This window comes from Pituophis catenifer, unplaced genomic scaffold (assembly GCF_029215685.1).
Source record: "Pituophis catenifer annectens isolate HBS135680 unplaced genomic scaffold, rPitCat1.0.hap2 SCAF_13, whole genome shotgun sequence".
NCBI classification, from domain to species: domain Eukaryota; kingdom Metazoa; phylum Chordata; class Lepidosauria; order Squamata; family Colubridae; genus Pituophis; species Pituophis catenifer.
This window is the reverse complement of record NW_027256893.1, coordinates 16,296,879-16,441,057: the sequence shown is the minus strand read 5'-3', so window position 1 is coordinate 16,441,057 and position 144,179 is coordinate 16,296,879. Positions and strand designations below refer to the sequence as shown.

Below are 144,179 nucleotides of genomic sequence, written 5' to 3'. Positions count from 1 at the left end.
AAAAGGAGAGCAATTACAGGAACACCCAGCCTTGTCATTCATTTCCTGCTTCTCTCATTTGGAGATTTAAGGAAATATTTATCGAACTACTTTCTCCAATCACAATGAAATAATGCCCACTGCTGAGTTTCCTCCAAGAAATGTTGATGCAGCTGAAAACACTGCATCAAGTGTCATCCTTAAGGACCGCGCTAGTCAAGAAAATAAAATAAATCTGAGCCATTTGCTTATGTCCCTTAGTGACATCCTCTGATTGAAACATCCTTCCCAATGCAGCTATGCTGTGAAGTGCGTACAATTGATCATCAAGATAGCAGTGACAAAAGTAGAGACCAGTCAAGCTTTCTTAGCTCAACATCTCTTCGTTTCCAAGTCACATCAGATGCAGCTTTCTCCTGTGAGAAAGTAAATGCATTGACAGCAAACAAACAAAATCCTAAAGTTATTATCAATTGTATATAAATTGAATAAATAATAATAATAATTGTATCTCCTGGTTTCTAGCCTCTGCCTTAACCTCTAGATCAAACTGGCTCTGATGGACATGCAAAGCAATCCCTAAATACCCTTCATCTGGATGCAGGGTTAGTGTCTATTTCCCATCTAGTACATATTTCCAATTCGAACTGTTCCTCATCCCACCCACAAACCAATATTACAGCTCCCTGGCAGCAGATTTCCTTTCGCCCAAGATCCCAAGTATCTATAGTAGGACGGTATAGCATATAGCCATGGTGGCGAATCTATGGCATGCATGCCACAGGTGGCACGTGGAGCCATATCTGTGGGCACGCGAGCGTTGCCTTAGCTCAGCTCCAGTACGTATGCGAGCACTGGCCAGCTGATTTTTGGGCCTTCCGGTCCCACCGGAAGTCAGGAAACAGGCTTTTTCTGGCCTCCGGGAAGGGGGGGGTAGGGAAGGCCATTTTCGCCCTTCCCAGGCTCCAAGAAAGCCTCTGGAGCCTGGGGAGGGTGAAAAACGGGCCTACCTGGCCCACCATGCCATCGTGTGCCAAAAGCGGGGGGAGCGGGGGGCATCGTGCATGCATGCATGTGGGGGCGGGCACATTGAATTATGGGTGTGGGCATGCACATGCTTGACACCCTGCTCTTCCCCCACTTTTGGCACGGGACGGCAAAATGGTTAGCCATCACTGGTATATAGTATAATAGGACTATAGTAGATTCTGAAACAGCTTTGTTCCTTATGCACAGGATTCTTTTTTTTCACCGTGTATATGTATACATATGAACAAGACTGTGATGTTTCTCTGTGTCATATATATGTCTGTGTATGTGGGTATATGCATAATGGTTATCTTTTGAGAGCTGAATGCAATGAAATTTCATTTTAATGTATGCTGATTAATGTACATTTGAAGTGACAATAGTTTCTATTCTATTCTATTCTATTCTATTCTATTCTATTCTATTCTATTCCATTCCATTCCATTCCATTCCATTCCATTCCAACCCATTCCTTTCCATGAGCCACGATGGCGCAGTGGTTAGAGTGCAGTACTGCAGGCTACTTCTGCTGACTGCCAGCTGCCTGCAATTTGGCAGTTTCACCAGGCTCAAGGTTGACTCAGCCTTCCATCCTTCCAAGGCGGGTAAAATGAGGACCCAAATGATTGGGGGCAATATGCTGACTCTGTAAACCACTTAGAGAGGGCTATAAAGCACTGTAAAGTGGTACATAAGTCTAAGTGTTATCGCTATTCCATTCCATTCAGATTGTATTCAGGGAGTTAAAAGAAAAGTCAAGATAATGGCCACAGCCATGATCTTGAAACTATCCCTTTGTTGATGCAATCAACTTTTTTTTCTCCGCATACTTGAGTGGCAGTCCACTAGGATACCTAGATCTCTCTCCGTTAGTATTGTTGAGCAAGGTACCACTACTCTGTGATATTCCATACATACCATGAGAGAAGATCAAAGTTCAATACCTAGATGTTAGAACTGACGATGTTCTAGAAACGAACACTAGAAAAAGCGAAATTAATCTAAATCCTGGTAAGTTAACAATAGGCAGGATGATTTCCCAGTGGCCAGAAACCAAAAACTCCCTTGGGTTATTCCGTTGACACAATTACTGATTTGTGCCTTAGCACTAATGTAGATACATGTCCACGAATCTCTCTTGCATTTGTAAAATCAGTGAGCTCTCCCTACTGGAGAGGCTATTCAATAATAATTACAGCTGCAGAAGCTGAAGAAGTTGATAGTCAATGCTATTTAGATAACTGCTCGGTGCATAAATTTGGAGTGAGAGGGAAAAAAAATGAGCACTTGGAGACTGGAGACCCAAATATTAGCTCGAGAAAAAGCTACATATTTACCTTCTGAATAATTAACTTAGCATTGAAAGGGAAATGACACATCTGATACTATTCCACCTCCGTTACACATTGTTCTGTTCAAGCAAAAACACAATGGCAACATCTAGTTCAACATTTATCACATCATTACTTTCCGAGTTTAAGTAAGATGGGCTAACATCTTCCCTGGGAGATGACAAGTTGCATTAATTGTTTCTAATAATAATAATTAACATTTCAGGCAACATGCTAGAAGAACTCTGCTGCTTCTGCCATCTCGTTATACGTGGAACTTGAAGGATTTCACTTCCAGTACATCTGAAGGATGCAGGGATGGGAAATTGACCTTAACGTTACGGAATCAGTCTGTTTGCAATAGGCAGCCCGGCGATAAAATGGTGCTTGTAAATAGCATAGGACAGTGAGGGCGAACCTTTTTGCCGTCATGTGCCAGGAGCGGGGGGAGAGGTCGCGTATGCGTCCTACCCCCATGCATGCGCACAAGACACACACACCCGGGTCCTGGCACACAATGGCCCGTTTTTCTCTCTCCCCAAGCTCCAGAGCCTTTCTAGGAGCTTGGGGAGGGCAAAAACGGCCTTCCCCACCAACCCACCCACCCCTGGAGGCCCTCTGGAGGCAGGAAATGGTCCATTTGCCAACTTCCGGTAGGACCGGAAGGTCCATTTTTTTTGCTCTTCCACAGCCTCCAGAGCCTTTCTAGGAGCCTGGGGAGGGCGAAAACAGCCTTCCCCACCCACCCACCCAGAGGCCCTCTGGAGGCAGGAAATGGTCCATTTGCCACCTTCTGGTGGGACTGTTTTCACCCTCCCCAAGCTCCTAGAAAGGCTCTGGAGGCTGCGGAGAGAGAAAAATGGACCTTCCCCACCACCCCCCAGGCCTTCCAGAGGCAGGAAACAGCATGTTTCCCTACTTCCAGTGGGCCTAGAAGGCCCGAAAATCGAGCTGAGCTCGCATGCCCTCCGATGTGGCTATGCGTGCCACCTGTGGTACGCATGCCATAGGTTCGCCATCACGGGCATAGAAATAGCATTTAGATTTACATACCATGCCATAGCATTTTACAGCACTCTTTGGGTGGGTTTACAATGTAGAAATATTATTTGCATATTGCCCCCAACAATCTGGGTCCTCATTTTACCAACTTCGGAAGGATGGAAGGCTGAGTCAATCCTGAGCCCTGTCAGGGGCTCCAGGCTGTGGGCAGAGTTTGCCTGCAATATTGCACTTTTAACCACCGCGCCAACAGAGTTAATATACTTTCCAAACATAGCTTTGGAAACCTTAACCTTTATGTAAAATAGGCCAATATTATTCTAATATATGAGCAGTGGGGAAGTTCTGATCCACAAGACCGTTATGGACAACCAGGTTGATCCACAAATTCCACTCTCTTCATTTTCTACTCTTTTTTTCATGGAGAAAAGATACGTCTCCCTCTGTGTGAAGGAAGGGCTGCCAGAAACCAGCTTGAGATGGGGTTCTTCTCCTGAGTCCTGACACCAAGCCATGTCCCTTCTTGTAATTCATCTTGACCAATGTGAGTAGGCAACCTGGCTTTTGGAGTGAATTGTTATCCTGTACAAACAGCGAACTCATTCTCCTCTAACTATCCTTACATGGTTAAATGGCACCATTCAACAGGGGAGAAATATCCCTAGACATAGAGGGCAAAGACCAAGGGCAGGTGTCTGCAACCTGTGGCTCCGGAGCCGCATGTGGCTCTTTCATCCCCCTGCTGTGGCTCCCTGTCCGCTGAATCCACCACTGGCTGGCCCCGTCCCTCGCCCTCCCCTCCCAGTCAGTCCTCGCCTGGCCTAAGAAGGTAAGGGCGATTGCCTAAGGTAATACCAGGAGGCACAAAACCTGGGTAAGCATGGCTGGGGGGGTGTCATGTGACTGGGTGGGAGTGAGTGATGTCGAGTTGGCCACGCCCACCCAGGTTTTGTGGCTCCCGGTGATTTCTTTTCTGTGGGAAACAGGTCCAAATGGCTCTTAGAGTGTTTAAGGTTGCAGACCCCTGACCTAGGGCATAACAATATTTACAATATTTACAAATAAATGTAGAACTTAAAGTGTTGTGTATTGGGATGAATACACTGAGGCCGGCATCAGTTAACACTGTTTAATAACATAACACTAGGAACTCGAACTTAGAACATACAACAATATCAGCTCAGAGAACGAACCAACTCTCATCTGACAAGGCGCTTATATAGCTAGCTGTCACTTCGTGCAACCAATCCGGGAGCCAGCAATTCCCGCTACTTTTGTTGCTAGCGGTTGAACCAATCATCGCTCGTAGTGCCAGTCAGCCCAAGGACTCAACATAAAGGATGTGATTAAACTCTTCAGCATCTTTCCAAAGCAAAAGCCAAATTGACTTCCAAAAGCATAAAGAGAGTGTTCCACCAAATAATCCTCTGACTTTTAATCCAACAAAGTTTCAAATCTTTATAATACTGTATAGAATGAGATCTTAAAATTCATCATGTAGAACTAACCTCCACTAAAATTAAAGAATTATTTAGAATTGCCTGCTGACCTTTTTTTCACTTTGGTGGGGGAAGTGTTTTTGCATTTCTATTAAAATTTCTTCTGAATAATAAACTGACACAGAATTATTCAATTAAAGTTGGAAGTTTAATTTTTAAGTTCATATACATTACCCTCGAGTAAACCTGCCTAAATTCGGTGAGATTTCTAAGAAGGTACACATAGCCTTAAACTCACTGTGAAATAGTCAGAACTTTTATTTAAATTCCTTTTACCCGACACATATAATTCCATATTAATCAGGGATAAACAGATCAATCCTTGAATTCTTGACTACGATAAGAGCGTGAACCTTTTTTTTTTAAGAAAAAAAAATAAATAACCACTATCGCTTCTTTTAATAGTCACCAAAGTTGCCCCAAAGAGATTGAGAACTGCAGGATGCATCTGTAACAATAACATATAAGGCGCATTGAAGCAATATTTCCATTATGGCTGGATTGGCGGTGTGGGGAAGGGGGGAAGAGAATATGATTGTCACATAAAGGATTCATGTGAGTGATGCAAACGGAATTATACTGAGAAGGATAACACCCCTTTCAGCAGAGGGAGTAAGAAGACTGAGTAAATTTTAAAAGCAGAGCTTCAGCCCAGCATGTCACAGAAATTAAATTGTCTTTGTTTATTGTGAGATAATGAATTTGAGAGGACAAGAAAGGATGGGGTTGGGTTTTATTTAATGCACACGTTAAGATGGATACATGTAGAGCTGGCGGATATAACATTGAATTATGTCCTGTCAAGTGCACATGATTCATTCAGTACTACAAATATTGATCTGACAGGTCACCTTCCCTGCACATACCTACACATACTTCTCTGAATATGATGAACTCCATAATATTCCTTTGTTTAAGCCTTCCAACTTGAAAGACCAAGTTACCCCTGGTTGTCACACAGTTGTAATTAGCGCACGGTGATTCGGAATTTCAATTTCAAGGCCACATTATATTTCTAAATTTCTTCCGCCTCCTCTTGCACCAATTAGTGTCAATCGGGCACACTAAAACACACCATCCTGACAGGCAAACTTTGACATAACGCTTGCCTGCCTCTTCCAGACCAAGATATAATGTCCCACTATTTGTTTTTTGATAAATGGCTGCATTTAATAATGTTTGTTTGCATATTTGTTCATCATGCTAATGAGCATAATTACTTTTATTCACGTGGCAGCGCTACTATTACAGCTGATCTATGAGCACGTTGCTTAAATATGTATCATTAGTATTTTCCATGCACTGGTCAAGTGGAAGTGGGAAGCATTAGTAGATCAGCAGTTAAGCTTCCCACTTCCGCTTAATCACACTTGTTTCCTTTGGATAAAAGAATGGATTTCCAGTAGCGATACACAAGATCCCTTTAGCCTACTCTGGTGGTTCTTTTTATTGAACAATCCAAGCTAATTCTGAAATTTAACCAGTTCCAGCCCATTTTACCTTTCTTTCTACTCCTCCTGCCAACTTCCCTACCCATTTTTCCCACACCCAAATGGACCATGTCCATCTCTCCCAGGTAATGCGTATCGCCTCTGGCACATTGCATCCCACTCCTGTGCACTGGTTGCCAGTACTTAGCAATATCATACCGCCCCATGCAGTGGTGGAAGTCTGCCAGTTTAAGAAGCAGTTCGGTGAGTGTGTGCTTCGCTTGCGTGCATTGCTGAAAATAGAGCATTTAAAAGCTTAGCTGCTTACCTTCCAAGTCAGCAATGGTAAGTAGAACAGCGAGGGGGGAGGAATCAGCTGGGCCACGTGATTGAGATGAGCTACAAAGCAGGAAATAAAGGACAGGTTAGAGCGGGGATGGGTGGGCGGAGCCAACTGATCATCAGCGCTACCGGTTCGCTTGAACCAACTGAATACCACCTCTGGCCCCATGTTACAAGACAACAAACTTTCATTTAGCTAGGGTCAAGAATACTGAACAACAAGGCCCTCCCTATTCACCAGGACAATGCGCAGTCCATTACGAGATTAAAATCCCATGGGCCAGCATGGAAAACAGCTATTCTCTTAACATTTATCCAGTTTAGCTGTGAGAATGACCGGAGAGAGGAATGGTCCAAAGCACCTTCTTGTGACCTGACCATTAGTGATCCTTCTACCAAACCTCATGGTTTTGATCTGCATCACTCTGCCTTGTTGAAATTGAATGGAATTAGGTGTGATACTGAAAGAGGTCCCTCTGCCCTTTATCAACGGGGATGGAAGGATTCCCCTTTTTGCAATTGTGATGCTGATGTGCAAACTATTAAACATATTGTGCAAGATGGCCCACACCGTGCGTTCCCTGGTTCTGCTTGAAGCAAAGCCAGGGGCAATTGCCTGGATAGCTGAATTGGACATCCAGATATGAGGCCACTGCCACACCCCCATAGAAGTTATCACTTATAATTACATGGAATATATGTTTACTTCCCTTCTGTCGTGTTCTCATCATATGCTAAATATCAATACTCTTTTCCTGCCAACCCATCCCCTGGCATGTTGTTACACAGTCTACAAAAAGCCAACTAGCTCTAGGAAATGCTCCACCTTGAATTTTAAAATATTCTAATTTTAAAAATGTTGTAACACTGGACTCCGGCAACTTTATTTATAAGAATGCCTCATGGACTGTAGAAAATAAAGACTACTTTGACAGAGATAAGTCAGATCCACTACCAAAATGACAAAGAGAAAAACATAGCTTAAGTCCAAAACAAGCAGAAAGTATGCATAAATGGCTGAGATAGACACCTCTCCAATTCACATGGGTATAAGGAGAGGAGAAGGCATAGCACAATCAGATTTAGCAAGATTCTGTTGTTTTGCCTATAAAGGCAGTCTTAGCCTTCCTGTGGAGGTGAGTCTACCTGGTAGAGCTAACATAGACCTTCTTAGAAGGCAGACATTGTAGATAGTCGCAGTAGACTGACCAGTTCAGAAATGGTAAGCTAGAATTGTAGAAACTATCATGATGGACAAAGCTGAGTTATGGAAAAGAAGGTCATAATTTATCTCCTAAACATTGTGTCAGTTGCAAAACCTAGATTTCTGGTTGTTGATCATGAATCCCCTTTGAATCAAGCAGGGCAAACAACACACCTCTTTCTGGAAATATTGTTAGTTACAATAGCTCTCTGTGTATTCTTCATTGGTTGCCTATTCATGCATACTTTTTTCCATAAGTTCTTGCAGTGAGGCTCTTCCCCAACAATCCAACATAAAGGACTTTAGATATTATTAATTTATACAGCACTTTAAGTCATTTATAAAGATAGCACAGAATTACAGAAATAGCAACCATTAAAATAATGATAAAAGAAACACTAAGAATCAACAACGGTCAACAGATTTGAAAGCCTGAATGAAGAGGTGCTCCAATGACAAAACTGAGCTGCTACACTTTTATTTATTTTATTTTTATTTATTTTATTTCATCAACCATGCATTTTATGACAGATACAGGTGTAAACATAATTATAAATACATGAGATGTATACAAATAAAAGAAAACATTAGGACAGGAACGGTAGGCACGCTGGTGCGCTTATGCACACCCCTTACAGACGTCTTAAGAATGGGGTGAGGTCAACAGTAGACAGTCTAAGGTTAAAGCTTTGGGGATTTGGGGAAGAAACTACAGAGCCGGGTAGTGCATTCCAGGTGTTGACAACTCTGTTACTGAAGTCGTATTTTCTGCAGTCTAGTTTGGATCAGTTTTTGATGAGTTTGTATCTATTGTGTGCTCTTGTATTGCTTTGGTTGAAGCTGAAGTATTCATTGGCTGGTAGGACATTGTAGCAGATGATTTTATGTACTATGCTTAGGTCAGACTGAAGACGGCAAAGTTCTAAATTGTCTAAGCCCAAAATTTTGAGTCTGGTGGCATAAAGTATTTTGTTGCAAGCAGAGGAATGGAGGACTCTTCTTGTGAAATATAACCATAAAAGGATCTTGTTCACAATCAATCAATTTTCCAAAACTTGGTGAGCTAGGACTACAAAACCTAGAATTCCCAGGCAACATCAGCATTCAGGAGAGCGTCAAATGTTGCATAGCCTATCAGTTATCATATATGCCATACGCTAGTACAGTGTTTTCCCGTATCCCTCCCAGCCTCAAACAATGTTGATATAGATTTACGGTGGGGAGAAAATACGAAATTTTTAAATAATCTTTATATCTCAAAATTATTATTTCAAACTCCACTTCAGAAAGATAGAATTAAAGTGATGGAGAAGCAGCCACAGACACAGCAGAATCCAGAGCTGTGCAAAGACAGTTCACTCTCTTATTAAAATGGTGATGGTTCTCATAGAGACTCAACCAGGTCACATATTAATAATTATCAGTGACAATCTTGAACATCAGATGAGGCCCACTAGTGAAACAATATTACATCTCTCTCTCTCATTTATCTTTACTGCTTATGGCCCCTCTGTGGTCAACATACTGTGAGCACCATGGACATTTAATTATGAACACATCATAAATGTGGCTGACAAGGCAGAAGCTGGGGCCAGATGCTTGAGGGAAGAAGCGCTGATGAAACCTCTTCTACCTGCAGTACTCTTGCTCTCTCTCACAAGCCATGTTTCCCAGCACCATTCCACAAGATTCCGGGTACCAAATTCTTTTCCTCTTCTTGCTTCAAGTTGTTTTCTTTTAATGCCTCCTTCAGAAATAAAAATGGGCTGCTGCCCACGATGTCCTTTTTTGGAATGATGTATTTGACGGATGATCTATTTGGCTTTACATGAAAGTTTCTGAGGTCTTGATTTGGGAGTTTCAATTTTTCCTCTGATCAGATTTGGGGAAGGTGAGCTTGGTGAATAGTTATGGGGTAGTTAAGGGCCCTCTAGTTTGCTCAGAAACCTAGCTCATGGGGTACAAAAGGAAAACAGCAATGTTTCATGATGCCTTGGTTTTATTACTGCAAACCCAATCAACTATGGAAGAGGAGGAGGAGGAGGAGGAGGAAGAAGAAGAGGAAGAGGAGGAAGAGGAGGAGGGGGAGGAGAAGGATTATTTTGCCCCCTATGTCCTAACAGCCATCACATTGTTCTTCTGCAATGCCATGAGTATTATATCACCACAAAACAACCTTTTATCTAACTCAGCTAAATTCTATCTACAACTCCTTTTCCTCCAGAATGACATAAACAGGAAAAATAAAATAGCAGAAACCATTCTTAAAATCACTCATTACAACTAGAGAAAGGAAAGATGCACTCTACCCCAAGTGACAAAATGATTAAAAAAAAAATGAGGTCATACCAATGAACTAATTTGTTATTTCCAAACATTTCATAGCAAACATTAGTTGAACTTTGTGATCTCTAATCAGTTTTTTTATTTATTTATTATTATGAAACAACTTGCACATCTTGTTCCTTCTGATAGCAGAAAGATTTATTAACATTTTCTCCAAAGCCAGAACTGTACCTAACAGTGATAAGACTATATAGTAATTTCTGGATTGTAAAAATCCAGATAACCACTAGAGAGCAGCTAAGAAACAAAAAACACGATTATCACTTGTTGGTCAACAGGAGTTTTGCAGCCCAGATATAGTATGCCTACCAAGAACTTCTGCCATCAGAAGAAACGATTCCATCTTGTTCCCTTCAAAGCAGCCATCCTTAAAATGACTTCTAAATGTTTTTTCCTTACATGGGCAACTCTCAACTATAAAATCCCAGAATTCCTAGGCATCATAGAAGTTATCAACCTATTGCAATGGCACCAATTCAAGAATCTGAGAGAAAACAAGGGTCAGCCACATTTAGGAGTAACGGACATCTTGTATTTTTGAAATGAAATTATGGAAGGAAATGTCTCCTTTAGAAAAAGGCTCTTTAAAGGGTTTCAATTTGAAAAAAGTAAAGAGAGGAGTGGAAAAAGAAAAATTGGTTAAGATTAGAGATTAGGGGGAATGGTAATATTGTTTATATATTAGAAGAAATAGAAGGAAAATAAATCCTTGGTAGTACAGGGGTTTAAGGCACCCTGTTATTAAGCTGGTTATTAAGACCAGCTGCCTGCAATTACTGCAGGGTTCGAATCTCACCAGGCTCAAGGTTGACTCAGCCTTCCATCCTTTCTAAGGTAGGTGAAATGAGGACCCAGTTTGTGGGGGCAATAAGCTGACTTTGTATAAATATACAAAAAGGATGAAGGCTATTGCTGAGCACATTGTAAGCCACCCTGAGTCTTCGGAGAAGGGCGGCATATAAATCAAATTAAAAAAAAAATCAAAAAATTAGAGAAAGAATTTTATGGCGAAAAGTGAAATATATAAAATGGTATTCGAGAAAATTAAAAGCGGTACAAATTTTGACTCGGCCAATACTCTGTTCAGAAAAAATGCATTGTTTGTTTGTTTGTGTGTTTGAAAAAAATAAAAAACTTTTATTTAAAAAAAAAAGAAGAAAAAGGCTCCCAAAGCATTTTAAAAATTAAAACAAAGAAATCTGGAGATTACCTGTAGTTGCTTTTCTTTTTTTTTATCCATTTTTCTGTCCTCACACCTTAGGCCTAAGTTAAACAACCTCTTGCAACCAAGACCTTCAGGCTACATACAGCCTGCCCTAAAGCCATATTTGGTCTTGCTCAATTTTGAATAACCTTTTGCCACAGCTGTGCCATTCTGTTACCCAAGATTATAAATTCACATATTATCTAAACACAGGAAGAGAAACATGACCAAAAGCATCAAGGACAAGGAGCAAGATAGTCCACAGGCTTCAGAAAGCAACAGTCCTCTTTCCTCAGAGCCAGACAACCTTAACCCTGATTCATCTGAAGCCTTTTCATACCATACTCCAGAACAGGAGAAAATGAATGTGGTACCTGAGTGGAATCAATAAGCAGTGTCTTCAATGAAGCCACAGTTGAAAAGGAACCAGCAATACCAAGAAGAGTCAGTAACAGTAACAGAGTTGGAAGGGACCTTGGAGGTCATCTAGTCCAACCCCCTCCTCATGCAGGAGACCTGTACTAGGGATTTGAACCGCCGAACTGCTGACCTTTCTGATCGACAAGCTCAGTGTCTTAGCCACTGAGCCACCCAGTCAGGAAAACCTCATCAACAAGGAGCTCCACCAAACACACAAAATGGTGCCTCAAGTGCCACCATTTTGTTTTCAAGAAGCAGCATTCTGCCAGCCAGCCTCAGCTGCGGGTATTTGTGGCCTGAATTCTTAAGACTGTTGCCCCATTAGCCAGCTGTGGTTAATCAAAGCAGCTCTCTGTGGTTAGAATGTAGTATTGCAGGCTAATTCTGCTGACTGCCAGCAGTTCGATCCTGACCGGCTTAAGGTGGACTTACCCTTCCATCCTTCTGAGGTCAGATTGTAAAATGAAGACCCAAATTGTTGGGGGCAATATGCTGACATTTGTAAAAACGCTCAGAGAGGGCAGTAAAGCCCTGTGAAGCAGTATAAAATAATTCTAAATGCTATTGCTCTTTTGAGCTCTAGTCACAAGGAAACACATTTATGTCCCCCAATAGAAGAAGGAGCCCAGGAGTGCCTTTTTCAGATCAACACATTTTATAAAAAGGGGTAGGCTATAATTCACTTCATCAAAGGCACCTATGGCGTGTTTTGAGTGAACATATCCGGTTGGCTATATGGATTAAGACTCAGCACAGAATAGAAGTACTTCTGTTGCTACATGGAGATTGCTTGAGGTGGGGGGAAAACAAAACTTTGATTTTGGGTTTTACTGATTCAATTGATTTTGTTGTTATATTATTATGGAAAAGTTAAAAAGTTGAGGTTTGATGTTAATGCTTTATTCTACTGCAACAAAGGGAGTCAGAAATCAACACTTTTTTTTGTCTTTTCTCCCTCCATCCCCTCACTTTTCTTTATCCTTCTCCTCCCCACTGTGTCCTCCTATTTGCTTTTGTATTTTTGTATTTTATTCTATAATCTAATAAAATGTTTAAAGGCTGGGGTGTGGGGGGGAGATTCGGCATAGATTCTTCCTTTCTCATACATGCTTCTTTTGTTCTCTCCCACTTATCTTTCACATGGAAGCTAAGATTCTTTCTCAAGATGGAGTTTCCCAAACTCGGCAATGTTAACACGTGTGAACACCACTTACCCAGAATCCCCTAACAAGCATCCTTGGCAATTTTAAGACACATGGAATTCTGGGAGTTGAATTCCACATGTCTTAAAGTTGCCAAAGTTTGGAAACCCTGCCCTAAGATGTAGAGAGGTGGTTTTTCAAGTTAAAATGTGTGGACTTCAACTCCCACAATTCCCCAGCCAGTCATGCTTTCCTAGGGAATTCTGGGAGTTGAAGTTGACGCAACTTAAAATTGCCAAGTGCGAGAAACACTGGTATATAGAAGCTTTTTATCTACCACCAAATAAATTCACAATGCAGTACCACGTTTTGATCTGTAAAAATTTCATAGATTCAAACCTATTCAAAACCCACCTCATTTTACTGCCTCTTTTGTCTCAGACTGTCTATTTTGTTTGGACAAACCAGTTAAGGCTATAAATCCCCCTCACATCTCAACCAAAGGCACACACACACACATACAAGATTGATGGGACCATCACGCACACCCATGCATGGAATTCACAAATATTCACATGGTGCAAAACTAATTAATATATTTATAACGGCAACTAAACTGCATTCATGCCTGTCCATTACAAACCCCCCCCTCTAAAAAAAACACCCCATAAGTGTACAGAGGCTGGGTGGATGCCATGTTTCATGCTCTTCTCCTCCCTGCTGCTGAGATACGTATTTCTCTTCTCTGTAGCTCTCCAACAGAGGAGCAGGAGGAGAGAAAGAGAGAGAATAAAGCATATAATAAAGGCCAGCACAATAAAAGAACTCTGGAGAAAGACCTGAAAAGTAGCTATCATGTTGGCAGATAAATTCTAACACACAATTATTCATTCCTAGCCTCTTGACATGTAGATTAATGAGTTTGATAACCCAGGATTTCTAAGAAGTAGATTCAACACTGTTTCAACAGCTTCCTTTCTCCTCTCTCTCTCTCTCTCTCTCTTCTCTGCCTCGTAACTACACACAAACGCTTCAGTCTATTGGAGGTGGGTGGGGGAGACACAGGGGAAAAAGAAAATCAATACATTTGTGCAAGTCATGAACATTTCTGTCATCCAAAATACAATCTCAAATATGTGTCAAGGCAAGGACCCTTAGCAGGGTCCAGTATGAATCTATTGGGACCAAGTGATCACTGGAGGGAGAGAGGCTCGGGGTTGCCAAATCTATTTCAAAGCAGAAAAGAAATTCATTGCACATTCCCACTTGTTATAAGGCCTTGCCGTGGGTTATATATCTGTGAAATTTTCCATTTCTGCCCTGAAGGCAAGTGATTTGTTTTCTTCTCATCCCTCTGGTTAATCCTCCGTGATCAAAGGATGTTTTGAAAGGTACATGTTCCCGTCAGATGCCAGCAAGGACAATTTGGAAGAATTCAGGATGGTCTCCATCCAACGATTGTCACTTAAGTTGATAAACAGATTGTTCTAAACTGAGCATTGCAAAATTGGTTGGGTAGGGGAGGAGGTGTATGTCTCCCTTTTCTTTCTCTTATAATCAGCATAGGGCTCATTCCAAAAAAATGTGTCTTTTCAAAGCTCCAAAAATCAGTTAGGTGAAAACTATTTTTAGACAAGCTGAGGAATTCTGGGAGCTGAAGTCTTAAAGTCACCAAAGTTGACACAGCCTTGATTTAGACATGTATGTTGTTCCCCTCATAATGTAAAAAATTCAACTCAAAGTTCCGTTTGATTATATGATTTAAAAAAAACACAGTCGTTTGATTATTTTCTAATATGGATCCCTCCATCACAACTCATTTTGTTGCAATTTAAGAGACTTTTATGATATCGCTTGTCCAGGTGAGTCCATCAATATCACAAGTGATTTACGTGCAAAAGAAGAAAACAAGGCAATTTTGGAAATCTAGATGATCTCAGGAAATCTAGGTGCATTTAGGATTAATGAAATGGCACATAAAATGCTGAGGAGAGAACCAAGATTAGAGTCCGCTTCACTCAGGAAAACTGGTGTGTATTCAACAGTATTTTTCAGGGATTTAGTGAAAATGGTGAGTCAACATAGCATCATGCTCTGGGCATCCCTCTCTCTCTCTTTCTCTCTCTCTCTCTCTCTCTCTCTCTCTCTCTCTTTTTTTTTTAACGTAATAACAAGTGACATGACTGGCTAAGGGACTAAGATAAGTTCCTTGCATAGAGGGAATTTATAACAACTCAGAGAAATGTGCTATTTTTATCATCATCAACATCATTATCCTCTTAATAGAGTTGTTGATTTCTTCTAATCATCAGAATTTTGGCTATAGAACTTGGATTTCTGGGAATTGAAGGCACAAGATTGAGAAAGACAGAATAATAATCCCTGTTTGATTACCCCTTATTTTTCTATTATTTCTCATACAATAACATCATCCATGGCATGTTATAGGACAACAAGATTTCCACCTGGCCAAAAGTGTACAGAAGAACAAGTGGGCCTCCTTCTTTCCTCTCAGCTTTTGAGATCCAAACTCCCCTATCCCTTGCATCTTCTGAGGCACTGATTTGAAGGTAGATACTCCAACAGTGCCTCTATAGCAATTTCCTCCTACAATGTCTTCTTAAGATGGACGTTTCCCCCAAAATATTCCTGGAAAGGAAGCTGGTCTGTCCGTCACACAGGTTGCTGTTGCCTCAGACATAACGGAGTTGTTGCCTCGAGAAATTAGTTAAGAGCCTTGGATCCAATTGCATAAAAATGCAAATGGAAGGCAAGCAATTAAAAATAGGTAGAAATGACTAGACTTGGTTTCCCTTCCGGTGCTAAACCTTCTTCAGCCCCAGCCTGCCTCTCTCTCTCTCTCTCTCTCTGCCATTAATCTGGCTTCTGCCAGCGATAATCAAGCTAGATTTTGATAAAGAACTGCAAATCTGTCTTCCCGCAATGTTTTTGACTTGCTGCAAATTTCATTCAAGCTGAAGCATCTGTACAATCCCTTGAATGATTTGGAGTTAATCATTTGTATTTCGCAGCCTCTGTTAGGCTTTAGACACCGGGGGTGGGAACAGGTTTGGCTTTTTAATCGCCTTGTATATTGTGCTGCTGAGAGATAAATGACACCCACTGTCTCAAATCTACATTCTTGCTTCTGATGCAAAACTGTAATTAATTTTGTGCAGTGTTTCAGAATTGATTGTGGTCACTTGAATTCCTAATTTTTCATCCACTTCAAAGATCTTTCTTGCTCTCACCCCCTTCGTTAAAGGATGGGCTTTCAAGTAGACAAATACTTAGCTATGCACATATTGTAAATGAGTCTTGGGCGCCTTCTTTTTCGATAAGGTGAAACAGAGGTCAAGACATAAGTTTATTGTCTTGGTCTATTTGGGGACAATCTCTCCTTCCTCAGGAGGAAATACCACCTAAACTTATCACATTAATGTTTGAAGATTCAGCTTCTTAAACCTTCCCTTCCAAGTCTCGCACAAACTGAGAAGATTTCATTCATGGCGTTTCTATTCAGCATAAAACAATTAGGCACAATCTAGACAATAATTACCCTAATTAACTACACTCTAATGTTTGTATTCAAGATTATAGAAACATTGTGTAAGTTTCCTATTTAAACAAGGTCCCCCTTGTTTCTATTCCTTGATAGTTGTGGCATGTGGTTCTTTTTGGCTGGTTGTATTTCACTGCTTTTTTTAAAAAAAAAATTGTCAGTGAAAGATTTAACATTATGAATGAATTTGATTACGCCATTGTCAAAAAAAGCCCCATGTATCACAATTTCTTGTTTTTAATCACTACTGTAAACCTCGCAGCCTGGGGGCATAGTTTTAATTTGGGTGCCTTACTAATGAAAAGAAAAAAAAAATAATTGTTTTGCCAGGATTTAATAATAAGCAATAAAATCAGCCAACCAGATTTTACCTCTGCATTCAATCTCTTTTTTATTATAAAACATTTTTGTCCTCTTTTTTTTTTTTTTCCTTAGATTACTGGCGTAGATACTGAACATTTTACTAATAAATATTTCAGTTTGCTTATGAAGGCTAATGCTGTCATCTGAATATGGAATTATATTTCTTTCATGCTTCATTATCATTTCATGGCAGTAATGACAGTGAGGCGATGGAATATTTACCGGCTTTTCAGAAGACATTTATCCAATACATTTCCCTGAAGGGCACCTAGGCTTAAAGATACATTATCTTTTTATAAAACACTGCCCAGAATCCCAATTTGGACATCAACCAATCAGTACTTTTTGGAGAATCAGCTACTGATACTTTCCCCCTCTATCTATCTATCTCTCAAACACCATCAAAGTACTATAATATCAATTCTGCGATACTATGGTCTGGCCAAGCATCATTCGTTGTTTCCAACGGATCGACAGCGGTGCTTTTATTAACAGTGCAAATATGAATTGCAAGCCAATTTTGTGAGATCCCTTGGATGCAGAGAACATGGCAAGGAACCAGTGTTCCTAGTCTGTAACCAACAAGCAGGAGACATGTATGGGACTTGCATGCATGTTCTTATCCCTGCAGGGTAGTATCCAGCCGAGGTGGGTTTCAGCAATTTCTGACCAGTTCTGGAGAACCGGTAGCAGAAATTTTGAGTAGTTTGGAGAACCGGTAGTAAAAATTCTGACTGGCCCCGCCCCCATCTATTCTCTGCCTCCCAAGTCCCAGCTGATCGGGAGGAAGTGGGGATTTTGCAGTATCCTTCCCCTGGATTGGGAAGGGAATAGAGATTTTGCAGTATCCTTCCCCTGGATTGGGAAGGGAATGGAGATTTTACAGTATCCTTCCCCTGGTTTGGGGAGGGAATGGAGATTTTACAGTATCCTTCTCCTGGATTGGGAAGGGAATGGAGATTTTACAGTATCCTTCCCCTGGAGTGGGGTGGGAATGGAGATTTTGCAGTATCCTTCCCCTGCCATGCCCACCAAGTCACGCCACGCCCACCAAGCCACGGCCACAGAACTGGTAGTAAAAAAATTTGGATTTCACCACTGGTAGTATCTGATTGGTTGATTGATTGATTATGTGCAGGCTAACTCTGCTCACTGCCAGCAGTTCGATCCTGACCGGCTTAAGGTTGACTCAGCCTTCCATTCCATTTTTCCAAGGTCGGTAAAATGAGGACCTAGATTGTTGTGAACAATATGCTGACTAAACCACTTAGAGAAGGCTGTTAAGCACTATGAAGCTGCGTATAAGTCTAAGTACCATTGCTATTATCATGGTCAACTTTGAGCAACCACATAGATGGGTTTTCTTCATGATGATCTGATCCTAACTTGAGTTCTTTCAGGTCTTCCTTCCATTCTTGCCACTGTAACTGAGTCCACCCACCTTGCTACTGGTCATCCTCTCCTTCTCTTTCCTTCTACCATTCTGAGCAACCGATCCTTCTCCAAAGAAGTAGAGGGAAAATAAATTCATTTCCAGAAGTTGAAAAACAGAGCATCCTTTTTGGATCTTTGCATCACACCAAACCCTGGACCCCAGACCCCCCCCAAAAAATCATGAAAGATTTGTGGCCTGCAAAGTCATTCAAGGATACATGTGAAGGCAACTCATCTCAACCTAAACCTCCTCTTGACATGACGGGACCACAGTTCCCAGAATTTGTAGCAATTCAGAATTGGGGGAAGTTGTGCTCTCAAAATATCTGGATGGGGGTCAAGTTGAAGTGGAAGGTGATTGGGGGCAAAACCTTCTGGAGAAGAATTTGGAACCCAATTGTTTTATTTATATACAATGAGATAATGCAGTGATGGTGAACCTTTTTGGCACCAAGTGCCCAAACCAGAACATGCATGCATGTGTATGCATGTGCACGCGCCGGAGCACCAGAAACCCGAAGATCAGCGGGCCAGTGCACATGCACGCCAGCCAGCTGGTCTTCGTGGAAACCTGAAGAACAGCTGGCTGGCGCACGCATGTCTGTTTTTTGGCTGCTTTTTGGCCATTTCAGGCTGTTTTTTGGACAGTTTTTTTGAGCAGTTTTCAGGCCGTTTTTCGGCGCTCCAGCGCCCGCGAAGACCAGCTGGCAACGGCGCTCGTGCCATAGGTTCTCCATCATAGGTTCCCCATCATCGTCGGGATCAGCCACGATCCCCACAGGCCGCTGGCGGGCCACAACCCTGGAGGGTTTTTAAGAAAAGACTGAACAGTCACCTGTCTGAAATGCTATAGGGCAGTGATGGCTAACCTTTCTAGACTGAGTGCCCAAAGTGCCCAAACCCCCAAAATGCAATGTAAGGGCATCCCCCGTGTATGCGCCCTTTCCCCCCTGCATATGCCCCCAACCCCCACACACACGTGTGTGTGTGCCCCCCTGCACGTGCCCCACGCACCCAACCGTGCACCCGATGACCAGCTGGTTAGTGGGAGTCACGCACACATGTGTGTGGCAGAGCTGAACTGGGGCGACGGCTCATCTGCCCACAGAGAGGGCACTGCATGCCACCTGTGGCACACCTGCCATAGGTTCACTATCACAGCTATAGCCTCACCTGCTACAGCAGGAGGTTGAAATAGAAGATTTCCAAGTTCTTTTCCTGCTCTATTCTGATTGATTGATTGATTGATTGATTGTCCAGGGAATTGGACTAATTCACTAATCACACAACAGCCATTCCCAGGTCAAGATTTCACATTGCTAACTGGGTGTAATTATCCAGATTTAAGAACTGTAATAAGGGAAAAACATTGAGATTTTGAGTGGCATCTGATGCAGCCCAGCCAGGGGGAAATCGTAGCCTCTGTGTAGAAATATTTCGGATATACACACAGAATCTTTTGCTGGCAATCTTTGCCATAGGGATTCACCTCCCAAAATAGCAGAGAAAATATAAGAAGTGCCAAAAAAAAAAAAAATCTTCCGTTCACTATTAAGCAGTCAAAAAGCAGCCGTTTCCCATGGATGCTTTGCACCTGTGACTGTTCCACCTGTTAAAAATAATAACATTAAGACAATAAAATGATTTTTGCAAAGCACTGAAAGGTTTCAAATAGAAATGCAGACCTGGAAAAAGAAAGTGCATTTAAAAACTGCCTTACAGTAAAAGGCAGGAATTAACACTTCAGCAGACTTTTCTCCTGAAGCCAGCTTTTTTTTTACGTTTTATTTATAAATACAAATTTAATGTCAAGATTTCCAAGTGTATCTATTGCGTTTTTTAGTCCTGTTTCCAAAGTCAAGTTGATTTGACATCTGAAACTCAGATGTCAACAAATATGCAAGCACTCTGAAAAGAAATTTCTTGATCAGAGCCATTTCTTTCCAGTTTTTCAGAACTGCAGCTCTCAGACAAAATGACACAAAATACTAAAACATTTGAAACATTAGAGGAGATTTTCAAAAGAACGGAGCCAGAAATGAGATGTCACAATATTAAGAACAATGTCTGCTTCTATGGATAGACTATGTTTGAAGCAGGGATCCCCAACCCCTGGTCCACGGACTGGTACCGATCCCTGGCTTGTTGGGAACCAGTTCACAGAAGTGTCAGGCAAGCACACAAAACTTCATTTGCTGCTGCCACTCACCACTGCCACTGCCGGTTCATGGAGCCAAAAAGGTTGGCAGCCATTGGTCTAAAGCAGGGGTGTCAAAAGCACAGCCCGCCGGCCAGATGCGTCACATGCTGGCCACGCCCCCACTCGGTTTAGCGAAGGGGGACAGTCCCAATACATCATGTGACACTGCTGTGACGATGAGAGTTTGACATCCCTGGTCTAAAGGATGCTAATGAAGGAATAACAGATCTGAAACAAATGTTTTTTAAGTTTATTAAATATTTATTAAAAGTAAGTTTCTTTCTAATACAATGAACGGTTGCAGGAACTGGGCATGGCTAGTCTAGTAAAGAGAAGGACCAGGGGAGTCACGATAGCAGTCTTTCAATATTGGAGGGGCTGCCACAGAAAGGAGGGGGGTCAAGCTATTTTCCAAACCACCTGAAGGCCAGACAAGGAATAATGGATGGAAACTGAACAAGGAGAGATTCAACCTGGAAATAAGGAGAATTTTTCTGACAGTGATAACAATCAACCCATGGAACAGAAGTTGCCTTCATAAGTTGTGGGAGTTTCATCACTGGAAGCTTTCAAGAAGAGATTGGACTGCCATCTCTCAGAAATGGTGTAGGGTCTCCTGCTTGGACAAGGGGTTAGACTAGATGACCTCCAAGGTCCCTTCCAACTCTGTTAATCTGTTGAATATTTCTTACCTATGAATTGCAAGCCCTCCCCAATCAGATATTCAGAAACTCTCTTATTACTCCATTTGACTCCTCTTGCAATCTCAATGAAGAGCCGGTTGTACCTAACGATATTTCAGGTAACGGTGAAATGAATTAAATAAAAATATTTAGGACAGGTCCCAAATGCTTGGCTGTTTGGGGCAAGCCACCCTAAATGAATACCCCGTTTTCCCTTCTATATCCCAGAATACTCCACATCAAGAAGGAAAGAGAAGCTGAATGATTACCCCAAAGTGTGCTAGATGAACTGGAAAAAGTCTATTCAAACAAAGCTCATTAGTTTTGATACCTCCAGGGCTATGACAAATTAAGCGGTGGGTGAATATGCTTGCAGACAAAAGGAAGATGCAAAAGGAAAAAGAAAAAAGAAAAAGAAGGAAAGAAGAAAAACCTAGCTCCCTTGCTCAGCATTGTGTAAGTAAATTTACTGGGGAAACAAAGGTTAAAAAAATACCCTGGGAGCTGAAACGACATCTGTTTAAAAAGCAGATCTACAATAGATTGTTTGTTTTATTTTGATGCCTGTGTGAGGTTGCATGAAAGGATGGTTAGATACCTGTATACAGGGGTGGGCTGCTGGGGGTTTGCAGGGGTTCGGGAGAACCTCTAGCTAAGATTCTGTGCAGTTCGGAGAACCCCCAAATCCCACTCCTGGCTGGCCCCGCTCTGGGGCCAGCCAGTTCTCCGAACTACTCAAAATTTGCACTACCGGTTCTCCGAACTACTCAAAATTTGTGCTACCAGTTCTCCAGAACCTGTCAGAACCTGCTGTATTTCACCCCCGGAGCACTGTTACCTTCCCACCAAAGTGGTACCTATTTATCTACTCGCATTTGGATGATTTTGAACTGCTAGGTTGGCAGGAGCTGGGGCAAGTAACAGGAGCTCACCCTTTGCAGTGCATGGATCTCGAATCTGGGCTGTCAAGGTCAGCAGCTTTAACCACTGAGCCATCACGCCCCCTCAAACTATTATAACTACTCAGAATTCAGTACTAAATTTGCCTGGCTATAACTAGATCTTTGAGGGCCAAATCCCTGTGACTACTTACTATGTTGTCACATTAAGGTTAAAAAGCTCAGAACAGCTTTCTTTCCAATCATTGCCATGGGGCTGGCTTTGTCCACCTGGATCTAAACTTCGTGTATCCCAAGAATGAAATGCCTTTCATAAAAATGGTAACATGGGAAGACCCGAAAATGGAGGTACAGATAGTCCTTGACTTAGGACAGGGGTCTGCAACCTTAAACACTCAAAGAGCCATTTGGACCCGTTTCCCACAGAAAAGAAAACACCGGGAGCCACAAAAACCCTTCCAGTGCCTGACTATTTCTTGAGCAGCCACAAAACTAGCCTATGTAGTTGAATTAAACGTTCTATTTTCTTCTGAAACTTTTCTTTTCTTGGATTTATCCATGATTGGCCTACCGGGGATTGAAAAGCTCAATAAATTGCGTGCTGGCGGGTGTCGCACATTGGCAGTTGTGACGCATATTTTGAGCGACAGGGAGCTGCAGCAGAGGGGTGAAAGAGCCACATGCGGTTCCAGAGCCACAGGTTACTGACCCCCTGACTTAGGATCACAATTGACCCCCAAATTTATGTTGCTAAGTGAGAAAGTTGTGAAGTGAGTTTTGCCCCTTTTTACGACTTTTCCTGCCACATTTGTTAAGCGAGATACCACAGTTGTCAAAGCAGGCACAAAGTCAGTCTAGCTTTCCCATTAACTTTGCTTGTTAGAAAGTTCACGAATGGGAATCACTGCAACCGTCATAAATATGAAGCATCAAGCATCTGAATGTAAATCACATGACCAAGGGGATGCTGCAATGGTCATAAGTGCGAAAAATGGTCATGCCGTTGTAAATTCAACCAGTCACTAAGTGAACTGTTTTAAGTTGAGGACTCCCTGTACAGTCTTCTAAATTGAGATACCTTTCCCCGAAAAGATATTTGCATACATACTTAGTCTGTGTAGCATTTTGCAGCTGGGTGGTCAGTTGGTCACCTCAATGGGACATTGTCTTCTAGTGACTCGAGACATAAAAAGTGTCAGATAAATTAGCAGAACCTAAGCGTGGCTTTTAATCTCCTTCCACCATCTGTACACGGTGCTGCCCTACCTTATATTGCAGGTGTGCATAACAACAAATTTTGAGCGTGTCACTCTCACTACTGCAGAAGCCCTTGGAATAATAAAATCTGTGTGAATTTTCCCCCAAATCCTCACAAACTGATAAACCAATGCTGGGGAGCGGGGGGAATAAAAAGCAGAAATTTATATTCCTGTTGATTATTATTCCTCTTTGCAAACAGTTCAAGACAAGGGATGAATAGACTAAAAAAAGAAATGGGCAGGATGTCTCTGTTTTAGATTATAAAACCCACCTATTTTGAAGTTGGATTTTACAAGCTTTTTAAATGACATTCCAAGGCTGACTTGGGGGATTTTTTCCCACATTTACATTTTAAAACTAATGTATTTATTGTTTCATACTTTTTCTCTAAATTAAGAGTTCGCCTCTACATAAATAAAAGTATAGTCTTTAAGGAACCACAAGCTCTTTCTTAAAGAACCTTTTAGTCAAATTGTGGAAAGGAAATTGGGTACACGTTTATGTCTAATGTAAATAAAACAATTAGAATAATATAATATGTTATAGTGGTGTATATATATATATGATATATTAGAAATACATGTATAAAAGATACAGTAGGATAAGAGAGAGAAAATGTATGAGTATGGATTACCGATGTAAAACTGTTGAAAAGAAGAAAGTGTTAATATTTCTTTTTTAAAAAAAAACTGTTTAATAAAAATATTTTTTTAAAAAAAGAAAGAAACAACTTTATTTAAAATCAGGATGGTGTCAGAAAGCAGATAGAACTGGCTCAATTGGCAGTTAGTAATTCTCAAGACTGTGGACTGGTGCAATTTCTTCATAAATGTGATTTCTTTTTCAAATCTTCTTATCTACATATCGCTGTGGGGGGAAAAATGGGACGCAATTCTTCTACCTAAATAAATAAAGTGGAAGCACTGTATGAGCAGAGTTCCTTCTTGGCAACCATATCGAAATCATAACCTATTTCTCTTGGTAGCTAAGCTGTTATTATTAGCCTCTGTGGGTTGGACAGAAAGCGATGATCTACAAATATAGAAAAACAAATTGTGTGGCCTCTTGGTTTCCTAAAAAAGTCTTCAAAAGCAGAGGGAAAGAAATGATGTAGAGAAAGAAGATTAAATAGAAATTGGAATTGTAGTACAATTGTAGAATTCAAGTACAATTTCAATTGTCGTACTGGAAAGAATAACATGTTAATTGTTAATCATTATACTATACAGTTCCACAGGTTACTGATCTGCTTCCAGGTCCAGTTCAAGGTATTGGTTATGATATTTAAAGCCCTTTAGGGCATGAGTCTACTCCAATGGATTTGGCCCACCTCACTCGTGCTGGCAGAAGGGGCATGCTATGGACCCCATCAGTCAAAGGATTTTGGCTGGCAAGGTTCAGGAAAAGGGCTTTTTCTGCTGGGGCTCCTACCCTCTGGGATATCATAACCGATGAGGTGAGATCTGCCGCCATCTTATTGGCCTTCTGTAGGAGCCTCAAAATCTGGCTTTCCCAACTGCCTTGGGGTTCCGTTTAATATTGGGAGCGGTTAATGGACTAGGAAGAAGAGACTACATTCATCCAGTAGTATTTTGGTTTTTCACTTATTTAATGTCTATTCATTTAATATTTAGTGTTTTGATGTTTATCCCACCATTCCGGAGTCTCTTGACAGTGAGATGTCATATAAATGTATATAAATGTAATACATAAATGAATTTATAAACATAATAAAAATTTTAAAATAAAATAAAATAATAAATAAAATAAAATATAAAATAATAATAAAATAATAAAATAAAATAATAAAATAATAAAATAATAAAATAAAATAAAATAAAATAATAAAATAAAATAAAATAAAATAATAAATAAAATAAAATATAAAATAATAATAAAATAATAAAATAAAATAATAAAATAATAAAATAATAAAATAATAAAATAAAATAAAATAAAATAATAAAATAAAATAAAATAAAATAATAAATAAAATAAAATATAAAATAATAATAAAATAATAAAATAAAATAATAAAATAATAAAATAAAATAATAAAATAAAATAAAATAAAATAAAATAAAATAAATAAAATAATAAAATAAAATTAAAATAAAATAAAATAAAATAAAATAAAATAAAATAAAATAATAAAATAAAATAAAATAAAATAAAATAAAATAAAATAAAATAAAATAAAATAAAATAAAATCACTGTTACACACTAGTCCAACAGCAGGCACATCTGCATTAAGGCTCACAGCCATTGCAAGGGTGTCAAAAATAACTATTTAGTACCATGGACAGTTCCATCAAGTGCATGGGAGCAACTGACTATCTGCTTTGATTTCTAACCCTTTTCTATAGCAGTGTGACTTTTTACAAGATAAAATATCCTTGGTGAATGGGCAGTCAGCCTTACAGCATTTTAACAATTGTTCAAAATATAAACAGCTTCCAAAATCAAGCAAGAATAGAAATACGAAGAGAATATGGAACAGCTGTGTGACTTGTCTATTTATGCCAACTCCTCTAGTGAACTCACTAGACCTTGGAAAAGTGTTGCTTGTCCTAAACTGATCTAAACTGGCTTAACCAAGATAAGATGGTGTAAAGATAGCTAGACAAATGTAACTAAAGCTCACCTTCAAAAAGATACAACATTTCTCTCCCTCCTTTTCATCTTTCTTAAGCACGGAAAGATAATGCCATTACTTCTGATACTGCCAAACCAGCAAATGTTGGGGAAATCACAAAGGACAGATCTGCCAGATGGAAACTGGGTTTTTATATATGACGTCCTGGAAAAAAAAATCTTAATTTGAATAAAGTTTGCCAAGAAAATTTAACTTGCTAAAAAAAAGAGAGAGAAGGAATTACTTTATAAAATTGCTGCTTCAGAAAAAGTACAATGGCATACTTAAGCATAAAGGGCAACATCTTAGGGCTATGGATTTAATTGTACTTCACAATGCACTAACTTAATCTTAAAAAAAGTTGCATGAATCCAGCTGTTCAATCATGTTATCCAGTTGCATAAACTAATAATCCCAGGTGTTTGGAAGCATTTCTGCTTGTAGATTCCTCAAGTACATTGCTGTTGGAAGAGACCATGATCCAATCACAGTGAATATTCTTCACATGCAAACATTCAACCCTGGATCTCCAGTTAAAGGTAAAGGTAAAGGTTCCCCTCGCACATATGTGCTAGTCGTTCCCCACACTAGGGGGTGTTGCTCATCTCCGTTTCAAAGCCGAACAGCCAGCACTGTCTGAAGACATCTCCATGGTCATGTGGCCGGCATGACTAAATGCCAAAGGTGCATGGAACGCTGTTACCTTCCCACCAAAGATGGTCCCTATTTTTCTACTTGCATTTTTTACACGCTTTTGAACTGCTAGGTTGGCAGAAACTTGGAGAATTAACGGGAGCTCACTGCATTACGCGGCACTAGGGATTCGAACCGCTGAACTGCCGACCTTTCTGATCGACAAGCTCAGCGTCTTAGCCGCTGAGCCACTGCGTCAGTTGGATCTCCAGTTAGGACTAAAAAAAATGTGCTATCAGAAAACTCCAGAAATCTGATACCAGTTATAATTGACTAGATAGGGAGGACTTGTGGACCTTCAGATATGAGGAGGACACACGTCACCAAGGATATGGTTGCCACTTCAACTTAAGTTAACAAAGGGTCTCTAGGACACTATCATTTTATCCCTTGGTGCAAAATTGTCCTTCAGGACTTCCTAAACTATGAGCAGATTGAAATTCTGCTTTCAGCATCTGTTTGCCTCCAGAAAGCCTCTTCATTTTATCTGACTCAGGTTTATGTTTTTCAGACATTATGTAGTGAATAACCATATTCAGGTCCTGGTTTATAAGAACCATGGAAGGAAAGAACAAATAATTATATGTTGATATATCCTATTTAGGGACGTGGTGACTCAGTGGCTAAGACACTGAGTTTGTCAATCGAAAGGTCGGCAGTTCAGCGGTTCGAATCCCTAGTGCCACGTAATGGGGTGAGCTCCCGTTACTTGTCCCAGCTTCTGCCAATCTAGCAGTTCAAAAGCACGTACAAAATGCAAGTAGAAAATAGGGGCCACCTTTGGTGGGAAGGTAACAGCGTTCCGTGCACCTTTGGCGTTTAGTCATGCTGGCCACATGACCACGGAGACGTCTTCGGACAATGCTGCCTCTTCGGCTTTGAAACGGAGATGAGCACCGCCCCCTAGAGTTGGGAACGACTAGCACATATGTGCGAGGGGAACCTTTACCTTTACCTTTTATATCCTATTTCTCCAGATGATTTTTCCCAGTGGTTCCCATTTGGATATTAAATAGTTTGATGGCCAAGGAGGCAAAATCTTCAACATCCCCATACAAAATAGATTATTAATGAAGGACAAGGAGCATCATAAAATGGTACTTCCCAGGTCCATTGAGGGCACTGTTACCAGAAGGTTGATATTAATATAGCTGATTTCTGGATTCATTCCAACAGGTCTGTTGTTCCAGCTATTTTTTTTACCTTTTTTAATTTCTTTTGATTGTTATCACTGCCTAGAGTCCCTGGAAGTCAGGGGTCATGCAAGTTTAAACATACACACAGAGACACATAAACACACAAACACAAAGTTGTATCTGTCCAGTTTGAAATCAAACTGAAATCAAACCTGGAGTATTTTTCTCCCATAAAACCAAATCAAGGATTTAAAAAAAAAAAAAATTAAGTATTTATTTTTCTTTTTCCTATGAGCACACAGCTGGAAAAGAACCTGGTTTATCTCATCTCATTAATGTGTATTAAACCTGAAGTCATTTTGTGTGCAAATATTGTAGAAACTGGAATTTTTTGGTTCACTGGCTTTGACATTTGAGTCTATTGGTTAAACACTCACATTTAAAATTATATATGTCCTTTCTTCATTGTTTTTCCTGTGCACAATGTTTAAAAACCCAAAAGAAATTTTGCTTTTAAAACTCTGCGCTCTGTATAAGTTACCCAAAGTGCTTAAGTTTGTCATATATATTTTTTTAAAAAAAAATAAGGTTACAAGGAGAGGAAAAATGTAAGAAATACAGTCAGCCAAAGATACATGCCTTTCAGTTCAGTGAGGTCGCTGAACTTCTGCAGCTCTGCCATCACACCAAGAGATGTAGGCAAAGGTTGGGACTACAATTCATGCAATGAGCAAGATGTCTCCAAAACACTTACAGGAATGGCAGAGAAAATGAAAATACCATCTAGAATGGGTGGTCAGGTATATAGAATAGCTTCAAAGAACCATCGCAATAATGTTCAGCCTCATCCAATACAGGTAGTCCTCAACCTATAACTATAACCATTCATTTAGTGACTGTTCAAAGTTAGAGCAGCACTGAAAAAAACATAACCTATGGCCATCTTTCACACTTTGGGCCACTGCAAATTTCACATGGTCACGTGATTAAAAAATTCTGTATTTATGGCAGCCATAGCGTCCCGGGGTCACATGATCCCTTTTTGCAACCTTCTGACAAGCAAAGTCAACGGGGAAGCCAGATTCACTGAACAGCCGTGTTACTAACTCAACGACTGCAACGATTCGTTTAAGAACTGTGGCAGGGAAAGGTCATAAAATGGGGCAAAATTCACTTAACAACTGTCTTCCTTAGCAATGGAAATGTTGGGCTCCATTGCAGTTGTAAGTCGAGGACTATTACCTGCACAATGTTTGCAACAGGACAAGCATATCTGATATGTTGTGGCCTGCTGGCGACCAGCAGAGCTGGCAGCACAATCGGACAGTGAAAAGGTTGGGGAGGAATATGGGCCAGTTCCCCAAGCAGTTCCCCAAGCTGGGGAAAGCTTGGACAAGGGCTCTGCATCAGAGGCAGAGAGGGAGATAGATAGCAGTGAGGCAGAGGAACAGCTGGAGCCTGTTCCCAGTGTGTGCATGCACAGAGCTGCCAGAAGACAAGAACAACTCAGAAAGCAGGGTCGACTCGGGAGTAAAGGCACACCTTGGAGGTGATTGGCCCCTCCCATAGGAAACAAAGAGGAATGAATGGGGAGTAGGCATTTTCAGGAAACAATTTGTTCGTTCCATGACTCTGAGAGACTCTGTGCCAAGTTTTGCCTTGTACTGCAGTTGGAAATTAGTTACCCGACAGCCTTCCAAATGAGATAAGGTGTGTTTATAAATATTCCTTTAAAAAAAAACCATTTGGACAAGCCTTGCTGACTGTGAATGAACGTAATTCACAGTTGTGTAAATAAAAGAGGTTTTGCTGGGACCAAGACTCTGCTTCTTGTTTTTTAAGGGAGCCTAGGTCAGAACATGATATACATGAAATTGGTTTATATCAAGTTGGCTTATCTAGCTCAGTTTTGAGTTAGCTAACATGGTGCTGGCCTACATTAGAGGCCACTACATTGGGCAAAGCCAAAGAAGAATGTGGTTTGCCTACATCTTGGTCTAAATTTTTTATGGCCCTTCTGTTTTATCACTGAGGGATGATTTAGTAAACAAACTGAAGTAGCAACTACACCCACATAATAATAATAATATTTTTAAAAAGACTCAGTTTAGAATTCTTTCTGTAGCTAGAAAGAAAAAGATTGCAGCTGGAGAAAGACACCTCCAGAATCCAAATAATCGGCCATTTTGAATTCAGGATGCGTGAATAGATAAAACAGCCCTGAAATCAGCTTTCTGGAGCCTTTTCACATTATTGAGGATAGAATTTCCCAGCTAGCATGGCTAGATCTGCAGAAGGAAGGCACCAGGTTGAAAGAAACTAAATCTAGGTTTTTATAAGATTTATCTGGAAGTTGTGTCATGGCAACTGGAATTCTTTTCTTTTTCTGGTCTGAAACCAGGGGTGGGATTCAGATGGTTCAGACGAGTTTAGGCGAACCGGATTCTAATTTTACATCTGGTTCACCGAACCGGTAGTTGCAAGGACTGCCTGGCTCCGCCCACCCTACCCTGTCCTTCCCACCCTGCCCCTCCCCTCCCAGGAATCTCCATGCGGCCCATTTTGGATGCCAGGTAAGTGCAGCGCCCATGTGGAGGCTCTGGGAGGGCAAAAAATGGGCCTCCTGGAAGTTCCGGAAGTCTGAAAATGGGCCTCCAGAGCCTGAGAGAGGCTTTTTTCACCCTCCTGGAGGCTCGAGAAAGGCCTCCAGAGCTTGAGGAGGGCGAAAACACCCCCCACCCCCGTGGTGCAGGAGGCCAAGTAGGCCATGCCTACCATGACCACGCCCACCCAGCAACCAGGCAGAGAACCGGTTGCTAATTTTTTTTAATCCCACCCCTGTCTGAAACATTTTGCTGCTTATCCAAGTAGCTTCTTCAGTCAGAGGTAAGTTCTTTAGTTCCCAGATTGCTGAAGATTCAAAGAGACCATTCATCCCTGCATAAACCACCAGCTGCAAAATTCTCCATTATCCATGAAGGGGTTCACCTCTTCAGCAGTTTGTTGAAAAGCTATTAGAAAGAGATTCAGAATGCATCTACTCTAATGTACATGGAAATGTGTTTGTTCTACATGGAAAATGGTTCAGGTTGCCGGAATTCTAATAATTCCATCCCATTCATTTCGATAAATATTGAAAACCGTGATCAGAAAAGAATCCCTATTGGTTTAGGCAACTGCCACAAAGCTTAACTTTTATTCATTTATCTCCTTTTTCTCTTTCTTTCTTTCTTTCTTTCTTTCTTTCTTTCTTTCTTTCTTTCTTTCTTTCTTCCTTCCTTCCTTCCTTCCTTCCTTCCTTCCTTCCTTTCTTTCTTTCTTTCTTTTTCTTTCTTTCTTTCTTCTTTCTTTTCCTTTTCTTTCTTCCTTTCTCCTTAGAATCATCAACTCATCATTGTCCAGTATTTTTGCCTTACAATGAATGAAATCCTTAAAAGGCTGACTTCATAAAAATCCTACTTTTTAGACCTTTGATGTAAAGATTAAAAGCTTTCCCCTCTTTGTTCAATGATTGAACATTTGTGACTTGGAAAGCCAAGATCTTTATTTAAGGTCTGATTCCATTAAAATCAGCAGTAGAAATGCCTAAATTAATTTAATCTCCCACAGAAAACTGGGAGATTAAACAATGGGGCCAATTCCCCATTTCTAAAATTGATTTCTTCAACTCAGGCTCTTGCAAAAAGCTCAGCCTGCAGGCTCATGCCAACCCATAATATCCTTTGTGTAGACCTCAGAGACTATCCCTGAAAACAGGAGCCTTAAAATATAGGTCTTTTCTTAAGCATGTTTGGAGGCTCAAGGGATGTTAAGAGAGAAAATGGATGCCTTAAGCTATCAGTTGCTTAAATAACCCATTTTGCCCCCTTTAAATTCCTGGCCTTACGTGCCATTGATTTCATTGACTAAGTGGAGGCAAGTCATATTTTTTTCCAGGATCCAGAGAGTTGATAAGACCCAGTGAGTTAGTGCATGAAAACCAGACTCTTATTTAAAATATCAACAGCCGTTTAGCTGTAACCCTCAGTTTACAAAAAGTATATGCAATTAAATCCAAGCAACAAACTGAAGCTGCAGAAATCAACATTCTGCTTGGGCTGAAGATAAAATAATAAAAAGGAAGCCAGGCAAAAAAAAAAATGGGGGAAAGAAAATTTTGGTCCGTTTTTAGTTTCGCCCCTCAAAGGATGTAACACAAAACATAATCAAGGACAGATTCATACACAGAGGTGTAACTCTGATTATACTGTACATTTGAGTGATGGATTCCTCCACCTCAAATCACAGCAACTGACTTTCAAAATGCTCCTCTGTTTGAAAAGTGGTTTTCCTACAACTCTAGAAACAAAACTGTTTTAGTTTTATCCGCTCCACCTTGATGTGCAGAGGAATTAACACTAACAATTCTACCGCTGCTGGTTGTTAAATTTTAGGGGGGAAAGCCCCCTATCCATTTGAATGCCAGCAGACAAAACTGAAGGACTAAAACAATTTTTCCCTTAGTATCCATTTTTTTAATAAACAGGGGTCATATAATTAGAGGAATTTTGTGGCTGGCTTCCAGCATGCTTTTTTATGAAATGGCGCCCGTTATAATTAGTTGTGCGACACTGATTTTGCATATTGAAAAATGCTAGAAAATAGAAATGTGAAATGTCTTGCAGAGGGAGAAAACATCTTCGCCCGTTAGAAGGGCGAGGTACAAGGATTGTACACTTGTAAGAATTAGCCGCTCATAATTCCGTTTTGTTTCTGTATTGGTCATTTGCTTGCCAAACATCTTCTCATCCTGCCATGAAAAGGAATTGTCTAACTGTCCGTTGCGTGCCGTTTAGTTACCTTGAAAAACAAGATAGCAAAGAAAGCTTTAATGAAGGAAAAGGGACAATTAAAATCATTATACATTACAATAGATTGTGAAATAAAAGGGACACCGTTTTAAGATCTTGCAATTCCGAAGAGGGTCACTTTAAACCAGATTTACTGCAGAAAACAGTGAGATCGTTGGATTTCAGTTATAATTTTCCATTTTATAATTTTATACTACTTTAGTTTATATTTGCACATTAAAATATAGCACCTAAAAGTCTATCATTAAATACTTTTAATAAGTGCCATAAATAAGTTTTACAGTGCACATAAATCTAAGGCAAAATGCAGCACAAATTGTTAATCTTACACTTTTTCTCATTAATTGCAATACATAAACATATGTTTTGTACAAAGATATTTATGGCAAAATAAGTATAATAAATACAGCTTACTGCCTGTATTAATCTTAATAGTTACAAGCTGTTAATCTTATATATTAGGTAATAATTTCCAATAAATAATTGTTTATTATCTTGATATTTGCTTGTCTTGAGTTTTAGCAATATGCAATAAAGAAATGCAATTTTGAATAATTTGATTGTGAGACTGCTGGGAAAATACTGTACGTTATAATTAGCCGAGGGAAGGTTTTGCTCGGTACATGAACTATAGAGAGACAATTCAATAACAAAAACATGCATTATTGCGACCATAAATTATTTAAAAAGTTAACTTTTGATTTCAGGCAAAAAAAAAAGGAGCATTCGAATTTTAAATGCAAAATTAGCAAAATATTTCCTATTCTTCTGGGTCTCTTTATTACTATAGAGTTCCTGTATATCCAAAACAAAAATGTTTCATTCAGATTTGTTTGCATAAGAATAGAGAGAGAGAGAAAGAGTGCAAATTTTATTTGCAGCTTTTACCGTCAGATAGAGGAAAGAAAGAAAGAAAGAAAGAAAGAAAGAAAGAAAGAAAGAAAGGAAGGAAGGAAGGAAGGAAGGAAGGAAGGAAGGAAGGAAGGAAGGAAGGAAGGAAGGAAGGAAGGAAGGAAGGAAGGAAAGATAGAATGAATGAATGAATCTTATTACATCTGCTAACTTATTAATTTGATGCTTTTCTTTAGCATGAATTTTTAAAAAAATCAAAGTTACAATATTCTACCTTAGAGGGAACTTCATCCTCTCTAACTGAGAATTTAGGATGATGCTTCATAATCCTGAGCAAGATTTAAAGAGACTTGGAATATAGGTGTGACTCGAAAATAACTGACTAGGTGATTCAAGTGCTTAAGCATCTAATAAACTATTAATGTATCTATAGCTAGAATATTTTTCAAGAGTTGACGCTATTACAGGTTTTTTCATTAACCCGCCAGGAATGAGTTCACTGCTAACCTCAGTCAAGGGAAAAATAAGTTAGTCATAATCATCTCTAAACGGAATTTCCATAGGTACTGTAATCTCTTCTTTCGCTGCCCCCCCCCCCTTTACTGTTAACTGCTGACACAATTATACGGATATACATTTTTTTTCCCTGATGCTTCATTTGATAATATTCCACCCACCCTCCCATCTATTGCAAGGAATTGCAAATAATGCAAAGGTTTAATGGATGAGCTTGTATCCAAAAACTGATAATATGCTGTATGAAAACTCTGAAGAATTATCCATGAGCCGAGGGGACATTTACATTAGGGATTCGATTCAAAGGCAAAATGTTGGTGTTTTGCTTTCTGTGTACAAATATAGGCAGGTGTGCTGCAAATCTAGGTCTCCCATGTGTAGACGGGAGCTAGGGAAAAGAAAATATGTCAGTTTTAATGTCTCTCGCCAAGGACTGAAGCATGCTGACACGGATTCCTATTTAGACTCGTTCTTTTTTTCACGGTGGAACATGTTTTGGCCATCCTAGACTAACCCAGATCTCTTCTTACAACGCCTCCTTTCTACCGAGCGTGACTGTCGGGCTTGCAAACTAAGTTTTGAAACAACCACGATCACGCGAGCTTTTTTTTCCGGCCATCGTCTCAAAGGTTGACGAATAAATAGAGAAAAGAGCTAAATGAAGTTTTCCTCCATAATCAGCAAAAACAGGGGGGAGGCAGTGGATGGGGAGGGAACAAATTGTGGTTTTTGTAGTCTTCCAATTCTACAACTGTAAAGGACAAGCATGCATTGTGATCCATTGTGTGCCAGGAGTAGGAACACAGGAACTGTCTGAACACAGTTTTGTGCAGATTTCACTATCGATTAGGCAGACGTGCCATTTTCAAAAAGAGATGAGAATTACTTAATAACCTTCCCTATTTTGAACAGATTTGTATTGTTGTTCACATATAAACTACCTTGTTCTTCCTTTGAAATATTCCTTTTTTGGGGGGAGAATGGACATTTTATAATAATTTTAAACTCTCAAAAGTAAGTGTTCTCTATATTCTTGGAAGAAGAAGTCCAAAGTCATTCTTTAGATATATTTGTGTTTTTCTTTCCTTTTCTTTATACTTTTCCACACTTCTAGCCCTATTCTCTTGTCACTCTCTATCGTTTCTTTTGATTGTTGGTTTATGGGTTTTTGTTTTTGTTTTACATGCATGCTTTGTAAAATGTATAATTAAATATTATTTGAAATGGAATGGAATGATGCTTTTTTTCCCCCCTCTTAAAAAAAGTGGGGGGAGGAGAAACTGCCTTCAAAATTTCTCCAAACAGGAAAGCTAAATTAGGTTGAGATTATCTTCAGAATTTAATGAACAGTTAGATAGCGGATTTCTACCTCTTTATCCAGAGGTGATACTTGCGATGCCATTGATTTAATGTGCTCTCTCTTATTCTGCTGTCAAGTTTGAGAGAGAATTCATACAAAAGCACATTTTTCAGAGCCCTACAGTTGTTAACAAAAACATTAATTGTTGGCTATGTGCATTCTTGGCATGCATGCTTTTATCTTTAAATTGCACTTGTGTTGTTGATAATGCTTCCACTCTGAACATATCCTCACGTCTTTCCAAATGTAACCTATACAAATGTTTCTCACCCCCCCCAGCCAACCCCCCCACCCCCCCCCACCCCCCCAAAAAAATCACATTCAAGTTCCAATGTTTGTTTCTTCGTGGCATTTGCTCAGATGCTGTCATGGAGAAGACGCTGTTTGTGCAAACGTTGATTGCTAATAACAAGAGAAGTTAATTTTTTTTTCGATTTTTCTTTCTTTCTTCTTCTTTTTTTCTCGTTCTTTTTTTTTTCCCCACTCTGAGTTCTAACGTTTGCATTCTGAGGTACCCTAGCAACAAATGAGCATTCCTTTTGCTTTTGAGTATGATATATTGGATGGATGGATAGACGGATGGATAGATAGATCTATACGCAATGTTTCCACATCATGGTTGAATGGAACGATTTTTTTACCTGGAAGAATACATTTGGGTTTTAAGTTTGAAAAAGTAAAGCCAGGAGTAAGGAAAATTGTCTTGCAACTTGAAAGAGTTACCTAGTTAATGGGTGGGAAACGAACATTGTCAAATTGTATTAATCAGTATTTATCTAGGGAGGATACCACATGTATTATGTGTTAGTCTTTCTTTTCCTAAGACACTTTTGCTTTTTAATGTTTTGTTTGTTGTGTTTTTTTCTTCTTTTGTTTTTTTTTTTAATATTTTGGTGTTTTGTATTTTAACTTTTTTTTTTGAATAAATATTATACGTGAAAGAGTTACCTGTTATGAGCTATATATCCTGCTAAAACGCTAAAACATCTAGCGCCAATTAATACTTTCTCGCTGCTCTCTGAAAATGATGAAAACTCTTTCACGAGCTTTTCTGCTGACCCAGGAAATCTGGAGGAATTAATACATATTGTGACGGGCAGCAAGGAGCAGGGAAGGATACGTTTTCTAAGGATGCCACAACAGTCATAATCTGGCACCCAAAACTTATCCTCTCTAACCATCCAGATCAAGAATATTATGCAAAAACACAGCAAACTTCCCCAAGTCTGAACACAACCATGCCTGCGGCACAAAGCAGTCCAAAACCACAGCTGGAGAATGTTATTTGCTCTTTTCTCAGCCGATGGGAAAAAACACAACTTCCACACCATTATTTTTTTTAAAAAAAAAAAAAGGTAAAATGCAACACCTGCCTAAGACCCACAGAAAGGTGGTGGAACTCGTGTAGCCAGATAAAGCCCAGAAGTTTCCCCTATGAACAATTGTTTTCATTTTCCTCCCATGCCACTGGATATTATAAGTGGAAAGTAAAACACGAGTAAATATGTTCATTCCACTCTTGCGATCAGTGATAAATGAAAGGTTATGTTATGGCAAAGGTCACACTCGGGCCCCCTGTATGTTGGGAGGACAATTCGGCTCCATGAGGCTCTACTCCCACCAACAGGCCAATATTAGTATTGCACCCAGCGGATTTTTTCCTTCTCCTATCTTTTTATTCTGAACTAATAATATATGTGATGAGAAGCATGCAAATGCCTTTTAAGCTATGGCTATGTGTTTAGCAGGAGGTTGCTGCCGCCTAAATTCAGCAGGTCCAAAAAGCGATTTTCTTTTCTTTTTCTTTCTTTTTTTTTTTTCTTTCCAAGCCACAGACCTAACTGTACATCTTGGGAAATTTGACTCTGTTACAGTCTTAAAATACTCCCAAAAGGCATCTTGCCAGATCATACAATTGCCGAACCAGAAGGCTAAAGGGGAACCCTGCTAGATTCTTGCATTTAAAATAGGATTTTCCTCACTCAGTCAAATTAGGGCAACCATCTGGCAGTCACTAGCCAACCTTGGTGGCCTCAAAAGCCAGCTAAATACAAACAATTCTAATTCTAATTGGAGTTTGGAGAGCAGATTTCCAAATTTAGACTAGGATTTTTTTTAAAAAAAAAAAGAGTTATTTATTTATTATTATTATTATTTATTAATTCAATTTGTATGCCGCCCTCTCCGAAGACTCAGGGCGGCTCACAATGCATTTAAAATCATTATAAAAAACATTTAAAAATTAAAAACATTAAAACTCATTCACACCATTCATGGCCGGATCTCGCCGGATCGCAAGAGTAAGATCAACGGCCCCAGGCCTGCCGGAAAAGCCAGGTCTTCACCGCTTTTCGGAAGACCAATAGGGTGGGGATGGTCTGGACCTCAGGAGGTAACTGGTTCCAGAGAGCTGGGGCAGCCACAGAGAAGGCCCTCCCCCGCGGCCCACCAGCCCGCATTGTTTAGCTGACAGGACCCAGAGGAGACCAACTCTGTGGGATTTTACCGGTCGTTGGGATTTTTGTGGTAGAAGGCGGTCTCAAAGATACCCTGGCCCTGAGCCATGTAAGGTTTTAAAGGTAATAACCAACACCTTGAATTGTGACTGGACACCAATAGGGAGCCAGTGCAGCTCGCGGAGAATTGGTGTAATGTGGGTGTACCTAGGTGCACCCACGACAGCTCGCGCGGCTGCGTTCTTCTAGATTATTGCAAAAACAAAACAAAACCCTATATCTGTGATGGCGAACCTATGGCACACGTGCCAGAGGTGGCACACAGCGCCCTCTCTGTGGGTACTCTATGGGCCATCACCCCAGTTCAGCTCCGCATGCACCTCCGCCTCCCGCCAGCCAGCTGGTCTTCGGGTCTCTTCCCCGCATACGCGGGTGGCAGGGTCCGTGCGAGGGGCCCGTGCGTACATGGGCAGGGGGGGGATGGATGCCTTGCCAGAACTGAAGTTTGTTTATTTGAACTGACTTAATTTGCAGCCTTTCGTCTGGGAGCTCACGACCTTGCAATTATCATAACAAGCTGATAAGGCCTATTGCTTCAGTTAACTCCTTGCAGGATTCTTGCCTGCACTTTGTGGGTGAATGCAGTCAAGTCACAAAATCTAAATAAAGAGGGGGTTGTCTTTGCAAGGAGTCTGTTTCTTGCTTCTGCGAAGGCTGGGGTCAGAACACAAAAAGCAGCTTTCTATCTTTCCCTAAGAGTTCATAGGAAACAGCCAATGCTGGAACTAGTCAGGCGCAAAGCATGGATTCAAAACACAAATCGATCCCAGCATTTATTGAACATGGTAAATTCTAATATTTCAAAGGGCACGGGGAACCCCTAAAACACTATCTGAAATCCAAGGAGAAAACCCTGCCATTGCACTGAGGTCAGAAAGGAAAGGTAAAGGATGCGGTGGCTCAGTGGCTAAGAACTGAGCTTGTTGATCGAAAGGTCGGCAGTTCAGCAGTTTGAATCCCTAGTGCCACGTAACGGGGTGAGCTCCCGTGACTTGTCCCAGCTTCTGTCAATCTAGCAGTTCGAAAGCATGTAAAAAAACGCAAGTAGAAAAATAGGGACCGCCTTTGGTGGGAAGGTAACAGCATTCCAAGTGCCTTTGGCATTTAATCATGCCAGCCACATGACCACGGAGATGTCTTCGGACAGCGCTGGCTCTTCGGCTTTGAAACGGAGATGAGCACCGATCCCTAGAGTCGGGAACGACTAGCACATATGTGCAAGGGGAACCTTTACCTTTACAGAAAAGAAGCTCCCTCAAACCACAGCCAATAAGATAAAACCACTTGCAAAAAGCTTAATCGGCCATACAGCTTATAGTCCCCTTTCTTCTCTGCATCATTCCTCCTTTTGGTCTCGCAATAATACACATGTGTGTACCTGCAGTGCTAAAATAATACGAGGCCTTCCAGACACGGAAATCGTTTCTGGCTTTGACCACCTGCTAAGCTCCAAAGTTTGTAGCCGAACGCTACTCAGCTGCAAATAGCCATGTACAGTAAGAATCAATGTGCAATCACTGAAAAAAAGCAATAAAGTCGTGAAATAGCTTCACATCATTCTTAGACTGTCCCCTGGTATAAATAGGAAAAAGAACTGGGGATGGGAAGAGGACCAAGTCAGGAGCTGGTCAGTTATTTATGTCATTAAGGAAGCTTTTCTGCCCTGCTATTTGTTCTGTAATCATTCTTATTCATGAAAAATAGCATCAACGGAGAGGTTGCTTTTTATGCATTCTCACCCACTTAAAGGCAGATGGAAGGCAGATGAGAATGAGTTCACTAGAAGGCAATGCAAATGGGATGTACGCTGTTTTTTATTTTGAAACACTTGTTTCCTTCTACAGCTTGGGGGGAGGAAAAAAACAAGGATGTAATCTTGTAAAACTGGACCCCTCCCGTTTCCAAATAGCAGGTCCCAAATTTGAATGTGAAACAAGAACCTTCAAAAATGTGTGTTTTTGAAAGAAGTGCATGCAGAGAGAAAGAGAGAGGGAGGGAGGGAGAGAGAGAGAATGAGAGAGAGAGCTATAGATATAGAGACAGAGACAGAGAGAGAGAGAGATGATAGATAGATAGATAGATAGATAGATAGATAGATAGATAGATAGATAGATAGATGATAGATAGATAGATAAAAGGATGGAAGATAGATAGATAGATAGATAGATAGATAGATAGATAGATAGATAGATAGATAGATAGATAGAAGATGGATGGATGGATGGATGGAATAGATAGATAGATAGATAGATAGATGATAGATAGATAGATAGATAGATAGATAGATAGATGATAGATAGATAGATAGATAGATAGATAGATAGATGATAGATAGATAGATAGATAGATAGATAGATAGATAGATAGAAGGATGGAAGATAGATAGATAGATAGATAGATAGATAGATAGATAGATAGATAGATAGATAGAAGATGGATGGATGAATGGATGGATGGATGGATGGATGGATGGGATAGATAGATAGATAGATAGATAGATAGATAGATAGATAGATAGATAGATAGATAGATAGATGATAGATGGATGATAGATAAATAGATAGATGATAGATGGATAGATAGAAGATAGATAGATAGAGGCAGGCAGATGATAGAAGATGGTAGACAGACAGACAGACGGTAGAGCTTATAAATTCTCCATCTCTGAGAAAATCTATCACTTTTTCACAATGGCATCTTGAAGACGTTTCAAGGATCCATAAGCCCTGAAGAGCCTTCTTAACACCCTAAAGGAAGCATCATCACCCTTTCAACACAACGCATGGTAGCTTGAGTGCCTCTATCTTCTCTTTTGGGGTGATGATGTGTGTTGCCACAAAGAGATGATGCCCAGCAAAGGAGAGGCACGTTTGCACTAAATATCCCCATGCTGATTTATCGGCACAGCTGAAAACTTTAGGAATGATTGCTGTAATTCAAAGAGAAAGCTCATACATCTCATCGCAGAGGGGAAAAAAGACATTCCTTGCCTGACTGGCAGCCTGCTGTTTAATTTGCTCTCCTGGTGCTGTTCGTTGTTGACAGGCAAGTTCAAGATTTTTACTCGCTCTTTTTCTGCCTGGGCTGGACAGTTCAATAAAGGAAGGACTATAAGGCAATATAGAAAAGGCTGCAGAGAAATCTCAGTTGAATACACCAGTCTGTTAGTTCCAAACTATGTAGACATTGGAACGCAAATTATCCACACTGACACAAATGACATCAATGCATTTCAGGCACCAGACTAGAAACCAGGAGACGGTGAGTTCTAGTCCCACCTTAGGCATGAAAGCTGCTGAGTGACTTTGGGCCAATCACCAGGAGATAGTGAGTTCTAGTCCCACCTTAGGCATGAAAGCTGCTGAGTGACTTTGGGCCAATCACCAGGAGACGGTGAGTTCTAGTCCCACTTTAGGCATGAAAGGTGCTGAATGACTTTGAGCCAATCACCAGGAGACAGTGAGTTCTAATCCCACTTTAGGCATGAAAGCTGCTGAATGACTTTGGGCCAATCACCAGGAGACGGTGAGTTCTAGTCCCACTTTAGGCATGAAAGCTGCTGAGTGACTTTGGGCCAATCACCAGGAGACGGTGAGTTCTAGTCCTACTTTAGGCATGAAAGCTGCTGAGTGACTTTGGGCCAATCACCAGGAGACGGTGAGTTCTAGTCCCACTTTAGGCATGAAAGCTGCTGAATGACTTTGAGCCAATCACCAGGAGACGGTGAGTTCTAGTCCCACTTTAGGCATGAAAGCTGCTGAATGACTTTGAGCCAATCACCAGGAGACGTCGTGAGTTCTAATCCCACTTTAGGCTTGAAAAGCCAGACACGTAACTTTGGGCCAGTCCCTTTCTCTTAGTCCAACTCACTTCACAGGGTTGTTGTGGGAAAAATAGGAAGAAAATAGGAGTATTAGATATGTTTGTCACCTTGATTTATTTATAAAGCTACTAAAAGTGTGATATAACTAAATAAATGCCAATGATATCACAGGCTCACTCTCTTTATTAACGAATATCAGTAGTTCCTTTTAACAAAACACAGACAGTCCTCAACTTACAACAGTTCATTTAGTGACCGTTCGAAGTTACAACGGAACCGAAAAAAGGGACATGACCATTCTTCACCCTTACCTTGCAGCATCCCCATGGTCACGTGATCAAATTCAGATGCTTGGCAACCCGACTCATATCTATGACGGTTGCAGTGTCCCAGAGTTATGTGATCCCCTGTAACGACTTTCTGACGAGCAAACTCAATAGGGAAGCCAGATTCACTTAACAAGTGTGTTACTATCTTAATTGCAGTGATTCACTTAACAACTATGGCAGGAAAGGTCGTAAAATGGGGCAAAACTCACTTAATAAAAGGCCTGCTTAGCAACCAAAATCTGAGGCTCAATTGTGGTCGTAAGTCGAGGACTACCTGTACAGTAGCTAAATCAGACAGCCAACTATGTTCCAAGATAGTATTTTTGCTGCTTTTCCTCCTCTCTGTGCATTACTATGATTTCGTTCTTCCCTCCCTGCCTGTCATTTTTCTCACGCTCTTTTGTCAAGAAAGAAATACTAAACAGAGCGCAAATATAATATAACAGAAAAATTGCTAAACAATAAGACGGATCCCTGAGAAAATTTGATATAGATTTCCTGTAGTTTTCCAGCATTCTTTTTTCCACCTTTCTCACATGGGATGCTGCAAAAATGGCAATGAAAAGTGAATTTCCTGCTGTTACAACTACTTCGGATGCTTGTGCTTCTGCTCCTGTGGAGGCAGTTTGGATCAATTTCAAGAAAATAGCCTTTATCTACACTACTGCATGGAGGGGGGGGGGGAGAGAGAACCATATTTCTACCTAGAGATACTCTATCCCAGCCTCTATGGCATACAGTTTGACTGGCCAGTATAGAGAGTGGGATATATAACGCTCAGGGTCTATTGCATTGCAAAGATGCAAATGTTTTTTCATGCTTTTTCGTCCGTTTGATGATTTGTGTGAATCATCCCTTGGACAATGATCCGGTTCTAATTCCACTTTCCATAAGTTAGTCTGATTGGAAGGATTATCCTGCTTGAATATCTCAGCTACGGTCTCTTTTCTGGAAAACCTTTCGCAGCTTCTCCCTTTTTTATTGCACTGATGTGTGTGTGTGTGTGTTTTAATAGTTTGCTATTTCACTACAAGGTACGAGATCACTGAACTCTTATGAGTTAACAAGACCTCAGGAGGTTTCCAGCATTCTTGTATGAGATCTCAGTGGGACATTTTGGCGATCTCAGAAGACATGCTCCGGCACTGCGGAACTCATTTACGAACTTAAATGTTTATGTTCCAAAAACCTTCCCATATTGCTGATTTCAACCATCCCAGGGTACGTTTCGAATCACAGAATAATAGAGGTGAAACCAACCTCTGCTCGGTGCAATAATCGAATTTAAAATAACCAGACTCTGCTTCTGCTTGAACATATCCAGCAAGATGGAGACCACCAGCTCTTTGAGTAATTTGTACCGCCGTAATAATTTTTCTTATAATTCAGCTGAAATTTGTCTATCGGAAACTTAAATGTACTAACTATGGCACGTCCTGTGCTGTGGAAAAACTTCCATATTCTGTTTGTTACTTAACAATGTCCAAAGTGTTGTGACCTAGGCTTCCTGATATAGTAAAAAGCACACAATTAGTCCCAAAACTCCTTTTTTTAATTATTTTAACAGCTGTGAATTCCTTTCATTCGAAGCACGTGCTGAATCATCAAGAGTTTATAAATAGTCCAACAGAGGTCTGCCACAGTCCTTCGGATAAGGTTGGTAAACACCCACCTTTATCTTCTTTGACACGCTGCCAATGACCTAATTGACAATTATCTTGACAAGGCCATACAGAAACACAGAGTCAAAAACGGAGCTTCAAAGTACAAACTGACACCATCCACAACGTTGCTTCCTGCAAAGGCCCATGTGCCTTTGCTCTTCCTTTATGTCTTATGGGTGAGGCCAATCATCTCCAAGCCTTACTCCCAAGTCGTCCCTTTTGTTTTAACTGTTCTTGCCTTCTGGCAACTCTGCGCATGCGCGCACTAGGAACAGGCTCCCCCTGTTCCTCTGCCTCTCTGATGTCCGACTCTGGAGGCTCCGAAGTCCACACATAACTCCCAGATGGCCCTGGCCCTATCTCTGCCTCTGACCAGAGTCCTCGTCCGAGCCTTCCCCAGACTCCAGGACTGGCCCATGTTCCTCCCCAGCCTCCTCACTGTCCGACTCTGCTGCCAGCTCCACAGGCTACTGGCAGACCACAACACTAAGATTATTTTCCCAGATACTGTACCCAAACTATAGTACACTTATTTATTTGATCTCTTGTTTTTTAACTAAGGCACTTACCCCTAGTTATTAAATTTCATCCTGCTTCTTTCAATCTAACTATTTAGACTTCCGTTTCTGTCTGCTAGAACATTAGCTATCTCATCAAACTTTGTGTTTTCTGCAGATTTGATCTTTGTTCCTCGCTCTTCACCTGGGTTATTATAATAATATTAAAGAATAGTGGGTTCAGGACTGAATCTTGTAGTCCCCCCCGCACAAACCCTTCTCTCCAGTCTGAATATGGTTTTCAAACCAAATATGTATAAATTTTTCTTTTCATGCCATCCAGTCTGTCCTCAGTTTGCAAATCAGAATGCCATGAAGCAATTTTTTAAATGCTTTGCTATAAAGACATATTATATTTACCGCATTCCTGCAATCTATTAAAGAGGCTATCCAATTAAAAATGAAATAAGGTTAGCTTAGCGAGATTTGTTTCTGACAAATTTGTGTTACAATACTGCTTTATTTCCAAGGTGCTTTCAGACAAGTTCTGTTTCAGACCTTTTCCAGGTGTGGACGTCAAACTAAGTGATCTATGGATCCCTGGATCCTCCTATTTCCCTTTTTGAAAGCCAGGGAGAACGTTTTACCTCCTTCAGTTAGTTAGTATTACAATCTGGCAGATTTCTCAAAGATAATATACAGTATGAAGGTTCAGCCAAACATCATTAAGTCTTTTTCAGTATCTTAGCATACAGTGCATTTGGTATTACATGTTTAAACTCATTTAGAATAGACCATGTTTCTATCAATCAAAACATCGAAAAATCGATTGGCTTTTCTTTGTAACCTGTTAGCATTGGTTCTCTCTTTGCTAAGTACTTGGCACACTATTTTTTCCCTCTTCCTTTTTACTACAAACCCCAGCTGCAAACTTAGCTATGTATGCAATGACATCCCGTAGTTCATTCAATTTGATTCATCCTAAATCCAGAAGCCCAGGGGGAAAAAATGGCCGAAACAAAGATCATGTCCCTCAAAGTCAAGTTGTTTTCCTTGAACAGGTTTGGATCAGGGGTGCTATTCAGCAGGTTCTGACAGGTTCTGGAAAACCAGTAGCGGAAATTTTGAGTGGTTCGGAGAACCGGCAAATACCACCTCTGGCTGGCCCCCGAGTGGGGTGGGAATGCAGATTTTGCAATATCCTTCCCCCAGGAGTGGGGAGGGAATGGAGATTTTGTAATATCTTTCCCCCAGGAGTGGGGAGGGACTGGGGATTTTGTAGTATCCTTCCCCTGGAGTGGGGCAGGAATGGAGATTTTGCAGTATCCTTCCCCTGCCACGCCCACCAAGCCACACCCACAGAACCGATAGTAAAAAAATTTGAATTCCACCACTGATTGAGATCCATTTGTTACTTCCTACTAATAGCAAACTTCACAATGCATGGATTCCTTGTGCACCTATCTCCATAAATCTCTTTTCCCCACAGCATTTTCCAGAAAGCTCCAAATCCGTCCAAATAGCATGATAAACACCAGAAAATTCGGCTTGACCTTTCATTAACATTTTTTTTCCCCCTCCCTCAGCCAATATGGTTTTTCTTTCGCTACCGGCACCCTGAGGAATTATGAAAAATACTTTTTTTTCCTGTAGTTTAGCCCATGTGCACTTAATAGTTTCACAAATATAAAACCATTCTAAAAAAAAAGAAAAACTGCCAACGCGGCTAAAACAAATTGTCATAACACTAAATTATTATATAAATATAAAAGGAATATGTCTGTAAAATATTCACTCAGCGGGGATCCCAAGGTGATGCTTTGGCTATGTTGCGCTTATTCCTGAGAGATCCATAATAACACATTTGGATATGTCATATGTCACCACATGAATCAGAAAGTTAATGCATGTGCGTTTCCAAAGCAGAGATATCTCCTTTTACTGAATGTCTTTATACATATATGTGTGTGTGTATGTATATACATATATAATATATATAATATAATATATATTACAGAAAAAGCTGCTAAGGGAGGAGAACTTGTGGCTCAGAGGTTAATACAACTGCCTAATATGCAGGCAGCCCAAGTTCGAATCCGAGTAAGGGTATGGCTAGCTGATGAGAGCTAAATAGCTTGAAATAGATCTATACTAGTCTCCCTTTATTTCTTTATCAGCAAATATAAATTTGGTATAAAATGGTTTGTCGTGAATGCGACTGCTTGAGGGCTCCTGGATTGGAGCTGAAAGGCAAAAAGGAAGCACTATGCTCCCTCCCATATTGGGGTAGACCAGGTGCTTTGACAGAAAAACACTATATGTACATGTATATGTACATGTATATGTATATAAATGTATGTATGTATGTATGATTCTCTGGCTTTGCCTGATCAGTGTAATTTAATGTCTCGCTCATAATACTGCATCTTAAGGAAAAATATGCACTGTCTTACGTAGTTATTTATTGTGGAATGCTAAGTCTATGCAAATCTATTTCCTCGAGCTTAGTGGCATGTAACAAAGGTCAACAATGCTTGAAATGTTTGGAAATATATTCCCCGCACACCTTGTCTATAGTACTAACGTCCAATATGCACATAGATCTTAACAGAGTTAATATATTTCCAGTGTAGGATTTCGCCCCTATTGTTTTACAGTAGCTTTTCATGGATTGTTGATTCAGGAGCAGCTGGGGCCCCCATAAAACTTGCCCATCAACACCAGGCTAAATGATGTCGCTTGAAAGGAAGGGTGTGATCTGGCAAGCTTCGGTATTTTTCATGGGAGAAAATAGTGCCCTCCCAATCATGTCTCCGGAGACAAAACTCCGACGATTCCTTCCTTCGATGGTGTGTGTATGGGTCAGTATCTTCTCTATCAACGTTTCTCAACCTTTGCCACTTTATGAGGTATGGACTTCAACTCCCAGAATTCCCCTAGCCAGACTGCAAAGGGAATTCTGGGAGTTGAAGTCCACGCCTCATCAAGTGGGCAAGATTGAGAAACACTATTCTACATAATTTCACAACCACAGCTTAGCTTTGGAGGTGAAGGGGAGATGGTAGCCCTGAGGAGAGATACTGTAAATTTTAACATCTGTTCAACCTGGGGTAGCTCATTCCCATGTGCAAGACATCTGATAGTGTAGAAATCCAGCATATGCGTGGTTTACCCTAAAAAGGGATAAATATGGTTTATTTTGTTTTATTTTTTGATTTGTAAGGCCACTCATCTTAAACAACTCTGGGTAGCTCATGACACATCCCTAAAGAGAAGGATGGGCTCTAGTGTGCCTATTCAAGGTCTTTTTAAAAAAACATTTCTTTAAGCTTCAGCCTGATAATGAAATTAGTGGAAGACAAAAGATCTAAAACTGAACTGACTGAAGAGGATTTACTTTGATTAAAGGTTCCTTTCTTTTAAGAAAATAACCTGCTCCCTTCCTCATGTCCTTTTGTGAACTGTCTAGGCTCCCAATTATACAATTAACAGCAGAAATATTTTGACAGGATTGTGGCAACCAAGTTCACATGGAAAAAAAAAAACCCTAACCTTTTCTGTATTTTTTTTCCTACTTTTACAACGAGAACACGGTGTTCAAATATTGTTTAATTAACAAAGTGTCATTAGAGCCAGCGCACTCCCATGCTCCCGTTGTAATGGTTAAACATAACAAAGACTGTACAATTCAGCAGTTATTGCATTCTCCCCAAAAGTGCTTAAATAATAGCCTAAAATCTGAAGAATTACTTTAATACTTCAATAAAAATAACCCAATTCAAAACATTTTCGTGGAAACACAGCTCCTTGCTCTAGGCTACCGAATAATGGCTGAAAGGAAGTATATAGCTTGTCACTTCTGATTAGAGAACTGTGCCTCTGTGCTTTGAATGAGAGGCACGGTTGGTAATAGGAAGTGCAGATATTAAAGTTAATAAAATAATGTGGAATACGATATATATGAAACTTGACCAAGTATAGCCCAGAACAGAACATACATTACGCTGCTCAGTCAGCTCCTGTGTTCGGGCATCTAATGACCGACTTAATTTCTATTTTCTAAGGAGAGCATTACAAAAATAAAAAGAAAAATCATAAAAAGAAAACCCCTCACTCTTTGGAGATTACCCAAATATTTTATTGTGCTATATTGCAGATGCCAACCAAAACGGCCTGAAATAATGACACAAGCACCCAGCAACGGGGCCAGAATTTTAAATTGCGTAGAGATATAGCCTTGTGGTTATTAGAAATAATTAGCCACAAAGCTGCTAATGCCAAACTATCGCATTGTCCTATTATCTGCAGCATCTTCTCTTCTGGGTTGCCAACACTTTATATAGTTTTTGTCAAGCAGTTAAATGGACTTATAGACAGAGTATCCAATCACTGATTACTGATTAATCTAATATTCTAAACAAATCATCGTTGTTGGTTTTTTTCTCAATACCCAACTTAGTGTTTCCTTATTTAAGGGCAGGCTATGTTAGCGCCAGATCTTTTCATATACACCTACCCTCAAAACCAATAATGAAACTATCCCCGCATTGTGACACTCTTAAGGGATTTTTTTAAAAAAAAAAATAACAACAATAATAATAATCATTCCATGAGCTAATCCTAGTAAACCCAGAATTAAAGTTTATGTTTCCATATTTCACTCTCAAAAATATTTAGAACTTTGACACATATGACATTATGTTTTCATTAAAACAGCTGATTTCAAAATGCTGCACTGTGCAAAAACACTATAAACAGTTTATGATGAACTGCCAGGCTCTTAATTAAAACAATAAATCCAGACTGCAATATTTGTGCAGGCTCCGGTTTGACCTTTGCCTCCTGCTATCCACTACCAAAGCCACTGCCTTGCTCCGTGTGCCAGTGGTAGATGGTTTTAAAACATGATCTGAAAGGCACTAAAAGATAAAATAAGGGAAAATGCGCCATTACTCTTTTGCGGTAATGATTAATTCAGTTCATATTTTACAATCTGGTTATGAAGTTAAAGCCCGCAGACTTTACATCAAGGCTCTCCCCATCTGCGCACCTCCTAGAGGGGGTACAAAGTGGCCAGCAGTTTACAAGATGGGCACAAAGGTGTAATTCACAACCAGCGTACATGGAAAGGAAAAGGGGGGGTGGAAGAGGCATTGTAGAAATAATGAGTAAAAGATGATGAACTTCTCACTGCATTGGATTAGATTTGTTCCTTAGCAGAGCCGATTCAAGAGTTAAGTATGACTCGATACTTAGTGCGACTCTATTGTTAGTGGCTCTGTTGACAGATTCTATAACCGTGATGGTGAACCTATGGCACGCATGCCGGAAGTGGCACGCGGAGCCATCTCTCCGGACACACGAGCCGTTGCCCGTTACTCTTCCGGGTTCTGGCCAACAGCAAGCTGGTCTTCATGTGCATGGGAGGACCGGAAACTGGAGGAGTAGCCACCCAGTGCGCGTGCTCATGCCAGGCAACTGTTTTTCCGGTTGGCCATCTAGTCTTCCGGTTTCTGGGGCGCATGCGTGTGTGAAGACCAGCTGACCAGTGTGTGCCAGAAACCGGAAGATTATCTTCCTGGCGTGCGCATGCTTATCGGGTGGCTGCTCTTCCATTTCCAGCAGGTGCACATGCGTGCGCCAGTTCCCATTTCGGCACTCGGTGCCGAAAAAGTTCGCCAACACTGTTCTATAAGTGAACAGATTATGGGGGCCACCGGAAAGAATTTTGTAGGTCTGCCACCTTGCTTAGGAAAAACAGAAAGGAGGAGTTACATTATCATTGTCTTCTTATCCAGAGAAATTAATTTTACTTGTCTTGACAGATAGAACTTACAACGGTTCATTTAGTGACCATTCAAAGTTACAATCTTACTAAAATTGGCAGAAAGCCCAGAAGTAATTTGCAGAGAATCCAGACGCGAAAGAGAATGAACTAAAGTTGTTCCCTACAAAATTGCTTCAGTCGGCGTTCCTCCTTAAATAGGCTAAGGGAGTGGCCAATTAGCTCCAAGCCTTACTCTCGAGGAGACCTCCTCCTGAGGAGCCACTCCTGCCTTTTGGCAGCTCTGTGCGCTCGTGCATCGAGAAGAGGCTCCTCCTCTTCTTCCTCTTCACTTATGGGAACTTCTGGAGGTTCTGAAGGCCCTGGCTGAATCGCCGCCTCTGGCACCACATCTTCTCCAGCCTCCTCATTGTCTGACTCGGGTGCCAGCTGCACAGGCTGCTGTCGCAACACCACACCAGCCTCCTCACACAGGCCTCTGATGGGCCACAACACAACTGTTGCAGCATCCCCAATGTCACGTGATCAAAATTCAGATGCTTGGCAACTGGTTCATATTTATGACGGTTGCAAATATGGGAACAGCTTTTGCGACCTTCTGACAAGCCAAGTCAATGGGGAAGCCAGATTCACTGAACAACCCGGTCACTGCACTGAACAGCTGCAATGGTTTGCTGTGGCAAGAAAGGTCGTAAAATGGGGCAAAACTCATTTAACAAATGTTTCACTTAGCCCAATTCACTGGGCTCAGTTGTGGTCGTAAGTCGAGGATTTCCTGTATAACATGGAATATCAACCAAGTCATTTCCTTTGCTCTGCTTCAATTTTAGTTCCTGGACTTTTCTGCTCTGCCAATGCTCAAATAAACACATTACAGATTAGCCCCATCTATAAAATGAAACAAGAGATCTGGTGGTTTGGTCCGAATTAATAGATGTGCTGGATCCTAGATTTCTGCTTTTAAGGTCCACCGACAATCTCAATAGCAATATGCACACACGGGCATGTATGCACGCATGCACGCACGCACACACGCACACACGTGCTTTTTCAATACATGGCACTGTGGGTTTCCTTGCTTCTGTGCCCAGACAGGTTGCTTAACAACTTCCGAGAAAACCAACTTTGCTTCATGTCTTCCCATCACTGATTCACACCATCAAGGGGATAAAGTGCAAAAACACTACAAAAAATAAATTGATGAAGGCGCTGACATTTCCAAATGTCTACATTCCTAGAATTAAAGTCATGCAAACCAGAAGACCATGGAAACAGAACCAGCTGCTGCTGCATTTTCCTCTGTACAAAAGAGACCAAAGTCTGTGCTCTTTTTTTTGTGTGTCCTTAAGAAACTCCCTCTCTCTCTCTCTCTCTCTCTCTCTCTCTCTCTCTCTCTCCCTTTCCCTCTCTCTCTCTCTCTCTCTCTTTCTCTCTCTCTCCCCTCTCCCTCTCTCTCCCTCTTTCTCTCTTTCTCTCTCTCTTTCTTTCTCTCTTTCTCTCTCTTTCCCTCTCCCTCTTTCTCTTTCTCTCCCTCTTTCTCTTTCTCCCCTCTCTCCCTCTCTCTCCCTCTTTCTCCCTCTCTCTCCCTCTTTCTCCCTCTCTCTCCCTCTTTCTCCCTCTCTCCTCTCTTTCTCTCTCTCTCCTCTCTCCCTCTCTCTCCCTTTCTCTTTCTTTCTCTTTTTCTCTCTCTTTCTTTCTCTTTCTCTCCCTCTCTCCCCTCTCTTTTTCTCTCTCTTTCTCTCTCTCCCCTCTCCCTTTCTCCCTCTCTTTCTCTCTCTCTTTCTCTCTCTCTTTCTCTCTCTTTCTCTCTCTTTCTTTCTCTCTCTCTCTTTCTCTCTCCCTCTCTCCCTCTCTCTCTTTCCCTCCCTCTCTCTTTCTTTCTCTCTCTTTCTCTCTCTCTCTTTGTGCGTGTGTCTGTGTGAAGACTGAACTTCCAAACATCTGAACAAACATCCACAGTCAGCATAAAAGTGTCTTGAAGATCCAATACGCAGCTGACAGACCATCTGTCTCTCCATTCTTGCTCTGTATCTACCGATTAAAAAATGAAGCTAAGCAAAAGGAAAAGGTTTTGTTCAGATTATACACCAGACTCCAATCAAAATGCATACTGCTAACTTGATTTTGCCCAAGGTGTCCATTTAGCATTACTATTACATTTTTACGACTTTGCGCAAAAGTTATTAACTTCTGTTCTCAGGTTTGGATAGCCATAAATAACTCAGTTTAATGTTGCCAAATGCACCAAATCATGCCTTCCCACTGGTCATGCTGGGTGGGAATTATGGGACACCAAGTCCACCACCTCTGAAGGGTACCATGTTGGGGAAGAACTGTATCAAATATTCTTCCCTACTACCACCCAACTCCAACTTTGTGGAGTGCTCATGACTCCTTTTGCCCTGAAAACTCTACCCTGTGGCCACCTCACACAAGAGGGAACACAATTATTTTCCAAACTAACCACAAATTATTTTGCTGTCTTAAGCTGAGCAGCAAGGAGCCTTCTCCATCTAAATCAGAGGTATCCAACAGTGACAACTTTAAGACTTATGGACTTCAGCTCCCAGAATTCCCAAACAAGCATGGGTGGCTGGGGAATCTTGGGAGTTGAAGTCCACAAGTCTTAAAGTCGCCAAGGTTGGCCACCCCTGATCAAATTTAAGGTGCACGGTTGTTGTTTCAGAACATGAGGCAGAAAAATTGGTGGATCAGCTAGGTCAATGAAGTCCATTTTGGAGCATGCATGATCTGCTTGTGTCCGCTGACCCAGTTTATTGTGGTACACATTTCTAGGATCATTGAAGATTGTGGCTCATAAGATCACAAAGTACACTCCCCGATCAAGATGTGCTGTGGTCTGCCAGAAGCCTGCGGAGCTGGCAGTGGAGTCAGACAGTGAGGAGGCTGGGAAGGAACATGTGCCAGTCCTGGAGTCAGGAGAAGGCCCGGACGAGGGCTCTGCATCGAAGGCAGAGATGGGGCCAGGACCATCTGGGAGTTATGCACAGACTCCAGAGCCTCCAGAGTCGGATATCAGAGAGGCAGAGGAACAGGAGGAGCCTGTTCCTAGTGCGCGCATGCACAGAGCTGCCAGAAGGCAAGAACAGTTAAAACAAAAGGGACGACTCAGAAGTAAGGCCTGGAGACAATTGGCCCCTCCCATAAGGCTTAAAAGAGGAGCAAAGGCGCGTGGGCCCCTTTGCAGGAAAGCAACGTTGTTAATTCTGTTCGGCATCTCTGTTTGATTCTGGACTCCGTGTGGCTTTGCCAAGTAGGTCTTTGGCAGCGTGTCAAGGGAGATAAAGGTTGGTGATTATCCCGAAGGACTTCTCTCAAAGGACTTTTTGCAACTAATTGGGAATGTACATGAATTACGTTCATTCACAGCTGTTGCAATAAAAGAGGTTTTTGGGACTACTCGTGTGTTTTAATGACTCAGGAAGCCTAGGTCAGAACAAGATGTCACTCCTCAGATGCTCCCCTTCACCCCAAAGGCTGGCAACTTACAGTAAAGGGTAGGTAGAGGACCCCTAGGCAAAGTGTACAATCGGTTGTGCTCCGATAATTTCTCTTTGCAGTATCTTGGCTACTCTCCATGGTGCTGAAACATTTATATAGGTCTGTAGTATCTATCTAAATCCTGAACCAGTCTGGTTTCCATCAACTGACTCCTGTTGGCTCTTCTGGTTTGAACTACTATAGATTTAGATGATGGAAGTCATAATGGAGAAGAAGGCTGTATTGTAACCCTTTCAGCCCTTTACCGGCCTCTTTCTCCTGCTGTGGATTTAGTAACGGTGGCCTCAAGTTCATGGTGAGTGACAAAACACTCAAGTAGCTCTTTTATCCCAGGTTGAACGTGCATATTTTATTCTGATAATTCGACATCTAGAAACTGGCTGTTTGGTCTAAAATCTTATGCACAGCCCTTGAGTAAAGCAGACCGAAGCTAATGGGACACCTTTTTGAATAAATGCACATAGGACTGTGCTCCAGAAATCTGATGGTCTTCTGAATTTGATCATTCTGAATTTGATCCAGTCTGATATTTGATGCCCTGGATCGACGCTAATTCAGTTGAAGACTTAATGAGGCCTTGGAAAGCCAGGTCTTTCTAGCCATTTGGTCTCTATGGCCATGCTGGTGCTCAAACATCCCATGATGCTCTGGAGAAAGAAAAAAAGATCTGAAATAAATAAAGGGCAGATAGCATGTCAATTCCATTTGCATCACTGCAGATTTATTTTTGCTTCTTTTTTTGTTATATTTTTTTACCTCTGAAAGGGAGAAATATTTCAGAGGCAGGAACCTGTAATGGAAGCAAAATTCTTCCATCCTCTCTTTGTGGTGAGTAGAAAAGCTAAAAACATGGCACTTAGCCCACCCAACCAGTTATCCTATATTATGCACTGCTGGCATTCAAAATGAAATGACTTGCCCTAAAAAGATAATCAGATCTTAAGCACACAGGGCCAGAACAGGTCTTCAAGGAGAGTAAGACCTCCCAAAATGGTTTCTGGGAAGTTATTATTTATTCCGACCCATATTTCAAAATAAATTTAGGCTGCAGAAAGAACAGGCGATGAATCTTGTCATTTACAATCTCATACCCTTATTAAGGATCTCTCATGGACTATGAATGTTAACATGCTTGTGAAGAAGGCACAGAAGAGGCTATACTTCCTGAGAATGCTCAGGAAGATAAATCTATCTCAGCATCTACTTCTGTTCTACTATCACAGCACCATTGAGAGTGTTCTGACATACAATGCATTCTTGCATGGTATGGGAGCAGCTCTGGAACGGACAAAAAAGCTCTACAGAGAATCATTAAAACTGCCCAGAATATCATCAGGCTCCAGCTACCAGCCCTGGATGACATCTTCGAATCTCGCTGTCTGAGGAAGTTGCATAACATTCTCAGAGACTCTTCCCATCCTGCTTACAATCTTTTTGGACTGTTGCCTTCTGGCAGAAGATACAGAACAATTAAAACTCGGATTGCACATTTTCTGAATAGTTTTTATCCCAGAGCTATAATTGCACTCAACAATGAACTAAAGGGTCACCATCAGTGAGCTGTTGGACAGCATTACTTGGTCTGTTGTGTGAATGTTTGGGTGGTTTAGGGGTGGGGAATTTGTGGTGGGTGGGGGGGGTGTTTGGGGATTGTTATGTGTGTTGGACCTGGTCTTTGGGTGTTAAGTGAATTTTGTTGCATGGGTATACTGTGTATACACATACAATGACAATAAAGTTATTATTATTATTAGCAGGACCAGTGCCAAGGATCAGAGGACTTACATATACTTCAAAATATCTGAATCAAGCTTTAAGGTTGATTTAAGGTAATTGCTTTGATCAAGTTAATATGAGTTAGTTTTCTATAAGATGGTGATAGTTGAGATATGTGATAAGTGTTATGGCAAAAATGGAATATGTTAAATTCTGATAAAGATGAACAAAAAGTTGTATACATTTAAGACCGGATCAATGCTCTGTTCCGATAAGATGTATTGTATGTTTATTTGTGTGTTTTAAAAAAAATTGCAAAAAAAAAAATATCTGGAGACCATCGTGTTGCCTACGCTCGGTCAAAGAGATGAGACCTCAACTGTATCACAGGTAAGATTGTGCTGCTCCAGCACCAACGTGATCCATGTCTGGTCAGAAAGATCTCCTGCCGATTTTAATGAGACTCATTTTAGCATTATCTGTACAGCGGGGGTAGCCCTCCAGCACATTAATGAACTACAACTCCCATCGTCTCTGGTGCTGACTAGGCTATCCAATCCTTCCGGGAGCTGTATTTCAGCACCGTTCATGAGCCACAATTCCTCTAAAGGATGGGAGCCTGAGATTCCTATTTCTCCTTCCCCCTAGGGGAGGGGGGGAAGCCATGGGACTAAAATGCTTAGGTAGATAGATGTCTGGGTGAGCCACTTTGGTGGGAGTGGGGAGAGGAGAGGTGGTGGGGTTGAAGTGGGAACATGTAGGTTGATCACAGTCTTCTCAAGGACTGCTCTGAATTCCCTGATCTTGTTATAGTTTTCTCTCTCTCTCTCTCACTCCCTCCCTCCCACCCTTCCCTCCCTGCAAAACGCCCTGAGTGCCTGGCTTACAAAATGCATGAAAAGTAACTTAATTAAGTATCTATTCTGAGCTGAAAATGACCATTTTGTTCGAACCAGTCGAGCACTAGTTTAACCGGGGTGTTCACAACTCCCAAGCAAATCAGCACATTATAAAGGCAGCTCTTCAACTTAAGAACAATTACTGTCATTTATCAGCCTGAATAGCAATAATGCCTGCATCGACAGCATTCGAGAGGTAAAAAGAGCAAGGTAGGTGTAATGATATGCAAAGCCACCACTTTCCTGCATTTTGAACTGTCTCTTTCCCATCAATACATCTCCGGATCCCTACAATTTATCAATACAAATGGGGGGGACCCGTTGAAGGCGGGCGGGGGGGGGAAGGGAGAGAGCGAGGAGATAAATATGAACGGGGCGTCGTAATAAAAAAAAAAGTTCAAGAGTGTTTTGAGTTTCAAAATGATGAAAGGCGCCTGACATCTTCGCGGCGTTTCCCATACGGTGACCTGATCACATCAAGTTTTATTTAGCACAAAAGAAAAAAAGAAGAAGAAGAAGAAGCCAGCATAAAAGCTCATCATTCTTCCAGATGGCTGTAGCAGCTACTTCTTTCGCCATGCCTTCCTTCACTCTGTCATTTCCACCACCTCGGCCACCATTTCTATTTCAATCATACCGAATAGTAGCTGCGTCGAGGTTGTTGCTTATATCCAACTAGCATGATTATATCCAGGTGCTGTTACAGCTTGGGGACTTGCAACGGAGAGAAAAATCCACAATTGTCCCATGAATCTGGGTGACTTAAAACGACTGCAGCACCTGATTCCAAGACCAAAAGCCGAGCAATAGATGGGGGAGGAAAGGAGGAGGAAGAATTGTAGCTGTCACATGATGGGGAAACTGCTCGCCGTCTCTCATCTCTGCATTCACTTTCCCTGTTCCTTATCTTCCAGGTCTTCCAGGTGGAAGATAAACCGTTCCTCTTCCAAGTCAAAACAACTGGTTCATCTTGGCCAAGGATCAAGAGCTCATTGCCCTCCAGAAGTTTTGAATCTCTCAGCCCATTGTCTGCTGCAGACAGCCTGGAAAGTGATTATAGATTATAAGGAGATAAGTGGCCACAGTGTTTTGGGATGCCAGGTTTCCTTCCCTTTACCCATAGATAGATAGATAGAATTCTTTATTGGCCAAGTGTGATTGGACACACAAGGGATTTGTCTTTGGTGCATATGCTCTCAGTGTACATAAAAAGACTAGATACATGCATCAAGAATCATAAAGTACAACACTTAATGATAGTCATAGGGAACAAATAAGCAATCAAATCATATTAGGAAACAGTCAATATAAATCGTAAGGATACAAGCAACAAAGTTACATGCAGTCATAAGTGGGAGGAGATGGGTAATAGGAACAATCAGAAGATTAATAGTAATAGTAATGCAGACTTAGTGAATAGTTTGACAGTGTTGAGGGAATTATTTGTTTAGCAGAGTGATGGTGTTTGGGAAAAAACTGTTCTTGTGTCTAGTTGTTCTGGTGTGCAGTGCTCTATAGCATCATTGTGAGGATAAGCATTTCACTGAGGAAGCCATTAGATACCCATGTTGATAAAGTCTCAGGGCCCGAATAACCACTTTCCAAAGTCTCCTGCAGATGTCGTCTCCAGATCCGCTGAGTTTTTCCAGAAATAAGCAGAGCCGAGATAGGAAGATCAAACAGTAGGAAAATGTCACTAAAACAGCCACTCATGGAGACTTTGAGATTATCAGGAGCTAGTCCAGATAACCTATCCTGCCTCTTCTGAGCTGACGGTTCTCTCTGATATGTAGGATGGTATAATTCCATGCGCAGAGTCCCAACACAAAGATTCTTAGCCACTGACGCACTGACCCTATTGAATGGCTCATGACGCTACCCCAGGGGTGGGCTTCAAAAATTTTAGCAAGGGGTTCTCTGCCTGGTTGCGGGTGGGTGTGGTCATGGTGGGTGTGGCCTAGTCAGCCTCCTGCATCATGGCAGGGGGCGTTTTTGCCCTCCCTGGGCTCAGGAGGCTTTTCTCAAGCCTCCAGGAGGGCAAAAATGGCCTCCCCAGGCTCCGGAGGCCCTCTGGAGGCCCGTTTCCAGCCTTCCTGAACTTCTAGTAGGCCTGTTTTTCGCCCTCCCCAAGCCTCCATGCGCACCCTGCACTTACCTGTATCCAAAACAGGCCACGTGGGGACTCCTGGGAGGGGAGGGGTGGGAGGGGCCAGCCTGAAGTGGGATTTGGGGGTTCTCCAAACTGCACAGAATCTTAGCTAGAGGTTCTCCCGAACCCCCAGCAGCCTACCCCTGGCCTACCCCCCATTCCATCCTCCGTCCCAGAGCCAGTCCCACCCCTTGCCTCTTCAAATAAGCAGCAGACAAAATGGCAAAGTGAAGAGGAACGCCCTCTGCATGAGAGCAGAGTTGGCGCGCTTCTCGGAGTGGTGGCCCCACCACGGCATTCTTCAATCTTGAGTCTCCGCAGGAAATGTTGATATATTCAAAATATGCTCTGAGCCAGAGGGTACGTCTTCCTCACTGTCATCTTATTACACCATGCAGGTGGAAAACGGACAGTTCAATCACAAAATCATAATGCTTAAGGCAGCATGAAATCATAAAGCTGGCAACAAAACAGGTGAAGCATGCTAGACTTATGATTCATGGGCTCCTTTACATCCTGGCATGTCAGTGATTCAGTGATAGCCTTGAATGGTTAGTCTCCGGCAGGATTCTCCCCTGCCTCTCTACCTCGCCCCCCCCCACCCCCAGCCCACCAAGCACAGGAGGAACAAGATACATTATCCATTTGGGTGCACTTACGTTTCGTTTTCTATTCCATAAAAATACTCATGAATAGTTAAACTGTTTATCCAACTGTACACACTGGTTACGAAGTATAAAAATGGACGTAGGAGGCAACTTATGTGCCAGGAACACGGTTCCAGATCTCACTCGCAAAAGGCAACTGCTGGATTGACATCATAGGCTAGGCTCAAGAGGACCAAGGGGGTGATGAGTCACACAACATGCTGAGCCACAAATTACTTAACCTCGATTTTAAACTAGTCTAGTGTGTTGTAGGGACGCGGTGGCTCAGTGTCTAAGATGCTGAGCTTGTCGATCAAAAGGTCGGCAGGTCGGCGGTTCGAATCCCTAGCGCCGCGTAATGGGGTGAGCTCCCGTTCCTTGTCCCAGCTTCTGCCAACCTAGCAGTTCGAAAGCAGGTCAAAAATGCAAGTAGAAAAATAGGGACCACCTTTGGTGGGAAGGGAACAGCGTTCCATGCGCCTTTGGCATTCAGTCATGCTGGCCACATGACCACGGAGACGTCTTCGGACAGCGCTGGCTCTTTGGCTTTGAAACGGAGATGAGCACCGCCCCCTAGAGTCAGGAACGACTAGCACATATGTGCGAGGGGAACCTTTACCTTTACCTTTAGTGTGTTGCATGGAGCTAGCCAGAGGGTGACTCGGGTTTTTGTCAGTTCCTAGAAAGCAGGGGCCACAATCCTTTGGTGCTATCATGTTCTCTACTTCAGATGTCTGGTGCCAATAATCCAAATGCCCAGGCCTTTGACGAAAGTGATGGAGGTGTCCTTTGGGTTATGGGTACTCTTTTTCATTCCCATCCAGTTTTTATCATCTTTGCTATCTTTTTTCTTGTTCTTATAGTGTTCTTTTACAAGAAAAACTGGCATGGCATGACATAACATGACATGACATGACATGACATGAGTCATTGGCACTCTGGGCACTAAATAAATTTAATAATAAATATACACATAAAGCTACTAGTTTCTCTCTCTCCCTCTCCCTCTCCCTCTCCCTCCCTCCCTCTCTCTCTCTCACACACACACACATACACACTTCATCATCATCATCATCATCATCATCATCATCATCATCATTGTTTAATGACCCCATAATCCCTTGCGGAGTGGAGTCTGGGCAACTGAATGGAGTTAGCAGAATGTTTTAATGCCCGATGCCCTTCCTGTCGCCAATGCGGAGTCTTGTTCAGCAGGTATATTCTCATTGTGCCCAGAGAGAGAAATATCTGCCTCTACCTAGGATGGAACTCACAGCCTCCTGATTGTGAGGCGAGAGCTCCATCTATTGGCCACATTACTCCACACACACACGCATGCACACACAAAATACACGAATCTAGAAAAAAGGTGGAAAATATTTGTTTACACTATAATATTTTCTTTTTAATGAAGGTAGGTTGTCCTCTATAAAGACCAGGTTTTGCCATGTTGAATAAGCCACTGTTGCAATATTTTCAGGATCAGACTCAATAAATCTAGTAAGAGTTAAAGGTTCAAATATATCTCTTTTTATTTACACTAGGCATTCTATATTCACTGAATATTCACAGATAGAAGCAAGGAATGGGTTCGTGCAGCTCCTTATATATACAATGGGTGGAGCTAGGTGTGGGAGTGGTAAAGTATGAATACATTAAGAAGTGAAGAATAAATTAACCCCTGATACCCCGATCATATACTATTTACATATTAGAGAATAAGGCATTTACATGTGACAGCCACAAAGCCTGAATTCGCACATACAGCTGAGCCGTAAACCATAGTTTCTACACCGCAATGATGGGATTCACACAACATGGCAAGCCCAAAGCAAACTAGCCACACCTGACCATAAAACATAGATCAGCTATAGAGTCCAAAAGTGATTTCTTTTTTTGTATCCACATACATGCTTTCATTTCTCCTAATAATGATGGCATATCTTGCTATTTACAAAGCTGAAATCTGTTCTTATTGTTGGCAGAACAAAACACTTCGCTAATGTCTTTTGCATTATGGCACAATGATTATTTATTTGACTCTCTGAAATATTTCCCGGGTTTTGCTGAACTTGCTCCTTTGGTATACCATGCTTGGCTTTTCTTCTCTCTACACAATCCAGGCAATTAACCAGATGACATTTCAAACTGTTCTAATGCCATCATTCTATCATTTCTCCTCCATAATATGTGATGTGATCATGCCTTATTAAGGAATGTGCAGTGCAATGAGAGGAGGTGATAAATTCTAACTGGATAGAGAGGTGCAAATTGAAAGGGAGGAATTCATTCAAATAAAAACTGCACAGTTACGTAATTATGGAACAATTTCAAGGAAGTAGCTGCAAAATCAGCTCTCAGACTAGTGGGAAGTTTAAGTAGGGCAACATACTAGCTGGTTCCGTGCTTGCTGATTAACAAAATTCAGGAACAGACTGATAGCAATCTGACCTCAAATGTTTCATTTGCAACTGATAGCCAGAAGAACTCTGGGAGTTGGTCCACTTAAAGTTGCCAAGGTTGAGAAACACTGCTCTAGATCAGAGGTCTCCAACAGTGGTGGGATTCAGCCAGTTCAGACTGTTTCTGACCTCTGAAAGGCCTCCGGAGCCTGGGGAGGCCGTTTTTGCACACCCAGAGGCTCAAGGAAAGCCTCCAGAGTCTGGGGAGGGTGAAAATGGCCCTCCCTCCCAAATGGTGCAGGAGGCCAAGTAGGCCACGCCCACCCAGCAACCGAGCAGAGAACCGGTTGTTAAAATTTCTGAATCCCACCGCTGGTCTCCTACCTTGGCAACTTTAAGCCTGGAGGACTTCAACTCCTGGAGGATTTTGTACAATTCCTGCATGATAAAGTCGCTCAGATTCGGGAAGGCCTGGACTCCGATTGGGTAGATCCAGGGGAGGAGACGGGGGCAGGTCTTGAGAGCGTTATCTGGGAAGAGTTTGACTCCGTGGCTCCTGAGGACGTGGACAGGATTCTGGGCAAGCTTAACGCTGCCACATGTTTATTGGACCCGTGTCCCTCCTGGTTGGTACTGGCCTCCCGGGAGGTTACACGAGGCTGGCTCCAGGGGATTATAAATGCTTCTCTGAGTGAGGGTGTCTTTCCCGCCGCCTTGAAAGAGGCGGTTGTGAAGCCCCTCCTCAAGAAGCCTTCCCTGGACCCGGCTATATTATCAAATTATCGTCCAGTCTCCAATCTTCGCTTTGTTGCGAAGGTTGTTGAGAGTGTGGTGGCGCGACAACTACCCCGATACCTGGATGAAGTTGTCTATCTGGATCCGTTCCAGTCGGGCTTCAGGTCACGATACAGCACAGAAACGGCATTGGTCGCATTGGTGGATGATCTCTGGAGGGCTCGGGACAGAGGTTGCTCCTCTATCCTGGTCCTATTAGATCTCTCAGCGGCTTTTGATACCATCGACCATGGTATTTTACTGCACCGGCTGGAGGGGTTAGGAATAGGGGGCACTGTTCTTCGGTGGTTCTCCTCCTTCCTCTCTGACCGTTCGCAGTTTGTGTTGGCAGGGGGGCAGAGGTCGACCTCGAGGCACCTTATTTGTGGGGTGCCACAAGGGTCAGTCCTCTCACCCCTTCTGTTCAACATTTATGTAAAACCGCTAGGTGAGATCATCCGTGGTTTTGGGGTGAGTGTTCATCAGTATGCTGATGACACACAGCTATACATCTCCACCCCAGACCACCCCAATGATGCCCTTGCTGTGATGTCCCGTTGCCTGGAGGCCGTGCGGATCTGGATGGGGAGAAACAAGCTCAGACTCAACCCCTCCAAGACCGAGTGGCTGTGGCTTCCGGCGTCCCGGTATAGTCAGCTGGTACCATCACTGACAATAGGGGATGAGATCTTGCTCCCCACAGAGAGGGCCCGCAACTTGGGTGTCCTCCTGGATTCACGGTTATCTTTAGAAGATCATTTGACGGCCGTGGCCAGGGGTGCCTTTTATCAGGTTCGCCTGATCCGCCAGTTGCGTCCCTTTCTGGATCGGGACGCCTTGCGCACGGTCACTCATGCCCTAGTTACCTCCCGTATGGACTACTGTAATGCTCTCTACATGGGGCTCCCCTTGAAAAGCACCCGGAGGCTCCAACTGGTCCAGAACGTAGCCGCGCGGGTGATTATGGGCGCAGCTCATTACGCCCATGTAACACCTCTCCTACGCGAGCTGCACTGGCTCCCGGTGGTCTTCCGGGTGCGATTCAAGGTGTTAGTTATCACCTTTAAAGCGCTCCATGGCTTAGGACCTGGGTACCTACGAGACCGTCTTTTGCCACCAATAGCCTCCCACCGACCAGTTCGTTCTCACAGGGAGGGACTACTCAGGGTACCGTCAGTCAAATTATGTCGACTGGCGACTCCCAGGGGGAGGGCCTTCTCTGTGGGGGCTCCAACCCTTTGGAATGAACTGCCCCCGGAGATACGGAATATCCCTGATCTCCGTGTTTTCCGCCGTGCCCTCAAGACCCTGATGTTCCAACAGGCAGGGCTAAACATACAAACATGCAAATGATTTTTTAAATGTTATCTAATTCTGGGTTTTATTTAATTGACCAAACTAAGTAACAATTTTAATTAGCAATTTTATGATGTTTGTGTGTCTATATTTTTCTTGACTGTACACCGCCTTGAGTCCTACGGGAGAAAGGCGGTATAGAAATATAATAAATAAATAAATAAATAAACTCCCAGAATTCCCCAGCCAGCAAAGCTGGGATTCTAGGAGTTGAAGTCCACCAGGCTTAAAGTTGCCAAGGTTGGAGACTCCTGCTCTAGATGGCAGCTAAACTAGCCTTCCTTTCAGATATAGTGCAGTCTTTGTTCCCAGAAAGACCTGCCCAGGCTCAAACAATTGGGGATGATGATATATTAACGACAACTTTTCAGACTCCTCCAACAGGTTGCTATTTGGCTAAGAAAGATATCAAACCTAAGGCTCCTGGATGCTCCTTTATTATCTGAGTACAGACTGAATCTGGTTTCTCTGAGCTGAGGAAACCTTCTCTGAGTCCTGAGTCCTAATTCACTTCTCCACAAATAAAGGTATTTTGCAACAAGAAAAAAAAAGTGCAGTGAACCAACTTCTTCCAGTGGACTCCATCTCCAAACATCCTCGGTGCGACCATCATCCGTGAATGATGAGAGTCATCGTCCAATAGATCTCGAGGCTGCCAGATTAGGAAGGGAATGTTTTGAAAAAGAAAAGCAGGCTAATAGTAGCTAGCATTTTTGTCTACGGATATTATTTTTTGCTTTTTAAATAAACTTTTATATACTCTATTCCTCACTGTATTATACAGAGTGGGGGTTGTGTGTGTGTGTGTGTGTATCACTGAGAGTGAGAAAGAAAGAAAGAAAGAAAGAAAGAAAGAAAGAAAGAAAGAAAGAAAGAAGGAAGGAAGGAAGGAAGGAAGGAAGGAAGGAAGGAAGGAAGGAAGGAAGGAAGGAAGGAAGGAAGGAAGGAAGGAAGGAGAGAGAAAGAAAGAAGGAAGGAAGGAAAGAAAGAAAGAAGGAAAGAAAGAAAGAAAGAAAAGAAAGAAAGAAAGAAAGAAAGAAAGAAAGAAAGAAAGAAAGGAGGGAGGGAGGGGAAGGAAGAAAGAAAGGAGGGAGGGGAAGGAAGGAAGGAAGGAAGGAAGGAAGGAAGGAAGGAAGGAAGGAAGGAAGGAAGGAGAGAGTAAGAAAGAAGGAAGGAAGGAAGGAAGGAAGGAAGGAAGGAAGGAAGGAAGGAAGGAAAGGAAGAAAGGAAGGAGGGAGGGGAAGGAAGAAAGAAAGGAGGGAGGGGAAGGAAGGAAGGAAGGAAGGAAGGAAGGAAGGAAGGAAGGAAGGAAGGAAGAAAGAAAGAAAGAAAGACGGAAGGAAGGAAGGAAGGAAGGAAAGAAAGAAAGAAAGGAGGGAGGGAGGGAGGGAAAGAAAGAAAGAACAGAAGAAAGAGAAAGAAAGAAAGAAAGAAAGAAAAAGAAAGAAAGAAAGAAAGACAGACAGACGGAAGGAAGGAAAGAAAGAAAGAAAGGAGGGAGGGAGGGAGGGAGGGAGGGAAAGAAAGAAAGAAAGAAGGAAAGAAAGAAAGAAAGAAAGAAAGAAAGAAAGAAAGAAAGAAAGAAAGAAAGAAAGATAGACAGGAGGAAGGAAGGAAGGAAGGAAGGAAGGAAGGAAGGAAGGAAGGAAGGAAGGAAAGAAGGAAGGAAGGAAGGAAGGAAGGAAGGAAGGAAGGAAGGAAGGAAAGAAAGAAAGAAAGAAAGAAAGAAAGAAAGAAAGAAAGAAAGAAAGAAAGAAAGAAGAAGAACAGCTCAGCATTTTGGCGGTTGCATTTTTGAAGCCCACACACGCTGTGCATAAGGAGAAGAATGCATTATTACATGACATTCCTAATTGAACCTCTCTCGGTTGGAGTCCATCAGAAGCTCCGCATGTTGTGCCTTTCTAAGAAATACCGTCTCCAGAGAACATAAGAAAGCCAATGGTAAGCTGGGAAATAAATCGCCACCGTACAGATGCTATCCGTTATGCTTCCCATAATCTGAAGCTTTGCGAAGACAGTGCAGGTAGTTGTCGTGTCTTCTCCCAGCTCACACATGGCGTAAGACAACAGGGCAGCAAGTGGCTTATTACCTAAACCCTGTCTCATATCATATTAGGTATACCCTGTTTCCCCTAAAATAAGACATCCCCTGATAATAAGACCAATCAGGCTTTTTGTTGTGGCCCATACGCGGCCTGTGCAGCTAGTAGCTGATTCCAACAGCAAGGAGGCTGGAGAAGATGTGGTACCAGAGGCGGGGATTCAGCCAGGACCTTCAGAACCTCCAGAAGCTCCCTTAAGTGAAGAAGACGAAGAGGAGGAGCCTGTTCTCGATGCACGGGCGCGCAGAGCTGCCAAAAGGCAGGAGTGGCTCCTCAGGAGGAGGTCTCTTCGAGAGTAAGGCTTGGGGCTAATTGGCCACTCCCTTAGCCTATTTAAGGAAGGACGACAACAGAGGCAATTTGCAGGGAACAACTTAGTTCACATACCTTCGTGTCTTGTCTTACTTATCTTATCAGCTTCCTGCAAATTGCTTCTGGGCATGCTGCCAACCATAGTAAGCTTTCAGTTATTCTTCTCTGAATTCTTTGCAGCTGTTAATGCAGTTAATTAACAGCCATTGTTGTAAAAGACTGGTTTATTCAGTAAACTAAGGTTTGAACGGACTTTGTGTGTGCTGCGTTCTTTGGGATGTGTAGCTGGGGCAGAACACTTTTGAGCACATGCGCTCAAATAAGCCCCCCCTCCTGAAAATAAGCCCTCCCCGAAAATAAGCCCTCCTCAAAAATATTTAACCGCATGCGCAAGCCGGTCCCCGCCATTTCCTCTGGTTAGGGTTAGAGAAACAGAGCTGGAAATCCGGTAAGGTGGCAAGAGGAGCCTCATCTTGGTCCGCACACCCCAAAATAATAAGACCTCCCTGAAAATAAGGCCAAGCGCTTATTTCGGGATTCAAAAAAATATAAGACAGGGTCTTATTTTCGGGAAAACACGGTAAAATCTCATAACAGTGGAAGACTCTCCTTTCTCCATACGCACTTCAACTAGTTTTTTTTTTTTTTTTTTTAATTTGATTTATATGCCGCCCTTCTCCGAAGACTCAGGGTGGCTTACAATGTGCTCAGCAATAGCCTTCATCCTTTTTGTATATTTATACAAAGTCAGCTTATTGCCCCCACAAACTGGGTCCTTATTTCACCTACCTTAGAAAGGATGGAAGGCTGAGTCAACCTTGAGCCTTGGCGAGATTCGAACCCTGCAGTAATTGCAGGCAGCTGGTCTTAAGCAGCTTAATAACAGGGTGCTTTAAACCCTTGTACTACCAAGGCTCTTGGTTCTTTTTTGCCCCTTCCTTCTTCTCTCTCTAAGTTTTTTCTCCTCCCCACTTTAAAGTAAGGGATGTGGGCTAATCACATCCTCAAGGTACACAGGTAAGTGTTGTGGCCCCGCCCTCTGAGCCTGTCCCATCGAAGGAAGAAAGCTCCGAGCATGAGGAAGAGGAGTCAGCCAGGCCTCCCTCTCCAGGCCCCTCCCCTCTGGCACTGTCTCAGGTGCCAGTCGAGGGAGAGGAGATTAGCAGGGAGACAGGTGTCTCGGATGAGAGTGACGGAGAAACATCATTCCTGGACGCACGCCTCCGAAGGCGTGATAAACGATTGCAGCAGCTCAGGAGGTGTGCTAGGGATTAGAACTGAGTCACTGGACCACACCCCAGAGACTGTATAATAGAGGGTGGTGGTCAGTGATCCTTGTGATGAACAAAACTAACCTTGGATAGTCACTAAAGCCTCGTTCGGAACTGCTGAGAGAAATATTTATTGTTGTCGGACATTTGGAAGCTGAGTATTTATCTTTCTGTTTTTCTGTGAAAATAAAGGCACTTGGCAGACGGTGTGTCTATCGCTGCCAAGTTGGAGATAAAGAAACTGGGTGCGTTCCAAAGTGTTTCCTTAACCCTCGGCTGGCTGTGTTTGTGTGTGTGTGTGGACGGGGACAGATCAGTAAGAAAGGGGCTTTCCAGTGAGACAATGGGGGGAGGTCAAGCGATATATAAGTCTACGTGCTTTCGCTATTGCTATACCCTTATATGGGGCATGCAGCCGATTCATGACTCTGATCTATGCAGTGGAAATGAACATTGATGATGATATACTACATTCTTTTATCTCATTGATATTAAACATAAACATGAGGAAAGGAAAGGACGACCATCTTGTATACGTAACCTGGAAAAAGATATCCTGGGATTTGTTTTTTTTCCCCTGCATCCTTCCCTTCTTTTCACCACCGCCATGAAACTGGTCAAAAACTGGCACATCCCGCCCACAAAAACGGAGCCTGAACACAAGACTAAAATAAGGACAGATCAACCACGAACATCCCACCCCCCCTCCATTTGCACACTGTGCACCAATGGATAATACTTTCCCCAACGCATGTATCCTGTAGCCCAGGGGTCTGCAACCTTAAGCACTCAAAGAGCCATTTGGACCCGTTTCCCACAGAAAACAAAACACCGGGAGCCACAAAACCTGGGTGGGCGTGGCCAACTCGATGTCACTCACCTCCGCCAGTCACATGACCCCCCCCCTCCTAGCCACGCCTACCTAGCCGGTCATTAGGGCAGAGAACCAGTTGTTAAAAAACACTGGGAACTACAAAACCTTTTGACATATCTCTCTCTCTCCCCTCCCTCCCCCCTCTCTCTCCCTCTCTCTCTCTCTCTCTCCCCCTCTCTCTGTCTCTCTCTCTCTTTGCCCTGGCTGCTTCTCCATCCCCTGCCATCACCCTTACCTTCTCAGGCCAGGAGAGGAGTGACTGGGAGGGGAGGGCGAGAGGTGGGGCCAGCCAGTGGTGGGATCACCCAACAGGGAGCCACAGCAGAGGGCCCAAAGAGCTGCATGAGGCTCCGGAGCTGCAGGTTGCTGACCCCTGCTGTAGCCCCATAACAATTTTCTTATCAGGAAGATTGAATTGCCTTCCTCCCACCCATCCTCACCCTCCCACCCAGCACTTTGTTAATGCCATTTCCGAACAGTTATTGAGCGACACTGGTCTAACTCTCGTACCTTGCATTTGTGCAGCAACAGTGATATTGATCCACAGACCCACACAAACTCTGCTTCTTCTTCTTTTTTTTTTTTTTTTTTGGTATATAGATAGAGAGATAGATATGGATAATTCAGCAGAATGGGTCTCTTCTGAAATTACTCCGGCTATCGAAGGGAGATTAATTCCCGCTTTTTCTCCTTTCAGCAACTCTTGCCTGATTCATGGATATCAGAGGATAAATTAGTGCTGTACATAACCAAACAATATGATCGTAACGCTTGGACTTCAAGCTGTCCCTGTTATCCGAAAACAAAGCAGCAGAGGGCGTCTATTTCTCCCTCTCCTGGGTTTCTTTCTTTTTTAAACGAAAAGCCCGCAAAAGCTAAGACAGAACTGGGATATCTCACTGCTCTAATGGTGCACTCGGTTTTGTTATAAGAAAATGGAAGGAGGAGAAGGAGGAGGAGGAGGAGGAGGAGGAGGAGGAGGAGGAGGAGGAGGAGGAGGAGGAGGAGGAGAAGAGGAAGAGGAAGAAGAAGAAGAGGAAGAGGAAGAAGAGGAAGAGGAAGGAGGAGGAGGAGGAGGAGGAGGAGGAGGAGGAGGAGGAGGAGGAGGAGGAGGAGGAGGAGGAGGAGGAGGAGGAGGTTGACAGAACTGGGACAAGTAACGGGAGCTTATCCCATTACGCGGCGCTAGGGATTCGAACCGCCGAACTGCCGACCTTTTGATCGACAAGCTGAGCGTCTTAGATCACTCTAGAGATCGATGTGATCTTGTATATGCACTTTATCGGCTGGCTTCCCCTTCTCTGATGAGATGCTATTCTCTTTATACTGCTAAAGGATGCCTTGGAACTCGATGGCAGACACTGGAAAAAACTGAAGAGAACACACAGGACATCCCGATGAATTCACTGAACACATATTCACAAATTAATTCTCGTACACAATGAAACTATCCATCAAAATCAACGCTGCCTTCTGGATAAGGGAACTCTTGTGCCAAGAATATTTCCACCCAGAACAAAAAGCTGTCCTGCCATCTTATTTTTAACCAAGAAAATTACATATTTCCAAAAGTATCCGAAGAATTAATTATCCCAATACAAATACCTTCAATGGTACAAGGAGAGAGAGCCTATAACAGAGTTCCCTTGGGAGAATAACCAGACAATAAGCTAAAAAAACCTCCTCCATAATGTTCCTGTTCAATTAGCCATGTTAATCTGATGCAAGAAAAACAACAAGAGACCAGTGTCACCTTAAAACAGGGTTTTTCAACCTTGGCAACTTTAAGACAGGTAAGACCAGCTGAAGATAATTTGGTGCCAGAGATATGGGGAGAAAAAATAATGAATGTTACTTTTCCATTCCAAAGGTAAAACATTTTCCCCTGTCCAATCGTGTCTGACTCTAGGGGGCAATGCTCATCCCCATTTTTTAGATAAGGGAGCCAGCATTGTTTGAGAACACTTCCGTGATCATGTAGCCGACATGATTATATGCCGAGGTGCACAGAACTCTGTTATCTTCCCATCAAACTGGTACCTATTTATCTACTCGCATTTGCATGCTTTCAAATGGATAGGGGCAGGAGTGAGGCAAGTAACGGGAGCTCACCCCATCACACAGCGCCGGGTCTCGAACCTGGGCTGTCAGCTTTCCAGATAACAAGCTCAGCATCTTTAACCGCTGAGCCATTCCATGTATAAAGTCCAAATCACTAGGAGTTGAATTTCTGTTCAGCACATAATCATATCTCAAGACCTAAAATGGATACCTAACATCAAAAATGTCATCAAAAAAGCAGAACAAAGAATGTTCTTTTTGCACCAACTCAGGAAGCTCAAACTGCCAAAGGAGCTGCTGATACAGTTCTACAGAGGAATTATTGAGTCTGTCATCTGCACCTCCATAACTGTCTGGTTTGGTTCTGCAACCCAACAAGACAGACACAGACTTAAGAGGATAATTAGAACTGCATGAAAAGCAATGGTTACCAACCTGCCTTCCATTGAGGCTCTGTATACTGTACGAGTCAAAAAGAGGGCTGTGAAAATATCTACAGACCCCTTGCATCCTGGACATAAATTGTTTCAACTCCTACCCTCAAAACGACGCTATAGAGCACTGCACACCAAAAAAACTAGACACAATAACAGTTTTTTCCTGAATGCCATCACTCTGCTAAACAAATAATTCCCTCAACACTGTCAAACTATTCACTAAGTCTGCATTATTATTACTATTAATCTTCTCATCATTCCTATCACCCACCTCCTCCCACTTATGACTGTATGACTGTAACTTGTTGCTGTATCCTTACAATTTATATTGTTTCCTATTATGATTTGATTGCTTATTTGTACCCTATGACTATCATTAAATGTTGTACCTTATGATTCTTAACAAATGTATCTTTTCTTTTTATGTACGCTGAGAGCGTATGCACCAAAGACAAATCCCTTGTGTGTCCAATCACACTTGGCCAATAAAGAATTCTATCTATCTATCTATCTATCTATCTATCTATCTATCTATCTATCTATCTATCTATCTAGACAATGCCGGCTGGCGACCCCCAGGAGGAGAGCCTTCTCTGTGGTGGCACCTACCCTTTGGAACAATCTACCTCCAGAGATACGAGTGATCTCCGACCTCCGGACTTTTCGTCGGGCCCTAAAAACTCATCTCTTTCAGTTAGCCGGTCTCTCTTGATTTTATGATTTTATGGTTGATTTTAAATTTTGATATGGATTTTAAATTGATAAATTTTAAACTATGGGCCAAATTTAATTATTTTAAATCTATTTTTAATCGTACTTTATGTATAAATGTTTTATTTTGGCTGTTCACCGCCCTGAGTCCGAAAGGAGAAGGGCGGTATAGAAATTTGAAAAATAAATAAATAAATAAATAAATAAATAAATAAATAAATAAATAAATAAATAAATATATATATATTCCTGCTATTCCTACACATTATGTCTAAGAGTAGAACCAGAATTGAATATGTAATATGGATTTGGTATCAAATGAGGATGGAACTGGTTAAAGGACTACTACTGAGGTGGTAACAAGCGAACCATTTTAAGGGGGATTTTCATGCTTTATCCTTTTTGGCACACACAAGAACACCTAGCATGCCTCACCACTCAACCAACCTTACTCACAAACAAACAAAAAAAGGAACAACCCCCCCTTTTTGTATATATATTATATGGTATCACCCATTTTTTAATCATTGATAGGTGCGAAGATTGTATTCTGAGACGGATGTGACTTAGCAGGAGCTAACAGAAATACAGCACTGCATGTGTTTCGACATCATAAGCAAACCTGAGCTCAAATATATGGAATTTATGGAATACCCTTGCTGCTCAAAGATTGAATGAGCACGTTGTTACAATGCGCTCGCTCTCCGCGTATTAGCATCCCAAGCAGGATCTCTAACCATTGTAGTTATTGGCTTTCTGTCCTATTGGTGAAACAAACAGATGAACGCCGTTCTGATGGAACGGTGCACGCACTTCCAACACATTGCCCATGCAAATTTCCTGTTGGAAAGCGTGGCACATTGGAGGGTGACTATTTGGGGGCACCAAAGACCGTGTGTTTGAAAGTAGAAGAAATAGGGGCTAGGTCCACATCACATGCTGAACCAAAAACTAAACGCATTTTACGAAGTAGGTTGGGACAATCCAGACTGTAGGATTAATTTGTGTTGTATTGGGTTAATGTGGCAAAGAGAAGGATTAGGGGTGATAGCTGTCTTCACAGAGATGAGGGGGTTGACTTATTCTCTAGAGGGCTGTGAAAATATCTACAGACCCCTCGCATCCTGGACATAAACTGTTTCAACTCCTACCCTCAAAACGACGCTATAGAGCACTGCACACCAGAACAACTAGACACAAGAACCGGTTTTTCCCAAACGCCATCGCTCTGCTAAACAAATAATTCCCTCAACACTGTCAAACTATTCACTAAGTCTGCACTACTATTAATCTTCTCATCGTTCCCACCACCCATCTCCTCCCACTTATGACTGTATGACTGTAATTTTGTTGCTGGTATCCTTACAATTTATATTGATATTGTTTCCTGATTGCTTATTTATACCCTATGACTATCATTAAGTGTTGTACCTTATGATTCTTGACGAACGTATCTTTTCCTTTTTTGTATACTGAGAGTGTATGCACCAAGACAAATTCCTTGTGTGTCCAATCACACTTGGACAATAAAAATTCTATTCTATTCTATTCTATTCTATTCTACTCTACTCTACTCTACTCTACTCTACTCTACTCTACTCTACTCTACTCTACTCTACTCTACTCTACTCTACTCTATTCTATTCTATTCAAAAGCATCTGAAGGCAGGACAAGAAGCAACAAGTGGAAGGAAGATCATTAAAGAGGGATCCAACCTAGAATTCAAGAGAAATTTCCTGATAGTGAACAATTAAATCAGTGGAACGCTTGCCTCTCAAGAATTCTGGGTGCTCCATCGCTGAATGTCTTCAAGAAAAGATTAAGCATAGTTAGTCAAGACAAAAGAGATTGCATTTGATGCGATATCAAATCCTTTGGAAACATTCTTTTAGAGCCGTGTTTTTCCAAAAGGCCCTTTTTGTTTTACTATAACGTTTGACACGTTCCCAGCTCTGCCATCATTTATGGCTTATTTCTACATTCAGCCCACTTCAACGTGCTTTTAAAACATATCTGATAAACTAGTAAAAATTACGTACAATGCAAATGACATTCGTGACAAGTTTTTACTGACTTAAAAGAGCAAGCTATAAAACGATAACAAATAGGGTTGTTTTGATTTACTGCTTTTTAAAAACACAGGCGCACATAACCTCTCACTCCAAATGTATGACAGGAGTTAAACGTAGTGTTGCTGCCACCTCAAGGTCTCGGAAGAAAAGTGTCATGCTTTATTTTCACTCGCTTCTATCCAGCTCGTTTTAGTGACACGATCAAATGTGTACATGGAGAGAGGCCTTGTGAAAATATGTCGCCTTATAAAATCTCAAAGTGATTCAGCGTGTCTGCTCAAAAAAGACGGCCTTATTTTATACAGAGCACAGTCCTGACTGCTGGAGAGTGGATTCTAGCAGTTAAGACAGCAAGAGGAAAGTATATCTAAATTAACCCCCAAAAATGAGATAAGATTTTTTTTAAAAAAATCAGTTGGAGACGTGTAGTGAATTGCAATAAATTCTAGGAAATTAAACCTAAGACTGTTGGTTTCAACTTCTACCCTCAAAACGACATTATATAGCGCGCTGCACACCAGAACAACTAGACACAAGGAGTTTTTTCCCAAATGCCATCACTCTGCTAAACAACTAATTCCCACAACACTGTCAAACTATTTACTAAGACTGTATTACTATTATTCTTCTCATCCTTCCTATTAACTATCTCTTCCCACTTATTATTATAACCTTGTTGCTTGTATCTTTATGATTTTTATTGTTTTATTTAATTTCCTAGTATTTATTTATTTATTTATTTATTTATTTATTTATTTATTTATTTATTTATTAAATTTTTATACCGCCCCCTCTCCCGAAGGACTCGGGGCGGTGAACAGCCAAAATTAAAAAACATACAATATAAACATTAAAATACGTTTAAAACAGAATTAAATCCAAAATGGCTCCCCAATTTAAAACGCCTTACCCATGCCCCTATAAATAAGATGAATTTAAAATTTAAAATTTTAAAATTTCCACATTTAAAAAGGGGGAAGATTTAGATTTAGGTATGATTTGATTGCTTATTTAGTATCCTATGACTATCACTAAGTGTTGTATCTTATGATTCTTGACAAATGTATTTTTATGTACACTTGAGAGCATATGCAGCGAAGCAAATTCCTTGTGTGTCCAATCACACTTGGCCAATAAAGAATTCTATTCTATTCTATGCTATGCTATGCTATGCTATGCTATGCTATGCTATGCTATGCTATGCTATGCTATGCTACGCTACGCTACGCTAGTTTAGTTAGTTTAGTTTATTTGATTTGTATACCGCCCTACTCCCGAAGGACTCAGGGCGGTGAACAGCCAACAATAAAATACATAAATACACAAAATTTAAAAACCCGATAAAATCAAATTAAACTTTTTGGCCCAGACAAATTAAAATACCCCAATAATTTAAAAACAGATTAAAATTTACATATTTAAAAAGGGAAGAGATCAGGCCAAGCCCGCTTGATGGAATAAGCCCGCACGGCGGAAGGAGCGCAGATCCGGGATCCTCCGTATCTCCGGGGGGAGCTCATTCCAGATGGTAGGTGCCCCCACAGAGAAGGCTCTCCCCCTAGGGGCCGCCAGTCGACACTGTTTGGCTGACGGCACCCGGAGGAGTCCCTCTCTATGAGAGCGTACTGGCCGGTGGGAGGCTATTGGTGGTAGTAGGCAGTCCCGTAAATAACCAGGCCCTAAGCCTGGCCCTACGCTACGCTATGCTATGCTATGCTATGCCATGCCATGCCATGCCATGCCATGCCATGCCCTGCCACGCCACGCCACGCCACGCCACGCCACGCTACACTACTCTACTCTACAGTGGCAAGAAAGTTTGTAAAATGGAGCAAAACTCAAGTCTTGTTTAGCAATGGGAATTTTGGGTTCAGTTGTGGTCATAAATCAAGCACTACCTGCATTACACCAGTTCAGTTGTATGCACGGCATTCAGCCTTTATCTGATGGGCCTGATTGTCTAAATACCAGATAAGCCATGGTTTTGGAAGTGTTTCAAACATCCTAGTATCAAGAACTCAATTATGGCCACTGCACTGCAGCATGCTATGTAATATGCCAGGAAACAAATTTATGATTGTTGGGATGCCAATTAGATGTTCAATTTAAAATAAAGAGCCTGTGATTAAAAGGCTGAGGAGATTCCAATGCACTCACATCCCTACTACAGAAAATGTGTAGGCTGGGGAAAATTTACAACCCAAACGCTACATAAAATATATTACATCCTTTGTGCTTCTTGAGGAATTCACTACGACTTATCTCATCAATAACACCAAGACACCCCATTCTTTTTAATCATTGAAAAATATTTTGAACCCGAGCTACAAAGAATAAGTAGAAGGCTTGACCACCGTGAGGTCAACAATTCCAGAGGACTTTTTAATGCATTTGAGAGCTCACGGAAAGATTTACGAGCATGTTCCTCCTGAGAGCCCATTCTTTCAAAAAAAAATTAAAACGTAAGTAACAGCATTTTTTAAAAATAATTACATCATCTACTCTTTTAATGCCTTCAAAGCATGCTTTGTGAACAGTTAGATTGATATTGCTGTTTATGAACCTAAGGTATTTGTTGGTACATAAATTGTTGTTGTTACATAAATGAAACTCAAATACGTTGGCCTGTTGGAAGAAACATCCTTCTAGGTTCTGCTCCAAGTGGGGAAAACAGACACTGGAAACATGGAGACTGCTTGGAAAGATGGTTTAATGGTGGACAGGATCACATGGCTTGAGTTCCTGAACAGAAAAAGGGGCAGATACAGTAAATCCTCGGGTTTTTATGCTCTCTCTGGCTCTGCATTTCTTGGGGCCCCAAAAGAGTATCCTGATTGGTTGTCAGACTCCCAGGGGGGTGGGGGCCTTGCTGGCTGATGGTCACATGTGCTTCCCAGGTCACATGTGGTGAGTTTCTGCTGCTATTGTGTAGAGGGCTAATCCTATCTTTGACAATTCCTACTATGGCTCTGCCTGAAGGAGGTAGATCTTTGTTATGTAGAGTAGACTGGCCCAGGCCTTAATGGCCCATTGACAAAGGGTGGGGGGCAGGAAGGTGGGAGCTGCTTTGTCTGTAAAATATGCTTCTCATATTTCTCATCCAGGGAAATATAATATTCTGCCTTTTTCATATTTCCTAAAATATTTCACTCTTCCAGGAAAGGGGTGGGTGCTAACTTCCTACAGGCCTAATGAGAAGGAAGGACTCACTGGAGAAGAGCCTAATGCTGGGAAAGACTGAGGGCAAAGGAAGAAGGGGACAACAGAGAATGAGGTGGCTGGATGGAGTCACTGAAGCAGTCGGCATGAGCTTAAATGGACTCCGGGGGATGGTAGACGACAGGAAGGCCTGGAGGAACGTTGTCCATGGGGTCGCGATGGGTCGGACACGACTTCGCGACTAACAACAACATAAATTGACTTATAGCTCAGAATTATTTCCATCAGCAATGGTAGCTCAGTATAAAAAGTGAAAACTGAAGCCATGTTGATTATGGGCGCAGAGGAGGGAATGTAAAAGACCTTCCCTTTGGTAGCTAAGTTGAAGTGTCGTAAAATAATTACGAGCGAAGAAATCTTTATCCCATAAGATGAAGGGGAAAAGACATGCATACAGCTGAACTGGTGTTACGTCTTCTTCCTTTGCACTAGTTGGACGCAGAGTGAAGTTTGAGAATAATCTGGGAAGACTGTGATTTCTAGGCCTGCCTTAGGCATGAAGGTCACCTCAGCCAGTCCCTCTCTCTCTCTCTCTCAACCCAGCCCACTTGACAAGGCTGTTGTAGGGATCACAGAAGGCAGGAGTACGCAGTGTTTTTCCACGAGAAGAGAGTCTCCATAGTTCAGGGTTGAACGGTGGAGTGCTTGGTGCTCTCTGACCTTGACTGTTGGCCTCAGACATTTCATTACCCAGTTTGGTAACATCATCAGTGCACTGCCTTCTTGTTAAAGCAGGGCCATGTAGCTTCAGTCTAGAAAGCAGCGCACTAGTTGCACCAATGATGTTACCGAGGTGGGTAATGAAACATCTGCAAGCCAACAACCGAAGCCATGAGAACCCCAAGAACTCCACGGTATGAGATGCATTCGCTTCCTTGAGTTTCATATACTGTATAGGTATATGCACATACACATATGTGCATATACCTATACATGTCGTGGGAACGCAGAGAGAGAGAGGGAGAGGGAGAGGGAGAGAGAGAGAGAGATCTGTGCATCTATCTACCATTGTATAATCCATCCCCAGAACTTCTAGCTATATTTCATAATAACCCTTTTTTACAGTGCTCAGAATTTATTTTTACCCGTCATCAAAACGTACAAATACAGAAGTGCAAAGAAGAAATAAAAATAATGGGAAAATGGGAGGAAAAGAGGAAGAGAGAAAAGTTTCTTTTTTTTTTTTTCAAGTTCTTTATCCACTAAAAGAAAACGTTCTGGTTTCTCAACCTTGGTAGCTTGAAGATGGGTGGACTTCAACTCCCAGAATCCCCCCAGCCAGTTGAAGTCCACCCATCTTCAAGCTTCCAAGGTTGAGAAACACTAAAAGAAAACTTTCTGGTTTTATCTTTGTATTCTCTTTAAGAATCTTCTGTATGAAGATGTGAATCCTGCTCTAATATTTCATTGTTACAGGCCCACCATAAGTGATAAGATCTCTTATTTGCATTCCCAACATATTTGCATTCCCAACATTCAAAGTGCCTCCATACATTCTTGAGAATTTCTTCCATGTTAGATACCAATATCAGACAGAGAGCGAGAGAAGGGGGGGGGTGAGAGAGAGAGAGAGAGAGAGAGAGAGAGAGAGCGCACGCGCACCCCGCTCGGCCGGCCTCGCGCGCCTTCCGGTCTCTATGGTAACAGGTGGGGGAAGTGGGAAGGAGGAGGAGGAGGTGGCAAAAGAGAAAGTCAGAGACGGAACTTTCACTTCCCGGTCACCTGACCTGGCCCCGCGGCGTCACGTGACCGCCTTTCCATCGTCGCCATTTTGAAGCGGAGTGGCTACCGCAGAGAAGAAGAAGGAGGGAGAGCCGGGGTAGGGAAAGGAAGGAGGAGGGGAGGGGAGGGGAGGGAAGGGAAGGGGAGCCGTCTTTGGGGAAGGGGAGGCCAGCGAGCCCCCGGATAAGGGGGGGGAACCGGGGGGGGGAGAGAGAGAGAGGCGTTGGGGGAGGGGGGGAGAGCGGGAGGGGGGGGGGTCCCTAGGAAACGGCTCTTCCCCTCAGGTGAAAGGGCTGCCGTTTTGAGGGAGAGACCGGCGGTTTGTGTAGGGGGGGGGTGGGGGGGCTTTCACGTCCTAAACCGAGCGTGGCGTGTTTCCCCCGCGGGAGTGGGTGGGGTGAACCCCGGAGGTTGGTTCTGGCTGCGGGGCAGAGACCCAGAAAAGGGGTAGATTCACTCCTGTGGCGGGTAAGGGCGTCGTGGGAACAGACGGGACCCCCGTGGGCTGAGGAGTTGTGGGGGGGAGGAGGAATAATGGGGGCTCTGATGGTTTTTCCCTTCATTATTCCACGAGTTTTCTCCGCCCGCATTAAGGGGGTGTACAATTTACACCCATTTAATAGGTGTAATAATACAAATTCCCCCCCCCCATGGATTTGAACCGAACGACCTATGGACTCAATACAACCTGCTGCCTCCAGAGATTACAGTTCTTGGGATTCCCAACCAATAAGAAGCTCTTGGCTGGGGAGGTTTGGATTTGTAGTCTTAAATCCGTCTGGAGGTGTCAGGGCTCTGGGGGTGGGGGTGGAGGGGTAGAGACTGGTGGAGCCTGTCAAACTTCCTTCCTTCATGGTCAGTTGTGAAGATTCTGTTTTTTGTTTTTTTTCCTCCCCCATTCCTTTGCTTGCATCCGTCCTTCGAGGTTTTGCTTTGTTTTATGGTGTGTTTTTTCTTTCTTTCTTTCTTTCTACAAAGGTCTTCCCAAATTGGTTTGATGTGTGTGAGCCGGCGATATTGCCAGGCTAATAAAAGATCTTGAATTAAATTGGTGCTCCGTATTAAAAAAAAAAAAAAATTAAAGGCTGCTGCTTCAAAGTTTTGTGTTTGAACCTTCCCTCGGAGCCAGTTTTTGTAGTTTCCTAAAAGGATTTTTAGCTGGCTTCAGCTTTCTCATGCATTTTGCGTACGTCCTATACTCGTCCTCCCCTGTCCTCTTCTGCCTTGAAAGCAAAAGCACTGATTTTAAAATCCTGTGAAATTATCCCACCGTTTAGCCTCAATGGAATGATCATATATAAAAGACTAGTATGAACGTAGCTAGTTAGATTTAGGTTTCTCAGGCTATAAAATGCCAGTGAAGGAATTGGAAACCTGGGATTCTCCACTGTTTGGTCCAGATTTTTATTTTATTTTGTAATTTTCTGACATAGGAAGTCATCACTGCCAAATTCCAATCCACCTAAGTTGTTTGAAGTGCAGTATTACTAGAATCTTTCACTATATTGATCAAAATGTTATTGATTTGATTTAGTAGCTCAAGGCAATAGACACAGTATTCCCTCTACCTATTTTCCTGTGAGGTAGATTGGGCTGAGAGAAAGTGACTTCCCCAAGTCCCCTAGTGACTATTTGAAAGGGAACTCAACTCCTGGTCCAATATAGCCACCATTATGTTATGGTACCTCTCTAAACTGAAGATAATCTATAAATTGCGGCTGGCCAAGAATGATGGCATGGATAATGATATTGTTAAGAGTTTAAACAGCTTGTTGCTTACTGATTGCTTTCCAAGCTAATTCAAGATGCTCAGTTTTGGAGTGCAAAGCTTTCTATCATGGTTGAAGGCCCTGAAGATAATTTGCCCTAAATTATGAAAGGCTTTGTGAACCAGTTTGGTGTGGTAGTTAAAAGCACCCAAACCAGGATACATTTCTAGTTCTGCTTTAGGCTCAAAGCCAGCTGGATGACCTTGGGCCAGTCACTCTCAGTTATTGGAAGAAGATACTGGCTGTCAAAGCCATCTCTGAAAATGTTGCCAGCAAAAAGGCAGGGTCTCATCCAGACGGTTGCCAAGAATCAAGACCGATTTGAAAACTAATATAATAATGGGCTTTCTACACTCGGCAGTCTTTAATAGATAATGTTTTTATTTCCAGAATAAAATAACGTTGCACGATGCTGTAGAAAACGTGAATTTCTTTCTTCTACTCTAAAGAGTTACTTAGTCAACTATCTTTTTTGTCTCAGATTACTGCCATGAATGTTTTCAGTTAGCATGAGGAGAGAATTCATATGGAAGATGCAAGGGCTCAACTGACAGTTGTTCTGATGAACGATGCTGTGCACTGGCACATGGGAACATCAGCAATCATCACCTGTAATAATAGAGCAGAAGAGCAGCTAAGAAGAGTGTTTGGGCTGGCAAGAAGAAAAATTGCCTCCAAACCCTTTCCCTTTTACACCACCTGTTAGACTGGCAAGAACCTGGTAAGTCCATCATGTGAAAGATGATTGATGATGAAGATGTCCATTCAGTCATGTCCAAGTCTTGGTGATTCTTTGGGCCAGGTCTCTCCACATCTTCGGATCTTGCACTATTTCTTTGAGTTTTTCTGTGTTCTGGTTGGTTGGTTCTGCTTTATTAGTGTCCAGCCACCCTATTCTTTGGTGGCCTGCTTTCCTTTTACTGCTAACTCTTCCAAATGCAATTGCTTTCTCCAGTGAATTCTCCCACATGCCATGGCCAAAGTAAGTAAGATACAGCTTTGTGATTTTGCCTGCTAGTGATAATGTCTGGGGTTATATGCTCTGGTACAGTCCTCTCTGCTGTCCAAAGAATACGCAGGAGCCTTCTCCAGCATCACATGTGAAAGTTCATTTCTTAATTAAAGAAGTGTCCTGTTCTTGTAGCTAATTGCACATACTGTATTTTTCAGAGTATAAGACGCACCGGAGTATAAGACGCACCTTTGTTTTTGGGGAGGAAAATAATAAAAAAGCTGATAGGCAGGTGGATCTGCCTCCCGGAATATCTCCAATCAGCTGTTCCCAGAGGTGAATTTTAGCAATAGGTTCCTTGGTTGTGAGCTCTGTGCCTTGCTTTTTTTTTTTTTCTTTTTTTCTTTTTTTCTGCTGCTGAAACTTCTGAAACTCTGTTTCAGAAAAAACATTTTCCTGCCTCTGAAACAGAGATTTAGAATAAAAGCCTCTGAAGCTCTGTTTGGGGCTTTCTTTTCTGAAGCTTTGTTTCTGATGCTTTTTTCAGCCTCTGAAACCTCTGTTTGAGAAGCTGGGTGGGGCTACATTCAGAGTATAAGACGCATCCAGATTTTCACCTTCTTTTTTGGGGGAAAAAGGTGCGCCTTATACTCAGAAAAATACAGTACTTCAAGTTACTCATGATGAAAGAGACCATCTCATATATCAATGGCCACCAACCTTTTGGGCACCGTGGACCAGAAGCAGCATGGTTTTGCATACTGCCTGCTTCCGTGGATGGGGCTTCGCTTATTTGTACGGCCTGGTTTCTGGTGGCCAGATGCCATTCCATGGACCAGAGGTTGGGGACCCCTATCACATACTATCATAGCTAGTAAAATGAAAAAAGACATATTTACAGCCCCAAAATATAAATCTTTTTCTTCTCTGTATTTTACAAGCTGGAAGTTTCCATCTGTAGCCCAAGCATGAATTTATTTGTTTGTTTGTTTATTGCCGTTTTAGGTATTATGGAAGAAGGCAGTAACATCATTGCCCTAATCTCAAATCTGAGGGAACAGGAAGCCGTCTTGATTTCCGAAGCCATCGTAAGCTCCTCGGCAGAGAACGCCAATGACCCGCTAAAGTGTAAACCCGATCCCCTCATCCAGGTCATTCAAAAGCTCAGCAAAATCGTCGAAACTGAAAAGTCGCAGAAATGTGTTTTAATCGGGAAGAAACGTTTGTACCCCGACACCCCCAGCCTTCCAGAGGTCCCATCCAAAGCCCTGGAATTGCCTGCACTGGGCACCATCAATATAGAAGACTATTACACGATGGACGATCCTCCTCAGAGCAAACGGAAGGTCCTCTGCTACGAGTGTAGCCTCTGCAAGTCCGTGTCACCCACTCTTCCTCTCTTACAGGAGCACATCAAGCAACACGGTCAGCAGAACGAAGTCATGCTCATGTGCTCAGTTTGCAGTTTCACCACCCGGAGCGTAGAAGATTTTGAAAGTCACATTCGAAGTCACCCCGAGAACAGCAGCAAAATCCATGCCCTGTTGAAGGAAGAGCATTGCATTGGCGTATCCGGTACCGCTTTGCCTGGGCCGGTAGAAAAAGTCATCATCGGCACCGATCACGAGATGCAGCCTCCCCAAGGGCCTGAGAAGGGGAGGCGGAAATGGTACACTTACGAGCAATACGGCATGTACCGATGCTTGATTTGCAGCTATACGTGCGGACAACAGCGAATGTTGAAAACGCACGCTTGGAAGCACGCAGGCGAGGTGAATTGCTCGTATCCCATATTCGAGGAAGAAAAAGAGCAAGCCACCTTGTCGGATTCTGCCACGTTGGATACCCTCGTCCTGTCCCTAGACAATAACGAAGCGGGACTCTGCAACAACCAGCCTGTACAACTTCGCATTTGCAGCCCCGAGCCGATGGCTTTCAAAACTGAAGAACCTGTCAAAGAAGAATCGGCCCTCAGCCAGCCAGCTGCGCTTTCCCCTGCAGACAAATTATTAGAGGAGAACACGTCGCGTGAAGATCTCGACCCAGATCATTTGGGGGCTGACAGCTTGCTTTCTTCGGCCCAGAAAATCATTCACTGCAGCCCGAACAAAAAGGGCCACGTTAACGTCATTGTGGAACGCCTGCCCGGCGCCGGAGAACCTGTCTTGCAGAATGAAGTCATGGATAATGTCTTGCATTACTCCGTGGACGCCGCCCCTGAACACCCTCCGGCTGGACGGGATGTGTCGGATGATGTTTATCACATGGATAAGAATTCGATTGAAATCGAAGAAGTTATCATTGGGTGGAGCAGCACGGAAAAGGCCGAAGATAACATGAATCCCAGCCGGGCTAAAACAGCCGATGAAAATGCTCCACCTGCCCGGAGGAGAACCAATTCAGAGTCTTTGAGGCTACACTCGCTAGCTGCCGAAGCCCTGGTTACTATGCCAATCCGAGCCGCGGAGCTTGCCCGATCCAGTTTCCGGGCTTTCGCCGATGTAAATCCTTTAAGTTCGGAGGCTGGGCAGAGGCCTCCCGACGGTGGCTATTTAGGCCATTCTAAACGGATCGCCTCCCTGAAGACGGAGGAACTGACTAGCCTGAACCAAGAGGAACGAGCTTTTGTGGAACTGCAGAAGGATAAACCGGAGCTCCCCGAAGGCCCCATTAAAATGGGCATCAGCATGTCGTTGTTGACCGTGATTGAGAAATTGAAAGAGAGGACAGACCAAAATGCCTCCGACGATGACATTTTGAAGGAGCTGCAAGATAACGTTCAGTGCCAACCTTCAGGGGATGCCGGCGTGTTGGGGAGCAGTCTGGTGGAATACATCCCCGACGCGGAACGGCCCTTCCGGTGTCGCTTGTGCCACTACAGCAGCGGCAACAAAGGGTACATCAAGCAACATTTGCGGGTACATCGGCAGAGGCAGCCTTATCAGTGTCCGATTTGTGAGCACGTCGCCGACCACAGCAAGGATTTAGAAAGTCACATGATCAACCATTGCAAAACCCGAATGTACCAGTGTAAGCAGTGTGAGGAATCCTTTCATTACAAGGTGAACCCGCTGTGCTTTGCGATAATTAAATGCCAGGTTGGGTGCTTAGAATTAAGTGACTTGGTGGGGTGGCAAGTTGGTGTCCTCTGCTCGTTTTATACAATCCACCGCTGTGGATTCTAATTGTTGTCCTGCTTTTGGGGACCTCAGAGAGTTGTGGTGCAAAACATAAGACCATAGAATAACAGGATTAGAAGGAGCCTTGGAGGCCTTTTAGCCCAACCCACTGTTCCACTGGAGACCCTATACCATGATGGCGAACCTATGGCATGCGTGTCACAGGTGGCACACGGAGTCATATCTGTGGGCATGCGAGCGTTGCCCTAGCTCAGCTCCAGCGCGCGTGTGTCCGCTAGCCAGCTGATTTTCGGGCCTTCCGGGCCCACCGGAAGTCAGCAAACGGGCTGTTTCCAGCCTCCGGGGGAGTGGGGAAGGCCGTTTTCACTCTCCCCAGGCTCCAAGGAAGCCTCTGGAGCCTGGGGAGGGCGAGAAACGGGCCCACCGGGCCCATCATGCCATCATGTGCCAAAAGCGGGGGGGAGCGCGGGGGGGGAGCACGCACATACACGAGGGGCGGGGGCACATGTCTGGGTGACCCCCTCCCGCGCACTCCCCCCCCCGCTTTTGGCACGCTACAGCAAAAAGGTTAGCCACTACTGCCCTATATCTGGTTGTCCACTCTCTTCTTGAAAACCTCCAGTGATGGAGCACCCACAACTTTTTTTTTTTAATTTGATTTATATGCCGCCCTTCTCCGGAGACTCAGGGCGGCTTACAATGCTTTAAGCAATAGCCTTCATCCTTTTGTATATTTATACAAAGTCAGCTTATTGCCCCCACAATCTGGGTCCTCAATTTACCTACCTTAGAAAGGATGGAAGGCTGAGTGAACCTTGAGCCTTGGCGAGATTCGAACCTGCAGTAATTGCAGGCAGCTGGTCTTAATAACCAGCTTAATAACAGGGTGCCTTAGACCACTGTACTACCAAGGCTCTTGGAGGCAGGCTATTCCATTGACTCGCTGTCAGTGGAATGTCATCGTTGTCAGTGTCAGGAAATTTCTCCTTAGTTCCAGGTTGGAGCTCCCTCTGATGAGCTTCCATCCATTGCTTCTTGTCCTGCCTTCAGACGCTTTGGAGAATAGGTTGACCCCCCCTCCCCTCTTCTCTGTGGAAGCCCCTTAAGTATTAGAAGACCGCTATCACACCATACCCTAGTTCTTCTCTTTATTAGACTAGTGAACCCTGCAATGATTCATCATGGGATGTTTCTTTCTAGTGTAGCTTGGCAAAGCAATGGAGTGGTGGCAAGCAATATTGCAAACAAACTTTTTTCAGATTGTCTAAGAATTGAAGCGTTTATTAGTTTTCTATTCGGCTGCCATCGTAAGATTGGTGTCTTTTGTTTTATGAATACAACATCATTGTTTTAAGTTCCCAAACACACGAGTCAAGCAAATGTAGTTTGTTTAGATCAGTATTTTCCAAATTTGACAACTTCAAAAATGTGCGGACTTCCAACTCCCAGAATTCTGAACTTGTGAAGTCAACATGCCAAGCGGAGATCTGGCATGTTGGTTGGGGACTTCTGGAATATGAAAAATACTGATTTAGATTGATTTTTTTTCTCCAGTTATCTCGTAGGATTTCCTATAACCCATCTTACTATATGCAGTAACTTCCCCCACATTCTCTTCACCAGGGTTAAGTATTGACCGAGTTTACACATTGGCACCAGGGGTGGGTTCTAAATTTTTTTACTACCAGTTCTATGAGCGTCCTTATTTTGTGGGCATGGCTTGGTGGGGGGGGGGGGGGGATAATGTAACTGGGTGGGCATGGCCAACTTTTTTTTTTTTTTAACTTTTAAAAGCATTTTTTTCTTAAAATGCTTTTAAAAGTAAAAAAAAAAAAGCCTCTGATGAGGTGGGCAGGGTAAGCGAGCGGCGACCAGGCCAGGGACCGGTTCGGGGGCGTGGCCAGCCAATGTTATTACCGGTTCTCCGGTTCTCAATTTTTTACTACCAGTTCTTGCGAACCGGGAGCAACCCACCACTGATTGGCACCTTGTGCTGTTTGAACTAAGCTGTTTTGATTTTTAAACTATGACTGACAATCTAGCAAGATGGAAACATCCAACCCATGTGGGTTTAGTTATCAAACTGCTGTTAAATGGTGGCTTTGAGTCCTGCACTGACATTGTTAGTTCATCCTCTTGTCAATAATGCTTATGGCATAAAAGAATGCCCAACCGAGTTTGGGGTTAGGGATTAATAACACCGTTTTAACGTTTATGCGACTGTTTTGTGTTCCAGAGTCAGCTGCGCAGTCACGAAAGAGAGCAGCACTGTCTCCCAGATACATATGCCACCCCAACGTTTGACGGCTTAATGGCTTGCAGCGAAGCAGATGAAAGAGTTGGTACTGTCTATCTCGTTGGCTAGTTTTGTGGATTGGATTGGGTTCCTCTTGCACACCATGGCACTCGCCTGGGTGATTGTGAGAATGGCCAGGATGCACCTTCTCTCTTTCTCTTGGTACCCTGCAAAATGCTACACTACTCATCCATTGGCTCTGCTGACTGGCAGTTTCAGGAGTTAGAACCTGGTAAATCTGGAGCGGTGTTTCTCCATCTCAGTGACTTTTAAGAGCTGTGGACTTCAACTCCCAGCATTCCACAAGTTTTAAAGTTGGCTGAGTTTGAGAAACATTGGTCTAAAGCGCAGGGGTCTCCAAACTTGGCCACTTTTAAAACTGGTGGACTTCAACTCCCCAGCATGAACTCCCCTTCAACTCCCATGCTGGCTGGGGAATTCTGGGAGTTGAAGTCCACCAGTCATGAAGCGGCCAAGCTCGGAGACCCCCTGTTCTAAAGGGTGCCAGTTTGCAAGACGGCCATTGTAAATTCATCCTTTAATTTCCCCAGTTGCAAATAGAATCTGATGTCTTGGAGGAAAAGATTCCTTGGAGAATTGAGAGAAGGGAATGTTTCTCAGCTATCCTCATTTTGTCACTGAATAATGATGAATTATAGGGACGCGGTGACTCAGTGGCTAAGACGCTGAGCTTGTCAATCGAAAGGTCGGCAGTTCAGCAGTTCGAATCCCTAGTGCCGCATAACAGGGTGAGCTCCTGTTACTTGTCCCAGCTTCTGCCAACCTAGCAGTTCGAAAGCAGGTAAAAAATGCAAGTAAAAAATAGGGACCACCTTTGGTGGGAAGGTAACAGCGTTCCGTGCGCCTTTGGCATTTAGTCATGCCGGCCACATGAGCACGGAGACATCTTCGGACAGCGCTGGCTCTTCGGCTTTGAAATAGAGATGAGCACTGCCCCCTAGAGTCGGGAACAACTAGCACATATGTGCGAGGGGAACTTTTACCTTAATTATGAATTATTTGAGGGTACAACACAGGGTGGGGGATTTTTTTTTTCCTTCATCTGGATGCAGAGATTGGTGTTTGCATTTTTTCTTGATTGCTCATAGCTTAAAAAAAAAGGGGGGGGGGGTTCCTGCCTGGTCTAGTATCCTAAAGTACTTTTTTTATTTGAAAACCTCGTGTCAGAAGCCTGCCTTTGCTTAACACCATTTCCTTTTTAATTGTATTCATTAAATGAGAATGCTAGCTTTCCAAAGCATTTTGCAAGCCCTTTGCAATCAAATTAAGATACAATTGCAGGAAGGAAACCCTCTTGTCAAACAGATGCTGCCTCTATAAAAAAAAAATGAAGTTTATGGCACAGCATCTGCTTGCGTGTCAATTGCTTGAGCAGGAACATGCCTTCCCTGCTTAGAAAATCATCAGCGTTCCTGTTCATCGTGGCTGCACTTATAAACATTAAAGGGATCCCCAGCGCCTAGGAGTGGAGGGGGGAAAATCTGGGGTCGCTATAGAAAAAGACCCATAGCTAAACCAAGATTGTTACATCTTCTTCTCTTTTCAAAACATATATGCATTAAACCAGGCCCCAAACCCACCAGCTCAACTAAATCATTTAGTTAAAAAGGAATGGGAGTGTAGTACTTTGTCAGATGAACAAATTAAATCTGAGTTTTGTAGTGGACAATATTGGGTTTAAGTGACTACAGACACCAATGTCAGGCACAAGTAAGCAGCAGTAGGAGCAGTGGTGAAATCTTAATTTTTTTTTACTACCGGGTCTGTGGGCGTGGTAGACCTGGTGTGACTTGATGGGCATGGCAGGGGAAGGATACTGCAAAATCTCCATTCCCATCCCACTCCAGGGGAAGGATGCTGCAAAATCCCCATTCCTTCCCCACTCCTGGGGGAAGGATATTGCAAAATCTCCATTCCCACCCCACTCTGGGGCCAGCCAGAGTGGTATTTGCCGGTTCTCCGAACGAGACTAAAAAGAAAATAATTCAGGGAGTTTTATGGGAAACCATACGATCAAGAAAAAAATTCTGAGGAAAAGATAAAGCAATACTTAGAAAAAGCTAGCCTACCAAAAGGGTCTAAAAACGGGAAAGCTATGTTGAATGAAAGAATAACGATGATGGAACTAACAGAGGCCGTACAAAGACAAAAGAATAACAAATCCCCAGGACCAGATGGATTGCCTGCGGAGGTTTATAAACATTTACAGGACACATTAAGCCTGTCAGTGTTAGAGGTTTATAATGAGGTACTGTTAGAAGCTAAGATAACAAATACTTGGATAGAAGCAAAATATTACATTCATTCCGAAAGCGTCTTCCGTTCCAACTGACTGGTGGAGAATGGAAGGATTGGTATTCCTTGCAGTCCTCTGGTCGTTAGCACTCTCTCTGAGAGTTGTTGAGGCCACTTGGAGGTTTAATCTGTGCCTCCAGGTTCACCTGAACAGTGCAAATGGATGTGTGTATATTTCATCGATACATCCTACCCTCCGATTACACAAAGGGTGACTGTTAACGCAAATGACAGAGCAAGATGTGTCTAGTTTTGATTGCAGCAATACAGAAATGGTACTGGGATCTAGAAACATCTAAGGAGAGGGCTTTGAACCGCTGGAGTATGAGCAGCAGGTGATTCAAGACAGCAGCAGTACTTAGACTTATATACCGCTTTACAGCCCTCTCTAAGCCGTTTACAGAGTCAGCCTCTTGCCCCCAACAATCTGGGTCTTCATTTGACCCACCTCGGAAGGATGGAAGGCTGAGTCAATCTTGAGCCTGGTGAGATTTGAACAGCCAAATTGCAGGCAGTCAGCAGAAGGAGCCTGTACTACTGCATTCTAACCACTGCGCCACTGCGCTCATTGAAAGGCAGCATCTCTTAAAAGTTGTGGCATGAAAGCTGACAATTTATGTGGTTGGAAAGGGTGAAGAGGATACGGTCATCAAGGCCACCCAGAGTTTTATCTCAATAGCAAGATAGGCAACATATACATCTAATAAATAAGCTGGTCATCAGCATAGCTCAGTTTATCTTCTACTGTCAGTGGGTTATGCTGCATCGTGTCCTTCCCTGTATTTTATTTGCAGCTTAGAGGGTTTTCACAGGCATCTAATTAGAATTGAGAATAACAAGAGTTGGAAGGGACCTTGGAGATGGTCTAGTCCAACCCACTGCTCAGGCAGGAAACCCTACATCACTTCAAACAAGTGGTTATCCAACATCTTCTTAAAAACGTCCAGTGTTGGAGCATTCGCAACTTCTGGAGGCAAGTTGTTCCACTGATGAATTGTTCTCACTGTCAGGAAATTTTCCCTTACTTCTAAGTTGAGTCTCAATTAAGCTTGGTAGAAACCAGTGTTGAAGGAGAACAAATGTCTTCTGGTGTTCTTATTACAGGGGACAAGATTTCGGTCCAGAAACTTTACCGTTGCGACATTTGCGATTACACAAGCACAACGTACGTTGGAGTGAGGAATCACAGACGGATTCACAACTCGGATAAGCCATACAGGTGAAGATGCCTGTATTTTTATATCCAGGGAATTTAAGCCGGTTTTGTTTCGTTTGTTTCTTAATATGTTCCCTTGCAGCACCAACCTGCGGGCAATTTGAAATATTCTGATTTTGAAGAAGGGCATAAAATGATCAGGGATTTGTTCTTGCAACATACTTAGAATCCCCCCATCTGCTTGCCGTAGATATAATCTGTTTTCCTTGGCAGAATTCAAACCTAAATTTTACCCGCTAAATTATTAAAATCAAGTGGATTAAGCCCAGTTTTTTAGAGAGCCCATTTTCAAAATACACATGAACATTTAAGAATATTCCATTTAAAATATATCAGAGAGAGCTTGAAAACAGTCAGCTGAGGTTTGTCAAGCCAAAGTCACCACTGAGGAACATTTTGGAGATTGCATTCTAAAGGAATGCAAGAGCTGAAATAGAAATACAGGGCTACGGTCCATATATTTCCCCATCTTGTCAAAATTAAACAATTTAGCGATCATTTTTGCAAAGGCTGTGGGGTTTTCAGAGTTTGGCAGGCATCTGTCTCTCTGCTTCCTTGCTCGAATAGGTGGCCAACATCTGGAAAGGACTTTTGACTCGTGATTTCTGCAATCTTAACGGCAACCGCCTCTTAATAAACTTGACCAGCCTTTTGCCGACCATCACTTCCAGAGTTCCCCAACCAGAATTTTCTTTCTATCCCTGCAGAAAGTGAGTTTGGAACTAAAGGAAGGCCATATGTGACTATTGGATTGCAAGTGATCAAACCTGGAAGCATTGCTAATTTTCCAAAACATTTTTTTAACTTTATTTTTAACTTGGGGGCATTAAAATGCCAAGGGGAGGGACACAAGACAGCTGGAATCAACCCTTTCTTTGTTTTTGTTCAGATGCCGTGTCTGTGACTTTGCCACCACAAGTATGAATAGCTTGAAGTGTCACATGAGACGCCATCCACAAGAGCATCAGGCAGTGCAGTTAATGGAGCAGTTCAAGTAAGTAACGAATAGCCCACCGGGACAGTAGCTCCAGCAGCAACCTTGTTGTGTGGCTAAATAACAAGGTTACAGTTCTCAAGGTTTCTTTGGATCTGTTCTTATTGCTTGGCCTGTCTACTTTTTGCAGTCTTCGAGTTGCCGTCAGCAACCCAAACATTAAGAAAACTTTCAGGCCATGGATAAGCTCTAATAAGAATGATTCTTGAGCTGAACATGACTCTTAGATTTATTTGAATAGACCTGTAGCCACCGACCGATGAAGAAAATGCACTGCGCATCATCTGTTGAGCTCCGGAATACATTCTGGAGATTGTCCATGGACTACCAGTTGGTGACCACTGGTCTAGAAAGTGGGAGTTTTAGTCTGCCTTAGTCAGCTGGGTGATTTTTAGGCCAATCCCTCTCTCAAAACCCTAGGAAGAAGGAGGTAAGGACATACCACTCCTGTGAATGGCCAGGGAACAAATCTAATTTGAAGGCACAGAAAGGAAAATAACCTTAGAGGAATAGACTTTTCTCCAGTTCTCCAGTTCAGCCTTTGGTAGTGGATATTTTTCAGCCTTTGGTAGTGGATATTTTTTTTTTTAATTTGATTTATATGCCGCCCTTCTCCGGAGACTCAGGGCGGCTTACAGTGCATTAAACAATAGCCTTCATACTTTTGTATATTTTATACAAAGTCGTCTTATTGCCCCCACAAACTGGGTCCTCAATTTACCTACCTTAGAAAGGATGGAAGGCTGAGTCAACCTTGAGCCTGGCGAGATTCGATCTTACTTTAATTGCAGACAGCTGGTGTTAAATTACAGTGCTTCTGTCTGTTGAGCTAAACCAGGCTCCTTGATCTGGATATGATCTGTTGCTTTTGAAAATTCATATTCTCAGTTCCTGAGAATATGGGATATCCCCCTACAATTTCTGCATACTTAAAAGTCCATTTTACTAGATAATCTATAACCTTGGATAGGACTATATATTTGCCCTGAGACAGAATTGCAGTTATGGAAAGTGCCCTAGTAGAAGTTCTTTAAAATGTTACTTAAACTGTAATTCCAGATAAACCAGGTTTAAATGAAAAATAGAGTCCTGGTCTGATAATGATGCTTTGCGGTAGTTATTATTACACTTGTAATAACTTTTGCATCCCGTTGCTGTTATTTCAGATGTTCTCTCTGCGGATATGTATGCAGCCACCCTCCTTCCCTTAAGTCTCATATGTGGAAACATGCAAGTGATGAAAACTATAATTATGAACAAGTGAATAAAGCTATTAACGATGCCATTTCACAAAGCGGCAGGTGTGTGCGATCGGCAGTCCCCGTTTAGGTTTGTGACACCAGACTCGATCTAAAACCACAATGAAAAGATCACCCTTTCAATCCCCTGGGTTGAGAGAAGGAATGTAATCAAAAATAAGGGATGGAGGGATGGATGGATAGTGAAAATGGATTCACCATTGGCTCCCTGGCCCCTTATTTTATTTTTTACTTTATTTATTTTTGAAATTTACCATATTTTTCGGAGTATAAGACGCACCTTTCCCCCCCCCAAAAGAGGCTGAAAATTTGGGTGCGTCTTACACTCCAAATGTAGTTTTTTCAAAGCTTTTTTTCAGCCCTAACGAGGCGCTAACTCGACTCTGCTGTGCTTTAAGGAGGCGCTAGCGAGTGCAGCAATCTTCAGCTGTTTTTTAGAAGCTTTTTTTCAGCCCTAACTAGGCGCTAGCCGAGTGAAGCGATCTCCCCGTGCTTTGCCTGCTTTTCTCATTGCTGCTTCTTCTCAGCTGTGCCTTAGAAGCTGTTTTTTAATCCCCAAGCAGGGGATAAAAAAACCAGCAAACTAATGTGCTGAAGCTGACCAGACTAAGGACGCTAGCCAGATGAATACCTGCTAGGCAGATTTTTTTTTTTCCTATTTTCCTCCCAAAAAACTAAGCTGAGTCTTATACTCCGGTGCGCCTTATACTCCTAAAAATACAGTATATGCCACCCATCTGGCTGTTTGAGACAACTCTCCTTATCCCAAACTTCTCTTTAAAAAACAAGATGATATTTAATAACAGTTTGCAGCTCTTTTGAGGAAATGCAGAATATAACTTACAGGTCATTTTTTCAGTCTCTAGTATCGGACAATCTTCCCATCTCTCTTGAGTGTTTCATGAATTAAAAATAAACAACTTTTCCCCCTTTGTCTTGTAGGCTACTGGGTCATCTTACTGGGAAGAAAGTAACAAAAACTCTGGAAGGCGATGCCGTTCCTTTTGCCAGTAGCTCCGAAGGCTTGTCTTTTTCAAACTCTCTTAAGCCGACGGCAAACAAAATGATGACTTCTGACCACCATCAGGATCAAACTCCTACAACCAATACCTCAAGCGGTTCAGAGAAGCCCGCAGGCCTCCCCTACCTGGGCTCAGAATACTGTGTCCTGCTCTTCTGCTGTTGTATCTGTGGATTTGAGTCCACCAGCAAGGAGAATTTGTTGGACCACATGAAAGACCACGAAGGGGAAATCATCAACATCATTCTCAACAAGGACCACGCAACAACTCAAAGTGTAAACTAAATCCAATGTTTCTCCACCTTGGCAACTCGGAAGATGTGTGGACTTCCAACTCCCAGAATTCAGTCAATCAGCCAATGCTGGCTGGGGATTTCTGGGAGTTGAAGTCCAGGCGTCTTCAAATTGCCCCCCGTGGAAATACATCGAACTCGACAAAGTTCCCTTCACTCCGGATCTCCAACTTTGCCTGCAAGACTTGCTAAATCAAAGAATTTAGGAATAAGCATGTATGTATGTGTACATATTTATTTGCTCAAAGTGCTTTTCTTCAGCAAGTCTTCGTTCCTGCCTTCATCCGAAGCCTCTGTTATCCGCAAAAGAGCGGATTATTTTACAAGCTTTTGAAGAAACCCTGACACGAATAATGCTGCTGTTTATAGTTAAAAAAAATCCAGAAGTTACTTTTCTACCCACAAAACTATTTTTAATGCTTATTATTAAACCCAAATGATTGTAGCATAGAGAATTCACCATGAGGAATTAACAAAAAAAGGGATTTAACCTTTCTACCTAGAAATTGCATCCCAAAGGCATAAAATCTGCTTCAGGTAAGTTTTAAAGAAAACCATCTTGATGCGACTATAAAGCAGCCATTTCTGAGGATGGAAGCCTTTGTTAGTTCTTCGGCTTCCCAACGCAAACGTTCAGTGGTTTTCCAGGCAAAACTCTTGCTACGTCAAGCGACATAAAACAAGTTCTGCCTCTTGGTAGAAATATTTGGCTGGTTAATTCTTTTCTTTGATGCGATAGAAAAGCAAGTATATCATTGGACCCTCTTTAGCAAATTTTTTTCCGTTCTGCCTGTACATAGGTTAAGCCAAGAGTCTCCAATCTCAGTAACTCTTAAGTCTTGTGGACTTCAACTCCCAGAATTCCCCAGCCAGCCATGATGGCCAAGGAATTATGGGAGTTGAAGTCCACAAGTCTTAAAAGTTGCTGAGTTAGGAGACCTCTGGGTTAAGCAGATATTTATTAGTATTTCATTTCAGCGTGCTTAAGCATGCCTCATTTTAGAAGGGCCACAAGATATAAAATAAAATGTTAATCCAACTCCGAAGCGGTGCAGTCCAAGGGATCAATCTATCCCTCCCTTCCTCTCTTTCTCTCTCTCCCTCTCTGCCTCTGCCTCTGCCTCTCTCCCTCTCATCAAATAACATTGCAAAATCTCTATACAAAAGTCCATTGCAACTCCAATTAAAAAAACCCTGCGGAAAACGAACAGGTCCCTTCCAGTCTCGGGCATCTTTTAATCTGACGGAGGGATTGTTCCATCAAAATGAGAAGGAAGATTAATTTCATTCCTTCTCATCTCCAGGGAAAAAAAAGACCTCAGGAAAGTAAAAGACATCACAAGGTTTTGTGCGTTCTTAGCTGAACTCTGCTGTTCTTTCTGACAACCTTGTGACATTACACTATTAGGATTTGGCAGGTGTTACAATCTCTATGCCAGAGGTCTCCCTTCTTGCCAACTTTAAATCTTAGGGACTACAACTTCCAGAATTTCTCAGCCAGCCATGCATGCTGACCTGGGGATTCTAGGAGTTGAAGTCCACAAGTCTTGAAAATGGCCAAGTTTGGAGACCTCTGTCTTATGCCATGGATTCCTTTCTCCGCCAGTGATTTCCACGCTACTTAACAGTCTCTCTTCTCAGTACTACAAAACCCATGTTATTCTTTGTATGAAATGCAGTTGGAGGCTTCCTTTTAACAGTTCTCTCTCAGCTCACGTCGCGCCTACTGCATTTCCTTTCAGTCAAGTAGCTGGATGCTTACAAGTGGCTTTATATGCAATTTTGAATTATTTTGCAAGACTTGGCGAGATACCTTCCTCTTGTCTATTTATTGATCTATTTATATTTGTATTTGAGCAGAGTTTAAAACCACAACAGTTTTTATGGTGCTACTTGAGTTGGGTGTCTCCTTCCCTGCCCTCACCCCAAATATTTCTGAAGTGTGAAGTTAGGCAAATGGAAAACTTTGTGTAAATAGTTTTTCACGCTTTAAATGCTGAATGGGGAATAGTTTTTGAAAGCATTTTGTATTACCCAATGTAGGATTCCTCCTTTTTTGCATTGTTTAATACTGCATGTTGTTTCTTTCTAAATTGTATGAAAAGAGAGTGTTGTAATAGTCTGGGAGGACCCCAGATTTCGCGACTTTAAGACTTGTGGACTTCAACACCCAGAATTCCCCAGCCACCATGGCTGGCTGAGGAACTCTGGGAGTTGAATTTGCCAAGTCTGGAATTTGAGAAGAGCCTACTGCCTACAGTTACCTGGTAACTCTTGCCAAAAGAAAAAGAAAAATCAGAAGAAAATGACAGCTTTTTCCTTTGCCCGACCTTTTACTTTTATAATCATCTACCGCCAAACAAGTTACCCATTTTTGATTTATAGGAATATGTCAGGTTAGGATTACGGTTAGATAGGATGTAGAATGTGGTCGTTTCCAGGGTGTCCTTTAAGGCAGCTTTTCTCAACCACATTAACAATAAGATGCATGGATTTGAGTTTCCAGAATTTGGGGGATTCTGGGAGATGAAGCCCATGCACCTCAAAGTTGCTGAGGTGGAGAAACTTTTTTTTTTAAGGAACAGAACATCTAAGACGGGTGTCCAACCTTGGGAACTTTAAGACTTGTGGACTTCAACTCCCAGAATTCCCCAGCCGACTGGCTGGGGAATTCTGGGAGTTGAAGTCCACAAGTCTTAAAATTGTCAAGGTTAGACATTCCTCATCTAAGGGGAAACTGAGGGCATGTGTCAGTAGTGGGTTTCAAATTCCATCGCTACCAGTTCGCTTGTGGGCATGCGTGCGCACACACCACTTCTGCGCATGAGCAGAGACGTCCAGGCGGGTGAGCAGAGTCTCTCGCAGCCGCCACTACCGATTCGCCCAATCCGGGGCGAACCGGTAGCAACCCATCACTGGCATGTGTCCATTTCAGGATACTGACTTTCCCAGTCAAGAAAATGGAAATGAGACTGGTGAGAACGGATTTTAAGATATTGGACTCCTATCTTTGTATTCATTTTTCTGTTGACATTTTATCCTCAAGCATGAATTTCTGATGTGCTTGCAAAAGAGGAAATTTGGGGGTACTCCTTTAAGCATCTGCACTCATACTAATAAAGATCAATATTTCATCCCCTTTTGTTGGAATAAACCATCTCTTTATTGTAACCTGGTTAGGCTCTGTTATAAAATTGCCCAGGTTAAAATTTCATTTTTAATTTTCCCTTTCAAGCCACGGTAGCTGTCCTTTGTTTATTTTCATTCTTCATAATAGATCATGCCTCTTTAGCACACTACAAGAAAATGGTAAAAGTATACGCTTACTGTATACAACAGCAGTGAAGTTCCTCCTGAAGTTAGCTATTAATTTTTAGGCATGTAATTTTTTTAAAAAAAAATGCACAAGAATAAATAAGTGTATTTTCTGTATGTAATCTTCAACTCACATTGTTAAACAAGAGAATTTTTAAAATAAGAAATTAAGTGACTAGTCAGTACTAAAAGAGTGACATTACCTTCATTTGCACAAGAAGCCAACCAATTTTAAACTGACATTCTTCAGTCTTGAGCCTGAAAGGAGTTTATTGATCATGTTACTTGCCTTAGGGGGGAAAAATGTTCGAGATGTACCTTATTTGGATGTCATGAATTTCCTTTTTATCAAAAAGCACTTTTCAGATATATAGCATGTCTTCTTTTTCAGTTTTTGCATATTGGTAAAATGATGTTTAGACTAGCTAATTATACTGTTTGCTTTAATTTATGTAGGAGCCGAACTCAGTGCTCTGAATTAAAGTCGGTTTTAGTTTCTAGTTCTTATCGATAAACTTCCCGTTTATACTTCAAGCTGCAGTTTTTATATACTCTTTTTAGGGAGCAGAGTTTATCCGTGATAGCCACCTTATTCCGTGATTGCCTCCCATTGTATTCAACGTACTGTATTGAATACATGCTATGCTAAAGAATTCAGCATGGTTCAAGCTGAACCCCCCAGTTGTAAAACTCTGCTAAGAACAGAGTAGAAAAATACGAAAAGTGGTTGAAATCACATTTGCACTCACTGGATATTTGTGCACAACAAGTAGTATGTAGGTAAGGCGCATATAACACACACACACACACACACACACACACACACACACACACACACACCCCTAGAAAGCAAGCCGAGATTTGCATTTTTTTTCCCTAGGAAATGTTAGCCTGTAGATGGTTTGGTCTTGATATATGCAGATATTATGCAAAGATGGCTTGAACCTTAGTGGATGCAGAAGTAAACCAGACATCTAGGATGCGAGAAGCACCAGTGCAATTCACTCTTTGCTCTCCTGTCTGAGCAGACTAAAATCTTTAGTCTGAGGTCATTCCATACGATTGCATTAAATAGCTTACTTGGAAAACAGAATATTATACTTAACAGGCCCTGCTTCCACAATTAAGTATGGCATTAACAGCTTGGCCGAGAGAGGCTATTTTACAGCTTCACACGGCGTCTTTCCCTTGAGAGGCAAGTGAAACGACTGCCCAGTTTCTGAACTTTAATGCTCTTATTTAATCACTAAATAAATGAATAAAATGTACAGTCGGTGCTCCAAAGTAATGTTAAAAATATATTTAATAGACTTTTGCATTTGATATTCATGAGCATGGATACATTTATATTTTTTTAAGAAAAAGAATTGTAATACAATGGCACTGCTTTTTATAGCCAAAGTATAAAAACGTATAGAAAACTGACATGTAGAAGATCACAGACTTTGTTGTTGTTGTTCTCTCTCTCTTTTTTTTTTTTTCTTTCTCTCTCTCCCTTATTGTATCTTACTGATAGGATGGCTTATTTTGTAAGATCCGCACATTAAACTGCATGCCTTAAACTCTCTTTAGAATTGTCTTGTTTAGAAACGACGGACGCAGGCTTTGTATAGAGCTACTTTGACTACCTTACGAGATACTGAACAACAGTTAGAATAATTTATTTTACTTTTACAGAAGTTTTGTCATGTATTGACTAATTGTATTTTGGTAATAAACTCCTTTGTTGATTACATCGGTAGCATGCTCTTGATTTACTGTGAAATGAACCACTTGAAAGCAAACAGAGCAAAGCAGTGAAACTCCCGCTTTTCTGTTGGTTTCTTTTAAAATAATAATAATAATAATATAGCGGGCAATCTTGTTAATCTCTAAGTGCAAAAGTAGATGGCGATTTTGCTTTGTTTTACACGGAAATCTTCTCCAGCTCTTGAAACGCGAAAGGCATTCGAATTGGTCACAGAAGATTTAAAAGTACAAAGGAAGCCGGATCCACCATCCGTTAGATCTGGAGCCAAGTTGCATCTCCTTACAACGGTTCTACTTATTTAGAGAAATTACGAACTCTAGCAATTTTAATTCAACATGGGAAGACCATGCCAATCCATGGCTGAATCACACTTTGTTCCAAAAACTACAACTACGTGGATTCACCTAACATGACACTCTAGAACAGCGCGGGTGGCACCAAGTGCCGAAAAGTGCGCTTCATCTGTGTGTGCACCCTCCTCAGTGCCACAACCAGAAAGAGGAGCTGCCCGGGGGGCATGCACACACCAGATAAGGTACTTCTGGTTTCCAGCACACACGTGTGCACCGCTCAGCAAGTCTTCCAGTTACTGCGGTGCATGCGCATGGGCCAATCAGCTGGCCAGCGGGCATGCTCATGCCGGGAAAACGGAAGACCAACTTTTCTAGACACTGAGCTTGTCGATCAGAAAGGTCGGCAGTTCGGTGGTTCGAATCCCTAGTACCAGGAGTGAAATCTAAAAAAAAATTTCCCTACCGGTTCTGTGGGCATGGCTTGGTGGCGTGGCAGGGGAAGGATACTGCAAAATCTCCATTCCCACCCCACTCCAGGGGAGAATACTGCAAAATCCCTCTTCCCTCCCCACTATGGGGGAAAGAATATTGCAAAATCTCCATTCCTACCCCACTCTGGGGCCAGCCAGAGGTGGTATTTACCGGGTCTCCGAACTACTCAAAATTTCCGCTGCCGGTTCTCCAGAACCTGCTGGATTTTACCCCTGCCTAGTACAGGTCTGCTTGAGCAGGGGGTTGGACTGGATGATCTCAAAGGTGCCTTCCAACTCTGTTACTGTTACAAGGGCACCGGAAAAAACAACTTCGGGTTTTCTTGTTTTTCACACTTAATGACCGTTGCAGCATCCCCAATGGTCACACGAGATCAAAATTCAGCCCCTTGGCAACCGATTCACCTTTACGTCCCCTTTCGCTTGTATCCATAATTATGTCAATACTTAATATCTGTTATCTAATACATGCTTGACGAAATAAATAAAAAATAATAAATAAATAAATAATAAAATAAAATAATAAAATAAAATAAAATAAAATCTCCATTCCCACCCCACTCCTGGGAGAGGATACTGCAAAATCTCCATTCCCTCCCCACTCCTGGGAGAGGATACTGCAAAATCTCCATTCCCTCCCCACTCCTGGGAGAGGATACTGCAAAATCTCCATTCCCTCCCCACTCCTGGGAGAGGATACTGCAAAATCTCCATTCCCTCCCCACTCCTGGGAGAGGATACTGCAAAATCTCCATTCCCTCCCCACTCCTGGGAGAGGATACTGCAAAATCTCCATTCCCTCCCCACTCCACGGATACTGCAAAATCTCCATTCCCTCCCCACTCCTGGGAGAGGATACTGCAAAATCTCCATTCCCACCCCACTCCAGGGGAAGGATACTGCAAAATCTCCATTCCCACCCCACTCCTGGGAGAGGATACTGCAAAATCTCCATTCCCTCCCCACTCCTGGGAGAGGATACTGCAAAATCTCCATTCCCTCCCCATTCCACGGATACTGCAAAATCTCCGTTCCCTCCCCACTCCTGGGAGAGGATACTCCAAAATCTCCATTCCCTCCCCACTCCACGGATACTGCAAAATCTCCGTTCCCTCCCCACTCCTGGGAGAGGATACTGCAAAATCTCCATTCCCACCCCCACTCCTGGAGAAAGGATACTGCAAAATCTCCATTCCCACCCCCACTCTGGGGCCAAGCCAGAGGTGGTAATTGCTGGTTCTCCCAAACTACTCGAAATTTCCGCTACCGGTTCGTCAGGACCTGTTGGATTTCACCCCTGCTTTTCCCACCCCCCTCCATGGAAAGGCAGCAGCGGCAGCTTCCCTTCCAGTCGGACGCCAAGAAAAGCAGGCAGGATGCGCGCAAAAGCCGTGGCTCGCCTCGGGGAGAAGGTCTCGTTCTTGCGCGCCTATCCACGCGCGTTGCGCGGCTAAGCGGAGCCCCACTAAGCCCGCCTGTTGCACCCACCGACCGGCTCTTTCTTTGCATCCTCCTCCCCAGTCGATGCAAGAGCCGAGCCCGGCTGGCTCCTCCTTTCGCCCCGGCTGCGCTCCCGCCCGCCTGCCTGCCTTCCTCCGGCGCCCAACCCAGCCGAGGCCGCCTTTTCCCGGAACGCCGCCCGCCCTGCGCCTCCGCCGCTGCCGGCAGGTAGGTGGATCCCGCCGCTCCGAGGCTCCCCGGGCGGGCAAAGCGATGGGGCGGCGGCCGGGGAGCGCATCGGAGGCGCTGCGGGGCCGGGCTGGGTTAGGCCGGCTGCGGGAGGAACCCCGGGAAGCGGCTGATCCGGGCCTTGGTTGCTGCTGCTGCTGCTGCTGCTGGAAAACACACGTGTAGGGATGCTGCTCGGGGATCCGGTCTTCGGAATCGGGGTCTCCCCAAGAACGACTGCATTGGGTCCGCCTAGATCCGGATCTAGGCGGACCTATATACACACTATCTATCTATCTATCTATCTATCTATCTATCTATCTATCTATCTATCTATCTATCTATCTATCTCTATCTATCTATATATATATCTATCTCTATCTCTATCTATCTTTCTATCTATCTATCTCTATCTATCTATCTCTATCTCTATCTATCTATCTATCTATCTCTATCTATCTATCTCTATCTCTATCTATCTATCTATCTATCTCTATCTATCTATCTCTATCTCTATCTATCTATCTATCTCTATCTATCTATCTATCTATCTATCTACATATCTATCTCTATATCTATCTACCTACCTACCTACCTACCTATCTATCTATATCTATATATCTATCTCTATCTCTATCTCTATCTATCTATCTAATCTATCTATCTATCTATCTCTATCATCTATCTACCTACCTACCTACCTACCTATCTATCTATATCTATATATCTATCTCTATCTATCTATCTATCTATCTATTTATCTATCTATCTATCTATATCTATATATCTATCTCTATCTCTATCTATCTATCTATCTATCTATCTATCTATCTATATATATATATATATCTATCTATCTATCTATCTATCTATCTATCTATCTACATATCTATCTCTATCTCTATCTATCTACCTACCTACCTACCTACCTACCTACCTATCGATATCTATATATCTCTATCTCTATCTATCTATCTATCTATCTCTATCTATCTATCTCTATCTCTATCTATCTATCTATCTATCTACCTACCTACCTACCTACCTACCTACCTACCTATCGATATCTATATATCTCTATCTCTATCTATCTATCTATCTATCTCTATCTATCTATCTCTATCTCTATCTATCTATCTATCTATCTACCTACCTACCTACCTACCTACCTATCGATATCTATATATCTCTATCTCTATCTATCTATCTATCTATCTCTATCTATCTATCTCTATCTCTATCTATCTATCTATCTATCTACCTACCTACCTACCTACCTACCTATCGATATCTATATATCTCTATCTCTATCTATCTATCTATCTCTATCTATCTATCTCTATCTCTATCTATCTATCTATCTATCTACCTACCTACCTACCTACCTACCTTACCTATCTATCTATATCTATCTATCTATCTCTATCTCTATCTATCTATCTATCTATCTATCTACCTACCTACCTACCTACCTACCTACCTATCTATCTATATACACACACACACACACACACACACTCGGATCTGTATCCACATTCACACGTGCACCCAACCACCATCCCTGTTTTTCCGGGGCATCGCACCAGAGCAGAGCTTGGATTCTGGGCTGCCAAAAAAAGAAAAAAGGAGAAGGGTCTTTTCTTGGGAGGTCGTGGGAACTGGGCCCTGTGGGGGGGTGTTGGGGGGCATCAAGAGGGCATCGTGGCTAAATGAAGCCAGGGTTAACCGAATGCATCCGGGCCTTCCCAGGTGTGGTTAGGCTGGCTGGGGGATTCTGGGAGTTTTAGCCCACCCATCTTCAAGCTTCCAAGGTTGAGAAACACTGCCTTTAATTCTTCTTTCTTTTTAAAAAATATTCCTTCGGTTTTTAAAGAATTTTTTTTTTAATTTATCTATAAATATGTGTACATCAATAATGTGCCTTGTTAGGAAAAAATATCAGGACAAAGAAATCTGACCATACAAACAATCTGTATGGTCTTAATATTGATAAGCGCCGCTTATATTGCGTACAGGATGTATATATCCACAGCGGACCTACCTTTGTAAAAAAAATATGAGATAAAGTGGATCGTTTCCAGATCTTTTTCTGCCCTTCCTTCCAATCTTTTCTTTTTAAAAAAAACATCTCTACATTTTTGACATGTACATATGGTATAGGTGGCTTAAATTCCCTTTCTTTTGCCTTTTGCGTTTCTATCATTTTAAAGAAAGAAACTTTCCCAATCGTGGCTTAAATCCATCTAAGAATTTTAAAAGGCACAGCCTGTTTTCCTACCTGGGATCTTCCATTGGATCAGCAACATTTCTCTCATTATGGTCTCTCTGCCAATTAGATGATGGGAAATGTGATTCCAGCAACTCTGGAAGACGCACCTGGATTGCGGGAGGTTTATTCTAAATTACCCAACTGCAATCAGGTGCCCTCTGTTCTGGATGACAAAGAACCCCATCATCCTCAGCTTGGCTGGAGAAAACTAAAATGGGCTCTTGAATTGCTCTTTTTTTACTCTAAATCTCCTGGAACCATTTTGGAACAGGCTGTTATGGACAAAATATAATTAAAAATCAACATAGAGAAAGTGAATACTTTCTTTTCCTTCCTTCCTTCCTTCAATTTATATAGTTACATAGTCTCAGAATGGGCAATCAAATGTCATATCCTTGGATAACACCCAGATAGGCTGAACTCGCACAAAAAGTTTAACCACAAAGAAATCCAGCACATTTTAATTGTGTACAGATCCAGCCTGCAATTACTTTCAGAACCTGCCTAAGCCTTAAAGATTAGGTTAAAATAATTGTCCTTAAGTTAATTGTGGACTAGGAGGTTGTTTGAATGTAGTTATTGTTTCAAGATTCATTATAATTTTAATTGTCACGGTGCATTATGTATTTTACTAGTCGGTTTCCATACCAGTTCATTGGTAGGTATTTATTTATTTATTTTATTTATTAGTTCGATTTTATGCCGCCCTTCTCCGGAGACTCAGGGCAGTTTACAATGCTTTAAGCAATAGCCTTCATACTTTTGTATATACCTGCTTAGTAGGGTTTTTTGGCCCCCCCAAGCGATGTTCTATTTTATACAAAGTCAGCTTATTGCCCCCACAAACCCGGTCTTCATTTTACCTACCTCGGAGGGATGGAAGGCTGAGTCAACCTTGAGCCTGGTGAGATTTGAACTCGCAGTAATTGCAGGCAGCTGGCAGCTAACTGCTACTTTAACAGCAGTTTAGTCCGCTGCGCCACTAAGGCTCTTAAAAGGTATTAGGAGCCTGGATAGCTCAGCAGACTAATGCATTGTAATTTAACTCCAGCTGTCTGCAATTAATAAGTTCGAATCTTGCCAGGCTCAGGGTTGACTCAGCCTTCCATCCTTTCTAAGGTAGGTAAATGGAGGACCCAGTTTGTGGGGGCAATAAGCTGACTTTGTAAAAATATACAAAAGTATGAAGGCTATTGCTTAACGCATTGTAAGCCACTCTGAGTCTCCGGAGAAGGGCAGCATATAAATCAAATTAAAAAAAAAAAGGTAAATTAAAGAAAAATTCCACTGTTGATTCAAAAGTTAGTTCCAGCTTGCTTGGGTAGCGATAATTCTGTGCCCCCTTGAACTGGGTTCAGTTTTGTGAATTTGGCAAAGTTTACTTCTAAGTAAATACGCATAGCTTGAGCTAACGTGATGCCATCCCAGATGACTCTGTTCAGAAGCAATTCAGTTGGGTTTAATCCTAACTTAATCTAACGGGACAGGCAACTTTGTATTGATGGTGCATTATCTTAACGGAGCTTCTTGGAGAATCTGTTTCTGGATCTGTGAGAAAGACTGAAGAAGCAGAGCTCTGAGTTAGGAGAAGCCATGAGAGGCTGTTCATTCTCTCCCTTGTCCCCAGTGGTGGACTGTGCCGGTTCAGACTGGTTCAGGAGAACCGGTAGTTGCGACCTGCGGGTGGGACTGTCCCCCTCCCCCCCGGGTGCAATCCTGTCCTATATCGCTGTGTTGTTTGACCCCAGAGGCATGTGCGGATGGCACGCGCGAGCGAATTTCCGTGCTTTGTGATGCTGCATGTATGTGCGGACGGCGCGAGAGAGAGCTCACATTTCTGGTGCTGGGCGAACTGGTTGTTACAGTATGTGACCCCCACCTCTGCTTGTCCCCCTTCTTTTTTTTTTTTTTTAATTAATTAATTTATTTTTATATGCCGCCTTTCTCCGGAGACTCAGGGCGGCTTACAATGCGTTAAGCAATAGCCTTCATACTTTTGTATATTTTATACAAAGTCAGCTTATTGCCCCCACAAACCGGGTCCTCATTTTACCCACCTTAGAAAGGATGAAAGGCTGAGTCGACCTTGAGCCTCGTGAGAATTGAACTCGCAGAAATTGCAGGCAGCTGGATGTTAAATGCTGCCTTAGTAGGAGGCATTAGCCTCCTACGCCACTCAGGCTCCTTTTCCCTTTTCTGGCACCTCCTTTCTGAATAAGTAACTTTCTGAATAAGTAACAAGGAAGAAACCACGATTATTTCTTTGCAAGGAGATTGCAAAGGACTTCAAGTCTCAGAGCTCCCTCTGGGAATTGAAATCCACACATCTTCAAGTTGCAAAACTCTGGTCTAAGAGTTGGATACTGGCTGGGGAATTTTGGGAGTTGAAGTCCACACATCTTCAAGTTGTCCAGGTTGCAAAACTCTGGTCTAAGACTTAGATACTGGCTGGGGAATTCTGGGAGTTGAAGTCCACACATCTTCAAATTGTGCAGGTTGTAAAACACTGGTCTAAGTGTTCCACGACATCGGTCTGCACATTATGTAGCCATTTCAGGAATTAAAATCCCTCTTCTGCCTGGCAAAATGCATATTAATCCCCCAAACATTCCCCTTGTGCTCCGGATGCCTCTTTGACAGAGGAAGCCTAGAATACAAATTTCTTTCCATCAACCAATAAGAGATAAAACAGCACTTCCTCCTTCCTTTCTATTGCACGCTGCTTATTTAAACATTGACTTGAACTTAGAACCTGGGCACTCCATGGTCATGTCCTGTGGATTGTCTTGGCAAAAGTGCAGAAGCTGTTTGTCACTGCTTTCGCCTAGATGATGGTTTTTGAGACTTCGGAATTTGGCCCACGGGTCGATCAGCCCTGATCGGATTTTTAGAAACCAGGCAGCTAAACTATTACCTGCAGTGCTGAAGCATATTCTGCTTTTCAAAGCAACCCTTGTGTAATAGACTGGGCAGAGGGAGAGAGAGTGACTGACCCAAAGTAAGTTTTTTCCATGAGGTTGGTCCTGCCGGTAGAACAGAATACATTTGGGGATCTGAATTTTGATCACAAGGCCATTGGGATGCTGCAAAGTTTGTAACTGTGAAAAATGGTCATAAGTCACATTGTTCAGTGCCATTGTAACTTTGAACAGTCACTAAGCGAATTGTTGTAAGTTGAGGACTACCTGTATTGCACCAAGCCTCCAGAAAAGAAAAGAAAAAAAAAATCTAGGTATTAGTCTATCTTCTTTGTGCCCTGGCTGACAGATCTGAAATCTCAAATGAACTAATGTGTTTGATGATCGTGTTTATTTCTCTAATTTATTTGTGACAGGAATAAACCAACAAGATGATAAATTGCTCTGCAAGAAAAATATATATATATAATTCTGCAGCATTAATGTTCAAAGCCTGCCATTTTTCTGTGTAGTGTGAAGATTTACTTCCTGATATACAATTTTAAAGAGGAGGAGGAGGAGGAGGAAAGGAAGAAGGATTGATTGATTGCTAAGTGGATGTTTAATTAACACCTCTAATACTTTGTGTTTGTAAATATGAATATAGGAACCAGATGAAGTATAATGTGTGAATGTTACTGACATCATGACAAGTGTTAGACAGAGAAGAGGAATAAAAAACACCAATGTTCCACAAGATTGTCTGCCACAGGAGAAAAACTGGAAACTTAACGAGAAGAGCGTAGTTGGTAAGTCACAATTGTGTGAAAGAAAAATTAAAACAATTTCTGGGTGACTTTTTAACAGTTTTCCCCTTTTGATTTCCTCCGCTCCTTTTTTAATTTTTGTTTGTTTTTGTTGTTTTGCATTTTGTCTTTCTTTGAAACTTAATGAAGTCAGGTTGTTTTTTTTTAAAAAAAAAAAATTAACTTATAATAAAACATTCAGGGTGTCCCAAAAGTCTCGATACAGTTTTAAGCTTTTTAAAATTTAAAATTGCACCAAAGCTTTTGGGACAGCCTGTATAAACCTATTATTCTCATCATGCTTCTTCGTCATTATTTTATTACTCGATTATTTTATTTCTGTTCTGTTTGCACTGTTTCCCTTTTCCTTTTCATTACTGCGAGCCCCATGGCAAGATAGGCAGCAAACGAAGTTAACAAATAAATAAATGAATGAATTAAATAAAGGCATTCTACTTCCACTTCTTTCAATCAAGGTTCTAGGTTTTTTGTTTTTAAACTGGCAGGTTCCATGGCTTGAAAATAGTTGGACTCACCTGATAAAAGATGCATCAAATAATCTCCAAATGCAAGATGTTGGTTGTAAAAAATAATTTTAAGCTCACAAAACCTGTCATTATTGAGGCAAGAATGCCTTTTTAGCAATAGCAATAACACTTAGACTTATATACCACTTCACAGTGCTTTACAGAACTCTCTGAGGGGTTTACAAAGTCAGCGTATTGCCCCTAACAATCTCATTTTACCAACCTCGGAAGGGTGGAAGGCTGACTCAACCTTGAGCCGGTCAGGATCGAACTCCTGACAGTGGACAGAGTTAGCCTGCCATTCTAACTACTACACTACTATCGTTCCTTATTTTTGAACAACATGCAAACAAGAAATGGACTATTCCATGCAAAAATAGCAATTTTAAGGAAAAAAGTCATTAGTTATTCTTTTTTACAGTATTCTGTTACATTAAGCCACAATGTTTGCCAACAATAAAACTCAGAGGGCACCAGAATTTCCACCTAAATAGTTAGTTTAGTTTAGTTAGTTTATTTGATTTGTATACCGCCCTACTCCCGAAGGACTCAGGGCGGTGAACAGCCAAACAATAAAATACATAGATACAAAAAATTTAAAAACCAGATAAAATCAAATTAAATCATTTTGGCCCAGACAGATTAAAAAACCCCAATAATTTGAAAACAGATTAAAATTTACATATTTAAAAAAGGGAAGAGATTAGGCCAAGCCCGCCTGATGGAATAAAAAGGTCTTCACAGCACGGCGGAAGGTGCGCAGATCCGGGATCCTCCGTATCTCTGGGGGGAGCTCATTCCAGATGGTAGGTGCCCCCACAGAGAAGGCTCTCCCCCTAGGGGCCGCCAGTCGACACTGTTTGGCTGACGGCATCCGGAGGAGTCCCTCTCTATGAGAGCGTACTGGCCGGTGGGAGGCTATTGGTGGTAGTAGGCGGTCCCGTAGATAACCAGGTCCTAAGCCTTCATTCAAATGAAGATCTCTTTGGTCTGGTTTTGCAAAGAACATCTCTGATTTCAGTTTGGCCCTCTCGTGTAGTACAGGTGATCCTTGACTTATGACTAATCACTTACTGGCTGTTTGAAGTTACGATGGACCACTGCATAACAGTGCATAAAATTTGGTCCGACCCTTAGATGACCCGCTTTATGACTGTCATATGGCAGATGGCATTAGGGTGTAAGATTATGGTGTAACTCAAGGATTTATCTATACTCCATCAGGATAAAACAACCACAGTCTTCAGATGAACTCAGTTTTAGCACAGCTTTTGTTAGTGGTTTCCATTTTCTGTGCGTGTTGGAAAGAAATAAAATGGTCTATGTGTATATATGATAAATCGATATTATTTGTTTATTTCTTATTAAATTTTTATGCTGCCCATCTCACCTATAAGGTGACTCTGGTCAGCTTACAAGTTATAAAATAAGTAAAAATATACTGTACTTTTTGGAGTATAAGACACACTTCCCCCCCCCAAAAGAGGGTGGAAATGTTGAATTATACTGAATACAGCCATTTTTGGCCTCCTGAAACCCTGCCCAGCGTGTCCTGTTTTAGCCAAAACAGGCCCATTTTTCATAAACACGGGGCCTGCAGAGGGTTTGGGAGTGCACTGCAGAGTGCTCCTGGGGTCCGGGGAGGGCAAAAACTTTTTTTTTCTTGTTTACCTCTTCGAAATCTTGGTGCGTCTTATAGTCCGGTGTGTCTTACAGTCCGAAAAATATGGTATATTAAAGCATTAAAACTACACAGATTTATGGATAGAACATGGACAGTAACTGGAGAAGATGATTGACTTCGTTTCAAACCTTTTAAATTTAAACTTTTACCTAGGTGCAAAACTATGGAAGAAGGTTTCACTTGTCGTTGGTGGAATTGTGGGCCTTTTCTTGGGAATAGTCACATCTGTTTACATCTCCACGCTCCATGAAAACGATCTGTGGTTTTCAAATATCAAGGTAAAACATCGTTGTTGCATTCTGAATGTTTTGGTCTGTTCCTATTTTACTGTTCTTCATCATAAACGTGTTTATCGAGTTTGACGTGAAATCGAGTTTGACAGGGGTGTCAAACTCGATTTCATTGAGGGCCGCATCAGGGTTGTGTTTGACCTCGAGGGGCGGTGTGGGCGTGGCCTGCTCGACATCAGTCATGTTGGGTGGCGGCCCAAGTGCTCTGCCAGTGAAAATGGGCTCCTGAGCTCCATTTCCACCTGCGACAGCCTCCTGCAACCCTCTGCCAGTGAAAACGGACCTCGGGAAGGCCGCAAATGGCCCTCCTAAGCTCTGTTTTTGCTGGCAGAGGGACCATGGATCGGTCCCTCACTGTTTCCAGGGTGGCCCTGCAGGCCAGATCTAAGTACTTCGTGTGCCGGATCTGGGGCACGGCCTTGAGTTTGACACTCCAGCATAGAATATAAACAATATACTTCGTGCTATGTGTTGAAGATTTAATAGACCAGGAAACTGCCCAGTTGTCTGTTCTTCTTTATGCATGTCACAGCAAATTCAAATGCATTTTCTTTTTGGTTCACCCCTGTGGGATAAATCAGGGCCCCAAAGTGATCGAAAATCTTCCCCCCAAAAAGTGAGAATTATTTCAGTAACTCAGCAGTTTGAACACATCATTTTATCTACAATGAAATAAATATAGCTCGTGTAGGGTAAGAATAGAAATCTCATATTAGTCTTATTTATTAATTATCCATTTACACCTGATTCAATCACAAGACTCTTGAGGAGCTGCAATAATTAGCAGCAACACAAACATTTGAATAAAATATGTCCACATTTTACGTATGGATGTTTATAAAATACATACCTTGTCTTCTATTAATATTAGTGTTACTAGTAAGGAAGAACGACGTTGTTTACTTAACTAATGTTAATATGGTTGAATGGATTTTACTATTAAATTGTTATGTTCTGGCCACAATTGATGAGAGTCTAGAAAAAAAGTAGAACTTGTTAGAGAACTGGCAAATAAGGAAAAGCAGATGTTAGCTTAGTATAAAACAGATGTAAAAGAGTAATGTTTGCCTCATAAAGGGTGGCATTTGGTGGAATACAGCTGGTACCCAGCTTACAAATTAATTATGTTTGATGCATTCTTGCTAATTAGATCCCTCTCTATGATCAATCTTCCTCCCCCACTCCCCCATTAAACCCAGAATGTTTCAAAAAAATATGTTAGATGATATTGTACATTATACATACTTTTTTTTCCCCAAATGCGTAACAAATGTGGAGACACAGTTGTATTAACCTACAAGCTTTGTGGCTGATTGAATTTAGGGTAGAATAGTTCCTATCCAGTGGATGCGGTGGCTCAGTGGCTAAGATGCTGAGCTTGTCGATCGAAAGGTCGGCAGTTCAGCGGTTCGAATCCCTAGTGCCGCGTAACAGGGTGAGCTCCCGTTACTTGTCCCAGCTTCTGCCAACCTAGCAGTTCGAAAGCATGTAAAAAATGCAAGTAGAAAAATAGGGACCACCTTTGGTGGGAAGGTAACAGCGTTCTGTGCGCCTTTGGCGTTGAGTCCTGCTGGCCACATGACCACAGAGACGTCTTCAGACAGTGCTGGCTCTTCGGCTTTGAAACGGAGATGAGCACCACCCCGTAGAGTCGGGAACGACTAGCACATATGTGCGAGGGGAACCTTTACCTTTACCTTTAGTTCTTATCCAAACAACAAGAATTGATTTATTTATTTTTTTGGCTAGCTGACTGGGGAATTCTGGGAACTGAAATCCATGTTCTACCATCTGGAACTGAATTCTTTTTGGTTGTAGGTTTGAGTCCACTCTTCCTAAAGTTGCAAAGGTTGGGAAACACTGTCCTTTGTGATTGGACTATCACTAAAGTCATTAAAGCCAATATGTAGTCTTGAAACTCTTAGTGTAGTAGAATATTTGTATCCCCACAAACTTCAACAATGGGACATCATCACACCACTGGCCTGAAATATGTCCTTTGTGCCAATCGTGACGCGCTCAAATAATTGGTGTCAGTTGTGGGCTGATGTCATCATGTCGGATATTAGTTCTTCCTTCTCTCCTCCATAGATACGCTGGCTCTCCACCTGATAAGCCTTGAATGTCAGCAAGACAATAAAACGGGCAAATACAGCAGATAAAACAGCTTTAAAACAAGCGGAGTCCCTTAAGGCTTTGCAACTCAGGAGATTAAAAGCTTACCGGCATAAAAGCATCTTTCCCGTGTTGCAAAAGGCAAGATTATTTTAAATAGAAGGACTCTATCCGATTCAAATTGGGATCAGAAATGGAACGTAATGGCAGGATGATGGCTGTACTGCACAAATGACTTTAGAAAAGACAAAAGAACGTAGAAAAGACGTCTGTAAAATTTCCATTGGGTTCAATCCAGATTAGAGTAAACTAATTGATTTTGGTGGATCATTCTAAGCATATGTAATTCATCCAACTTCGCTGGGGCTTTCCCCCGCACCCCACACCCCCCATGTAGGTGTAAGAATTAAAAAGAGAGAGGGAGACTCCAGCTACCAATTTTAAATTTACATTTCACCCAAGAGAACTTCAGTTCTAATGCTTAGGGCACATCAGTTAAGACTTTCTGTTTGTCAGTGTAAAATCACAAGAATTACCAGATCATGGAAGTAACTTTCCAAAAATAATGCTAGATTAAGGGGGGTTTTTTTTCCCTTGATTATAACTCCTATGCCCGTTATCTGAAATGAAACGTGGTTTATAGTTCCTTGCATTTCTTTAGGAATTGATATTTTGGTCAACGTACAAAATTGTCTGGAATATGTGGACGTCAGAAGAGTTTAAAGCTTTGCTGTGTCATCAACTCACAAAACGATCTTGATTAATCTTTCAACCTCAATTTCACACTGCTTGAGCTAGGAAAGTTAGTGATCTATGGCCTGGAATAACTGCATTGAGAAATGAGATAAGTACTATAAATGGCTTTGTCTGTTTAATGTATTGGGTTGCATCTCAACCTAATCATGCAAAGAATAGATGCCCTAAAGTCAGTAAGCGTCGATTTAGCCCGTAAGTTTAAAAAGTTGTATTGCATAAATTCTTCTCGGTCTTGCTCTAACTCTATTCTACTTAAGACTTAAGTTGAAACATTGCGGTCAGACTTAATGTGATAGCTTTGGTTTTTATAGTGTTTGTAATATATCAGACACAGTTACAGCCTTCCAAAAGTGGGGATTGAACCAACTTTAGGATGTACAACAAATCATAGTTAAACATGGCCTTTTTATGATACGTGAACCCTGCCCAAGTGTACTGCACAAGTCAAGGCTAAGCAAAATTAATAGATTCGTAGTTTAAGGTCCTTCTTGCATCTCAACTGATTTGCTTCCTTCTAGGAAGTAGAACGGGAAATTTCCTTCAGAACAGAATGCGGTTTGTACTACTCTTACTACAAACAGATGCTGGCGGCTCCATCAATTCAACAAGGTATTGTAGAGTTAGTGTTTTCAGCATTATTTTTCTGCATCAAATGCATCAACTGTTCTGCGCTTTAGAACCCAATTATCCAGCTTTGCCTTCCGCAGGTGGTCCTTGACTTTTGATCCCAATTGAGACTAGAGTTTACATTGTTAATCCATGTGGTTGTTAAATCGTGCCCGATTTCACAACATTTTGTCATGATTGCTAAGCAAATCATTGCAGTTGTTAAATGAATCCTACGGTCTTTAAGCGAATCCGGCTTTCTCCATTGACTTTGCATGTTCGGCCCTTGGGCCGCATGCCACCTTGGAGTGCTATTAATGTGGCCCCACAAAATTATTTTAAAAATAATTTATTTTAAAAATAAAGGAGGCTTGTTATTTATATACATTAAACTACCGTATTTTTCAGAGTATAAGACGCACCGGAGTATAAGATGCACCTACCTTTTTTGGTGAGGAAAATAAGAAAAAGAAATCTCCCTCTGCCTCTGAGCAATTTTGCCTCCTTGCAGCAAACAGCAAACAGCCTGCTTTACTTTCATTTTCGTTTTCAGCATAGCTTGATTAGCACAAGGAAAAAAAAAATCTGCTCCAGCAGTTTACCTCTTTGCAGCAAGCAGCAGAGCCCTGCGCAAAACAGCTGAGAGCAAATCAGCTGAGAGTCGGGAGGCCGATCCAATCAACTTGTGCTAATTGGGCTGTGCTGAAGCTGAAAGGAGCTGTTTCTTCTTGCTGCTTGCTCCAAGGAGGTAACTGCTGGGAGGCTGAGGCCAAAGGGTGGGGGCCAGTGGGTGGGCGGGGCTACATTCAGTGTATAAGACGCACCTAAATTTTTACCCCCTTTTAGGGGGTTGAAAAGGTGCGTCTTATACTCCAAAAAATATGGTATGTTATATATTTTATATGTGGCTCAAGACAATTCCTCTTCACTCAGTGTGGCCCAAGCAAGCCAAAAGGTTGGATACCCATGCTCTAAACCAAGAAGATAAAGTTACTTGGTTGAGATGGGCAGAATGAATGAATGAATGAATGACATTATTTCAATTTCTTTCTGTGTAACTTCGCTTTAGCAGAAGTCTTTAACATTTTCATGGGTTTTTATAGGTGGAGGTGTCACATTTTCCCTTCCTTTTCACTGTGCAGGTTTACACAGCTTGATCTATGACAATAAAACTGAGTCCATGAGAACAATTAATATACTTGAAAGGATGAATGTTTATCAAGAAGTATTTCTCAGCATTCTATATACAGTGCTTCATTTGAAAGTAAGTTGTCATGAAAAATCCCTGGCAAATGCTCAAAAAAGTCACCCATATTTTTATGGTTGTTGCATAAATACAGTAACATTTAATGTCACTGTTTTATACACACACACACTCACTCACTCACATCCACTCGCCTGAAACCAGTGGTGGGTTCTACTTACCTTTGCTACCAGTTCGCATTGGGAGCGCACGCCTGTGCTTCTGCACAAAAGCTTCTGAGCATGCGCAGATCACCTATGATGACATCCGGGTCGGTGGGCGGAGCCTCCCACCAATTTTACTACCGTTTCTTGCAAACCGGTCCAAACCGGGGGCAACCCACCACTGCCTGAAACATATTTCAGAGCCACTTTTGTAGTCTGGGAGACTGGGAGTTCTAGTCCCACCTTAGATGCAAAACCAGCAGGGTGATATTGAGCCGATCATTCTCTGTCAGCCATAGGAAGGAGGCAAGGGCAAACTACATCTGAAAACTTGCCAAGAAAATTGCAGTGTCAGGAATCAAGACTGACTCAAAGGTATATTTCTTTTGAGACTTGGTTTGGTATAATGGTTAAAGTCCTGGATTGGGAGTAGGGAAACATGAGTTTGATCCTGCCTTAGGAATGAAAGCTGTCTGGATGACTTTGGGCCAGTCATTTTTATCCAACCATACGAAGAAGATTTTGACTGGCAAAACATCCTTTAAAAACCTCGCCTACAAAAATGCAAAGATTGCTCCTTGTAGCCCCCAAGAGTCAAGATTGACTCAAAGACACACATACACAAAATCATATTTGCTTAAATGTAAATCTCACTGTGTTCAGTGAGGTTAACCTCTTCCACCAAGAATGCATTAGGCTTGAAGAATTACAGGATGTCTTACTTGAACACGTCATCTTTCAAGTTTCAAAAGGTTTCCTAATAAGCAGGATGGGTTTTACAGAAATGCGAACATTTGACATCATGCTGAAATGAATTATGACCACTTCACTACTTGATTTATCCTTCTTTTGCAGAGATTTTTAGAACCTGTTTATTTTTACATCTATACACTGTTCGGCCTTCAAGCTGTGTATGTCCTTGCCTTATATGTGACTAGCTGGCTTCTTAGCGGAACGTGGCTTTCGGGAGTCTTAGCTGCTGTCTGGTATATAGTCAACAGGTGAGGTTTTCTTCTCTTACCTGTCAGGCTTCGATGCTTTCTCAAAATAAATGAACTTCCAAACTGCCAATCTTTAAGGAAATTTTCTCTTTATTCAAGTACAGCAACCAGATTCTGACTCTTCGTGGTCAATACTGATCTTTGCCCCCCAATCCCTCCCTTTCCGATCCCCAATTCTCTGCTTCTCATTGGCTATCTTCCAAGTCACTCTCCTGATTCCTTTCCCCGTCAGTTCACAGGAATGCTTCCCCTCCCTCCTCATCTTTAAGGAGCCCGAATCTTCAAAGGGATTTAGCAGGCAAAAGTTCAAGCTTCATCCTCCCTTTTCTATGTCAGCGCTGAGACGCTGACATCACCATCATAATGATTTTTACCCCTGGGGAAAGTTTTACTTGGGATGATCAGAATCAGAGGTGAAATCCAGGAGGTTCTGACAGGCGTTGTATCTAATGATTGTTGATGAATGTATTTTTTATGTACACTGAGAGCATATGCACCGAAGACAAAATATTCCAAGTGTGTTTTAATTTCCATCTCTCTGAGGAGTTTCCCCCATCTTAGCTTAGAACTAACTTTTGCTTTTGATTTCCACAGAGTAGATACCACCCGAGTGGAATTCACCATCCCGCTAAGAGAAAACTGGGCACTGCCGTTCTTTGCCGTCCAGCTCGCTGCAATTACAGTCCTTTTCAGACCACATTTACGATCTGCTCACGAAGTAAGTCAAAAAGGTTTTCCTGAGACAATGTCATTCTAAAAATATTTGGCAACAGCTAAAGAAATATTGGGAACGTTTTCAAAAGAAACCCACATCACATCATTGATTGAATTGATCCTACAGAGACCGCATATACTATAACTAACATTTCCCCAAAAGAAGTTTGGCATCTAATGTCAGGACAAAATGCATCCATAGATTGGTTCAACCACTGTGCTCAAGGGATCATGAAGTGCCTATGTGTTGTCCTTCACATCTCATAACTGATGATGCTAGCAGTTCAAATCTCACCAGGCTCAAGGTTGACTCCACCTTCCATCCTTCCAATGGGTAAAATGAGGACCCAGATTGTTGGGGGGCAATAGGCTGACTCTGTAAACCACTTAGAGAGGGCTGTAGAGCTCTGTGAAACAATATATAGAGTCTATTGCTCTAAAACAGTCTATTGCTCTGATCAACTGGGACTTGGGAGGCAGAGAATAGATGGGGGCGGGGCCAGTCAGAGATGGTATTTGCCGGTTCTCCGAACTACTCAAAATTTCCGCTACCGGTTCTCCAGAACTGATCAGAACCTGCTGTAACCCACCTCTGGCTTGTTTGCTATAATGTGAGGTATGAGCCTCTCCACTGGATTGCTCAATGGTACGTGGGAATCCTGCTATTTTGGCTTGTTTAAAAAGTGCTTTTAAAATCCTGGGTTAGTATTAGGAGGAATTGTCCCCATGGAGACCCACAAGTAGCGTGCTCTGGATTAGATAACCTGTTTGTTCCATTGCCTTACATTTTTTATTGATGGGCTTCTCTGGGGAAAGAAAGGCTTCTGACAATATGTGCTCAGATAGATTAAAGAGCGAATATTTTTTGTAGATGCTAAGATAATTTATATCTATATGGGAATGTCCAATTGTTTCTTTCTTTTTTTGGCTATTATGATCTTTCCCAATGGGTTTTTTTTCCTTTTTCATTCAGTTGTTTTTCTTCTTCCAGAAGTTGACGCTTCTAGCCGTGTTCATTGCAACCTTCCTCTTAAGTTTGACTTGGCAATTCAATCAATTCATCCTATTGATCCAGGCGATGGCTTTGTTCACCCTCGACTGCCTTGACATGATCCCTGAAGGAAAAGTAAGTTAATTATTGGGTGGGGCACTCATTGGTGCAGACTAAAGCCATGTTGAAGTAATAAGAAACTCTCGCAGCTGGGAGTGCTTAATACTATCCCATCCAGGGGTGAAATCCAGCAGGTTCTGACAGGTTCTGGAGAACCGGTAGCAGAAATTTTGAGTAGTTTGGAGAACCAGCAAATACCACCTCTGGCTGGCCCCAGAGTGGGGTGGAAATGGAGATTTTGCAGTATCCTTCCCCCAGGAGTGGGGAGAGAATGGAGATTTTGCAATATCCTTTCCCCAGGAGTGGGGAGGGAATGGAGATTGTGCAATATCCTTCTCCCAGGAATGGGGAGGGAATGGGGATTTTGTAATATCCTTTCCCTGGAGTGGGGAGGGAATGGGGATTTTGCAGTATCTTTCCCTGGAGTGGGGAGGGAATGGATATTTTGCAGTATCCTTCCCCTGCCATGCCCACCAAGCCACGCCCACAGAACCGGTAGTAAAAAAAATTTGGATTTATCCCATCCCGTACAATATATCACCTGAAGGTGGTGGGGGTTATTAAAAAATAATGAATTTAAACTGGGTTAGATGTAAAGCAAAAATGAGTCGTGTAAATTTGATCTCTTTCGTCCAAGCATTAATACCAAAAAAAAAAAAAATACAAGCTGTGTCTGGCATCATTTCTTAATCATTTTTGCAGGTTATATGGCTCTACATCGTACAGGTGGCCAGTCTGCTGATGGTTTACCTCTTGCAGTTCTTTAACTCCATGATAATTGGATCATTGCTTGTAAGCTTTAATATGTCAGCCTTGTTAGCAAGAAAACTTCAGGTACGTATTCCATTTTTGCTTTGCCGAAATAACTAACTAAGGAAACCAAAGCTGTTGTTTACCTATTCTTTCATCTGTTTTATACCCTGTTTCCCCTAAAATAAAACATCCCCTGATAATAAGACCAATTGGGCCTTTTGAGCGCATGCGTTGAGTGAAGAGAGCAAAAGAGCCGCCTGCCTACTAAAATCGTCCTGACAAGAAGCCCTTCCCCTTTCAAAAATTCCTGCAGGATTTCAGCTCCAAACGGTGATATGATTATAAATGCAGAGACCAGTTGTAAGTTAATGTTTTCAGTGCCATTGTAATTTCGAATTGTCACTAAAAGATTGGCTGTAAGTCGAGGACTACTTGTATGAAGCTGAAAATGGCCTTTATTAGATAGCGATAAATAGTCAATACAACGGTAAAAAGTTTCATTAATTAACATTAATTAATTAAATAATCCAGCAATACCAAACAACGTAATTTGGATTGTTGTAGATCAGGGGTATCAAGCTGGCGGCCCGCAAGGCGGATGCATCAAATGCAGGCCGCGCCCACCCCAGCTCTGTGAAGGGGGAAAACGTCGCGATACGTCGCGTGTCGGCAATGGACGCCGCAAGTTTGACACCTGTGTTGTAGATGCGTTTTAAGTACTGTTAACTGTTTGCCTTTTCCAGAATAACTTGAAAACTGGTGGCTTATTAAGCAGAATTGGGAAACTCCTCCTCCATGTGCTATTAGTGCTGTGCTTGACATTCCTTGTAAATAATTTTATTAAGGTGGGTAAGATTTTTTTCCTCACCCCACATCTATAGAGCATTATTTTAAAGATGAATATGGGATATTTAAGCCTTAGGTACTAAATTATAGAGGACTGTATTCATGTAGAATGGGGTGTCAAACTCAATTTCATTGAGGGCTGCATCAGGGTTGCGTTTGACCATGGGGGGCGTGGCCAGGCCTGGCATGGCCAGCTCAACGTCACTTGTGTCGAGGGCGCCTGTGGTGGCCCGAAGCTCTGTCAGCAAAAATGGGCTCTTGACTTACATTTTTGGCTGCGACGTCTCCTGCAACCCTCTGCCAGCGAAAATGGAGCTCGGGAGGGCCGCCTCCTAAGCTCCATTTTTGTGGCAGGCACCGTGGGCCGGTCCTTCATTGTTTCCAGGGTGGCCCTACGTGCCAGATCTAAACACCCCAGGGGCCGGATCTGTCCCCTGACCCTTGAGTTTGACACCCCTGAGTAGTGGTGGGTTTCAAATTTTTTTACTACCGGTTCTGTGGGTGTGGCTTGGTGGGCGTGGCTTGATGGGCATGGCAGGGGAAGGATACTGTAAAATCTCCATTCCCTCCCAACTCCAGGGGAAGGTTACTACAAAATCCCCATTTCCTTCCAATCAGCTGGGACTCGGAAGGCAGAGAATAGATGGGGGCGGGGCCAGCCAGAGGTGGTATTTACCAGTTCTCCAAACTACTCAAAATTTCCACTACCGTTTTTTTTGTTTTTTGGTTTTTTTTAAAATTTGATTTATATGCCGCCCTTCTCCGGAGACTCAGGGCGGCTTACAATGCGTTAAGCAATAGCCTTCATGCTTTTGTATATTTATACAAAGTCAGCTTATTGCCCCCACAAACTGGGTCCTCATTTTACCTACCTTAGAAAGGATGGAAGGCTGAGTCAACCTTGAGCCTGGTGAGATTCGAACTTGCAGTAATTGCAGGCAGCTGGTGTTAATCACAATGCTTTTAGTCTGCTGAGCCACCAGGCCCTATTCTCCAAATCTGGTCAGAACCTGCTGAAACCCACTTCTGCCCCTGATGTAGAAGAAAACTTCAACCTTCTACAGCTCCACTGCTCTAATTTCTCTTCTGGTGGATCCTTCAGACTTCTGGAACAGATTTTTGCATTCACAGAAATCTTCAGGAAAAGTAAAACCTTTTCCTCTTCTCCTTCTTTAGAGTACTTTTCTTGTAGATTTGAACCATATGAATTACTGCACTGCTTTAAAGAATACTGAAGTAATAATTTGTGTCACGAGGACAGGAGGACTGGCAGGAAGGAACTAAGTTGCACAGTCCTTTCCAAAGGATATAAATGCTGTACATTTTTCCTTTCCCCATAGAGAATTCTAAATCTGGAATCAGATGAGCACATCTTTAAATTTCTGAAAGCAAAGTTTGGATTCGGAGCAACAAGGTACAGCAATAATTGTTTTCCTAAAGTCTTTTCTTAGAAGGAAGGTCTTTCCAGGTTTCAGGGTGGAGTATAGTTCTAATAAATAAATACTTTAAATCACAGACTTTGTCACCATATTCTTCTTCTTATTTCTTCTTTAGAGATTTTGATGCTAACCTGTACTTGTGCGAAGAAGCTTTTGGCCTTTTGCCTTTTAATACTTTTGCAAGACTTTCAGATACACTAGTTTTTTACGCTTACTTATTTGTCCTGTTGATCACGGCCACAACAGCTGCTGTTGTCTCTTTTCAAAACCTCAGGTAGGTCCGTTTTTAAACTGTTGTGTTTTATTTATTTATTTATTTATTATTGCGATTTATATGCCGTTTTGTTCTGGTTGTGAGGTTCCTCTCCCTCCCACTTCACTAAGAGCAGGAACAGCTTTAAGAGAACTTGGCAGCATATATATGTCACTTTTCAGATAGAAAGTCCATACAGAGAGTGGTAAGGACAGCCAAGGAGATTATAGGAAGCTCGCTTCCTGTTATTCAGGTTACTGTTTATAAGAGTTATGTGCTTAGAGCTCAAAGCTTTGTTAGAGACCCCACACACCCACTTTACAGTCCGTTTCTGTTGCTCCCCTCTGGGAGGAGGTTTCAGAGTATTTCTAGCAGAATTACCAGACTCTGTAACAGCTTTGTTGCCTTGTGCCATCCATCTGGTAAAGTCACAAGATTCGTTTTTCTCGCCATGTACATCTGAACTAGACTGTGTTGTTTTTCTGTGTCATATATGTGGGTATATACATAATTTTGAGTTTCTTTATTTATTTTGTCATGTTCATGTAGTGTATATTTGAGATGGTGACCCTTTGAGAGCTGTATGCAACGAAATTTCATTTTAACATATGCCGATTAGTGTACATTCAAAGTGACAATAAAGTTATTATTCTATTCTATTCTATTCTATTCTATTCTATTCTATTCTATTCTATTCTATTCTATTCTATTCTATTCTATTCTACTCTACTCTACTCTACTCTACTCTACTCTACTCTACTCTACTCTACTCACTGAATGGATATACATCTCAGACGCATTGTTGCAAAATTATTGGATTTAATCTTCCCTCCCCATCCACGTTTGCGATACACGCAGTGTCGATTTACAACCATAATGAAAAATCTATCCAATAAAACCTTAAACTCATGAGAGCAGTAAAGCAGGGGATCCAGATGACCAACCCAGTTTTATGACCTCTTTTGCAGTGGTGGTTAAACGAATGCCACAGTGGTTAAGCGAGCCCATTCTTCTCTGTGGGCCCATTTTGCCGAAAACAGGAAGTAAGTGCCAGTTTTCAGCCAAAATGTTGTAAAATTGTCATACAACACTGGGATGCTGCAAACGGCCCTTGATGCGAGCCAGTTGCAAAGCACCCGAACTGCAGTCACGTATCTGTGGGGAGACTAGAATTTCAGAATCGGGTTTATAAGTACTCGTGGGGAGGTCTCTCGTAACTTCAAACGGTCACTTAAGCAGCCAGTTGTAAGTCAAGGACTATTTGAATGACTTGATGAATGTATTTTTTCCCCTCTCTTTTTTCTTTTTTCTTTTCCTTTTATGTACACTGAGAGCATATGCATCAAAGACAGATTCCTTGTGTGTCCAATCACACTTGGCCAATAAAGAATTCTGTTCTGTTCTATTCTATTCTATTTAATTGTATTCTATTCTATTCTATTCTGTAGTCCCTGAATATCTCTGTTTCCCATTAGTTATGAAAAAAGCATCTACCTGATTTCCAAAGAAACTGGTCAGGGAAATATTTATTTACACAGCTGTACATACCACCCCCATTGTCTGAAAAATTATCACCAGCAAATTAAAAAAAAAAGTGATGCTTCTATATATTTGACCCTAGTGTTGTATTGTATAAAAGTGAAAGATCTCACACATGGGAACATTTAGCACATTCAACCCATAGAATCCATTACAGTTGCATTAAAATGCTTTATTGTCTCAATAAAGGGTCAATAAGTAAGGAAATGCTTTGAGCTGCCTACAAATGTCCTTTTTAAAAAGAACTTTGAAGTCTTCACCTTGCTGGCCTCAGTATAACAACCATCTTCTTCTTTCCTCCTCCTTCATTTGCTCAGTGGTCGTGCAAGTATCAAATCCGTAGAAAAACAACCCACATCCACCACCATGTTCAAACCTGCTATGGCTTACCACTTGGTCCACACCATTTCATTCGGGCTCCTGGCCTTAAGCACCATGAGGTACATTTTATCTAGTCGTATTTATCATGAAAACTGCAGGGGGAAAAAAAACAGTCCATAAAGAAGAAACAAAGAACCAATCAAGCAGCACGCTAAGTGATTCTGCTAACAGGGCCTCCCTTTTCCATAAACTGCATTAGCCCACGGCATTGTCCTTTCTATAAAACCTCTGGCAGATTAGAGGCTGTTCGTTTATAGTTATTCCTGATGAGCAGTCAGTTGTTGCTGTATTAACTGCGTGGAAAGCTGCTTTTAAATAATTTCATGGTCAGCAAGAGTATAAGTATCAGCACTTCAACCTACATTTACTCTAGTGCTGACATAAGAAGGAGAAGAGGGGGCAGCTGGCAAGAGGACGCTTGACTTCTCACCTACTTATTTTCCCTGAAGATAATATCCCCTAGGAGATGAGATGGGAGGGGAGACATTCCTGGGAGCTGAAATAGTAGATATGGGGAGAGTGATTTGGAAGATGGCCAATGAGACGCAGAGAATTGGGGAACGGAAAGGGAAGGTTTGGGGTCAGGAAGTCAGTGTTGGCTACGCCACAATCGCGGACAGGTTGTCATGCTTAATAAAATGAAAGATTTCGTCAAAGACTATTCGTTTGGAAATGCAATTTATTTTATTTGAGATGACATCGAAACCTGACAATAAGAACTTTCTTTCTACTTGGAAACCATTTCTGGATTTGGGGAAAAAATGAAACAATGACTGGGTTTTGCTGATTAGGTAAGTTTGTGGCTATAGAAATGGCTAGTGCATAAGAAGTATGTAAAAGTAAAAAGTTGAGGCTGCAATGTTATTACGCTATTCTACTGAACTAAAAAGAATCGGAAGTCAATGCTTTTCTTTTCGTTTTTCCCCTTTCCCCTATATTTCTTTCTCTTCCCTTTTTCCTCTCCCGTTTTCCCACTATTTTCCCTTTCTTTTGCATTTTATATTTTGATAAGTTTAATAAAAATCACTAATTAAAAAATATAAGAGCTATGTTTCACTTTCAGGGGGGTGATCAGATAATAGGTATAGTTTCTTTTTCTTTGATTTTCCTTTTTTTTTTTTTTTTTTTTTGAATCTTGCAGGATGAAATATCTCTGGACTTCCCACGTATGTATGTTTGCAGCTTCTGGTCTGTGCAGTGGTGACATCTGGGGACTAGTTTTGAAATGCGTTCATCTTCACACACCCAAACGGGTTAGAGATCTTTTATTTAGTTAGTTAGGTAACAAATTGTACAAATAGTCCTTGACTTAAAACCGTTCGCTTAACAACCAGTTAAAGTTTCGACAGACTTGAAAAAAGTGACTCACAACTCACTGCCAAAGTTATGATTGTTGTATCAACTCCTGTGGTCACATGACCATATTTTGGTTACTTAGCAACAGGCTCGCATTTAGGACCATTTGCAGCATCCCACGGTCACGTGATCGATCACATTTTGCAATTCCCTTCTCCCCCCCCCCCAAATTTTCAAGCAAAAAAAAAAATCACCCATAGGACAGGATGGATTCGGACTTCTGACCCCCATCATTTGCTTAACTGAAGTGACTCACTTAAGGACATTGTAAAAAGTGTCGTAAAATTGAGTCCGGTGATGTGTAACTCAGCTTACAACCATAACAACTTAAGACCAAAAGTTTGGCTTCAATTGTAGTTGGAAGTTGAGAACCACCTGTATGGAAACCCAACTTACAAAGTTGGAACACTGGATGGCATACAATCAAGAAACAAGCATTAAAAGATAGGTACAGTTGAAGATAACAGCAAAAATGAATAAGTGATGACGAATTCAAATTTCAATCATTACATTTTGATCTCATTTAAATAGTGGTTTAGTTTTCATGGCCAAAACAGATTTGCGATATGGTGGATGAAAACAGATTGAGTAACAATTTAATTAGGTATTTGGGAGGGGTTGCGTAATCATTTATGTCTCTCAAAACCCAAAATGTCCTGTTTCCCATGCAAAATTTCAGCTCTCAGCGAAAACTGCTACTTTAATGCATTTTAAAAAGCTTCTAACACTGTTCAAAATGTCAGTTTTCTGCTTCAAATAGCCATTTGCATTGAAAGTAGAATGTTTTACAACGTTTAGAGCTCAAAATGTCCTAATAAAACATTGACACATTCCTAGTGGTATATTTGGAATGCATTTGGAAACATACTTCTTTTGAAAATGAATGCTATTTTAAGTCCACTAGATGGTGATGTTGTAGAAGCTATGAAAAGCATAAACAATGTAAAGATTTTCATGAAAAATGCCGTGATTGCTCAGATATAGCACAATAAAATTCAATACAGTTCACAGAAACCTAATGTGAATTGTACTGTGCTTAATATTCTTAATAGAAACGCTTTCAAAGAAAGTCATTCTGTGACTTCAAAGTATACACAATTTGTATGATATGTTTCTTATGAGTTTGGTCTAAATAGGTTTTTCTTTCTTTCTTTCAGTACATAACATTGTTCCTTTTTCCCTATAGGTATCTGTGATTAGATATTTAACACCAATCCTCGTATTGCTCTATCTTTGTTATAAGGTAAGTCCCTTTTTAATCTTCTTTAAAAAAAATTCTTTTCTCAGAATCGAAAACTTTTCTACCAAAGATTTACCTGTTTGAATTAAAGATAATTCAATCTTTAATTGATACATAATTTTCCCTGGTTAGTTCCTTGATTAGGCTGTTGTTATATCAACTATATAACATATAATACATGTATAAGGGATGTGGTGGCTCAGTGGCTAAGATGCTGAGCTTGTCGATCGAAAGGTCATCAGTTCAGCGGTTCGAATCCCTAGTGCCGCGTAACGGGGTGAGCTCCCGTTACTTGTCCCAGCTTCTGCCAACCTAGCAGTTTGAAAGCAGGTAAAAAATGCAAGTAGAAAAATAGGGACCACCTTTGGTGGGAAGGTAACAGCGTTCCGTGCGCCTTTGGCGTTTAGTCATGCCAGCCACATGACCACAGAGACGTCTTCAGACAATGCTGCCTCTTCGGCTTTGAAACGGAGATGAGCACCGCCCCCTAGAGTCGGGAACGACTAGCACATATGTGCGAGGGGAACTTTTACCTTTACCTTTATATCAACTACCAAGAATAAAACAACAGTCCCAACAAAACTGACAGGATAAACCATTGCACAGATAATCCTTGATTTACAACAGTTGGTTTAGTGACCATTCAAAGTTACAATGGCACTGAAAAAAGTGACTTATGACCGTTTTTCACACATATGACCATTGTAGCATTCCCTATGCTCATGTGATCAAAATTCAGCCACTTGGCAACTGACTCCTATTTATGACCGTTACAATATCCTGCAGTCATGGGAATCGCCTTTTGCGAACCTTCTGATAAGCAAAGTCAATGGAGAAGCCACTAACTGTGTTACTGTCTTAACAACTGCAGTGTTTCACTTAACAACTGTGGCAAGAAAGGCCATAAAATGGGGCAACATTCACTTAACAAATGTCTCACTTATCAGTAGGAATTTTGGGCTCAGTTGTGGTTATTAAGTCAAGGACTACCTGTATATATATATAAAGAGAGACAGAGAAAACCCCACTCCCTTCTAAAATTGATAACGTTATCTAGTTGGGTAATGAAATGTCTGCAAGAAAAGAACCAAACTCAGAAAGCACCAACGACCCCATAAACAACATACCTACCTAGCAGCCTCTTCACAACAGGCAAAACAAAAGTTGCAGCTTTACTAATGAAGCCCAAACTTCTCAAGATTGAATTCGCTTCTGCTTCCTGTGAATATTATCGCTTTTCAACTTGCCAAGGAACTGGGGGGAGTGAAGGAGAAGATGGAATCCAGAGGCTCCAGGCTTCAACCGTGAGAGCCAAGCACCCACCAAGGACACTTCTGCAGGTGTCATCCAAGATGTGAACTGTTCTCAAAACAAAAGAACAATTCATAACTGGACAATATCCAGTGGGAGGAGGGGAGAAATCTATTCTTTCCCTATGCAGGGTTGCACGGGAAAAGTTAGAGCTGGTTTTGCATTCTTTAGTGCCAAAACGATGTACCCAGTATAAAGTTTTGCTTTGGGGATTTCAAAGTTCCCAAAATTGTCAATGTTTGTTGGGCTCGATAGTCGGACCTTTGACACAAGCCCTTTACATGCGCATCTGATACATGCGCAGAAGGAAGGACAGTTTGAATTGTGATACTGTGGCTGCCACTTTCCCTGCTCAGACTCATACACACCCGCATACCGAGTGTGTATGAGCTGGGGTAACACAGTGGTTAGAGTGTAGTACTGCAGCTGCTTCAGCTGACTGCTAGTTCAGCAGATCAGCGGATCAAATCTCACCGGCTCAAGGTTGACTCAGCCTTCCATCCTTCCGAGGTGGATAAAATGAGGACCCAGATTGTTGGGGGCAATATGCTATTTAGTATACTGTCTTTGGTGTAAGCCGCCCAGAGTCCTCAGAGAGTGGGCGGCATAGAAATATGAATAATTAAAAAAATAAAATAAAATAAAATACCATTTGTACACCCATCTGAGTTGTGGCTTTCACCAATTTCTTGTTCTGGATTTTTATCCCGGTCCATATTTTTCCTTATACATGCTTTAAAACGAGAGTCCGCCATTGCAGATGGGAGCCAAACAAAACAGTGTGCCAAAGATCGAAAACATCAGCTGGTAACTTTGCTGCTTGGGCTTTATAAGCAATGTTTTTTTTTTCCCCATGCTGAAGAGCTGGGCTCCTTTGGGCGTCTGTCGCGATTTATTTTGTTGTGTTTCTTTTCTTCTTAGTTCCTACCTGGAATAATGGCAGAGCTGTCAGAGCTGAGAGAATTCTACGACCCGGACACGGTGGAGCTAATGAACTGGATTAAGTAAGAGGAACTTTACTCTGTTTAAATCACATGCTAGATAAGGCGAGTCAATGTCTTTTTGTGACCGCGGCTTCCAATTCTATCAGTTACGTACAATTTTAGAGCCTAAAACATGAGCTAGATAACTTGGTTTAATATGGACACTAAGATCCTTGAAAAAGAGCCTTGGTAGTACAGTGGTCTAAAGCACCGTGTTATTAAGAACAGCTGCCTGCAATTACTGCAGGTTCGAATCTCGCCAAGGCTCAAGGTTAACTCAGCCTTCCATCTTTTCTAAGGTAGGTAAATTGAGGACCCAGTTGTGGGGGCAATAAGCTGACTTTGTATAAATATACAAAAGAATGAAGGCTATTGCTTAACGCATTGTAAGCCGCCCTGAGTCTCCGGAGAAGGGCGGCATATAAATCAAAAAAAATTTTTTTTTAAAAAAGATCACTGCCCAATGCCAGGTTTTCGCAACCTATAGCCTTCAGATAGATGAGTGAGGATTCAGTTTTGGTGTTGCAGTCACAACCGTTGGGAAGTGATAAAGACTCTTGAAGCAGCTTCTTAGAAATGTTTGCTCCATCGGGCCAAACTTTCAGCAGCTGAAATACTTCGCCGTTGGGCAACTTTCAAGACATCCTACACTTCAAGTCCCAGAATTCCCCCAGCCACCTTGCAGGGTTTCTCAGCCTCAGCCATTTGAAGATGGGTGAACTTCAACTCCCAGAATTCCCCCACCCAGCAAGTTGGAATTCTGGGAGTTGAAGTCCACCCATCTTCAAATGGCTGAGGTTGAGAAATACTGCCTACACCAAGGATGGCATAGCCCAGGTTCTAAAAAGACAAGAGAATAAAAAAAAAAAAAGCATGAACGAACTATTGCAAATATTTTACAAAATGGCACACAAATTTAGCCTGTCACAGACTATTCGGTGGCGGGAGGGGGGGGTTACATATCTTCAGGATCCAGAAGATTTTGGGTTTTTTACCTTCTTTCTTAAACCATTGTCTTTGTCATTCTTAAGAAGCTTTGGCTAGTAGGGGCCCATTCAACATGTCCTCATTGGCAGAGATCTCCACAATTGAAGAAATTTAGGTAGTCCTCGAATTATGACAGACACTCCCCCCCCCGAAAAAAAAAAGTATTTACTGTTCCAAAGCTCCAATGGATTTCAGGTGCTTGGCAACCATAGACACAATTTATAATATCTTTGCCAAAAAATGGTGTTTCCTTCTAATTTTCGACAAAAAACCATTTAGTCTCTAGCAGATAAGACACCAATTAGGAGGCCGTGAGTTCAAATCCCACCTTAGGCATGAAAGCCAGCTAAGTGACCTCAGGCCAGTCACTCTCTGTCAGCCCAATCCTTCATACAGGGAGGGGTTGTTGTGGAGAAAATAGGAGGAGGAAGGGAATATTAAGATATGTTTGCTGTCTTAAACTATTTATAAAAAATAATTAAGGTTGGGTACAAATAAATGAGAACACCCCACAGGAAACAGTGGGTTTGCTTAATGGCAGCAGTGTTCAGTTAAGGACGGTGAGGGGCACTTTATGCTGGCTGGGGAATTCTGGGAATTGAAGTCCACAGCAGTAGTGGGTTTCAAATCCTGGCGCTACCGGTTCGCTATCGGTAGCGCGTGGGCGCGCATGTTCATGTTGCGAGCATGCAGCTCTTCTGCACATGCGCAAAAGGTTTTTGATGACATCTGGCACGTGGGCGGAGCCTCCTGCCGTTGCCGCCACTGTCACCCCGCCGAACCGGGGCAAACCACTAGTCCACAGGTCTTAAAGTTGCCACGGTCAGACACCCCTGATTCAGTGGTGAAATCCAAATTGTTTTACTACTGGTTCTGTGGGCGTGGCTTGGTGGGTATGGCTTGATGGGCGTGGCAGGGGAAAGATACTGCAAAACCTCCATTCCCTCCCCACTCCTGGGGGAAAGGATATTGCAAAATCTCCATTCCCACCCCATCCTGGGGCCAACCAGAGGTGGTATTTGCCGGTTCTCCGAACTGCTCAAAATTTCCGCTACCGGTTCTCCAGAACCTGTCAGAAGCTGCTGGATTTCACCCCTGCCCTGATTTAGATGATCTCTAGGGGTTAGGAGCATAACGTTTGTTCTTTATACTACTTCATTCTAATTTCTCTCTTTCTGGCAATAATAATGAATAGTGTGATTATTAAAGAGGTTATTAAAGAGGTCGTATAAATTGCTGACAAGCGTCCTGAAAGTGATCTCCATCCCTCAGCTTCCTTATTGACATGTTCTCATGACAAATCTTCACCCAGCCAGAGGTCTTTAAAACCACTTCTGTATTAAGAGATGCTAAATGTTTGATAAACCTGGTCTCCCGAGTGCAATATGCAGTGTTTTATATATAGATTTAAACATAAAATATAGATGGGTCTTTGGGTTCAGCCACAAACTGGATTTGACAAGTCTCAACGAGCACCATTTTTCAACCCAGTTCCAGGCTGCAGAATGCAGAACCGTTGCGTAGCCTCTTCCGTTTAAATTAGCTTTTTTTTTTCCTTGTGATTTGTTATGTGGGGATTTATGGGGGTGGAGGCGAAACATTATGCATCGAAGAAGTTAATTACTTTTGCAAGAACAGCAGTTGGCAACCAATTTATGCCTCTTAACCTGAAGTTGGGAGTCAGACTTAATAAGATCTCAGTAATTCAGTGGCACAGGTAGTTCCACAGCCAGCCCATTATAGCACCAATTCGTGACAGTCGTAAAATCTTTTCTGCGGCAGCCGTTAAGTGAAGGCAGCGGTTGTAAAACAAACGCTGTGGTCGCAAAGCAAACCCATGGTTCACTATGGGTGCGGTTTTGCCCAAAATTTCAAAAATTGCTATAAAACAAGGTCAGGTGACTGTCCTTGACAACATGGTGGTAAATGCCACCATGTTGTCAAGCGCTAATAATTCAGTCACGTGATTGTGGAAGGGTCCTGACGGTGGGAATTTTGGAACTGGTTGTAAGTAGACCATCCTTAAGGTAGGTCTGTCATAACTTTGAATGCTCACTAATCGAACCGGTCATAAGTCGAGGACTGCCAGTATTTCATCATATTCAACAGCTTGACTTCAGAAGTTGTGGGTGCTTCATTACTGGAGGTTTTTAAGGAGAGACTGGACAGCCACTTGTTTGAAATGGTATAGTCTCCTGCTTGAGCAAGTGTTATGGCCCATCAGCGGCCTGTGCGGATTGTAACTGATTCTGACAGTGAGGAGGCTGGTATGGTGTTGCGCCAGCAGCCTGTGCAGCTGGCACTCGAGTCAGACAATGAGGAGGCTGGAGAAGATGTGGTGCCAGAGGCAGGGATTCAGCCAGGGCCTTCAGAAGCTCCCTTAAGTGAAGAGGACGAAGAGGAGGAGCTTCTTCTCAATGCATGGGTGCGCAGAGCTGCCAAAAGGCAGGAGTGGCTCCTCAGGAGGAGGTCTCCTTGAGAGTAAGGCTCGGGGCTAATTGGCCACTCCCTTAGCCTATTTAAGGAGGAACGCCAACTGAAGCAATTTTAGTTCACTCTCCTGCGCGTCTGGATTCTCTGCAAATTGCTTCTGGGCTTTCTGCCAACCTTAGTAAGATTGTGATTACTTATCTTTAGTTTCTTGTAAGCTTATTAACAGCCTTTGTTTTGAAAAAGACTGAGTTATTTTAATAAATTAAGTTTTGTACATACTTTGTGTGTGCCGTGTTCTTTGGGTTCCGTAGCTATCCTGATTAATATAAATTTCAGTCCAACTTTGCTTTGTCTCATTCAGCATTTCTGTACACAATTCTTTGACTTCCGACGTGCAGTTTTCTATCTTTCCAGATGTGTTTTTCCTTTTTTTTTTTTTATCAAAAGCTTAAGCTCCTTAAAATGGAATTTTTCCCCCTTTTCGGTATGTCCTGGTCTAAGCTTCATATACAGCAATTTTTGTTCTTTCAAGCACCATTAGGAAACATCCAACCTATGTCAAAGTAATGCCAAATTTAGGAGAATTTAGAGTTGCAGTTACCTGCATTTGTAATACTGGCGATTAAAGATTGCCAAATGCGCACAGAAATGCTAACTCCTTTCCTCTAACTTTGAAATGAATCTTTATTTTCAAAAAGATCGAAAGGAAGGGAAAGCTCTGTCTTTTCCCTCCAATTCCTGTACTTCCCATTGAAGCTTTCTGTCGCAAATGAGTTATTTTATAATAATCCTATAATACTAGAAAGCATAGATAAAACAGAGGTTCCCATTTTACATTATACTCTGCTCAGTTTACCACCACCCCCCCATTAGTTTAACAGTAATTAACTTGTTGAAGCTTGGAGCTTCCAAAATAAATGAGATTATTTGTTCAAAATGCCATCAGGTCTGCTTGGAGTGACATTTAAATTACATAATGTAAATCAGTTTGACCTCTAAGTCCTTGTCATTATTTAGTGACATTTCTTGCGGAATAAATTGCGTGAGGGTTGAGCAGCCTGGATATGAAGCTTGGCAGAAACCTATAAAAACAAATTATCCTTTCATTTTATACATCATTTATCCAGACATTTGTAAAAATTGCTTCGTCTTTCTGTAATGGGAAACTGCCGTTTGGTTGTTTGAAGCACATTAGCTGAGGAAGGCTCAAGTTGAGCATTTGAGGGGCTGCCTCAGGGTGAAAGATTTGAGGAGGGGGAGGCAACTTGTGTCAGGAATGCTTCATCTGAGGCAATTTTATTTATTTGATTATTTATATCCCACCTTTACAGGTACCCTCTACTTACCACCACAACTGAGCCCAAAATTTCTGTTGCTAATTGAGATGGTTGTGGAGTGAAATTGGGCCCTGTTTTATGACCCGTCTTGCCGCCGTTGTTAAGTGAATCACTGCAGTGGTTAAGCTAGTAACACGGTTGTTAAGTGAAACTGGCTTGCCTATTGACTTTGCTTATTCGGAAGGTCACAGAAGGGGATCTCATGACCCCAGGACTGTGCAACCGTGATAAATATGAATCAGTTGCCAACCATCTGAATTTTGATCACGTCACCATGAGGATGTGGCAAGAGTGAAAAACACTCGTAGGTCACATTTTTTTCAATGCCGTTGTAACTTCCCATAGTCAATAATATTACCGGGCACGCAAGCTGTCGCCCAACTCACCTACAGCTGCACATGTGCGCGTGCCCCAGCTGGTGTTCAGGCCTCCGGTGCATATGCACGCAATTCGGGAGACCCAGTTGGTCTTCAGAACTCTCCTGTATGTGCGTACGGGTTTGTGCATGCGTGTGCATGCAGCAAGTACATGCGCAAATGGTGTTCCCAACATATATTGCGTGCGTGAAAGCTGTGCACATGCGCAAATGGTGCGATTGTACGCGTAGTGCACAGGGGAGCCATGCAAAAGCCATGTGCATGCACAGATGGTGCAGTTGTGCATGGAGCGCATGGGGGATGCGAAAGCCAGGAGCATGTGCAGATGGTGTGGTTGCGCGGTCAGTGCACGGGGGGGAGCCACGCGTAAGCGAAGCATGTACCTGTTTGGCACTCGGTGACTAAAAGGTTTGCCACCACTGCCCTATACGATTTCAGACAAGTGGCTATCCAATCTTTTCTTAAAAATCTCCAGTGATGGAGACCCACAACCTCTGAAGGCCAGCTGTTTCACTAGTTAACTGTCCTCACTGTTAGGAAGTTTCTTCTCAATTCCAGGTTGCTTCTCTCCTTGATTAGTTTCCATCCATTGTTTCTTATCTTGCCTTCTGGTGCTTTGGAAAATAAGTTTACCCCCTCTTCTTTGTGGCAGCCCCTCAAATTCATATTCATTTATTAGAATAGAGTAGAGTAGAGTAGAGTAGAGTAGAATAGAATAGAATAGAATAGAATAGAATAGAATAGAATAGAATAGAATAGAATAGAATAGAATAGAATAGAATAGAATAGAATAGAATAGAAGGTAGAGATAGGATAGGATAGGATAGGATAGGATAGGATAGGATAGGATAGGATAGGATAGGATAGGATAGGATAGGATAGGATAGGATAGGATAGGATAGGATACGAAAGGAATAGAGGATAGACATAGAATAGAATAGAATAGAATAGAATAGAATAGAATAGAATAGAATAGAATAGAATAGAATAGAATAGAATTTTTTTTTAATTTAATTTTATTTTTATTTTTATTTTAATTTGATTTATATGCCGCCCTTCTCCGGAGACTCAGGGCGGCTTACAATGCGTTAAGCAATAGCCTTCATCCTTTTGTATATTTATACAAAGTCAGCTTATTGCCCCCACAAACTGGGTCCTCATTTCACCTACCTTAGAAAGGATGGAAGGCTGAGTCAACCTTGAGCCTTGGAGAGATTCGAACCAGCAGTAAATTTCAGGCAGCTGTGTTAATAACAGGGTGCTTAGACCACTGTATTATCAAGGCTCTTGATAGTACAGAATTCTTTATTGGCCAAATGTGATTGGACACACAAGAAATTGGTGCGTACACTCTCAGAGTACATAAAAGAAAAGATAAATTCGTCAAGAATCATAAGGTACAACACTTAATGATAGTCATAGGAAAACAGTTAATATAAATCTTAAGGATACCAGCAACAAAGTTACAGTCATACAGTCATAAGTGGGAGGAAATGGATGATAGGAACAATGAGAAGATTAATAGTAATGCAGTAACCATCTGGATTTTGCCAATTTCTGGTCTCCTTCATGACTGCAGCCTTTGTAGGTTGTACTGGTGAAGGCAGTAGGGAACCAAAAATGCAATATTACACCATTATCTGCTCCTGGACCGTAAGCTGGTAAAAGTAGCAAAGAGAAGAATCCTATCACTCTGCCCTTCTGAAGTGAATCTCAATGTTCCTTCAGGTCCAACACTCCCAAGAAAGCAGTGATTGCAGGAAGTATGCAGCTCTTAGCCGGGGTTAAGCTTTGCACTGGAAGAATTTTAACCAATCACCCCCACTATGAAGACAAGAGTCTGCGAGAAAGAACAAAGCAGGTAAGAGGATCTGACTTTCTCCAGCTACTCCCATTCTTGGGTTGTCCTTGTTTTTAGCAATGGTGGATAACAGTTCCATTTTTTCCCTCCTCCCTCAAACAAATATCACATTTCCTTCTATAATAATTTAATAACCGGTTCGCCCAGACTCAGGTTGGCAGTCGTGGCTGGCTTGTCCCGCGGTGCTGGGGGATGGGGATGGGCCACGCCTCCCACAATGGCCAACCTGACCCTGAGCAAACCGGTTATTAAATTATTTGAATTCCACCACTGTGTCCAGAGGTGGGATTCACTTACCTTCCCTACCGGTTTGCAAATGTGAGCGTGCATGCGGGCACGCTCACTTTGCTCACATGGACCTCCTCTATGCATGCACACGGCCTTCCGTGCATGCGCAGAACTCATGCATTACATACCAGTTTGCTCGAATTGGACAGAACCGGCTGAATCCCATCTCTGACTGTGTCCCACCCTGGCTGATGCCACCCTGCCCCTTCCACTGATTCCACACCGATGCTCCGATCCCATAAGACTATCGTGACTAATCATCGTGACTGATCTCCGTGTGCGTATAGCTTGTTCCCTTCCTTGAGTCATCCTTTATTCCCACATTTAATGAATTAATAAAGCAATCGAACCCAATTCTTTCACTCGTTTGCAGGTTTATCAGGTGTATGCCAAAAGATCACCTGAAGATGTCCATAGGATCCTCAGATCTTTTGGCACCGACTTTGTGATCTTGGAGGACAGCATTTGTTATGAAAGAAGGCATAGCAGGGGTTGTCGGTTGCGTGACCTTCTGGATATTGCCAACGGCCACGTAAGTCTTTTCCAAAGCCAGTTGTCGGGCCCAATGAACCAAGAACGACACAGAGAGTTACATCAGAATAGTTTCTTTATTGTTGTTTGCCTGCAGACAGGAATCTTACCAGACTAAAGCACTTAACTAATAGATATATCCAGTGGTGGGATTCAGCCAGTTCGCACCACTTCGGGAGAACCGGTTGTTAACTTTCTGAGCAGTTGGGTGAACTGGTTGTTGGAAGAAATCATTAGGGCAGAGAACCGGTTGTTAAATTATTTGAATCCCACCACTGGATATACCCTGTGAACAGTGGTGAAATCCAAATTTTTTTACTACCAGTTCTGCCAGCCAGGAGTGTGATTTGGGGGATCTCCAAACTGCACAGAATCTTAGCTAGAGGTTCTGCCGAACCCCCAGCAGCCCATCCCTGAGTAACTCCCAAGAATTCAGTTACTCTTTTACATGTCCCTGGGATGCCCCTTATGAAATCTATTGTGAACCAGGAAAGAAAGCGATTAGATCTGGAACCCCCAACCTTTTTGGCCTGGTGGACACATTTGAAATTCAGAAAACAGGTGAGCACAGTTGCAGGATGGATTTGGGAAACCAATCCAGTAGCGTGCTTCCTCTAAAGCAGAAATCTCATTAGACTGTTTAGAATCACTTTGATAGTGAGATGAGCGGCATATAGGTTTAGTAAACAAAATAAATAAAACTAATAAATAATCAGCGGGTTGGAAGGTTGACATAGTATGCTATTTTAGTTTTCTTCCTTGATCTAAGCGAGCCAGTTTGGTCTAATGGTGGAAACACCAGGCTAGAAAGCTAGAAACAGTGAGTTCTAGTCCCACCTTAGCCATGAATGGCAGCTGGTGACTTTGGGCCGATCACCAGAAGATGGTGAGTTCTAATCCCGCCTTAGGAAAGCTGGCTGGGTGACTTTGGGCCAATCTCTAGGAGATTGTTAGTTCTACCTTAGCTATGAAACCCCGCTGGGCGATTGTGGGCCAGTCACCAGGAGACAGAGAGTTCTAGTCCCACCTTAGATACAAAAGTCAGCTCTCTCAGGCCAACTTACCTTGTAGGGTTGTGTTTTGAGGAAAACAGGACGAGGAAGGTATGTTCTTCACCACTTTGAGTTATTTGTAAAAAATAATAAAACAGGATACAAATCAATAAAATAAAAAATAAAGCAGTATCAAAACAGTTAAACAGCCTTTCCACTTTCTGTTACAGACGATGGACGGTCCTGGAGAAAACGATCCTGGTCTCAAACCTTCACCGTTCCCTCGCTTCTGTGAGGAAATCAAAAGAAATCAGCCCTCATATACGACGTATTTTACTAAAGTCTTTCACAACAAAACGTTCCATGTTTACAAACTGGCTCGACATCAAAACAACACATAGCTTTCCTACAGCAGTAGCAAAAAGCGCTCGTTTATAAAAATGGCTCATTTTTTTTTAAAGGGAAATTGTTTTAGATTGGTTGAAAGTGTTTAATTTTTAATTACTCGATAATTCAAGAACACACACACACACACACACACACACACACATATAGAATGGAGATCATGAAAAGCAAATATTTCATAAATTTCATAAATTCTATCCCAATATTCTATGATTTTTTTAAAAAACGATCTAAAGATGGGGAAGGGTCCCTTTTGCCACCCCCTACTCATCTACATCCCATGCACCAAGGGTCTCTCTGGGTTTTCCCTTCCCATTTAGTCTTTAGGGAATTCTGTCAGTTTGGTATATTCATGGGCCTTATAAGTTGGAAATCTTTTTGATATTTTAACACTTCCCTATCCTTGTTAAGGACTGAGAATAGGACAAGACCAGTGGTGAAATGTAAAATTTGTTACTACCGGTTCTGTGGGCCGGTAATGTCCCCACAGGGGGTAATGTGACTGGGTGGGCGTGGCCAACTTTTTTTTTTTATTATTTTTAAAAGCATTTTTTCTACAACCTCTTCGGCTGAAGAGGTTGTAAAAAAATGCTTTTAAAAGGCTCTGACGATCCCAGCTGAGCCGCGCGATCATCAGAGGCTTTTTTTTTTTACATTAATTTTTTCAGCAGAAGAAAAAATGCTTTTAAAAGTAAAAAAAAAAGCCTCTGATGATTGCGCGGCTCAGCTGGGCATGTGGGGGGGAAGGCAGGGATTTTTGCTACCGGTTCTCCGAACCACCCGCCACCATCGCTACCGGATCAGGCGATCCGGTCCGAACCGGGAGCATTTCACCCCTGGACAGGACTATTTAGAGCAGTGTTTCTCAACCTTGGCAAATTTTAAAATGTGTAGACTTCAACTCCCAGAATTCTCTTGGCTGCCAGGGGAATTCTGGGAGTTGAAGTCCACATGTCTTAAAGTTGACATGGTTGGGAAAAACTATTATAGAGGGAAACTCAGTTCTCAACTCTTATCGGTTCCTTGGCCTTGGGCTGTAGATTGATCCATTTCCATCAAAGCTTTAGTAGGGGAGGCGTTATTAACAAACTCAATCCAGCAAAAGTTTTCAGGAACACCCAAGTGCTTGTGGTCACTGCACTCCTACCCATTTTCAGTGTCTGTGGTTCTTCAAATCATCATTACTACCAGGGCTTATTACACTGTATTTCAAGTCTTATTAGTAGCAATTTGCTTCCTTTTCATCCGTGCTTAATTGTTGATTTGTCTAGGCATAGAATGTTGTAATTGAGATTTGGTAGAGTGCAGTAAAGTACAATGACCTATATTTCAAGGAGTTAAAGGAAGTGTTGACATGAAAATGCTCCCAACTTGCTCTCTGATATAAAACCATGTTCAGTTTCTGTATTCCGCTTCCGCCTCATTTTGAGTGTGTAACATCCTAAGAGGGATAAAGAATGCCATAAAGAATTATCCTAAAAAGGCCAGATACTTGGTTTTTAATGGAAAATATGATTTCGTCGTTCCAAAGACTCATATATACGCCACTCAGAACAAACCTTTTGTGAATCATGTTTCTTATATTGATGTACGAGAAGTTCATATTTGGGCATCTTTTGAAGTTTAATGAAGACATCAATCTTGGGCCCTTGGTTGTTTTCCTGCAGACGTTTCATTGCCCAACTAAGTACTTAGTGCTTATTACGGGAGTGGAGTTTTCTCTCTGTTTTAGATATAAATAGCTGGTCCTGTCAATGTTGGTAGGAGTATTCTTGGTGATTCCTTGATTAGGCTGTTGTCAACTCACAAAGCATCCCTGGCCTGCTCTCAAGTTGCCATAGGCAAGGGGGATGGGAAAACGGTGAAGCAGCACGGCAGCCAAAAACAAAAGCACATTCCAGACATATCTCCTTCAAGGCTGTCTCCCAGGGTCACCCACAGCGGCCGAAGTGGAGTGATCTCTACAATCTGCGAAATTGCTCCGTTGGTGAATGTGACTGATGACACACCCTGGGGGGAGGGGGAAACAGGTCAAGTCTGGGCCATAAATTACATGGGGTCAGAGTTGGCTTCACTTGGAACCTGCCAACATGAAGCTCCTAATAAATAACTGGATTTCTTTTGAAGCTTGGCTCAAGGCTCATGATTTAATTAAGACATCCGTTGGAACCCAACAGCAACCCCACGTAATTTACGGCCCAGACTTGGGGGCTATTACGAATCGAATTGTTTGTGTGAGCTGGTAGTTCCTTGGCTGGGATATTGTTACTTAGTTGGGTAATGAAATGTCTACAAGAAAATGAACAAGAATACAGCAAGGACACCACAATGCAACTCTGACCTACAAATATTCTCTTCTGTTTGTACCATCTACTTTGTAATGCCTTATTTTTAAGAAAACCATCGTGACAATGAAATGATTGCCCGTTTGAACATTGCATACGGAATTGAAGAAAACAGTTCGTTTGATGCAGAACTTCTCCAGGTTTTGAGTAGCTGTCTGTCCACTGTGGGCATAACCTCTCTTAGGATGTCCTCTTAACACAAGCCTTATCGAAATGGAAGGTAAGTAAAGAAGGAAATGATTTCTGTTTTCCTAATTTAAGCACTAAGAATAACTCCCAGTGGAAGGCAGCCGGTGTTACAAATGGTGGCTGCCATTTGCCTCTGGAAAGCCATCAAAGGATCCTTAGGGGTATCTTTGGCTGATTCAAGTAATTCACGTAAGAAAATTGTTACAATTAATTTCTAAATACAAGAAACTTACAGGGTTTCGACTAGCACCTCCCAGATTTAATTAAATCAAGATGGCTAATGAGATTAAAGCTCTCCCAACAGAGCTGTCTTCCGTTTCCCTTCCATTAATGAAAAGGTTTCCTCCTTGCCATTGTCCTTGGGAATATCACTGCAGGGATAAGTCGCGGTTCTGTCAATCACACACCAAATTCAGGTAGACAGGATGTTCTGCAACCAAAAAGAACAGGGTGTCTTTAAGTCAAAGCTGAATCTAGACCGTGTTTTTGTTCTAAAAGTGCGAAAGTCCCTCAATGATTTATCTTGATTCCCTTAATGAGGTTGGGAGTCCCCTGCCAGTTCAGCAGAATTCAATAATAAAGTGTTTTAGTTAAGTATTAAACTCAAACTTTAATTAAGCCTATAGGGATGCGCGCTTGATCTTGCCAAGAAGACAGTCTCTAGATTGGTCAATGGGAAAGGTAAAATTTAATTCATGACTCAGTGATGCCTGCATCTCTCCCAGGTTGCCTAGACAGATACAGGTCAGCTCGGCAGGGTTCACATAATACATTTAACCCCACTTACTAATAAACGCACTGTCTAGCTTCTCAAGAGAGAACTTCATTTGGATCAATGTATGTGCTGCCCTGCTCACTCGCTCACTCGCACACGTAACTGTGGTTTAGTGGGTTTATTAATATTTCCCCGCAATTCCCTTCACCAAAACCCAGAAACGTCACAAATCCAGCCACGAGCAGACCAAGGTTAGTCCACAGAGTGGCCCAATAGTCCACAAAGCACTTGAAAGTTGCTCAGTCAAAATAATTTCACCAGACAAACTTAAATCCACCAGACCAAAACTTAAATCCACACAGAAAAGAGCTCATGAGGCAAAAAAAAGTCCTGAGTTTCCAATGCACGATTCGATTCCAAACATAGTGTCAATCCAGAGTGAGGCAAGAATCACGACGACCAGAAAACACACAGCTAAAAATTAACATGTTCTTCCCAGCAACGCCTCCATCTGCTGTGGAAAATAGCCAGCTTTCCAGTGCAGCCCATCAAGACGGGCAGGGCTTTCTCCTCTTGAGTAGTCTGGTTGACTTTCTCTGCTCCTACCTTCTCTCTGCCCTCCATGTTCTTGGATCAGGAGCAGAAGGCAGTTCCTCTTCGCTGGTCATCTTGCCACTGCAAGCTTTTCCCAGCTGGAGACTCTGCTAAATCCCTTCCGGCAGGCCGTTCAGAGCCATCAATAAACTCAGTTCCTGACGGGCCAGGTATCTGCTCATCCTTCCCCGAGCTGACATCTTTTTATTATTATTATTTAGACTTCTATACCGCTTCATGGTGCTTTACAGCCCTCTCTAAGCGGTTTACAGTTAGCATATAGCATATTGCATATTAGCATATTGCCCTGGTTGAGATTCGATCTGCCAAATTGCAGGTAGCTGGCAGGCAGCAGAAGTTGCCTGCAGTACTGCGTTCTAACCACTGCGCCACCACAGCTGCACGGAAATGCAGAGGAATTTTAACATGCAAATTTCACATCCATTTTTTATCTGCTTTGTGGAGGACACACAGAATTTGTGTAATGGCTGTGCCAAATGAGGAAGGAAGGAAAAGGAAAGGAAAGGAAAGGAAAGGAAAGGAAAGGAAAGGAAAGGAAAGGAAAGGAAAGGAAAGAAAAAGGAAAGGAGGGAGGGAGGGAGGGAGAGAGAGAGAGAGAGAGAGAGAGAGAAAGAAAAAGAAAGAAAGAAAGAAAGAAAGAAAGAAAGAAAGAAAGAAAGAAAGAAAGAAAAAGAAAGAAAGAAAGATGTGTACATCTGCTACAGTCCACCCTGTCTCAAACCTTAGAGAGGCAATTGAAATTTAAACACAGCGGCAAAAACTTGTTACTATTGTGAAACCCAACTGATTGTTGAGCCTACAGCACATAATGAATGCAAAATACAAATTTAAAACGAAAACCCAACGGCAATCCCATTTTTGTACATATAACACAAACAAGAAAGGGTTTTTTTATAAAAAAAAACAATTACAGACACATAAATATTAACTATTACCTCAGCTGACACCAATATACTCCTTATTTGTGCATTTTTCTTTCCAAGGCAAATGTTTTATTGTCCCAGTCATTCTGATCAGGCGCAAACACTTCCCCAAGCACTAACCGTTGACCGTTTTTTTCCCCCCTGCTAAAATAAATTATAATAAATCTGCATTAATTTCTCTCCTTTTTTTCCAAAGAGCTTTATATTCTGCAGGATTTATCGCCACACTTATCATTTTTATTGCGGCTTAGTGTTTCTCAAAGGTTATGATCCAAGCCATTTTCAGCAATGCTGCAAACAAATCCCTGCCTTTGTTGTTGTTGTTGTTTTAACCAAAGTAGAGCTAAAATTGAGATCACAAATACCATGGGCAGAATTGCCTTAAATAAAGAAAAATAGCTACGTACATGATTTATTTGAGAACTTCTTCCCAGGAAAAGGTGACTTCTGCAGCCTGAATACATTACTGAAGATGAGGAGAAATGCAGGTATTTTCTAGTCTTATCTGGATTTTTTTTTCCCGTCTTCCAATAAAACCTGCAATTCCCATGTTCGTACATTAATACTTGATGTCTCCAATTAAAAAGAATCTTACACAGCAGATGCTAGGAAAGATACCTACGTGATCTCTTAGAGAGATGCTTCAAGCCTCAGAAAAACAAAATGCACAGAAAAACTTCAGAAAAACAAAATGCACAGGTACAGTATATGTGGTATCTTGCTCAATAGTAGTAACTGTGAGAGGGATCTTGGAGTCCTAGTGGACAACCGTTTAAATATGAGCCAGCCGTGTAGCAGCTACCAAAAAAAGCCAACACAGTTCTAGGCTGCATAAACAGAGGGATAAATCAATAACCAGATGGTTATTGATTAATATACAATAACAGACAGCTAACAGGGATTTGATTAGCGTAATGTTTAGCCTAACCCGTTGATGTATGGTATGTATGTATGTATCAGGGGTGAAATCCAGCAGGTTCTGACAGATTCTGGAGAACTGGTAGCGGAAATTTTGAGTGGTTCGGAGAACCGGTAGCGGAAATTTTGAATAGTTTGGAGAACCGGCAAATGCCACCTCTGGCTGGCCCCAGAGTGGGGTGGGAATGGAGATTTTGAAGTATCCTTCCCTGCCACGCCCATCAAGCCACACCACGCCCACCAAGAACCAGTAGTAAAAAAATGTGGATTTCACCACTGGTTATGTATGTATGTATGTATGTATGTATGTATGTATTATGATTAGATCTTGGGTTGATTTGATTATCAGATAGAAATGGAATATTTCTTATTTAACATAATATTCTTATTAAATAGGGATGGGAAAGCTTACAACTATTTGTAGACTTGTTATGTAAAAGGGAGAATTGATAGTTGTTGTTTTTCCTTGTTTCAGAATCCAGCAGGGGTGGATTCCATACGTTTAATGTTAAATTTATTTGATACTTGGGTCATATTTTTTTTCTTTGTTGTTGTTGTTAGTGCTGGATGTATTTGTTGTTGTTGTTGTTTTTTCTATTTTATTTTTGTTGATAAAACAAAATAAATATATATTTAAAAGCAATTCATGGATCGTGACGATGACCCCTGTTTCTATTTCAGCTTCAAAGATCCCTCCAATGTTTTCAGTTGTTAGGTAGAATTTGACTTTGTGTTGATTCCTAAAACTGGGGAAATAGGAAAAATACATTTTATACATGGGCAGTGTTGTTACTATATGAGTAGATACTGCTACTTGTGTTAAGAGGTTTTTAAGGATATGCAGAAGCAAACAATGTCTTGTGGGAAAGGAGATGAATCCGATTATTATTAATCAATATAATTATGATTAGAACTGATAATCAACAATCTACATTAATTCAGCCAATACATTTCTATACTTATTAAAGCACCTGTCTACATTAATGAAGTTTTATTTAATTTCCAAAGATGTATTGATTGGCTGCCAGGAGGTCATAACAGATCTGTTAAATAGTGGTCTCCATTTATTGATCTATTTAATCGTTCAATAAATATATGTGCTACCCCATTCACATGGCTCTCCGCTGCTTACAAAAATGCAGAGACTCAGTAAACGAGTTAACCTTAAATCAGTGTAGAGGTCGGCAACCTGGAGCCACCTTTGATACATCCATTTTCCATCAAATGTTAGGGTAGTTTATTATTGAATAAGAGGCAAGCTGGCCAATTTCCATAGCTTTAAAAGCAAATGGGTATTTACCATTTTTATAATAATAATGATAACTTTATTGTCATTGTATGTGTATACACAGTATACCCATACAACGAAATTAAATTTTCAGAGGGGAAAAAAGTCATAAATCATGGTCAAAGACATTGCAAATGGTTGTAAATGCAGGCTGGTTGCCAAGCACTTAAAAAAATAAAAATGCAGTCACATGACCATGGGGAGGGCCAGCTGTTGTGATTTTTGGAACCAAGTTGTAAGTATCTTTTGGGGGGGGGGATCTGTCATAACAACTAGTCACTAAATGAGCAGTCGTAAGTCAAGGACTATCTATAGGTAAAGGTTCCCCTCGCACATATGTGCTAGTCCTTCCCGACTCTAGGGAGCGGTGCTCATCTCCGTTTCAAAGCCGAAGAGCCAGCGCTGTCCGAAGACGTCTCCGTGGTCATGTGGCCGGCATGACTAAACGCCAAAGGCGCACGGAACGCTGTTACCTTCCCACCAAAGGTGGTCCCTATTTTTCTACTTGCATTTTTTATGTGCTTTCGAACTGCTAGGTTGGCAGAAGCTGAGACAAGGAACGGGAGCTCACCCCGTTACGCGGCACTAGGGATTCGAACCGCTGAACTGCCAACCTTTCAATCGACAAGCTCAGCGTCTTAGCCACCGAGCCACCGCATCCCAGTATCTATAGGGTATGATA

The 144,179-nt window shown here is 42.0% G+C and overlaps 2 protein-coding genes across 2 annotated transcripts; both read left to right on the top strand.

Annotated features, from left to right (window-relative positions):
• The first annotated feature begins 78,315 nt into the window (after nt 1–78,315).
• On the top strand, nt 78,316–93,811 carry ZNF507 (zinc finger protein 507). The gene is made up of 8 exons (XM_070952903.1): nt 78,316–78,333; nt 80,487–80,726; nt 81,963–84,019; nt 86,334–86,439; nt 89,814–89,928; nt 90,815–90,919; nt 92,086–92,220; nt 93,121–93,811. The coding sequence occupies exons 3-8, from the start codon at nt 81,968–81,970 to the stop codon at nt 93,482–93,484; spliced, it is 2,877 nt and encodes a 958-aa protein (XP_070809004.1). The 5' UTR covers nt 78,316–78,333; nt 80,487–80,726; nt 81,963–81,967; the 3' UTR covers nt 93,485–93,811.
• A 7,113-nt stretch (nt 93,812–100,924) lies between these two features.
• Nucleotides 100,925–137,961, top strand: DPY19L3 (dpy-19 like C-mannosyltransferase 3). Its single transcript, XM_070952714.1, has 19 exons — nt 100,925–101,009; nt 106,843–106,984; nt 109,346–109,470; nt 112,872–112,962; nt 114,102–114,223; nt 115,222–115,367; nt 115,962–116,085; nt 117,073–117,207; nt 117,895–118,026; nt 118,689–118,790; nt 120,132–120,205; nt 120,346–120,504; nt 122,340–122,462; nt 123,545–123,656; nt 124,946–125,002; nt 127,232–127,314; nt 134,156–134,288; nt 134,950–135,108; nt 136,330–137,961. The coding sequence occupies exons 2-19, from the start codon at nt 106,882–106,884 to the stop codon at nt 136,498–136,500; spliced, it is 2,151 nt and encodes a 716-aa protein (XP_070808815.1). The 5' UTR covers nt 100,925–101,009; nt 106,843–106,881; the 3' UTR covers nt 136,501–137,961.
• Nucleotides 137,962–144,179: the final 6,218 nt, after the last annotated feature.

Coding starts and splice junctions, on each gene's coding strand:
- ZNF507 (XM_070952903.1), top strand. CDS start 81,968: ATGGAAGAAGGCAGTAACATCATTGCCCTAATCTCAAATCTGAGGGAA. Junction 86,440..89,813: donor CGAAGCAGATGAAAGAGTTG/GTACTGTCTATC, acceptor TTCTTATTACAG/GGGACAAGATTTCGGTCCAG. Junction 89,929..90,814: donor AACTCGGATAAGCCATACAG/GTGAAGATGCCT, acceptor GTTTTTGTTCAG/ATGCCGTGTCTGTGACTTTG.
- DPY19L3 (XM_070952714.1), top strand. CDS start 106,882: ATGACAAGTGTTAGACAGAGAAGAGGAATAAAAAACACCAATGTTCCA. Junction 118,027..118,688: donor TGTTAGCAAGAAAACTTCAG/GTACGTATTCCA, acceptor TGCCTTTTCCAG/AATAACTTGAAAACTGGTGG. Junction 134,289..134,949: donor TGCGAGAAAGAACAAAGCAG/GTAAGAGGATCT, acceptor ACTCGTTTGCAG/GTTTATCAGGTGTATGCCAA.